General features: G+C 38.8%; 1 protein-coding gene across 1 annotated transcript; it reads left to right on the forward strand.

Annotated features, from left to right (window-relative positions):
* The first annotated feature begins 10,288 nt into the window (after positions 1-10,288).
* Positions 10,289-106,866, forward strand: LOC140244448 (extracellular calcium-sensing receptor-like). The gene is made up of 5 exons (XM_072324089.1): positions 10,289-10,994; positions 14,492-14,626; positions 93,581-94,320; positions 103,414-103,537; positions 105,866-106,866. Exons 1-5 carry the CDS (start codon positions 10,289-10,291, stop codon positions 106,864-106,866), a joined length of 2,706 nt encoding a protein of 901 aa, XP_072180190.1.
* The last annotated feature ends 37,313 nt before the right edge of the window (positions 106,867-144,179 follow it).

A 144,179-nucleotide genomic window follows, 5' to 3' on the forward strand; every position in this document is an offset into this window, starting at 1 on the left:
AATCGATAATAGACAATATACAGCGGAATTTAACCATCCCGGAGAGACCAACGGCAGCTCCGAAGGTAGAGAAGAAGAGGACGGAAGCGCCAAAGGTTCGGGAGGATCCGCGGCCGGAGACCCCGAAACCCAAACCAGCTTCCTTTTCCGACGATGTATCTGGACCAAAGGTGTCTGGTGAAAGAAGGGTGCTGGATGCTGCAAAGGTTGCTGATAAGGTGGCGGAGGTACGCGAAGGACTGTCTGCTCATCCCAGATTCGAGCACGCCAAGCTGAAGCTAATGATGCTGGATCATCCTAAGAAGTGGGAGAACAATACACTCATGCAGAAACTGAAAACCGGTTTGAGGATAGTAGAGAGTGGGAAGAATGATTCCTGCCTGATACGCATCATGCAGTTCTGCGGCACCTTTTGCGAGCACGCGCAGGGCGGTATAGTGAGCGAATGGACGGACTACCCTTGCTCGAGCTTGACGGTCTGCAGGATCCAGTTCAAGATCAGTGTCAGCTTGCGAGACTTCCTCACGAGCGATGTGGTCATTTTCATGCCGGGTTTGTTCAAATGGCAGACGTTGACTCAGAAGCGCCCTCGGGGTCAGTTGTGGGTTTTCCATTCTAAGGAGAGTCCGGGTCACTGGGCAAACTATTCACCTCCACCCGAACTCGGAAATCCTTTCGATATTTCCATCACGTACATGACCGATACGGATATCGTGCTACCCTACCAGTACTATAACCCCACTGTAAAAAGTCAGAACATCTCGGAGATCCCAAAGAGGTCAAAGTTGATGTCATGGATGGCGACAAATTGTTACAAAACTAGCTGGAATAGGATTGGGTTGGTTCAAAAGCTCCAGAAGTATTTGCCCATTGATACCTACGGAAGGTGCGGGGATCTCGTTTGCTTGCGAAATGATTCGTCGTGCGCAGACCTTCCGTCGCTCTACAAATTCCATCTTGCACTTGAGAACAGCCAGTGCTCCGAATACATCACGGAGAAGTTCTGGAGCAATGCACTGATGCAAACGACCGTCCCCATCGTGTACGGAGCACCCAAAGAAGACTACGTTCGCCTGGCTCCTCCAAACTCGTTCATCCATCTCGACGACTTCAGTACCATCGAGGAGTTTGCTGAATACATAAAGAAGCTGGACAACAACGAGACGCTTTATAACGAATACTTCAAGTGGCGAGATACGGGATCTGTTGTAAAGGGGATTACCCTGTTATCGACTAGAAAGCTCACCAATACCCATGTATGCTACATTATTAGTTTACTCTTGGATAGATCGTACAACCCATCCAAATACTCGTGGCAACGTGACCACCCAGTCTTTCACCATTGGTGGGGTGGAATGTGTCGTGGCAAGCAAAGTGTCTTAGGTCAGGATATATCGTATTTGCCACAGTCACTAGAAAGGACCTGATGCCACTAGCATTATCATTGATGAACCATAGCTTCGTTTTGTTGCACAATGTATTGATGAACAGGATCAACATACTACAGTAAACCGTCTACCCGAAGGCAGCCATGGATGAAATTACTTTATATCAAACCTCTCAGGCCGGGGCAGTAACTTCCGGTTTCATGCATTTCGGGTTCTCCCCATAGAGATTGATCGATCTCTATAGTTTTCCCACTGTGGGTTCTCCTCGAAGAGCGTGCGAGCTAGCTCGATGCACGGCCTGTGCATGTGGTGCACCTCTACTGCTCGGTTCTACCCGTCTCAAATCATTTTCCGAAGTATTAACGCGCTCTTTGTAAGGGACAATTAGTACGTAGATATATGAATACCGTTTGCATAGGCCTATTAATGTAATGCATGCGGTGCGTGTGTGATCGTACGGCGCGGCGCGGGGATGAGGCGCATCTGCCGTCCATTAACCAATGTCGTCTATGCAAATACCACGGTGAAGTGAATCAAGAATTACTTACTCCCTATTGTATCATTGGTCCTCTTCCGCTTTGCATTGGGCAAAACAATAACTTCGCTGCCAACATCCAAGGCTGAGGTATTGGCAGAATCTGTGCTTGGCCACGTCGGAGACGAGTGCGTCCCAGCAACAATAGTTCTACTCCCAGTAGTACTTACAAGCAGCTTCCGCAGTAGTCACGGAAGGAATGCTGTTGAGCGCCGCTCGGCTCGTCCATGTCGATTTTTGTCCAGTTTTTTTCCTTTTAACATCATCAGAAGTACACTCTGCTGCCTCACAGAAAAACCCCATGGTGTAATGGATAGTTATATTCGGGAAATAACATATATGAATAAGCAAACTAAAGTCTAAACAAATATATTTCTTTGGATCCAAAACAAAGCTGGCAAGTTCGCGTATCGAAAAGCACACACGCAAATCAATTACCGGAAGTCACTACCCCGGCCCTAGAGGTTCGATATCGGAGGTATCGTACGATATCACTTGGTATCGCCTTGACATCGCCTATTGTCGATGGCGAGAATTGTTGTCAAAGTTTCTTTGCAGTGGTGCATAAGTGAAGATATACCGGAAATATAAAGATGAAGTCAAACAGTGTTTCATTATTTCCTTACGTGAAGATGTGAAGCTGGTTTTAGGATTTCGAGACTAAATGTGTTAAACGTGATAACGTCTTGAAAAAAAATGTAATCATTATCATTCTTGAACTTGTCAAGATATTTTTTTTCTCCAACACGATTCAAGGAAGCATTTTAAGCTTTCTCAGAGCAAGAACACCGGAAAATATGTGGCATTTATTATGTATGCTTTAACGATGACAAATTAATTTGGCTAGATACTGTGCAATGGCGGAAACGGAAAATATAATCTATTTTAGGATGGATCTGATATGGCCCTCACGGACAAGGTGAGATGATCTTGCGAATTTCTGCAAAACGCTGTGATTCCAGCAAAGTGGCGTTGGACGCGAGGGCCAAGATCTGATGAGAATCACAAAAGATGCCCGAAGCGTCCAAGGACGTATACAGAAGTTGTCGGTTTGCTGTTTAAATGATAATTTAAAAGCCGCATGGCGATTTCGACCTGCAAGAATAGCAGTTTTACACCTCCTTTCCCTGCACTAATTGCACTCCGGAGGTGAAATTCATCAAGAACGACCGCCTTGCTGATGCAAACAGCTGCCCAAAACACATCGAACTTTATATCCGTGTTGTGTGTATCTATTATATTTCTAACCAAGATTTCACCCAAATTTTTATTGTAAAGAGCCTCTCTTTCCTTTTACATCCGAATTTTGATTTATTATTCGTCAGTTTCGCTCTCTTCATTTCGTTAAAGGGTCGTATTTCGTATGAATGTGTTATTTATTTATACTTCTTATCCATTGCCAATTGTAGGATTTGTTTTAAAGCTTTCGATATACGCGTGATTGTTTGTTTGTTAGAAAATACATTATTTAAAGCTATGCCGTGACGTGAGACGTGATACATTTTCTCTTGATTCCTTGTATTATTCTACCACAAACAATAAAGCAGTTTGCACCTTAGGATTGTTGAAATGCTTTGCATGTAACCATCGATCGTCGGGTCTAGTTTGTTGTTTGTTTGTTTTTTTTTAACGACAAGTTGTCCTGCAAGCCTTGATTCACAGAAGACCCCTTAAAAGTTTAATGTTACCCTCTTTGCTGAAAGTGCCTACCTCCAAAGGCGCTCCACACATTTATATTAGTGACACACCATGTTCTATGTATTGTGTGCGCACATCCCATTAGTGTTTGATTGTATACATAATGTGGGTATGTGTGTGTATTATTCATTTTGTTAACAGAAAGCAAAGGTATCTCTCGAGGATTATAGCGTCAAATATAGAATAAATATCATTGTGTGAATTATATTAAATGCCATCTGTAACTCCAGAACAGAAAATATGAGCATACCTCCAACTGTCCAAAGGAAAAGATACAGAAAATCATATAGGACTTTGTAGAAGAGGAAAAATATATTAGCAAAAAAGAGCAGTCAAGCTGTGGTCATGCTTAAAGAAAGGAACAGATCAAACGGAAGTGAACACTCGGTAATTTCAGGAACTTTTCTTGTCCAAGGTAGATAAGTATAGAGACTGTGCCTTAGTCTCTGATGGGTCCATTTTTGTGAGTTTGGCAGCCGGCCCTTCTTTGTATATAATTTCCCACTTTTAATGGACATTAACTTATGATTTGAGGATAACAGTAATTATTATGTTACTACTGCTACTATTACTACTGATCATAATGCAAATAATGCTAATGCTAATGCTAATGCTAATGCTAATGCTAATGCTATTAATAATAATAATTATAATAGTATAGATATAGTGCTAATACTACTACCAATGATTACAAAAATACAGATGATAGGAATAATACAATAATGATGATGTTGCAAGGTTTTTTGAGTGCACCTTTTTTTTAATATATAATTCATATACCAGGTTACTTATGTTATAAACTGGAACGGGAAACCACGGCACGTCGGAACGTAATCTGGTGCATAAATACTAAACATGTATTTGCGTGTGCTGTTATTATGGGAGTATAATGTGGATGTGAGTAGGCCCTAAATGTGTATCCATGTGCGATGTGTGTTAGAGGATTTGCCTATAAGGGGGATGTGGGTTGTTGTATATTAGTATAGGCGAGGGAAAGTAGGATTATAGGCAAGTATTGTTCACTTTGTTTTCTTCCGACGGGGAAGGGGTAACGGTTTATTCTATTAACGGGGAAGCATACACACGCGAACAAACAAACAAACAAACAAACAAACAAAAAACAGTCCCACGCGACTATCGTAAACATTTTTACATAAAAAGCACAACCAGAGGACAAAGGGTAGGGTATTGTTTAAGAATATAGGGGTTATGATTTGACATTTTTAGTAATAAGTTTGCCCTCCACAGAAATACAACGTACTGTGGTTGGTTGATGTAAGACAAATACCTCGTAAGATTTGAGACTCATCGTCACGGAATGCTCGCCCCAGGGTACAGGTGTGTAGATTTCTTATCGGAAGGAATAAGGTCACACTCCCAATGTAAACGACAAAATGAAATTATGTGTGTATTTGTGTATCCGTGTGTCTGGTGTGCATGTAGTTCAGTAGTTTCAGTAAGTTTTATTTCTCCACTTGTACATAACAGAAGATATGTAAGTATAACAATATCGAACGTATTATTCACAAGTCATGGAAATATAAACGAAATGTCGCATTACAAATATATAATCATGTGAAATAATACATAAATATCATTACAGATCTTTAAGTGTAAAGGAGGAAGAGACCGTTATCAATAAGCAAAACGCTTGACTTGGACAACGGCCTCTGAACATAACACGCCTTGTATCATTTTTTTAATTTAATTAAAGGAAGGAACGGAACAATTATACACACGTAGAACAAACAATGTAAATCTTAATTTTAAATGTCATTTGACCAAAAAGGACAACACATGGTTGAATGTATAAAGACGAAAGAAGGACAAAACAAAACAAAACAAAGCCCGAGAATAAGGTACCCGAATAGGAAGAGTAGAGGAAAGAGAGAAGAGAGGAAAAGCGATGAGATGCAGTGTTCAGGAGTTGGGAACAATAGAACAAAAGCGTAATTTCTAATTCGAGTGGTGCATTGCGAGAAGAACATTTTTATAAGATGATTCAAAACATTGTAGAGAAGAACTGCATTTAAGGTCATCATTCAATGAGTTCCATACATCTGGACCATGATATCTTATGGAATTTTGAGCTATAATGAGTCTGTGTGTGTATGTGTGTGTGTATGTCGGCCCTATACGTGTAGTGTATAAGATGGGTTAAATTTAGGTGTGTGTAAGTCTTCGCACGTGTCATGCGTTCTTCCACGCATAGGTTGTTATTAATTATTTCATTTATTTTATTAACTTTATTTCACTAGAATTTTAGAAAATGATGCCAGAATAGATATCACAGAAGACGTGGAATCTATGTGGATATAACAAGTTGCATACGTTAAAAAGAGAGGGGCTACATGATAAGCATAATCAAACACCACAGAATTACACAATGCATGCGTTTCAATATGTACCGAATGAAAGTAACATTCAGGCTGTTGCTCTCATGCAGTCTTTGTAAATATTTAAAAACTCATCCTAGGCAAATGTTAATGGGCAGACTGAGGGCGTACTCAGAAACGAGTTTACCCCGCAGACCTGTAAGATCTCTTCTGTCAGTATGTGCATTGAAACAATAACCCTAATTTCACTCGTTGGTAAATTTGCATGCTTGATTGAAATGTTCTGCCTGTGGAGACATCGTCTGCCAAGAGTGAACGAGGCGCGTTTCCACATAGAGGATGCAACAGAGGATGCAACGGATGTAAAGACGTTGTTTTTTTTTTTCTTCTTGTGTGTGTGTGTGTGTGTGTGTGTGTGTGTGTGTGTGTGTGTGTGTGTGTGTTTCTCCCCATGCTTTTTCATTCTTCTTTTTAACGGACTGTTACGACGAGCACATGTAATTCATATTCAAAAGAAAAGGTATGACCTTTGCTAATTTTGTTTTTCTACCTACGGGAACTTTGATATATCAATAACATCCTTTTCTGTATATCAGAGCTTATACTCGTGTTATGTGGCATCTATCGAGGAAGGCTTACACCCGATGTGACCGCGGGAGTTGAAACGGTCACTCTGGGAGGGGATAGCCGTGCTCGCTTGGACGTTGCATGGACACTGCAATCATACATAATGTATAGGGACTATAATACGGCGAGCTTCACTTTAAATAATGAAGACGAGCTTTAAAGAGGGCCGGCCTGGGATTCGAACGCCGGAGCATCGGATGCTGCCCTGTAGCAAGAAAAGAATAAGGTCATGTCTCGTAGTCAGTGACGGATCCACGGGGGAGCGCACCGGGCGCGCGTCCCCCCTTTATTTTTTTGTTTAAACAGAAGAAATAAACAGAAGTAAGGGGCGGAGGCTTTAATTTTGGAAATGCGCTCCTCCCTCCTCCCCCTTACGGAATTCCTGGATCCGCCCCTGGTATTGGAGGTGTTTAGCTCGCCTCCAGAATAATGTCAGTGAAAGGGAATTTTGACGTACTGCTGGAGGTCTTCCTGCGTTGCCAAATAAGAATTGTCTAATAAACATATTGACGTATTCATATAGGTGGTACTCACGCTTGCACGATGGAATGCATAATGAGGAGGTATACAGTATTAAAAATGAAACGAAACTGCATGCCTCCAACAAAGTATGATAATAGGTAACCAATCGCCCTGGTTTGATACCCTCTGCAGGGTCGACACCTCACGATAATCTCTGAATCCATCAAAGACATTTCGTTTATGTTTTGAGTAATACATACAACAGTGTTTTCTCTCTTTTTTACATTCTTTATTCATCATGTAAGTACATAAAACAGACTTGATATATTACTTGAATATTCATATTATGGATTGATAAAACAGATTTCAGGAGTAGCCCGGAGCAAAGGATCACTAACGTCACCTATCACCATCAATAAGTCATATTTCGTGCTGTCTTCATTAATGTTTATGGGGCCGAGACTGAGTAACACCATGGAGTGACAAGTAGATACACAGTGACGCACGAGAATATATCTTGTTGGAGCGAAAGGACAAAACAAAAACAAAAGCTTACACCCCCTCCACCCCCATAAAAAGATAACACCAGCAAAATCGTCATCGTGCGTCAAGACTACATACACAAAAGAAAGCAGATGACAATTCCAGGGTAAGATTATTCTTAGGGATAGACATTTCATATATCCACTTTGTATTCTTTTTTGCCATCCATTGTAGTGAATTCCAAAACCCATGCAATCTCCACTGATCTTCCATGTATGTACCATCTGTGCTTGATAGGAAGATATGTGCAAAAGAACGCAGCTTATGTGCCGGATACCGGTCATGACTATTTCCCGATATTGCAAGTAGAACAACTATAATTTTAGACAGATCAAAGCAAAACAACCTTGAAATGATAGATACGAACTGTTACTGAGTTCACTATTACGTATGCTTACTATATTGCTTGTATGCGTTTTGCCTTGATACGCGGCTGTCTTCTTGTCTGCAATAAAACCTTGATGGAACCGACTGTTAAAGGGTCAGTGTTTCATATTCCTCAAGAGTATGTGACAGGATTGTGTGTATGTGTGTGTGTGTGTGTGCAATGGTGTGCATGTGTGTGTGTGTGTGTGGGTAGGTGTGGGTGTGTGTGTGTGTGTGGAAAACCATCAGAAGAAACAAAGTCTTACTTCTTTTTTTCATGATAATATATTGGCTACTTCCTTTAATGATCAGGTCAATTATGAATTCATTAAGACAAATATCAAATACGACTTCAAAGTTGTTTTATCTATATTGTTGGTAATACTCGCGATATTAAACTTTTCTTGGTGGATGCCCATCTCGCTGTTCGATCCCATCAACTCATATCGTCTTATCGACTCTTTTTATTTCATTGATATCCACTTTGCTTCTTTACTCCAATGGATTAATATTTCACAGAGTAGCATTTTCATGCCTAAAAGGCCTAATGAAAACGAAAACAAACAAAGAACGCACTTTACCACTTCAGGCAATATATTTGCGGACATTTTGACCCACAGGAACACACGAGCAATTTTTGCTTTGGGCGTGTTCACAAAGAAAACTAAACAGGAATAGTTTCATTTGTGGCATCGTAAACGGCGGAAATAAAATAAAAAAGGTAACTTTAAAGAAAAAGGCACTACTCTTGACCCCCAAATGAACATGGTACGTGATTTGAGCTGATGAGCTCAACAGTTTAATGAAAATAATCGAGTGACGCGAGAAAATGGGTGGAATCTTAATCAGAATTTTGCTCACTCAGTTAGAAAATATGATGCTCGATTCTGACAATCAGGAATTGCTTCCTCGATATTTAAGCTATACGTGTCTGTAGCTGAATCCTGTAAATAATGAGGTCCCCATTTCCCCGCAATAAAGAGACCCGAGAACACTTATCCCTGCCCCGCAGGAGATCATTGTAAATTAGACTTTAATACTCTGACATTTGCTGGCTGCCAACAATATCAATGATAATCCTGAAGTCAAGTACACACCTAATGAGCCATAGATGAGACGGTTTTTAATTAACGGCGAGGACAATTCTTATGCTGGAAGTTGTAGATGATCACAATCTCCTTATTTACACGCCCTCCTCTATTCTTCCCCAAAGTTAAGCATGCAAATCCATACACACACAAACACACACAAAACCATGCATACACTCACACACTCACAGAACCACATGTACACACAAACACGCACACACACGCGCACACTCATGCACACAGCTGCCCGCGTGTGTGTAAATTGTATGACAGAAACAATTATTTCAGGTTATATATTGATATAAGGTTCTTTTGATCATGAACGACTCAAGAGGATGTTTGTCGGGAAAAATCTTGTAAAGATGATATTAAGAGCAAATCTTGCATGCGTAAAGCTACACTTTTCTTTTCGTCTTGTGTAGTCAATTTAAATTCGCTAAGCAGCTTACGATGGAATGAATTATTAGAAAATTCCTTGAAACGTTATGTTAAACATTTTTACGCGACTGTTTGACTTTATTCAAAACGCCGGATCTACTGTTGAAAGAGAAGATGCGTGCAGCTTTGAATGTGAGTGAAAGTCAGCCATTGAATCTATCGACTTTCCGGGAACACTTTTGCTGATGTTTACACGAGAGAGCTGGGATCAGCGTGCGTGTAAGCGCTTCCTCGCTGCATTTGAAGACTGTGAGTCCGTCAGTCGGTACGTGTCCGCTCTTGACTCATAAGAGTTGATCCGTCGGTGACCGTCGTTGAGCGAGAGATATCGCAACCTCCCGCTCACTACACTTTCATCACGTGAACGAGATAGAGATTTACCCTATCCTCTAGCTCCAGTGTGGCATAGCTGGGATGTTTATGGATCAATTACCTTTCTCTCCTAAATATTTGATAAATTGATATCGAACGACATCCTACCGTGTCGGTTTTCCTTATAGCTTTCGCACCTCCGGGAGGCGAGTTAAATGAGTTTATGTTCATGTGCGACTGGAAGCGACTTACTGTTTGATGTCAACATATTTCTATTGGTGGTCCAGTGTGAGAAAGAGATACCTCTAGTAATCCATGTGAATCCTTAAGCAGTTTTCGGTTGAGATCAGAGGTTTATAAAATACGCGGTTAAAAGCTATTCAAGAATTTGGAAAGAGATTCTACGACTGTGCGCTGGGAATGAAATAGTTCGAATTTGCCGCAATGGCTTTTATACATGTTCACGTCACTTTTCTGTTGGTATTTTGTAGTTTGATGTTTAGCGTTTTATACGGGGAACCTTCCGCGATACCACCGACGATCAGGGTTAAGCTCTGCGGACTTTTCTCGATCCACTACCAGGTACAGATCGACGACATGAGCTGGACAGAGGGTCCGGCCCGTGAACGATGCGATGGCTATCACATGCTCTCTTACTTGCGAGCTCGAGCCATGATCTACGCCATCGACGAAATCAACTACGATACGGACATCCTTGGGGATATTAAGCTCGAGTACGACATCAGGGATATCTGTAACTGGAAAAGCGCCGCACTCCGAGCGGCAACCCAGTGCCTTGGTCTGGAGTACGACGAGGAGGCGATCTCGCTGAACTCCGACGCCGTCATCGCTAACCAATCTGCCTTGCTCTTCATCGGTCCCGACACGTCCGAGAGCGCCGAAACCGTGGCCGATTACGCCCAGAACTTCGGCGTTCCGCTGATTAGCTATTCAGCCACCAGCGCCTTGCTGAGCGACCGGAAGTCGTACCGGACTTTCTTTAGAACTGTCCCCTCCGACGTCCACCAGGCAGCGGCCGTTGCCGAACTCATCGCCAGCTTTGGCTGGAATTGGGTGGGGATGATCGCACTCGACAACGCCTACGGGCGATCTGTCGCGGTCGACTTCCGAAGTCGGGCGGCTCGACTTGGAATATGCATCGCAGTGGATGAGTTAGTATCGCTTGAAGTCGATGAAGAAGGTAAGCTGTTTAAAATTGTGCCTGAGCATCAACCGTCCGAAATCTAACTTCTCATTTTGCATAATTATCATAATAAATGAAAACAAGAAATGCATCATCTTAAAGGGTGTGTACAGTTCTGGTCGAGGTGAGGATTTAGCTTTTAACGTTTTGCGAGATATTCAGAAACCACTCTATGAGATGTCAAAGAGCATGCAATTCTAAGGGGTATCAAAAGTTTATTCGATGAAAATCGGTTTTGAAATGGCTGAGATATCCAAAAACAAGTTGGAAACAAAGAGATCCTAATAAAATTGTGGCATGTCGCCTTTTATTATTAGCACTTTTTTGGATATCTCAGCCATTTGAAACCAATTTTCATCAAATAAACGTTGAATCCTTCTTAAAATTACATGATCTTTCATATTTCATAAGAGGCTTTTCATTATCTCACTGAGGAATGTTCAAAACGTGAATCCCCACCTCAACCAGTACTGTACAGTCCCTTTAACCATGCCAATGTCATTATGCCTTCAAAGTCCAATAATAATAAAAAAAAAAGTTTGTAGTGTAGGAAGTGTAGAAGTAACGGAAATGATATGTAATCTTGGTAGTCCAATAATGAAAAAAAAAAGTTCGTAGTGTAGGAAGTGTAGAATTAACGGAAATGATATGTAATCTTGGTAGTACAATCCCCTCCTTAAGAGAAAAAAAAAAAAAGAGAGACAGAAAAAGTCACTGACAAAAAAAAACACCACTGTTTTCATTTTTCATCTTTCTATTGAAATAACAACTAATTGCTAAAACCGTTTATATCATTTGATACAGTATCCTGGTTCGGATCAGTTTCAATTAAATCTATTTCCAGCTCACTAATGCGTTTTCTTCACTCGTCCAATTTTTATCAATAAAAGGAAAAAAAATTATATTAATACTGTCAAGGGAAGACATCCAGTTTCATATACTTATCACGTAATATATGTATATACTGTAGATAATTATGTATAAAGGATTTTTCCCATTGTGATTTGAATGTGTTGTAATTGGATCATCATGGATTATTTGTTCTATAGAAAATTTATTATTCAAAATCTCTATATTTATATATAGTTTGTTTCAATTTCAATAACTGACTTTTGTTTAAACAACTCGGAGAGGAAAAGAAAACCGACATGGAAAGGAAATCGTTAACTCAGAATGACTCCTATGTACCACAAACTGTGTTTCGATAGTTAAATATAGATGGTGTGATTAATTTCCGCTATTCACTTCACACTCTAAATATTCGCAAAGAAGAAAGCTAGCTACCCTCCTTTCATACACATTCATACACTACCACCACTACTATCATCACCATCGCCACCTAGATTATTTCAATTGCCTGTAATTTATTCAGATGATGAGTTAGAAATCAAAGAAACATATATCATTTCTGTTAAGGTAATTTTATAAGTCGATGAGTGGGGCGTTTACAAATAAGATATTTTAGACCAATCATATTATGTGACGCATAATTTTCTTTTTTAAATGTGTGTTTGTTGGTCATTCAGTCGCCGCAGAGACATGAAAAACATAACAAAAGCACCAAAAAGTTTTTTTTTTCTTTGAACCATACCTGACTGAGAAGAGATTCATTTTCAACTCAAAACATTAGTCATTAAGGAAGAAAAAACAGTATGATATATTTTGATGAACGCAAATAGAGAAGACTGTAAACCGAGCAATGTCGTAACAACTTTAAGTGCAATGGGCGAGCTGCTGATCGTGTTAAAATAGTTTTTTTGTATACTTTTTTATGCTTTGCCGACGTAAACGTCTGGAGCAAATGTTCGCTCTTGACATCTTGTTTTGGAATGTCGTGAAACAACATTGTAAACTTGGACAGCATACCATCCACGTATCGAGAGAAAGAGAGAGGGAGAGAGAGAGAAAAAAAAAGTGCTTTAGTAGAGAGTGCAGGTCACGTCTCATTGACAACCCATCACATACGTTTCCATCATCATCATCATCATCATCATCATCATCATCATCATCATCATCATCATCATCATCAACCCCACGGGACAGGTTGAAGTGTGGTAGTCATGGTCCAAAAACTGGGTCAAGAGGCATGACAAACTATAAAGGGGAAAGACAAAGGAGAGAGAGAGAGGGGGGGGGGGGGGGATCAACGCCCTCTGTCCTCTATTTCTTTTTCATTCCCTTCATGTCTGTCTGTATGTCTGTCTGTCTGTCACAATTCTATCATTTGCTTCTTTGAGTCTCTATCCTGAGCCTGATTATCTTTCTCATCACGCCCTCGAGAAACTCGGGTTCGTTGCAGTAGAAGCATTCGTATACGAGTACCTCCGTCTCCTCTGGTCTGTTTACAGGACTTCAACACCACTCGCTCGTCGTCCTCTCGGCAACGACAGAGCTTAAAAAACAGGGGCAAATATAGTGCTTTATATACTGTCAAAATAAGGCAGGGGCCCACAGGGATAATCTCGGCTTCTGAAGTCGCACTACTAAGATTATTTCGAAGATTGTTTCTAGTAGTCACATCTTTATCTTTAGGGCAGTATTTCTCAGGACATTTCCCCATTAGATTAAAAAACATGAATAATTATTAAGAAAGTGTTATGTATTTACATTGTAAAGACTGGTGCAGATGATACATTGAGTAGTTCTTGAAGAAACACTCGAGATTCTCAAAGTAACCATTCATCGCCAATGAATCTTGGCCTATGGCTATTTCATACGTTCTCAAGATGAATTATTCGAACAAACTAAATAGTCAGCTCGTTTATAGACTCTTCAAAATATGGATAAGAATGGCGTAGTCATTAAGTTTAAGGAGTAGGTCTCAAATTGATTTTCCAACTACATATAGGTATGACGCAGGTGTGGGGTGATAAGTGTGGATAGTTCCGAATTGCAGAATTACAATATAGTGTTATATTTCCTTTTTAAAATGTTCTGATTATCAAAAGAAATTGCTTTTACACGTAGTTTATGTGTAACGATGTACTCCGAATATATATATTTCTTTGTGTACCATGACGCAAATTTGAAGTGGTGAATGTGAAGAACATGTGAAGATGTGAAGATGAAGAAGATGTGAAGAACAATGAGGAATATTTCATTTCAGTGTTGTCATGGGAACTATTATCATGTTTTCGTTGTTTGTTTTTTTTTGTGCTTGTGTTTGTGATGTAATGTATTTTTGTAAGGCAGCTCACCACAAGCTTTGCTTTTTTGAGGTTCTGCCTTCCTGTACAATAATTTCATGCATGTGATTTCCTACATGAAAAAAAAGATGGAAAATAAATGTTATACAAACTTGAACTTGAACTTGAACTTGAACAATTGACCCGCTCTAATTTGTTATCTAATTTCCCACGAAGACAAATGGATAAATTGTGGCAATTTGGATACAAAAAATAAAGTGACGGAAGTCAGAGGACAAACCCCTTTCATACATAACTTTTTTTTTTTACATGTCCTCTATTTTTTTTTTTTTGTCTGTGTCTAATTAGGAATGCAGAGGCTTGTAGATGTCTTCAATCAGAACCCAATCCTCGAAGTGGTGGTGGCGTTTACCTACACCAAGACGCTGTCATCGATCCTCGAGCAGGCCAACACAAGGCTACCCGGACGGAGTAAGTACAATGGTTTTTATCAATCACCATGGCTTGGAGATAGGAAAGAGACATATAAATACATATGGATAGATTGATATTAATATATATATATATATATTTGGTTGATAGAAAGATGCACAGATTGATCGATCGAGAGGGGGGAGAGAGAGAAACAACCCAGACAAACAGACGGACAGACAAATCGAACCTGCACAGTTTGCCATGTTTGCTCTCGATCAGTTATTATTTTGATTTTAACTGATTTGGGTACTTGGGAAGAATGTAACGACGTGCGCTCTTGCAACATTGTGCTTAGCTGGGTGTCGTTTAAAGTCCAAGTAAAGAGCGAACAATTATCTCTCCTTTAAAATGAAACATACAATTTTAATTCTCTCTCTCTCTTTGCCTATAGTGGAATGATGCTGATATTTTTACAGAACGCTTCTGTCATCTTCGGGAGAATGATATAATTGAGACAATGAACACAGTAGACATCGTGAGACGTCTACTGTCTTCATTATCTCTATCATAGTTATATATATATATATATATATATATATATATATATATATATATATGTATACACACACACACACACACACACATATATATATATATATATATATATATATATATATATATATATATATATATACATATATATATATTATATATACATGTGTGTGTGTGTGTTTTAAGCATGTATGACCGTGCGAGAGAAATAAATAATTTCCATGGATAGGGTCAACTCACATTGAGTGTCTTTTTAATGTAAGACGAATAGAAAGGTACGAGTAAGAGAGAACTAAGAGCGAGGACAGACACATTCTAAATTGGTATAAAATGTTTTTGTTTTTGTTTGTTGTTGTTGTTTGTTTTCTTGAATGATGCACTAATATACGGCAGGGCAAACCGAGACACACTGAAAGAGAGAGAGAGAGAGAGAGAGAGAGAGAGAGAGAGAGAGTGATAGGGAGATGGAAGTATTGTGATACATTGAGATCAACACTCAAATAATTTTGTGTTCATTATATGAAAATTACAATTAACCTCGTTATAGTATGACAGCAGTACCTCTGGAGGAAAATTCTGTCTTTATAAATCTCCATAAAAATATTTGAAGTCAAAAAGGATTTCAGTTATCAAATATATCAAACTCACTTCCTTGTATGGTCTTCTTTTGTGAGTTTTTTTTTTTTATTTCTTTTGGGAGGGGGGGGGGTTGTTTGATTCTCTTTGAATTCATACAACCCCACCACTGAGCTTGTTGTGTAGGCCTACAGTGAATGGAAGCAGAGAAATAAACATATACCTGATATTAAGAGAAAGGCAGGCTTAAGTGGGTCCTTTTCCGACGAAAAGTGCGTTTACTCTTATACGGCAGCGGAGCTGTGCACTGGGGATGCAAAATGAATACAGACAATCCATTTCTTCCGGGCATATCACAATAGTGACGGCTCGCCAGATATGATAAATTGACTCGCGTTCGGTACAGTCTGCGGACTGGTGCTTTAATAGTTATTAATTCTGTCACTCACGTCTGCATTCCCGCATTCCCTGTTCCCGCCGCTGAACAAACACAACACTCCCAGATTCAATAGAGAGAGATTTTGCGCTCTCCGCCTATTCTATAAATGCGCGTACGTGGATACATATCTTTACCTTCTTTCTGTTTGTGCGTGAGCATGGTTGGCCCAGTAGGTCGGGGGAGGGGGGGGGAGGGGGGGGGGGAGGGGGGGGGGAGGGGGGGGGGAGGGGGGGAGGGGTAGGATTTAGGATGACTGGGATGTGTATCAAAACATGCAGCTTTGTCTGTTGTCTTTTATAGAAACGAGAGCAACCCTTTTCAATCAATCAGCCAGTGCAGACTGGGGTGGGAGTGGAGGTTAATTAGTAAAAAGGAAGCTACTCGAAGAAAAAGAAAAGTCCATTGACATACACAGTAGTTGTGACCTGAGATAGCGGTCTAAAATTTCCGGTATACTGTAGTCTCACGATGACACAAACACGCTAATGCGCACGCGCAGTTATAGTGAAGAGTTAAGATATATTTTCTGCTATTCTTGAGTGGCGACGCTGGAGATTGTTTTTAACAAGTGGGGGGGGGGGGGAGAGGAGGGGGTAATACTCACAACCTAGATGGTGGAATGCTTGGTTGAAGTTTTTGTCGATATATATTACTCGTTGCAGTGCTAGATTTGCCAGTTTTTCCACATATTTAATCGGAAACCAGCATTATTTTGTTCCCTGCTCTAGGGTTTGAAAGGGAATGAAGTGCATGGACAAACATTAAAAACAAACAGATTTGGCCAGTTATGAGACGTAAGGAATATTAGTACCAAGGGAATTGTGGATGTCAAATAGTTCGGTAGTATTCTCTTTTTCAAACTTTGTTTATGTAAATCATCATCCTTAATACATCATCTGTTTCCTTATTTCGACGCGAATGTGGAAAAAATTGCCTATAATGACAGTAAAAACTGTATAAGTTCCATGACATTTTAAAGACATATACCTATCTTCTTCCAGCTTTGTATTTGCTCTGTTTATGTGTATCCTGTTAACGTGAACGGTGGAAAAAAATAAAAAGCTTGACAAAGTCTTTCAAAATCTCCAAAAAGTCTTAGTGTTTGTATGAATATTTCACTTTTATACTGAAGTTGGTCTTAGGCATTTAATTGTCTCGTAACTCTGAAAGGGTGATGAGATTTCTTTGAACTGATTTTGCAAATCACCAAACTTGGGCATCAGAAAATCTCGCAAGAATTCATAACGAGTTTGAGAAGGGCTGGGTTTCAATTAAGTCGCATGAACTAAAAAAGCACTACATACAACAACACAAAAACAACGAAGATAAACGACAAGACAATTCATGTATTATGATAAACTTCACCTGTCCAGTTCCCCTGTTAATATGAATAATATGATGGATACTATATAGTTCATTTTGCTCTCCATGATTTTGAATATATAGGTAAAGCTCCTATATCTCACATTTGGAGACACATCGAAAATGAGCATTTACACCTTTTGATGTCTTACCGTGATTTTCTTCTCTTGCTGACAAGGAAATGCTTTGGGGATCAGCAGAAAAGAAGAGAAGAATTAATCCCGCAGTCATTTTGCTCAAGTCCCTTCTCACTCTTACGACTTTGGCATACACGTCAAGTGACTCTCAGTGTACGGTCGTATATCTGTGAAGCTCAATGTTGACTGGAGCCCTATAGCCTTGCTTTAAGTCAACTTGTTTTCCCCCGAGAAAGTAATATGAGTCCATTAGGGCAAATGAAGCCACTGGCTTAGCCCCATTGTGGTGAAATTAGGCCAATTATTTGCAGATATGTCGATATTTGACAGTGACATTTATGTTTGGTACTTTCACTTACTTCTCATCTTACCTCTTGTGCCGTGAACTAGGGAGCGCTTGATCATCCGTTCGAGAGACGTTTTCGATAGTTGTGTGGATTGCTCCTTCTTTGTTGGTGTTCAGACGATGTCTTTAGCTTCATGTTTGTTATGCAATGTTTTAGCAGTTGAAGAAAAAGTCACCTTTTCTTCATAACACAATAATGTGAGTAGATGATGATAGCGCGCGAGAAATATACTCAATCAATTATGATCTTATTAAACAAAGAGATGCGGGATAAATCAGAAAGACGTTAATCGAATCTTTATAACAGCCTTGTGATTCATACTATACACTTTTATACAGACCTACTCGGTTTTTGAAACACTGTAACTCATGTCAGCAATAACTAGGTGACTTTCAAAATAAGAAAAAAGATGATTCAATGAGTAATGCTATAAGTCAGGTGCGTTGCTATGGCAGTGCATAAATAAGCTATTGTTAGAAGCCCACCAGTTATGGCTGAAACAGACATTAACATTAAAAAAAAAAAAAAAAAAAAAAAAAAACTCACCCAAACCGAAGACTCGAATCATCATTACATGAAGAAATTTATATAAACTAGATTTTCCTCGTGTTGCTCCCTGTAAAGTCTGGGCGGACTAATCGAATTTGTAGAGTATTTCTGTTCGCGCGGGAAACGAAATTATGCTGTGTCAGTTTGCAACCTCAAACACTGGACGATGCAGATTCGGTGGGCTCTCGGGTGTGAAAGGGGATGACCGATTTGATGCGCGTCGCGCTTGTGACATTTTTCACTCCCTCTCAATCGTATGCAGTTTTCAAGAGCCGGTTGATGAAATTGTCTCTGACTGACAAACAAAATGTATAGATATAAATAATATGCACATTATAATGGCTTGAACGGCAGAGAGCTGTCCCGTAAAATCTAGTTAAGTCCGACTTTCTTGTCCAATGCGTCGCATTGAATAAAACAATTCATCGTAACGGGGGGGGGGGGGGGCATGGTCTGTGTTTATTAAATCGTAGTAAACTTGATCCTGAAGCATGGAATAGTGACTACGAGACTATATAACCGTATCTTACTGACACTCAGAGTGACTTTCAGAGAGCTGATGGCGACACCCAGTTGTCGTTTTTCGACGACAGTTGTCAACAGATGACTTCGTAATTCAGCTTCGTTGCCAATTTTCTGCCATTTCAAATTCTGATTCGAGTTTTATTTGGGTTGCTTTATTGAGAGTGCCTACGATGTTGACTTCAGGCATCTTAGTTCAGTGGGGTAATGATTCCACTCACTGTCTCTCCACATCTGTGTTATATATATATATATATATATATATATATATATATACATATGTCAACATGGGAATCAGTCAATAATCAAAGCATGTACTACCATAATTATAGTCTCAAGAGGACATCTTTTATACGGAGCTGTGGAACTGTCACAGTCAAAGAGGAGTATAGGTTGGTAGATAGATAGATAGAAAGATAGATAGAGAGATAGGTAGATAGATAGATAGATAGGTAGGTAGATAGATAGATAGTTAGATAGATACATTGATAGATAGGTAGGTAGATAGATAGATAGAGAGAATTGTCTTTAGTTCACGGCATGCTGTCTTCTTTGACTACTTTCATTTCATCAGAACAATTAACCACCGATGTATAGCATGCAATAACCAAGCCTGATCACTTAAAAAAAAAAAAAAAAATCCGATCTTATTATCCTTTGTGTATCTTCTCCCATTCCTATTTGTTGTTGTTGTTTTTTCCCTGCTTGCAGTAACTAAGCCTGATCACGTGGGGAAAAAAAAACTGATCTAATTCTCTTACGTATATCTTCTTCCATTCCTTCGTGTTGTTGTTTTTTTATATTTCTATTGAGTGCAGTTTATGGTTCTCCAATGTACACATCTCAAAGGGTATTCGTGTCACTCATGTACTCAGGAATGTTTTCTTTTCGAATTGTGGGCCGGTGTGGCGTCAGCACCGCTGTGACGGACCAATCCAGGGCAGGTGTAAAGTTGCGTTATGAATACATTCCAAAAATTGCTTGGTCGTCTCGGGACAACGAATGTGTTTGCTCACATACGCGCGCCCGTAATTTGCGACGCCCGCTTGTTTGTATTCATCCTTACTCTTTTTTTCATGCTTTTGTTTTCTTTCCTTATCTTGTCTTATCCGTACAGTTGGTGATCAAGGCAAATGTGCTTTTAAAGGTCTCCTTACATGTTGACTTCTGCTGATGTGTATACATACATTACTAGCACCTGCTAATCACAAATTGTGCGACATTTTGATCAGAATATGTATCGCATAATCTAGCATTAAATGAAAAAAAAAAAAGGGACACTAACATTTGAATATCAAAGACCTTCTAATATCAACTGAACTCATCGTGTACATAGAACTTAAATTTGATATCAGAGGACCTTTAGAAGAGAATTTGCCTTAAAATCAAGTGGATTCCGAAAATCAATCAAAATTGGTTAAACACTCGAAGAAAGTTTGAGGAAAAAATTGAAAACTGTTCAAAATTTAATAATTTAAAACAATATTTAACCGACCGTCCGAGTTTCTTTACACGGTTCTTTTTTTTTTTCACGTCAGTTGACTACATTGACGTCACGAACAGTTGCAGAGGTTCAATATACTAGTGGCGGCAAATGAAATGAACAGATATCATAACTTTGAAGAAAAAAACAACAACCCCAGACTGTCCTATTTTCCTCACACCCTCACTAGGCACCCTGAGTGTTTCACTAATGTTCTCTCCGAATCCACTCTGTATATATATATATATATATATATATATATATATATATATATATATATATATATATATATATATGTGTGTGTGTGTGTGTGTGTGTGTTTGGGGAAAATTCCCTTTGAAGCCAGTGGGTTTTTCGGCATTGATCCAGGTAATGTTTGCACTATACATTTTCTCGTCTCGTCGGTGGAATTCTGTGATGTGATGTGATGTGATGTGATTAGACTCTTTCCTTGCACACACACACACACACACACACACAATCTTCTTCTGAAAAACAGGAGGTAAATCCAGAATAACACCAACATTGTTCTATTCCGCGTTGTCACAAGCCGTAAGCAAAGGAAGATGGATGAATCATAACTTAAACATTCCGAATAAGAATAGCACACTATTTAAAATGAAAGATAAATGTGCAACGGATATAGAGCAGAAATTCATCCATCAAAAAGTTAATGGGATAATAATTTCCCTTCCACGTATAAACAGTCATACATTATTCACAATTTTATATGCTTAGATTTAACAACCTTTAACTGTGTGCACTAATGCAAAAAGACTTCGGTGTGATCAGTTGTATTCATGTATTCATTGCCTAATAACTTGCTCACGTACATATGATCGATTTATTTATCTATTTCTCTTCATTTCTACTGGGCCTGAAAGCGACTTTTTGTTTAATCACTTAATTATTCATTCACATGTGAATTCCCAAACGATCAATATCAAATTCAAAATAGATTGTAGCCGGGGGAATACTTCCATGATATTTTGCATAACACCATGCATCAATGCTATTGCCATAATGCATTTCTGCGGGACAAAGTGTTTTGTATTAATCTTGTGATATCGTTATCATTTCTTGCATCTGTACATTGGATTTCACCACACGTCAAGATCCAAAAAATGACCAAGATAATGAAATTGAAGCACATCAATTTGACGAAAATCTGGCAATAACCGCCTCTTTCACACAGTCACATATTTGAGATCGAGTGAAATATGCAAAGTGTTTTACAATAGACGTAACTGTACATGTCTTTCCCCAATAACACAGGTTCAAGACGTAGAAGAAATGGTCAGTGTGAATGCCTGAATTATGTGTTGGAAAATACGAAGTTATTGATTCTATAAAGAATCACCTAACTATGACACGCCAGCCAAATTTTGCTAGGTAAACAATATTCCCCCCACAATCCTACTGTACATCACTTTAATCTCAATGGATTCATTTTCATATGATATCATTGATTATGTAAATCATTTCTTTCAGTTATTTCCTTTAATCATATGAGATCATTGAGGTCAGCCTACCACCTGATCCCTGCCCTAACGAGAGATCAAAGTGAACATCACGATACCGTTTCCAGTACATGCGGACTGGAGCAATTCTAATAGTCACCTGTCTGGTGTTATTGTATCATTATTTGATTGCCCCAGCAGGATACATCGTGAAAGCACATCTTTTCATTTTTTGCCTCTTTCTCGTCGGTGCTTTAGAGGAATAGCTGAAAGTTAAAGCGCAAAACCACCTCTAAGTTGACTTCGATGAATTGAGTACTCATTAGATATCCATATTCCATAATGTAAAATTCTGCAGGTTAGTTTGTAACGGCTTAACGATACATCGACAAATCGAAATCAGTCAATCACGGAGTGGCTTTTCACATCAAAGGGCTGGTGCACCTGGCGGACTCACTGTCCTTGCAATATGCAATATGCTAGGGTCACGTGACTTGTCATGGAGTATAACGCGAAACTTTACAAAATGTGAAGTTTGCCTCAATGTGGAACGGTAATTGAGATGACAAGCGCCCTTCGTGATTACGTCACGCAACGGTTAGCATCGCGACCCTCGGTTCAGTGTTACCGAAGTCTGTGTGTAATTGCTGTATATTGAGTCAAGCTCTGCGCGTTCATTGCCGTTCATGAGCACGTGACCTTAATTACATCGATGAAGTAAAGTATAAACACGTTGCACCCTTCTGTACGAAGGATAAGAGGTAAACGTTTTGATGTCTTTGTCATTGTTCGAAAGCGACGAGCGTGTTTGCAATGACAACAAACGCCAGTTTAATTTAATATCTATGTATGTCGGAAATTAGAAATTAACTTCGAGCTGTAGCTTTAAACGTATGGCATATTTTAGCGCCCATTGTTGAGCATGATTGGTTGAATCTATATTTAAGAGAAAGTTTGATAACAAAATTACTCCTTTTTAGGACCCATTGTTGAGCACGATTGGTTGAATCTATATTCTACAGAAAGGTTGATATCAAATATAATTCTAAATTTTCACAATTCACCTGCTTTTGTTGTTGTTGATGTTTTTCTTGGTTTTGCTTTTGTTTTGTTTCGTCTCTTTTTTTCTTTTGCTTGTCCCATTAAATGGTTCAAAAATGTCAAAAATTCGGACTATGTTCCAAATGACGTTAGAAAATGCTGCCATCATATCGCTGATGAGTATCTGTCCTCGCACTGCAATAATATGTTGATGGTTTAACATGTTGCTGACCATTAGATTTAAAAGTGAAGAGACACATTTACGAAAAATTCTGCAGTACAAAAGGAATTAAAAAAAAAATGTTCTTTTTCTTCCTTCTGCTGTGCATGCAAATCAAGGGCCGTAATCGTAAATCGCTAATAGCAAGCAAACCTGTTTAAAATGTCATAGAAAAGGGAGCAAAGTGTAAAAAGTGCTGAAAACACCTGCGTGTCTAAGTATGCAAGATAAGATATATTTGAAAAAAAAGAAAGAAAAAAAAAAACCTCCAGCAAAAACGATTGTTGGCTAGTTGAGATCACAGTGGAACTCGAGGGCATAACTGTCAAAGCAAATACCAGAAGAATTAAAAGTCAACACGTGCACGCAATAGAGAAAATCGGTAGGAAACTAAGAAATCAGGTAACCCTATATAAGCAAACTGTTTTTTTTTTCCTGCTATACCTAAGGGTGCCTACAACTAGATCGAAAAAACAGTCACTGCAAACACAAATGTTGTCTTCATCGCTGGCAGATATACCATAAATATCATCTATTGTTTTCGGGCAAAGTAGTTCAACTGTTGCTGCTTATATACTTCTATTATGTTCTCAATTTGTAGATCTAGGGGCTTCGGTCAATGAAGACATGAATGCGCATATCCTGCTGATAAGAAGTAAAAGATAATGAAACACATAGAAGTTCGAGAATCATATTTTTTGTCCTTATTTTAGTTGTGTACAGTTTATAGAGAATAAACAAATATTTCAGATCTTGTCCCCTTACCTCTTCTCCCTTCCCCCGCAACTCCCCGGCGTCTGATTTCGTCTTCGCAGTTCATCATGCTCCCATGATATTTTCTTTTTCTAAAAGTCTATATATGCTACAAAGTGACTAAATCATAAAAAACAACAACAGGCAGAAAATGAGTGGGCATATGTATTTTTTTTATCCATTAATAGGGTGGTTACTTTATTGAGATAAAAGACCTGGAAAGGGAGTGGTTTTTTTTTTGCTTGTTTTTTACATTACTGGGAGGAGGAGGAGGAGGCAGGGAGAGAGGGGTGTCTCCAAAGCAAGCAAGCAAGCAAGCAAGCAAGCAAGCAAGCAAACAAACAAAGAAACAAACAAACAAACAAACAAAAAACAAACAATACTAAAAAAGACAAACGATGGAGCCTTTGCTAAAGCCTACGAAAACACTCGTGCCGGTAGACTCGTCATAGGGAATGGCATGATGTCCAGAGAAGCACAGAGAAGTGGGCTTGCGGATTTACGATTTGATTAGCTCGCAAAAATCAAACCCAAACCCAGTCCACATGTCCATGTGGCCAGAATAGGTAAGACGAGTTTGTCAAAGTGCAAATGAAGAAATGGATGGGGAAAGAAAGGCAATGCAAAGGTGTTTATTTCGTGATAAAGTTTAAAGAAAAGGAATTTTACATACTTTAACCCAGAAGTTACGTGGGAACGAAGTGAAGTGGTCACCTAAACATCGATCTGCGGGGGCAATCCGCGCATTAGGATAGCTTATGCCCTCATCTTTAATCCCGGTGCTGAAGTTGCCGATCAATACCAAACGCGGAAAAGGACTAATGCGTTGCTAGTTCAATTCACGTCAGATATTTTTTTTTTCAAAGACAGCAGAATAAAAAACAAATGGAAAACAAATGCAGCAGTAGCAGTGGCAACAGAAGCTATGACATGTCACAGTGGAGATCTTGATCATTGCAATATATATATATATATATATATATATATATATATGTGTGTGTGTGTGTGTCTGTGTGTGTGTGTGTGTGTGTGTGTGTGTATGTGTGTGTGTGTGTGAGAGTATATCTGTGTATCATACAGTGCATGTGTGTCCTGGTGAATGCCACTGTAGTCGTAAATTGATTTTTTCCCCCTCGTGCATCATTTTTTTTTCTGAGTTGCACCATCTTTTTCACTGTGCTCGTAGTTGAACACCTTCGGGTCGAGGAGGAAGAGGGGGGGGGGGGGAGAAGAAGAGGAAGAAGAGGAGAGGCAGGGTGAGGAACAGGTCCCAAGTGTCAACACTCGGGACGTGACATTGGCGGTACAGGGCATGGTTGCTGGGCTCTCATTCATGATGTGAACGGTAGCGGTTGATGAACCACAGACCGATGGTGATGCATGCAGTCTCCAAAGTCCGCCACGATCCAATAAATCCTCCATCAGATGCCACCCATTATCATGGGCGTGGATGGAGGAGATCGAGGAATAGTCAATTTGCGAGATGACTTTCGGCTGCCGATCGACTCCTGCGAGTTACTCGGACTTCAGATTGAACAAAGTTTCACACAGACAACCTGAACAGATAACCTACGAGATCCTCCTCAATCTTATACATTCCGAAATAGTGGCACCCCACCCCCATAAAATGGACTTCATCATGATGACGTCGAATCAAATGTCATTCTACCGACTGCAACACATGCACAAACACGGACATACAGGTACTCATGTACCGTAATAGATCCGAAATGGAAATATTTTTCCCCATTAACAAGAACATGATTTATTCACACACATGCAATATTGGACAAATCGCTAACATATACCTGCTAGTATAATATACTCGTCATGCTGCTGTGAGTGTTGTCCGAGCTATAATGTACCTACAATAGAATCACGACTGGTCTACTGCAGTTTTTTTTTCTCAGCTGTTACTTGGTAGAGTAAGTCGAGCTGATATTAATCGGTTTCAAAGAGTATAGAATGTGCATCTTGTCCATGTTTCACTTAGCCCGTAGATCTCGTCAACTCTACCGGCTGCCAGTCAAGGATAGAATCTAATTCAAACTCCTTCTACAGATCTACAAAGTGGTCTTTAATGGAGCACCAAAATACATCAACGAGTATCTAGTATGAAGTTTCCGTTAAAGGTGCACTCGACTATCAACTTCTGCGACTTTCGTACACTCACTAAACATCAAAGCGTAACTCGCCGCAAAAATATTCTGACGCCACGCTGCGAAGGGTGCACAAAGACTTTGGTCTTCTGGACTTTGATTTGTCATTTCTACTTGATAGATATGCATTTACCTGCAAATGCATAGACAGTCTTCACTTCCATTAGATCAGCATCATCATCTATTAAAGCCAGTCAGCCCTCCTAACCTACTTCTCCTTGCTCCATTGCGATTTTCCCCCTTTTTTCAGTTTACAACTAACGTAGAACTTTCTCAGTACACGCGTGGGGGGAAAGGTCAATTATTTCCAAACGAGATTCATTACGGAGCGGAGATGCGACACTTAAAGTAAATGAGGCTCCCCTCCGCCCAGCATGAATACGTCACGTGATCATTAAAGTTTTCCGACGTCAGCTGGGATTCCCTTCAGCACGTAAAGTTTGTGTCACCAACATCCCCCTCTTTTAAAAGCTTATTTGCTTTAGTGAATTGAGCAAATCGTCTCATAATTAGGAAGTGACTGACAGGAAGGCCCCCCCCAAAAAAAAATAGATAGATAGATGGATAAATAATTAAACAAATATCTAAATAAATAAATAAATGAATGAATGAATGAATAAATGAATGAATGAATGAACAAATGAATATATAAATGAATAAATGAATATGAAAAAAATAACTAAATAGATATTTGAATAAATTTGATGACGAACGGACGAAAGACAATTCTACTCTCAAGAGTGTAACACGATTCTCCTATTTCATGGTTACATGAAAGTCCTGCAGATTATATACTTTGGTAGTTTCACATGCCATCTTGTTGATGATCGGAAATGTTTCGTCCCTGTCGCATTATTATTTTTACTGCTCATGTTTCACACAAGGCTCTCCATGAAACAGTCTCCTGATTGACGCTGTGACAGAATATGCGTGTAATATAGCCAGCTCATGATATAAACATAGATTGGCAGACATTAAAAAATTGATTGCTTTTGACAAAGGTATGAGTACCGATTTCCTTGGATGCATAGATGGATAGAGCGAATGGAATTGACAATAAGCTTTGCTACTGATAACGCAATGTTAAAGATGGCTGAAACTTGCCCCTTGCACAATGAAAAATTGAAGCTTTCTGCCCATAGAGGACAATCGTGTTAGAATGGCAATTATCTTCGGATTTCAAGGATTTTAAAGAGCCACATCTTTAATTATACGTCGTCCTGCACATCAAATTCGGTTAGACCTGCTCAGTACTTTCGGGATTTATAGGGATTCTGTGATACTCGTACTGTTTCTTGATTGCCCTCACGTATCTAGGACACAAAAATCCCAACTACGTCAGGACAGGTGTCTGTTATTCATATATCCCGTAATACATAACACCAGAAACTGACATGTTCCACTTGCAATTTCTTGTCCCGTGCTTCGCTCTTAATACCTCTTTGTCTTATTTTATAATTGTATATATCTATATTGTAGTCCCATTACACCACCGATTGACCAGTGAATGACATTACTGAAGGTTGATGAGTGATTATTTCCAACAAGGATCTGCCCTACTCATTTTTACCTATTTTTGGCACCTTTTGAAACAAGATGTTGACCAAGCAGACCGTTTCCTGTAACGTATTACCATCTCTGGATGTTTCTTCTCCTACAACCTATCACTTGCTCTCTCCCATTAAGTTCCACAGGCAGGAATTCACTTATTTGTTGCTATGTAGGGCAAACATCCGGCAAGCTCTGTGTTTGTTCATTGCAACTTTTGCGAGCAAAGCATGCATAAAATCTGAATGCATAACAGATCTAGTCTACTTCGAGAATACATCTGAATTTACATCAGAAATACGAGTATAAAAGCACTTGCACGATAAGACGATCTAATGAAGATGGTAAATTACTTCATCAAACTGAATCCATTACCATAAAACTATAACCCTTCAGTGCCTCATGCTCATGAGCTTAATTGTAATTGCCGAGCTATTCGACGAACTACTCAGGCGTGATGATGTCACAGTCTTGCACACATACAAGGGTGGTTCAGTCGAGTGTATAACAGGGGTTTCGTAACCTTGATCATTGAAGGTCAAATTCGGGACATCTCCGCCGATCCGCGCAGAACGCAAGCCAGCGGATGTGCTGATAGGTGAATAAAACACATCCATTCAGACAACTTTAGGTTTCGTGTTTATTATGGAAGTTCCAAAAATTGCGTCATGGACATTTAGCTGTTTGTCCGGAGCTGTAGATGTAGTTCCAAGTGTTTTTACGGTAACGCAACATTTGCTCCTGCGACAATATTGCTCCGGTCTTACTTTCTGCAAGGACTTATAGGGTTAAGGTTAGAGTTCTGATAGGGTTTTAGATTTAGTTTGATGTGAGGATCAGGATTAGGGTTTGGGTAATGCTTGTAGGGAGAATTTATGTTTGGCTTAGCGTGCAGATATCCCATACAATGGAAGCGAAATGTTGTCGCTAAAGCAAATGTCATGGAACCGTATTTACCTTTTCCTTTAAGCATTAATGTTAAGCGTCTGTATTATTGATTCTTCAATGAATTAATATTATAGGCTAGGCTCTCACTGTTATCAAAGGAAGAAACAACAGCTAATTTAAGAAGTGGTGCCTTATGCTAATAATCTAGTGCAAGTCAAGAATCGTTGGATAATCGGAAAGTCAAACTCAGATTAACCCCTTACTGGCTGTGGATTCACGAGTTCTGGCAAAGTGCGAAATAACGCGGGGAGTTGGGGAGGCAAAGGGGACGAATTAGGGGAGGGGTGATGTGCATAAGCCATCAACATCCCATGTGTGGATAGATAACAGCAAGGAAAAAGCCTTCGTGACTACCACAAGAAAAAAATGTGAAAGGGGATATTTGTTAATATTATGATTACAATTTTCAAGGGAAATCATGTGACCTCCAACAACGGGGAAATTAAAGTGACACAGAATCAATCATTATTTTTCAGTTCAGACGAACTTCAGCACCGTTGAAAATGTGCAGCTTGGCGCTCCATTTCTGTTTTAAATATAAGTTTAATGAAAATTCAGTTAAGACGGATTAGTCTAGAGGACATCTCCATTAGTGGTACGTGACCACTCAATTATTAAAGGAACGCTTTGTGTCACCGCAGCGGGGAAGAGAAAATTGGTAATGCAAAATGTTATCATTAATCATCAGTGTATCGCACAATCCGCCATAAAATTATTGCTCGTATGAGAGGTCCTCACAGGGTGGCTTTAAATCACCCATACGTGAAGTAAGTTTGATCTATTTTGTTACTGCACACACAAGCAGCAGGACTGTTGTTCATTGTGGAATTGCACACCATGTTTAGTATATATAGGAGACAAAGTTCGTTCAATTAAAGTAATGGTTTATTGTCAACGTATCAACAGCAGTAGAAATCAGCCACTCATACGCCATCTTGGATGTCTGGTATGACGGATATAAAAAAAGAAGAAGAACAAAACAAAACAACACGACGCCGCGGCGAGATTCGTACGGCGCGCCGTACGAATATCGCTCATTATAATGTCTCGCCAGTCACCCAGGACTGGTTACATTGAATCAAAAGGACCATGCAGTGCAAATGCATATTGACCTGTATTGATTCATAACACCCTGGTCATCACTCATGTGGCCAAAATAGCATCTAAATATGTGTTATACAATTTATAATAATAATTCTACTATTTTTCTTAGGTCGGTTGGATACACCCACAAAAACCTTCCAAACCAAGATTCTGCCCATGACATTATAATTGCTTAAGTACTGATATGATTAACAAAGGACATTGGAGCGCACCTTTCCCTAGAGGGAGCATAACTTGCATGTTTCCCTGTTGTGACTTTTGTTAATCATATTCATAAGTAACTTGCATGTTTCTCTGAAATGTCTTTTGTACGTCATATCAGTTTCATGGACACATGAAAGCTACATACGCATACATGATAATCTGGTAAGTACATGTGCATTTTACATTTAAAAGTAATATGCATTCGTATGTACGTATGGATGACTATGTACATGTATATTGAAATGAATAAATAGATAAATAAATGTATGTATGTAAGTATATGTATATATATATATATATATATATATATATATATATATATATAACATATCTGATCCATTGACCTTGTTAACATTTGGACAGTGAGTAAAGAGTTTGTTTCATCATTCTTGTAAGTCGTGTCGGGGATAGTCAGTCACAGTGATGACGACGTGACGAGAATCTTTGATTGCAGCGGGAAAGTACACTTGTCTTGTGACATAGCGATGTAGCGTCTGGAAAGTGGACAATTCTGGAAAGCGCTGCCTCTGTTACAATTGGATGGCAAGGTGGTCGTGCCATGATGTAAGAGCCCTGCACACACGTTAAAACGACAAAACAGAGAACTCTGATAAATCAAGATAGTGTTATGGCCAATATCATTCGAGACTGATATAACTTGTGTTTGCTTATCAGCTTATAAATCTGTAGATGGGATTGGTCACTGTTCAGTTCAATTCAATTTATTTCCACCAATCTGATGAAAAAGACAATTACATTGTACATCACAGCATACAAGGGACATCATAAAGGCAAATAAGAAATATACAAAACATAGACTTTATATCAAGAGAAGTGGAGGAATCAACGTAGGTTTAAACCAGCCTTTCAAGGTTAATACCCAAGAAATATATTCAACTATACATGGACAAGTCAAAACACACATCATAAAAACTGAAACAGGAGACATTACAAAGTACAAAACGGACAAGAGGCAAAATAACAAGGCCAGTTGGCATAATATATCAAACCTTATACATATTAATAATTTAATCAAAAATCATACAAGGCAGAAGAATTATTGACTCAATAGATGTATTTTATATCTTTTCTCGAATAAATTCAGACTGTTCGTACACTTTAAGTCATTTGGCAGGGCGTTTGCAGTTTAAATTCGCAGTTTAAATTGTACATTCGTTTAATCTTTATTGCATTGAAAAAAGAATCTAGGAAAGTGTGACTCATAATGAAAATTTGTAACATCACGAGTCATCATTTAATATTCATTTGACTGATTTTGTTTTATATCATACAATGTTCTGACAAGGACGACATAGGAAAAATGTTTCTAACCGCTTCAGGCAAGGAAGGACTTTAATAAAAAATAAATAAATAAATAAATAAACCGATAGGATTGATCGAAGAATATTTTGATTTGCTGGGACAGCCGACACATATTTGCGTTTCAGAACTGTTGATTAAAACGACATTGGTTTAAATTGAAAGGGATTCAACACGTCATTCTTACAGGCGTCAAGGTGCAAGGTCTAAATTAACAAGATGTAATAGCAAAGGAGGTGGGACGTAGAACAACGTCAGGACTAATGTTTTACCATCATCCTAAGATTTCGTTTGCTGTGGAAGCGCATAAAATAAAGTATCAGTCATTCTCCGTCTCCTTTTCTTTTACAAACAAATTTCAATATCATCTTCTAATAAAATACAGCGACATAGTAAAACAATCGGTCGAATTTGGTCAAAAAGCATCAAGTTCGGCACAAATGTACGTCGATTGACATATTCTTATCAGATCTGGATATTGAGCCCTGCAGAATTCTGACGTCTTCTCCCTTTGCAACGGTTGGAATTTTTAGAATGAAAATAACATGTCATTCTCATTATACAGTATGAAATGTGACGAAAGTGACTACGTTCATAGACTTAGAGTTGCCCGTTCATACGCAATCGAAATCCTACTCGTTCAAGGTCATAGGAATGATAAAAAAATGTTCGTAACCATGGTAACACTTGGAATTCCAGAAAATAAGATATGTCTATGAAAGAATTATAAAGATAATATAAGTGTCTGTGAATGTCTATTACAATCTAAAACTTCGCTCATCATTAGCATTAAATTTTGTGTCATTCAGAGTCACATTTCTCGTAGAATATAATGGTTACGATGGGAACGACTTTGAAGACATTGTTATTGGGTGACCGAGAGTATTTCTATCTCTAAACATAACACATCATGGAGAACACGTATTTCCAACTATGATTTTTTACAATATAAATGTTTGTTTTCAAGGTAAAAGTTATGCCTGATAGGACAGTTGCCATGGCAACAGAATGATGAAAGTGTTTAACTACGATGGCTTTATAAATCAATTTAAGAATACATAGTTGATGTATACGTAACCCCTCTCTGTCACAGCATCATTCAATATGTTGTTGCATATGATAGATTTTAATATCCTTATTTGTCTGTTTACTGATAAATTGGTGGTATATGTAAGGTCTCAGAGATTGTGCCATGGTTACAGATCATTTAGCTAATGAAATCATCTGTTTATAAAGGAAACAACATTGTTCTCGTGCGAATACATAACCTTTGCCTATAGCATCACATGTGACTCTACATCACAAAACCAACAAAAAGTTGCATTCCCTGATTTTTTCGTGAGGACTCAAAATACTAGTAGGTGGAATAGGTCAACCTATATAGACAATCTTGAATGTCTCACATTTTATGAAAAAACAGGTCTTCTTCAATTCTTAAGTTAATAATCATAAAACAAATGAGAAATTTTGTTTCTAGCAGAGTTAATAGAACACATTTTTTTTTGTGTAGAATAGTCCTGTGATTACTTATGTTTACACACTCTTTACTTTCAACTCTAATAAATATGAAATTGCTGTGTATATGCATTTTAAGTGCCAGTATTGTTTTGTTTTTACATTCTAGCGTGGCACGACTGGATTTTAATCCAAGAAATAATCCGTTACCATGGCAACTGAAGAAGACAGCAGAATTTTGAAAGGCTCAATAGCCAGATCTGTTTAGAATATGTCATTCGACATATATTCCGAATTTGGTGCTTTTTTTTGACAAATAACGTTGAACAGTTGGTCTGATATGCCACTGGACTATGCCACTGGAGTAATACATGAAATTTTGATCCTATACATAAATGTTCTGCACACACTCAGGCACATGAACACAATCACGTCATATTCTCACACACATATACATAGGCAGGGATCTACATGTTCTGTACTCTTAGACGCATAATACACGAGCAAGAAAAAGGAAATCCTCACATCCCTCAGAAGTTCACCTTGAAGCAGGGGCACAGTCATCTTCGTGCTAACTGCTGGACATTGATCTGTTCATTGGGGGATGAAGGACGATGCTACTAGTAGATTGGTGGGGGGGGGGGGTGGCGGTAGAATGTCTATATGAACGTTTGTGGTGATTTATTTACCCCGATGCCCCGACCAAAACTCACTTACCGGTGATTTCAAACCAGCTATCCAAATGCATCTAGGAGTCGTGAATTTTTCAATAAAATCCCTTCTCTTGCGTGTTGTCTCTCTCTCTCTCTCTCTCTCTCTCTTCTCTTTCTGTATCTCTCTTTGGCGTCCTCTTCTTTTTGTGGTTTGGCGGCCCCACGTGTCCATCGATTGAAAGCGACAAGATCGATCAATATTTAATCGGAAGGTGCGGTCGAAGACGAGTGCTGTGTGTCGCCAAGGAAATTCCTCGAATTGTAAATGCTTCCAGAACCGCGCCTTCTCTGTAGCTCCCAAACAATAGCCTTTGAGTTTCGCAGTACTCGACTAGCTTTCTTCACACCTTTTGACGATCAAATCAAAAGACTTCCGTCTTCATAGATCCACTTCTCTAATTTCTCGTTTTGTGATGAATGTGATGACGGGTATTTTGATCGATAGATACAGATATCACCAGCAGAAATAGAAAAGAAAAGGCCACTTGGTCCTCGTCTCGAAGAGCAATATCAGTAGCATGGCACCAAGTTATTTAGCGACGGGTCAAGTTTATAACTTCGGCTTGATTTTGACCCGTTTCTCATTTCATCCGAGGACAGTGTCGTCCCCCAACATTTATTTCTGTTTTTCAATAATGCCTTACTATGTGGATCCAACAGCATAGAGATGAAACAAAGGAGGGAGCAGCGCTAGATAACCTAGCACTGTATACATGGTATATACTGTATCTCGCGTCACACAACGTTACGGAATTCTGCCTCCAAGAGAAAAGCCAAGATTTGTTTATCTTAATATGAGAAAGATAATCTTTCTTATATTAGATTGGATTGTGACCGTTCTTGGGGAATAGGCTTCCATGTACATAGATAGCGCTGTCAACCGGATGTTGACTGTAATATCATATCTCTCTTTTTTTTTTTTGAGGGTGGGAATTTCGAATTGATAGATGATCGTGTCCTATTAGGTTTTGTCACTATTTCATGGTATACACCTCAGAGTTTTTATAACATACTTTAAAGACTAACCCAATGTAAGGCAAGAATACACTCCTTTTTGTACGGAGAATAAGGGTTGGAATTTTCCGGCATTCGAATAGATTCACTGGAAATTGTACCCCCGTCCACCGTACAGAAGTTTCAAGTCTTATTACTCTTAGGAAAGGTCTGAATTACCTGTTTTCACAATACATGAGATCATGAAAAGAATCTAATTTTGGGGGTTGCAAAAGGGATACAAAATCTTTAAATATATACAATAAATTTGACCGCTCTTTCCGGGAAATGTGATTTGACAATGATGGTGAGGAAGGCTGAACGCATCTGATTATGAACTGATTGATGTACAATCCACCTTGATAAAAGACATCTAGAAAATACAAACAAATACAACGGTCACATCGCTTGTTCAGCTTCTTTTCATTTTCAATTACAGTCAGTTTTGATACTGCTCTTTCTTTTGCACGTTTTTCCTATTGGATGAAAAGGATAAAAAACATTGCATATTTCCAGGATTCACCTATCGAAGCAACGGCAAGGCTGGATGGAAAAATCTATTATCATTGACAAGAATATCCATAATAGATGAGACCATTAAATATCAAAGAGGTTATTTTCTTTCGAGTTTTATAGCCTGGAGAACATGGCGTATAGCTGTCAGTTTCGGACACATTGGGAACGTCGACCTGCGAAGAGAAAGGTTAATGGCACTGCCGGGAGATTTAAGTTTCCCCGTATTTTCTCCGCCGTTCGTTGAAGGCGAAAGTGAATCTTTGCCAAGTTCAGTGCTCCAGTTACAAATTACTACCGACAAGAACGAAAAAAAAGTTAATATCGTTCTTAAGAAATATCGCAAATACTTCTATCGTCTATGTGCGGACAGAGGATAGACGTATTATTCTGTCAGGGCACATATCCCAAGTAAATGGTGTATATTATGTTCATATACTAGGAAAAATAATGAAGGACGAAGCAATCAGTGCAGAACTTGAGCACGTCTGAAGGGAGTGGAGATAACATGACCACGATGGCGCCATTTTGTTAGGAGTTGGTTCTTTCTCCAGCGAGCATCTGGCGAGAGCAGCCCATGTCTACCAGTTGGCAACAATTTGTTTCCAGCCATATAGATTCTGGGACATAGTTATGCTCAAGGTTGTTTACTTTTGTATTCTTTTGTTGTTGTTGTTGTTTTAATTCTGCCACATTTCCAGTACGTCTTCCCCCCAAAAAAGTTTGTAAATAGTGGTTTGTATAAAAAGCGAATGGAAAATGTGCGCCCTGTATGCACTTTTCCTACCACGGAATACAGATTATAGTATCAACGTCAGGATGTACGTGGAACCTACGTTCAGAACTGCAGTGGCATTCAAGCAGGGCATTTCAATTTGTCATATTACGGTAGTACCCAGCCATGCGGTTGTGATGTAAAGTGGCTATATACGCGAAGCATACCATTGTATGATTGGTGGAGATTGGTGTTTCTCAGGGACTGATGTCAAAATCTTCGTTTTCATTCAGTAATAAGTTTAGCCATTTCTGTTCATTTCTCTCCATTTCTATCTCTGAAACTCTACCCACTCAATAAATTCGTACAGTGAGGCAAGAGGAAAGAGCTATAAATCAGCCGTCTTCATATTTGCCTTAAAAATGTTCAGTGACCTGCATTGCGTATCCACCATGTCACTACAAATACATGGTCAGTTTACATTTACGATGAAAAGCAGTGATTATACAGTCCAAAAAGGATCAGACGCCTGATAATTTTACTGTCATTGAATGCTGTTAAAAATGCTTGCTTTTGTGATGTCAAAAATTTACATGTCATATGACTTATGAAAAAGGAAAATGTTTTGTTCTGATCAAAAAATTCAGCAATACAAAAAAAAAAAACAACAACAACAACAGTGAAATACTATAATAAAGTTCAAATAAACTTTAGAATTATGGAAAAATTTACATGTCATATGACTTATGAAAAAGGAAAATGTTTTGTTCTGATCAAAAAATTCAGCAATACAAAAAAAAAACAACAACAGTGAAATACTATAATAAAGTTCAAATAAACTTTAGAATTATGGAAAAATTGAGAGATTAATAAGCTCAGACGCAACTGATTACTGATAGAGCGATGGTCAAGAAAAGATATATATTGTCATGAATCATTGTAAGTCTGACATTGCACTGGGCCGAATATCCAGCGACATAGCTAAAATATTATACACTCAAATTACCTCCTGTTCTTATCGAGAATGCATCTGACAATACCAGCCCCTTCTCACGCTTTCTTATTAAAATGATGCTTATACTATCCGTCAGGATTTTCGACAGCCGCCACGGGCGGAATCCATTCATGCTGCTACCTTAGCAGTAAACAAATCTTTTCCGAGAACACCTGCTGAATATTCGTCCCCCTAAAACTGCCCCAGATATCTAGGCATGGGCTATTTGGCAGAAGAAAAAAAAAATGAGAGTATAATGGGGGCTAGATTGAGGAGCCGGAGTTTAATAAGAGAATGCGTTTCGAGGGATTGTATACTTGGTATAGAAGGAAGTTTCGAGGCAAAACATTTTACAATGCGCTTTCATGCGGATAACATACAAACGATTAGGCTGCTCGCGACAGCGCATTAACTCTGCTGTTCCCACCGGCAAGCATGTTGCACGCAAATTGAATGGCGCTTTGAAGTGGTGGTAATGAGAAGGTTAAACGCAATGATTTATAACAAAACCGAACAAAATGCTTGATCCCTCACGATGTTTAAAGAAATAGAGAAATTGCGTATTAAGAAGGGGAGGGGAAGGGGGAGGGGGACATTAAGGATATCGCACTGAAAGTGAATATATTTTACTGTTAGGCAAACATCTTTACCAGAGTTCCTATTGTCACGTAGACCTAAGAATCTCGATACACTCCTTATGAATAAAGTGGTGATTTATTTGGTTTTGATTTTCTCTGGTTACAGCCCACTCCTGGGTTTGAAAGAAAACCCACAAAAACAAACATGTAAAGTTATGCGTGTTACTTTGCTTAGGCACATTAACTGAGGGAAATATGATTTCAAGCATGATACCGCTGGAATCCAACATTTAACCTGAAACTATTGACCACTGAAGGAACATCTCATGTGCAATTGAACGATTACATCTTTCCCCCAGGCTGAAGTGAAACACAATATAATGATGAATGTCTAGTCTCTGTTAGTTCAGCTTGTTTTGCACGTCTTGTACTACTGATGCTTTCCCATTGAGGTGACTATTATAGAGGGGTTTTTTTGTCTGTTTGTCAACTTCTTTGTTTCTCCTGACGAAGCAACATATCACATTTTTCCTCCTGCGGAACTTTTTCCCGCTCTGTGAATTTGATACACGCAGGGAATCTTGATATAAGGCCGTAGCGCGATGCACCCTTTGAAGTAATCATCGTGGCTTTGTGAACTCACGTGCTTTGTCATCTTCATTTCCATGGTTCCCAGCAATGGTTTCTTCTTTTCCCCGCCGGAGGTGTCAGCGCTTTTCTCTCTGCGATTCCCATCAAGAACAAAGCCAATGAATTTAGGCACACAGAGGGCGTAAGTTTGACGTGATTTCCCTGCGAAACAGAACTGAAAAAATAAAAAATCAGCAAAGCCGGAGGAGATGATCGAGTGACCAGATATTAACATCATAATGAAAATATCCCTAAGAGAGAGAGAGGGGGGGGGGGGGGATGGGGAATAAAGGGAGAGAATAAAAGAATAGATATCAAGTGTGGAGAAAATCAGACATACTGTTGCTATGGCAAGGTTTAACCTTCCCGATTCACTCTATAGCATCTTGTATGCTTCGTATTAATATTATTAGCAGAAAATGTTCGGAAGTCCCTCAACACTTGCAACCATAAAAGGTAACTGCATACGCAATGTAACCTTGAACCAGAATACCAAAACAAGCATAAAACTTGTTCAGAAATTATGATTATATTTATTATCATTTTTGTTTTTCAATTTTCATATATTTTTAAAGTTGTTATTTAACCATCTTTTTTCACTTTTATCCTTAAATAAAACAATTTGAATAAAGGCAGGGTACACAAACTTGATAGCTACCTCTAAATAATGAGCTCCCAGCCTAAAAACAAACAACAGCGAAAACAACAACACAAAACGCTGATATCATCGCAAAAAACAACAACAAATAATGAAATGATTTTCTCGAAGTGCGAAAAGCTTCCTCGTACCTATGGTAATTGGGGTGCTACTGTACCTAAGGTAATTGTGCTCAGAACTGCTGAAATATTTACCTACATATACTATGTTAACACACCGGAGACGGATGACTTGCAGCTGGTGAGAATTCTACGAGAAGGCACAAGGTCGGGATCGGAGCATGTAATTTTGGCAATCACCGATGCAACGAGCCGAATTTGAAATTTTTCGAATTGCATCACCACTTCCCCTTTACCCTTTGCTCTGGGTACTGTGATCTATGCTATGTTAATCAGACATTTACCACATTTATACTGGTTTTGTAAACTAGCATCAGAGTAACCTGAATTTGCGAAAAAAGGAAAGAAACCAGCAATCTCATCGGTGCTTTAGAGTTATCCTCATTTCCCATGACGGGTTGAAATAGGCCACAGGCAAAATCTTGAGGTCCGCTGGTAAACTCGGAAATGCAGAATGATACATAGACTTCGCTCTTCCTTCGCGATCGATTATTTGAGCGGACTGTCGGTACGCTGCATCAAAGCCACTCTCATATCTCAATCCATGATAATACCTTTTTTTTTTTCTTTTTTCACTCCGTGAGCGTTTACAATTAGATTTTGGAAAAGAAAACAAGATAGAAAGCAAGAAAATCGTGTACAAGTGTATATTGCCTTTCACGATTTCCCCTGGGCATTCGGGGTAATGTTATTCATTGGCTTGTGGTCTCAGTGAATTTCCCATATCATAGGAGATTTAATTCTTTCACCTTCTGTCCGGTAAAAACTTCTTATTTTTTTTCTTTTTTTTTAAATCTTTGTTCCCGAGAGATATTGTGAAAGTAATGCAAACAGCTGCCTTTGCTGTCGATAATTCAACTGGAGTTTTAGATCTGTCACCACATAATTCATTTCATTCCCGAGACAGAAGCCGATAATGGTGAAGGAATGGCGACCATATCCTTTTTATTATATTTGCGTGTTTTTTTTTTTCCAGAAATATTTGCATTTCGGATATGAAAAAAAAAATCATATAGATAAGGATTAAAATGTTGAACAGCAGTGAAAGCACTGTCATTTCACGTCGTTTGTTGGCAGGGTGAAAATGTGGGGTGCCTTCCAATGATGGACTGATTCAGAGAGACTGCTGGGCCCAGCAGGGAAAAGACCAGTGGCCCGTTGCATAAAACTTACCGTTGAAATTCAATGGTAACTACCGTCAAAATCAAGCGTCACAGCCAATCAGCATCAAGGATTATAAGCTTTACCGCTAATTTGAAGACTTACCGCTAGAAAGGAGCGGCAAGTCCAGCGGTAAGGGTTTTATGCAACAGGGCACAGCAGTGATACATATCATTCAGCAAGACATCAAGTCAGGATAAAACTAAAATTGTTTGCTTATGATCACCCTCATTCACGAAAATATTTGAAAAAAAAATGCTTTCCTGCTTACAGAAAATGATATATCAAAAATAAAATACATGTACATATATATATGAAGGGGAAACAATGTGATTTAGGGAATGAATATAATGATACAAAAAAAAATCAAGTGCTTGCAATCACATGCAACTCATTCAAGATTGAGGATGTGTCGGCCATGGATCTTTCTGGGAGAGAAAGTCGATTATGAGCCGACGGCCTCAGGCCGAATGGTACGCCGTGCTCATTACGTGGACAGAGAGTGACGCGATGTCCATTCAAACAGTGGATGGGATATTGCTTAGTTTTTTGGGTGCTCTTCGAAGACCAAGACGTGTGCCGGAGAAATTCTTTTCTCCCAGTCCCCACGGGAGCGGCGCGAATGGCGGAAAATTTACCCGTCTTCATGCAACATTAGATGCAGAGCGAAATGTCAGAGTTAGCTGGGAAGGAAATGAATTGATCGAAGTGCTGCATCTTGGATTTGCGGGATGATGTCAAACGAAATATATAGAGAGATAGGACTAGAAAAGAGAGAATGATAGAAAGAGAGAGAGAGAGAGAGAGAGAGGGAGAGATGGAAAGAGAGAAAGAAGGAAATGGGGGGGGGGATACAGATCCCTCTTCCGTCACCTGGTGCACTGCACCCGATTACGAAATATCAAGTGCAGGTGCCAAGTGATAATGTGATGATGGGCTTCCTCTTCCCTCCTTCTCTTTCACTTTTTTTTTTCAAGTGCATAATGTCCTAGTGTACGTTGCTTTTCCTCTTTGTGTTCATTCAGTGACGTCAGATGAAGATTTAAGATGAGGAACTAATAGCTTTAAATTTTCGATGGAATATGAGAAATGAAAATAAGTGATATAATAATGACGCCATTAGATGAGAAAATCACTTTCTACGGGCAATATATTTTTGTTTGAATATTTAGGAATAGCAACAATTTTGGCACGAAGACGCTGAGTTACATCTTCCTTATTTGTTATTTGGACAATCCATATTGAAATCTAACTCTTTTTTCGAGAATCCTCTGATTGTCGAATATATACAATCATGGCAAGAGTTGATCACTGTAATCAGAAATGATCATCTCATATCATCTTCCGGATGACAATGGACGGGACCGTAACAGTTCCTTTGCGACTGTTTGTTACCCCAATTCTAGTCTGCAGGTGCACGATCTACCGTAGATGAGAAATGAGCACACCCGTGATTACATACGAAACTAAAAATCCATCCTCAAGATTGCATGGATGCGTGCATACACACATTAACACACACACACACACACGCGCACACACACACACACACAGACATACACACACACACACATGCTCACACATACACACGCTAAACCGCCTGTAGCGGACACTTGAAACCGTACCATGAGGTATTATATGTCAATCCCAGGTCACACCATAATGGACCGGTTCCGGACCAGATGACAGGACGATTATTCCAAAGATTCATATCAGACGCTGAGTGGAGTACCCGAAGAGGATGATGAGCAGGAGGAACTGGAGGAGGAGATGGAGGAGGAGTAGAGTACAATCAATACTAAACATCTTCGAGTGAGATGATAGTGTCTGTATTCTCCCGGGATCAAACTCGATTGGTTTTGGTCAGGCGTGTTGTCTGTGTCCATTACGGTCTTGAGGTGTTTCTCTCAAGCAACTTGCTTATTCACGGAGTCGTCTTCCTTTTAATTTCAAAATCTACCTTGCTTATATTAGAAAAACAGCCACTAGTATTGATGTCAAAGCAACTCAGCATTTGATAAACAGCTTCTCAAGTTAATCTCGTACGTACTCTCTGACGGATCGCTGTAATTGCTATTGGACTGACACTGACTGATATCATATCTACAGCTAAACCGTCAGTTGTTCTTGCGCATATAAACAGCGGTATTTTGTTTCCATATCAGACATCATTTCTATCTGGGCATAATATTCCAGCAAGTTTTCCTTCATCCGTCTATGAAAACATTGCAACGATTACACATTGTGTTTCGCATCTTATCGCAGAGTTGTTGTTGTTGTTGTTGTTGTTGTTGTTGTTGTTTTTACTTATCTGGGAATGTTTCGTGTGTTTGCTATAACCTAACGCGGTTTGTATTTTGTTTTCTATCTGTGATTTTTTTTTTAAGAGGGGATAGGGAAAGTTCGTCAGAGGAACGAAATTCAACTTGTTAGGAATTTGTGCTCCTAATGTGAAATGGCAAAAAGTTCTTGGTAATTATTCACAGCAAGCATCCATCTCACCTAACGCGTGACGACTATCCCGGTGATGTTGTTGTGCCCCCCCCCCCCCTTTCAAGAGTGTTGAACACCTTCGACAATGAATGGCATTGTCCCTTTGGAGTCGTAAACTTGATGAAAACTGTCCGTTTCTCTTAGCAATCATCTGAAACGAAATCCCAAGGCACATGTGAAGACCTCTTACCGTGATCGGAAAAAAAGCTTCGGGCTCTTTGGGGCAATTGCTAGCTCGTTTATTGGGCTATCAGTATAGTGCGGGGTCAGTTTTCATGTAACCTCCATGTGAATAGTCTTCCTTGGTTTTTTCAAGAAAACCAAGGGTATAATTACGGTTCGTAATACAACCATTACTCTTGGGATTACTCCTCGTACAGTGAACGGGATCACTTGGAAGAAATATTTGCGAGATTATTAGGGCTTTGATTAATGTGTGTGTGTGTGTGTGTGTGTGTGTGTGTGTGTGTGTGGGTGTGTGTGTTTGTGTGTGTGCGCTCGCACCTTGTGTTAAAAATGACTCAGCAACACAAGTTTATGAGAAGAAAACAGCTGTTTTTTTGTATACTCTTTTTATTGTGAAAATGAAGCTGATATTGAGTGAAATTCAAATAAAGAATGTATATACATATAAAGATCTGTGCAGCACTTATAGCGGGGTACAGTTATGACAGTGCAACTCGAAACTTCCCAGACGGGTCTATAGAACAAAAGTCTGACATGTCGTCAAATTTTGCTGGAAGCATGCACGCACAGCGAAAGCCTTAAATGAAATTTCCACACTTTAATGTCCCGGGATGTCTACCTGTGACGAGGGCCTAAGTTTCATCCATTGAGAGAGGTATTTGCCTGCTGGCGCAGTACAGTATCACCAAGTATCAGAGATCTATTCATCACCTGCGAGCGACTTTGTCGATACCATCTCTACTCCCTGCGGGCTGAGTGCCCAATGCGCCGCCCAATCACACCAGGCAGAAAACAATCTTACGATCATCCCGCAAGCCACACAGAGAAAATACCGTAAAGACTTTACCTGCCTGTTTGCGTCAGGTGTACTTTCGGGTCCATTCACGCAGAAATGAAGCGGTCCTTTACGCTGAATTACTCCCCCCCCCCCCCCCAAAAAAAAAAAAAAAAAAATCAAAAAAAAAAATCCAATCAAAACCAAACCAAACCAAAACAAACAGAACATGACAAAATCTCACACAGAGCAAAATTTAGAAAATGCTCCCCATGGGGAGTATTTGCATTATCATAACATTATTTTAACATTTTTTTTTAGGGGGAGGTGTGATGACTACATAAATGTCATAAAGATTGAAAAAGATAATAAAGGACAGACTGATTCAATTTGATACATCATCAACTCCCTAAAATACGAAATGAAAACAAACATAGTAAAAGGCCACAAAACACATCTGAAGCAATCGTCAAAATCTACGAAGCATGACGTCAAAGCAATAACCCGATTGCTTGAGTTTCAATATTTTTCGAAATCGCTCTCGATTTTCAGCCGAACTGTTCAGAATGTCGCCGATTTGTCCCGAGTTTTCACGAGGTTTTGTGAATGCTTCTTGTTGTCAACGATTTTTTTTCTTTGCTTCCTGTTCGCATTAAGCCTGAGACGTAGAACACAGCTAAGTGTGAGAGCTACATTAGAGCGTGAAACACTTCGAGAATCTTACAAGTAGAGCATACTCCAGATACTCTTGTGGGGGGTTAAAGTAATGCTGAAATAGATTTCGTTCTGACACGTGATATCTGTCTGGATATAGGAGTTATGATCGTCTTTTTAAGTTGTGACGTAAGTGAATGAAAATACATAAAAGAACACCAACCAAGCACTACAACCCCAAAACAGCCATTTTATCCTAACAATTTAAGGAGGAAACGTCAGGCCGTTTGTACTTTTCAGCAGCTACATGTAACTCTCTGTTGTCGGATTGCTGAGTGAAGTTGAAATTCTTTATACAATTCATTTCATCCTACTAAAATTTCTGTTCATGAATGCGTCCCTTTTCAGGCCAACAGAATACTTCTCCTGTCATCATTATGAGAATCGATCGGTGCATATAAAGCTCTGTTTGTATGAAGTGACATAGATACAAGTATAATATTTCTGGAACCATGGAACCTTTTTCCCCTATTTTGTTCTTTTGAGTGTTGGACGCTTATTTACGGGCCGGGAAGATTGGGTGGGGTGGTTGGGTTCGAGGGTAGCACTGCTTGGGTCAAGGGTACAAGGGTAAATTATAGCCCCCCCCCCCCCCCCCCGCTTCAAAACCCTCAAGTTATTGGTTTTGTCGTGTGGATTTTGTTGATTTTTTTCTCTCCTTTTTTAAAAAAAACATGTTGTTAGAGCCATAAGGGTTCGAGGCCCTTGTAGGATATATATATATATATATATATATATATATATATATATATATTATATACATGTAACATATGTTATATATATATATATATATATATATATATGTATATATATATATATAACTATATATATATATATATATATATATATATGTGTGTGTGTGTGTGTGTGTGTGTAAATATATATATTTTGGCGCAAGATATGAATATTTTGTATGTTGGTAAATGGGGAAGTTAATTTTACGACTGTTTGCAGTGACACAAGATACTGGTGCCTGTGATGGCGTCAGAGAAGATCATGGCGGAAATACGCCTGTTTACTCTGCAGTAATAATTATACACAGCTGACATTAGAGTGTGACATTATTTCCCCAGGAATACGTGTGGTTGGCATAAAATCTGAGAATCCAAAAATACTTACGCTTGATGTCTCCATGAAAGATTTATTTCCTCCTGACCATTACCCTGGGGGAGAGGGGATGGAATTTTGTTACACAGTCCAGTTGTTGTGGTGCGTCTCCATTCTGCATGGTCTGTATTTGTAATTGTGTTATTTTACCTTTTGCTTTGCTCTTTTTTCGGGTAAAATCGTTGTCTCACACAGACATAAAAAGAAATCATACACATGAGTCATGTTATTTGTTATCACTATACAGGATATATCTTACTTTTACCTTTGCTTTTAAACCTGTACATCTTTCTCTTCTTTTAAATAAATCACAATAATTATGGTTCCATGTTATTACTGTCCTGTGTGCTTATATATCCATATATACACTTCTGAAATGCAGACGTAGAAGACTGAAACAAAGAAGAGACCGTAACTAACATAAATCTGACTTTTTTCCCGCCAAAGCAAATATTCTGAATATTTCTGTTTTAATTTTCCCCTCTATTGTCTACCTAGTCTTTTGATAACTGCCTCCATGCAGTGCGCCCTCAGTCAGTAATAAGGAATAGGTTCTCATGAGGCTAAAGTATTGTGAGTTTTCTTACCGATTTCCTGTCAGTTCCTGTCACCAATGAATCAATCAACGTCCAATTCAAAGTCACTGGTATTAAGTGTCAACTACACATCTGTCTGTCTGTATGTGTGTGTGTGTGTACATGAGATATGTACGTACATATATCTTCTATCGACCCATATTTTGCATGTACAAACATGGGATACGGGGATGATACACACATATCTATCTATCTATAAAAGCGTCCGTATAGGTGGAATATACGTCTGAAAACGAGGTATCTTAAGGGGGATTCGTTCCAAAGGGGAAATTTTTGATTCCCCTTAAGGTTTTGGCAATGTTTTTCTTAGTCTTATCATTGATCTGGGACCTCAGGACTACTCCACAGTAGGGCACAGATGGCATAGTGTATATAGTTTGAGGACAATACAATTTAGGGGAGATTGGCAGGGATGCAAAAAAAAAAAAAAAAAATGGGTGTATTTGGATGTCATAGAAAACGGGTCATTGGGGGTATTTAGGCATATCTGCTTTTTCTAAAAAAAAGAGTTGTATTTTCTTATTAACATACAGAATTTAGTGGTATAAGATGCATTTTGTGCTCTTGTCAGTTCAATTCTGCATTGAGCCCATGTTAATGCATAATTTTTCAAAAAGGGCAATATTTGCATAATGTTGTCTGAATATTTTCACGCTTTTTATCAAAATTCCCCAAACTATAATATTTATTCCGCATTTCCCCTTATGGCTGGAAATAGCGTTATATCTTTTTAATCTACATGTACATATGTGTGTGTGTGTGTGCGTGTACATTACAACGTTATATCGTGTATATCCCTGTGTGTCTGTGTGTAGGTTTGTGCTGCATATTTCTAGGCAATGTCCGACATAACATCACGAGCCATCGTCACATAGTTTTTCTTCAAAGCAAAATAAGGCCGTCTTCTCTATCTTTCTCGCATATTATATACAAAAACCAGCGAAAAATATATAGCACCTGAGGCATGGCGTGCTGTCGCGGGCTTCAGTGCACAGTTGCAATATGGTCACTCGGCATGTGCAGTCATTAGAGCTGCAGTGATGGCTAAAGTTCGCCCCGCCGGATCTGATATCGACTGTTTACAAACATAGATATCATTCCGCTCAGTTCAAGGAGCTGGAGGGATAGATTAATTTCATCTGCAGCGAATATTTTCTGGTGATGAGCACGGGGTAAAAATCGTCTTCGGTTCATTGCCCGTCTGGGAATGAATCAACCCCGGAGGCATTTTCTTTTCAAGATCCCATCGTAAAAACCCATTATTGCCCATCTCTTGCGAAGAGTACGATTTGCAGAGCTTGGTGAAAAAAAAAAAAAAACCAGCAGCAAAAACAAACAGACAAACAAGTAAAATACCAACTTTTATCTTAAGTTGTATACTAGTATTCGGTGTAACCATATATACATAAAGAGGATAACTACGTGAATGGTATTCCGGTAAACTAAAATAAAAAGGGGAGAAAAAAAAAACAACCTTCTGACATAAAGAATGTTTTTAACGGTTTGTTGTTGCTACATTGCTATTCAAACTGTTGAGTCAAAAATATGAAAAAGTCATAATGTATATTTTTAGTCCGTTAGTGCATTTGTTGCGTAGATATCCGAAATGATAAGTATTTATTACGCTCCTGAATTGATGGTAATCATTTTCATCATTTTAGTGTTTGTTATTTTCATGTTAAACAGTTCTGAAACTTTTTTTTTTTTTTTAAAGCGCTTCATAATATTATAATGTTGAATATTATCACTTTTATTCCGGCAAGTCTCTCTATGATTTGGATTTTTCCGTTAATTTTCTTTCTTCGTTTAATTTCTATCTAAGTGAAAGCTATACCAGAACAAATCAAAATAAAATTCTGTAGAATGCTAATGGACATAGCAATTGTTTCTAGCTGTGCTCGAATCATGAGTAACTTCTGCCCTCCAAGTTCATTTCAGTTCAACATCAATTGGGTGCACATATCATTCTTTTTTTTTTATTTCATGATAAGTATGAAATCCAGCGGACATCAAGAGTCTAGGTTCATTGGGAGAGTTGTGAGGCATTGACATTACTATGTCAGGTAAATTTTTAAGGTTATCGCAAATTATTTGATTGTACTGCTCTGTGAAAAACATGTGAAAATATAAAAAATGGCGTAACTGTCTTGCTTCTGGTCCAATTTTCATGGAACCTTTACCATTTAATGAAGACACATTAAATAAAGTCAACATAAGTTCAAATTAATATGATCTTATGTTTTATATACAACGGTTTTTTTGTGTAATTAAGCATGCCGATTTTAGCATTTGATTATTGCTAAAGTATATTGAGTAAGGTAAATTATTGTAGACAGGTAGAGTTTGTAGTTATGTTCAATAATATAAGATTATTATTATGTTTTTGTATAATTATGATACATGTAAGGCGCTGAGAAATATTGTATTAAGCCCCTAGAAATGTTAATTATTATTATATTATTATTCGTGTGTTAATGTCTAGTGTATCCATTAAAGCCGGTCAACTCGAACATGGAATAGCACTTTAAGGGGGCGCCACACAGGAGCAACCGATGCCTAGAGTCATCGGCTAGGTTGGTATCAAGTGTCTTTCTTCCCCAACACTATCCCGTCCGCGGTTCGTATCGATCCCGCACAGTAAATTATAAGACGATTGCTCCAGCCTATCCTGTATCTCATCGAAGCCGAGCTGAAACCTATCCGCTTTGCACGCGTCCGTAGGCAATCACAGCCCGACAAAGGTCTGTTTAGAAAGATTTAACGGAGTTTTCATTATTTCGGTAGTTATCTCAAAGAAATTCTTGTTCATTTGTTGGGGGGGGGGGGTATTTTGAGGATTTTGCGGCCAAACATCGAGACAGGCTGGTTGGGGAATGCGAATTTAAAGGGACATCGAGGCAATATCCCCATCACCAACCCCCCCCCCCCCGAAAAGGGTACACTTCATTATCCTCAAGGTTCATTATTCCTAAGGTTCGTTATTCCAAAGGTTTGTTGTTCTATGATCCATTATGCCAAACGTTCGATTGTAAGGAAAAGGAAAAGCATTTGTTTTTCCGAAGCTTTGAAACGACTCATTTATCCGAAATTTTCTATCAGTGAATATTATGGTCTATTTGTTCATAGTAACGAACTTACATCTGCGACGTAAACGCTAAAATAATCCTAATAATGCGAATTAAGCTAAAATTGGTGTTCTGCACATGCACGAGACAGCTGTTTTATCGTTAGCGGCGCATGCTTTTGCGTATACAGTCTAAGTACTTAAGAATGCTTCATGGTGCGTATTTAGTGCAACACATATTTTGCCTCCAGTAGTGCAAAACTGACTTCCTGATTCAGGAAGGTTGTCGATTTTGATTTCAGCTGAGCAATTCCTCCTTCTCCTCCTCTTCCTCTTCCGCTTCATCATCATCATCAAGATGAATCATCCACGACATAGAAAAAAGTACTTAGCACAAACAGCTGACAAACAAATAATTTCTAATACATTGGATAGTAGATCTTTAATGCATGGTATCCTCTAATCAAATCTGATTTCATTTTCGAAACAATGAAACTTATTTCTCTTTTAAAGTGGCAAAGCTTATACAGATTTCGAAATAGAGAGGCCTATACCTTTTCGGAATAACGGAATTTTTAAACTTTCTAATTAAACGAGACCTCCGGATGATTTTCAGATTTTTACATTCGAACAACTAGAAATTAGTTATACTGAGGACAAAGTTTCAGAATTTGTGATGATTGGGATGAAGAATAAGATTATTTTCAAAATTTTGAACAAATTGCAATGAACAAGGATGATGACATGGCTGAGTCACCATAAGAATGCATGCTCAGGGAAGCAGAACAAAAGAAGAAGGCATGTATAGATTATACACAGGTGAACTCGCAAGCAAGCGGTATTGTAATGGATTACACTGCTACATTTCTGAAATATATGAACCTCCTATGTCATCATCCTTGTTCAGTGTAATTTGTTTAAGGTTTTTCAAACTATTGTTTCTCTGCTCAAGAACCACAATAAATTCCACAAATCTATACATGGAGTTGTCGATTTATGTACTACGTGTACATGATGTAAAATTATGAAAATCGTCTGGAATGTCCCTTTAACGAAATTCACTGAAATTCGGAGAAATGAAGCTTGAAAATAACGGACCCCATTTTATTTTCGGGGAGTAAACCTTCGGAATAACGAATATTTGGAAAAAAAAAACAAACGTTCTCCTGATATTTCATTTTGGGATGAACAAACCCCCAAGTATCCAAATTTTGCGTGTTCGGAATATTAACGTCACTTCGAAATTACGAACATCATCACCTTACCCCCTCCCCCTAAAAAAGTAAAAGTAGAAAAGTGTATGTACAATGCAATATATTCACCAAAAATTAGAATACAGATATAAAACAGAAGAAAAAAAGCAACTACCAGATGTATATTCAATAATACCCCGCTCAAGTTCTGTCGTGAGATATCGAAATTTTATTCGTGATATTTTATATCTTTAGAACCAAAATGGGAGTCCCAAAACTCAGTTTGATACTAATAAGGACATTACAAAAGATGGTTAAGAATCTGAACAAACTTGATTAGACAGTGCATCCCGAAGTCTTGATTGGTGTGACTAGTTTGAGGTGCATGTATTGGAAGTTCTAGAGATGCTTTGACAGCATAATTGTATTGCTTGAAGATAACGCACAATTCATGTTGTATGATGTGATTTCATTTAAAGCCTTTTCACTTTACCTTTACTTTACATTTCGCATAATCATTACGTGACACAAACTGCAGCCACGCAAGTTTCTTACATAACAAGTTATATGTAAAATATGTATCAATAAGGGGAAACAATAACTTTTATCATATAAATAAAAGTGTATAGACAATTCCGTGTAGAACGTCATGAATTTTGGCGAAAGGATACACTCAAACATTGAGGTATTATATGTACTGTATATTCATTATGTATGATTGTTTATGTGACGTTTGATTTGTGATGTTGAAGTCTGTGTGGCGCTCTGTGTTTGCAAAGGCCTATAACCCCATAGGAATGGCAACACCACCATGTGCCTTAAATAGCGAGACCGATCGAAGCCCCTCGCCTTGGGGGAGTGTCACGTGAACACTGTGGAAGTAAAGTCATCCTATTGGAGTGCCAGACGTCGCTTTCAAGAACTGTAGCTCTCACCCTCTCAGACCATCTGCCTTATTATCCTGTCTCTGTCTGTCTGTCTGTCTGTCTTTCTGTATGTCTGTCTCGATTTTCTCTATCTCTTTGATGGAGCTATTTACATCTTATGATAAAACTGTGGGCGTCTTCCTTGTTGATTTGATGGGAAACTTGCAACATATGGTCTACATGCGCGCAAAATATGGGAGCGATGCATTTACCGAGATACAGGATGAAGCATGTATATTAGTTGTATCTTTGTTAATAATTTACCTGTATCGTTATTACATGCTATTATGTTCATCGCATTGTTGTACTGATTTCCTGACATCTGTATATACGAACATTTTATTGTATTCCTAATTATTTGTTTGTTGGAAATGAAATAAATCAACTTGAACTTGAACCTTTGACCCTAATTCACATAACCAATATGATATCTAATGAAGTCGTTAATTGTTATTTTAGGAGTTTAATGATGTACGTGACATGGATTAAATATGTGAAAAATATAGGGGTGATGTGGCCTGTTGTTAATTGTGTTGTGATGCTCTATAGGCCTACCTACACCAGTCAACATTATTAATTTATCTATTTATTATTATTATTTTTTTTTTACGAATAAGGCAAGCCGGTATGACGTATCAAGATTCATTTTGGTCGCAATAATTTCAGATTGTTGTTCTATAATCTGTTTCATATTGCCTCATTGCTCTTTTGTTCAAATTCTAAATCGTCATTTCCCCTGAAATTGTTATTTTCTACCAATGATGCTCTCGCTTTTAAAGTATGTCTTTAAAATCAGATTTTCTATGCGACGTCTTCTCTGTAATTTCGGCTGATTAGGATGTCACGTAAAGCCTTGCTTACATCATTTTGTCACATCGTGCTATCTTTCCATTTTGACCAGTTGTTGATTGTCCCTCAACCCTCACACGTAGTTGATGAGCAGAAAGTAACGAGCAAAACGACATCACGACCTTTCGACACCATTAATCCGCGCACTTTTCCTTTCACACACCACTCGCCATAACTATGTAACATCACGGCCGACTTCCTGTTACTTCCGCGCGGGGATCGTGCCGGCACAAGCTCTCCCCGCACTGATCGTGCCACCTGCTGCATGCACGTGCAAACACTTTTACACGTGCCACAGATTGAGGCGCCATAATCAGCTTCTAACACATCAAAACAAAGCAAAACAAAAGAAGCTTAAAAACCAAACAGAAAAGCAAATACAGAAACAAGAAACAGTGCAGGCTTCCTTCAAGATGTAAACAGGGTAGCTACGGAAATTGTTGGATGTGACAAAGGGAGAGAAGATACAACGGTCATAAAGTGAGACATGCTCCTCACCTATAGCCTCACTGTCCGAAAGGACACCTCGCGTTTGTTTACAGTGTTGGCATGCTCATTGGTTCGTGACGTTTCAAAGGACTTGATGACAAGAGTTCACAGATTAACCAATGTCACGGGATCATTAAGCAGCATGACACGCACTGGCATAACGAGTTGTCGATCACATTGCTCCGTTTTGGCGCCAAACTGCTCATGGACTGATCACCAGGATACACCGCTTGTCATATCGGCGCTGTATACACCAACCACCAACTGCCCACCATGATGAAATTGATCGCTTTCTAATTTCTACATTGTGCTGAGTTTTGTTGTGAATGTGTTTATGTCAGCGGAATGAGTTCCCTGTGCATTCCTTGATTTAAAATTATGGAGATTTACTCTCTGATATTATGTAAAATGTTCATCATAATCTCTGCTTTCCTCCCCCAAGGCCCTCGCTATGTAAACAGCATGAGGGGAAAGCATATGATTTTCTTTGTATCGTATCTTATATTGGGGTGCTGTTCTTTATTCCGAAGGTTCGTTATTCCGAAGGTTCGTTAATCTGCAACACACAAATTCCCTATACTTAGAAGTTCGTTAATCCGAAAATGAAAAAGAGTTAATTAATCCGAACATTTGTGGCCTTATTCAGAAGTTTCGGTATTCCGAAGGTTCATTAATCCGAAAATGAAATAGGGTTCGAAAATAAAACAAAACTCGTTATTCCGAAGATTCGTTACGGACCCTATTTCATTGTCGGATTTGCTACTTCCGGTGAGGCGATCTGCCTGTAGCTTTCACCTGTTCGTGTGATGAAACTCAAGGTAGTTTCCAGATTTGATTATGGCAGAACTGTTGCAAAAAAACAATGTCTTATGGCTTCTTGGAAAAGGTCAGGCACCCATGTGATATCCCAAACGTCTCAAAGGTTAACACAGTGTAAAGCTCTTGCAAACATGAACATACACTTGCACATGGCACGCTATTAACGTATACACGTGAACTTCAAAACTGTTCTGACAAGTTTGATGGATTATAAGTATCGAGCCAGAGTACAGCGGTGGCAACTGCTTTGCCAGGAAGTTGTCAAGAATTCCACAAGTTTGTTACGAGCAGAAGGGTGTAAGTTGATTGGAGAGACACGTCTGAAGAGTGTTTCTGCAGAGTGAAGAGTCAACGTATCGGAAAAGGTCTCTGGCTGCGGTCCTCGGAGAAGAAGCTATTTACGACTTTCAAATCGCAAATCACATATTATATTTGTGATAATGATATTATGAGGCATTTAGATCAAGTCGCAAAGTAGTGTGAATAAATACTCGCATGACAGGCATTTAATGTGCAAAGAACAATGCAGACAATATGATTTAAGTGGAGCAACCGCATAAATGCCGAATAATACCCTCCGGAAATAATCCGTCATCTTTAGGCCTACATTTCAAAAGTATATAGTGTGTTATTTCTTTTAACATAAAACATTCTTTGTACGCTTAAAATTTGGTAAGTCGATATCATTGATATATGGGAAAACGCAGTGGCTCAATGGGAGGAGAAGTGCGTAATATGTTACTCAATTAATGATGAATGAAATGTGTTTTTTCCATTTACTTTTGGCTATGAAGATGTTGATGAAGAAAATATCGTAATATGAGCATCATGAATAGATCCTGGCAAGTGAAAAAGATATCTTTAAACTGTCTCTTAAAAACACATTTATATCTCTTTGATAGCACTGAGCATACGCCGTTCTAAATGCACAAAACTCTCAGAAATGCATATATCGTGTGGTTCTTCGAAATTAACTTTTCACCGAAAGTGCATCTGTATAGCCCAGTACAGACACATGGGAACGTGCCAAAAATTAGAGGCTAGACATTATCATCATTTTACTGGAGGAAAATTCGCCCACGTTCGTTCATGAATCCAGGCATCTCAGAATCATTTTAGCAGACTTGATCACGTGAGAGCGACATTGTTAGTCGTTAACTCTTTGATTGCTTCGTGCATAACTACTCTCAACTTTTCTCAGGGAAAGTTTATTCCATAAACCTTGTAAAGACATCAAGGACGGTTGGCTTTTGCAAACTCTTACATTTGGAGTACTGTTCAAGTCGCTCACGTTGTCGCTGTAGTTTCGTTTTTATTTTTCAGTGTTTACCATAACGAGTTACATTCTGGCAACTTACGTTTCTTGCTTCTATAAGAACATGTAGATAAAATGAAAAGTTATATGATGGAAACCCCTGAAAGACCAATTTGATGTTCATGGGTTTCTCCTACTATTTTACGACAGCGTTTTCACAAACACCGAATAAAAATAGAATATCGCTAATGGCTAATTGTTCGTAAAATCAAGAAGCCAATGTTAAAGTAAGGTTCTTCGCTCCTTATTGGATATGGCGAAGCCACAGTACAAAAAACAGTGATCACTGTTAGCAAGGTAGATAGGCCAGCGTGGATGGATGGGTAAGCTTCCCTACTATAAGTATAAGCTTGACGATGTGTTGCAACGGATTAACAAATTGCCCGTCATCAATTAAGTAAGCAAGCACGACTAAACAGTCGTCGTATCCACTAAACTTCAGAGCTTCCGTCCGACAGCCAGTACTGGTTCTAATCCCTTAAAGCAGCTGATACTGTGCATTTATTCAAGGTAATGAATTCATGGTCAAGTTTTCTATTGCAACGGGTTGACAAATTGCCCTTTCATCGTCGTGAGTAAGCACTTACTGGTGTGCAATTGAATTGTACCGTTGTAAATGCCAAATCAATTATGCGCGTTCACGATGACATAATGTCATTGCCATTTTACATAACCATCGATAGAACACATCCAGCCTATCAAAAATCCATAGATATGATTTCACATGGATGATTTTGCCTGCAAAGCATTTATCAAAGGACAACTGTGTTTGATGGGCTTCTGTAGCAGGCCGTCCGCTTCCGGAAAATCTATTGTTCTTGAACACTTCTGTAGCAGGCCGTCCGCTTCCGGAGAATCTATTGTTCTTGAACAAAGTTGAAGCACAGATGCTTTTAGATGTGTGTGAGTGTATTCTTGTCAAAAGACTAGTCAAATCAGAGCTACAAAGGGACCTTGCGACAAGTGAGTTGCCAATTTTCGACTGACCAGTTTCAAATGGGGGTTGGTCACCAGCTCTTCTCGAGATCAAGATGTTGCTTGTGGAGCAAATTCCTCAAACGTCTCATGGTTCCTTCAAAGTATTTATTTATTATTTTTTTCTTTTTTTTCTTTTTTTTTTAAAGTAAGGATTGGATTAGGAACTTCTTGATATCCAATAATGAAATGCATAAACATTATAGTTGGAAGTCGCTTTCCAGAGCAAAAATGTAAATACGAGTGCCTGGACTATACCATATGTAACAAAAGACATGTTCAGGCAGAAATACATAAGTGGATGGCAAGTCTTTATCGGGACAAGACACGTCGGCCTGGAAGACTATTCACAATCTTTTTTTTTTTCATATTTATCTATGTATAAATGTGTGTATGTATGTTGATATAATTATATACATACAATGATATCCAAAATGTGTATTTACATGATATATGAGAGTACTTTTCTATTGAGGTAATTCTTAGTTAACATTATGCGATAATGTTTGCCCTGAGTTAGCCATGCAATCAAAGCTGCTGATTCTTTCGTGTTGATTCCATCCAATATTTTCTATTCTATTTCTAACCTATTGCCCAATTCATCATAGTTTTTTTTTGTCGTAGTTACGACCATTTAGACACGGTTCGTATCTTTCCTACAAGAGACATTGCTGCTTGCAGAGGGAAAAAAATGAGCAAAAAGGAAGGAAATTACTTTACAGTGTTTGAGTCTGCCCCAGACAAGGTCAATGTCTCTGTTCATTACAGCGTGATTTTCTGCGGCGCCTACTTCGAATTTCACTCATAACATCCTTTCCACACACCCCCCTCCAATTCCTCCTTCTCTTTTTCTCCCCTCCTCCCCCCCCCCCTCTCTCTCTCTTCTATGTTCTTTTTCCTAATTAACCATGATGGTTTGCTGATGAGACTAGAGGATGGGTAAGCAAGCTGCTTGCAATTTCTCTAGGGGAGTAATCTAGTGGGTATGATTTAGTTTTTGCAAAACCTGCTAGGGAGATCACGAGGCGTGTAGGACTCGGGGAAATCCGTACATTAGTTTGATGCGCCGTAATTAGAAAGAACAATATAAAAACACGTCAATTATTACATTTTGTTTTCTTTGAAAGAAAAAAAAAGCAAATGTTTAACCTAAAACCGCTATTGAAAAAATCGACATTTCCTTCTGAAATTCAAGGAGATGATGAAATCGAAAAAATCCAACATTACTAAAAAGAAGAAAAAAATCATGATTATGGAGAAATCTGCTATTACCGAGATCATTATTAATAAGATTTTTTTTTTCACTCTAATCGGTATATCCAACACCCATCATCGATCATACGGAACAGTGAAGTTTCAGAACAGATACTTTAATATTATGGCAATAGGTAATAGGTATTTAAAGGGGGTTGGGGGTCTAGGGGGATTTCTTACTGCGAAATATTGCCGGCAGTTTTATTTCTTGAGCAGAAATTTTGCTGATTAAGTAGACTTGGGAAGTGTTCGAAATTACAAAGATAGAATAAAGACCATCATTTCAGACGGCATCTCTGCCGATGTCCTGGCCATGCTTGTGAGAGATTTAGCTTTCATTAGTCAAATGCCTACTCTGGTTGGATGCATGTAGGAATCTATATGAGCTGCAGTAACGTCTCAATCTCTATCTGGGTTGACAGTTTCATGAGCGGCTCCGACTAGGAGCGGATTTCTGGCCATCAGTCACATTACCAGTCGAATGATCATGTTGATCCTGAATGATTATGTCGAAGAGAGATTCACTTTGGACATGGCGGAGGAAGTTAAGTGAAGACTCGAAGAAGCGGAAATCACGAAAGCATGATTCATGTTTATGTTAGCCTTATCTCGGCTGTCAGGGTTCTCGGAACTCAGGTAATTAGCGACGGACTGAGCCTCCAGGGGGAAAAACAACAACAACCCACAACAACATAATCGTTGTCGCGTATGCCGGGAATGAAAATTGATATCTTCTTGGGATTTGACGTAATGCGAAAATGGCAATGAGATGGGCTTTCATAGCAATGGGCGGTTGCATTGTGTCGATAATAATTAGAATCCGACCGGAAGTGACGTACTCTCTTCGGGATACGGGGAACGTCGCTGTCTGTCTTCAGTTTTGTTTTCTTTTGTTTTTTTTTGTTTTTGTTTTTTAGATTGCGCCATGTTTCAGCCGAGATATGTCAAACAAATGCTGACAATCGGCTAGGAATTAAACCCCAATACTGAAAAAGGACGTGGCATGGCTTGATTTCATCCAGAATATCTGGTAATCAATATGGTTGATTCAAAGACAACGGTTTAGTTTTGTTAAAACGAAGTACGGCAACCACATTTGGCTGAATTTGTCCATTTCTGTTCAACTCAACTTCTAGTCATTATTCTAGATGCAACTGAAGAAGTTCTTAACTCAGAACAACACCGGCATTCTACACTTGTACTAGACTTGGAGGAAAGCGTAGCACGGTTCTAGGACAATTACTCCCTGGACAATCACCCCAAGTCCTTCTCCTGACCCTAACTCCATCCTAACCCTAATCCTGAACCTTATTCTAACCCTAACCCAAACTCTAACCCTAAACCTAACCCTAACCATAATTTTTATTCTAACCTTATCACTAACCAGCATTTGGCCGGCGGTAATTGTCGGGGAGGGGGGGGGGGGGGGGGGATTGCCTTGATATGTGTGGCACAACGTGTTTTTTTTTTGTGTTTTTTTTTTTTTCGTGAAAACGTACGTTTCGACAACTGTGACAACAAGAGGCGGTTTTCAGTTATGTTCCATAACAAAGCATGCCTGTAGTAAGATTTCTATAGAAAAAAAAAAAAAGGATTCAAAAATTAAAACAAAGGAAGAAGACGACCAAGGCAATTTGAGACTATCCATGACTTCTATGGAGGCAATGCGTAAAGCCAGTAATTTGTTATCACGTGACAGTTTACGTGTGAGGAGATAACTATATACTGGGAGAGAAAAAAAAATAAGAAGCACACGGGGAGGGAAACATTCTCTTCTTCAACGTGATGGTAAACAGAAACGATCAACTCGTCACACAGTCTTGTCCCACATGGCTTGAGCCACACGTGCCAATACTGCGAAATCCAGCCACAAGCTCGTCGTCACACAGGAGGGAGAAAATGATTCTTGAAGTAAGACTGAATCCGGTCACGTCAGCCTGCCCAAGGGAGGCGTGTGTAACTAGATCTTTCTATGCCAGCTAGTTTCTGGTGGCGCCACTACTTCTTCTTATTTTTATTTATTCATTCATTTCATTTTTTTTTTCCCGGCTGGGACTATCTCGATTTATTTGATATAATAAGTAATGTGCAATGTACTAAGTTTGAGTCACATTAAATCTAGGCACGCCAGCCCAAGGAAAGGAATACGGTGTTTTGCACTTGACGGTTAAACATTCAAACATTATTGTGTGTCCCCCGTCTGTGTACGAATCTTGTGTTACATATTGATATGATTTTCATGAAATTCAATCTAATCACATCACGTCTCCCCTCCCAACATGATGGAGATAACTATAACATGCTATCTCTCTTGAACGGAAAACAGTAAAGTGCCCAAAACGTGATACGCATGGCATGTTACGTCACTCGATCTAATCCAGTCAGGCAAACCCGACAGACAAAGTTGTATTAAGCACAGTATCGTATCAGGTTCAGGTACAAAATCTTTTTCCATTCGCCTCTCTTTGATACACGGTGTACAGCACAGATTACATTACATCCAAGGTAACGATGTAACTCAAGTTAATCGCGTTAGCCCTCCCGCCTGTTACGAGCGCGACGCATAACAAAAGGGATATTAACAACATGTGTGATAGCACGGCACTATCAACATTATCCGCATCACTATATTGGCACGCGGGAGGCTTCACAAAGCAGGCTCCAATGTGTGCCATTATAGCAATATTTTACCTAGTTTGCGATGACTATATAACTGTTCTTTGAATAGCCGGTCCCTGCATCCCAGTCATTTGGAAGATAATTATACATAATCAGCACTTTGAGTCGCAATGGAAACCAATTGCAGCTTTTAATGATGCCAATGCCTGTCTTGACATTTGCAAGATCAACCAGCCAGCATGTGACATTGTATTCATAGGAGGTATTAAACTATGAGAGAGAGAGAGAGAGAGAGAGAGAGAGGGCGGGGGTGGGGGGGGGGAGAGGAGAAAGAGAGAGAGAGGGAGAGAGAGAGAGAGAGAGAGAGAGAAAATACTAGTAACAATAAAGTACAACCCGACCATATCAGCCTGGACCAAAGACAGATGGATATCCGATCTCCGCGTCTGGCAGTAGCAAAATCGATCACGTAATACGAACTCGTTCGGTTTATCCACAAACCATAATGCACTGCGCCTCATGTAATGCATATAACATCGTGGGTACAGAGATCGTAGTTCAAGTGAGGAAATACTGTAGTAAATGAAAAAAAAAACAACAAAAAAAACTGTAAGAAACTCGAAGAAAGTTTGAAGCGGTGAAATTGGATAGCGTTGTGTGACCTATATTTGTTTTTTCCTTTCTTACTGTTTTATTTTCACGAAAGTGTCTTCACTTGGTCATGACATTCTCAAGCGAGTACATGCCAAAGCCAAAAAGAAAAAAAAAAATGTTCCTGATGAAAATATCATCATGTGATTTTTCTCTCTTTCTCTCCGTCTGTCTATTTGTCTTTCCTTCTCTCTTTCTCTTCATCTCTTACTCCGCTATCTCCTCTGTCACCATTACATGTTCATTTCTAAAATATACAACTTTCCCAATTGATATAGGAGAACCTGAACATCCAGATTAAACGTTGCACCCTCGTTTTGTAAAGCATACACATCGTGTATCAAATGGAAAATGGAAAATTTGCATGGCATCACAATTGACTTGTGATTTCTGCAGCAAATGTGAAGATTCTGCTGTGAATCTACTATTTCCGTGAATGTTTCTGATGTTCTGCTTACAAATTCTGATGAATGAAATTGATTGATAGTTCTATACATTCGCAAACCTCGTGTCTTTGTCGCAAAGCTTGCCGATTTACGAGGATGTCTCTATAAGCAATGCTGCAGGTAGCCCGCTGTAGCAATTAAGCCTGATTATTTTCCTTTACACTGCAAGTTAACTCAAACAGACAGTACGAATGCCATAAGCTGGCTGGTTTTCCTTATCACGGCACTGCTTTGCTCTCAATGATTTCAAAGTATTTCGAGCAAAAGACAAAAAAAAAAAAATGTCCAGGATTTCAGTGAATCTGAGCTTGAGCTAACAATGAGACTGAATACATTGGTGTGAGTGATTGTGTGAGTGTATGCGTATGCGTGTGCGTGTGTTCTTCAATGTACACGTGATCACGTGATTACGGTAAATTCGACTCTTAAAGAAGAAATTCACCCCCAATATAAATAAACTTCAAAAGAAAGAGAAAAATATTCCCTATAGACCGATATAAATATGACAAAAATCAGATATCAATAAATAAATAAGGAAGATATGACATTTTAACATTTCACATTTTTTCGGAAAACATTTCTTGACCAGTCCTTATGGACATTCAAATGGTGGAGATAACGATGTCATGCTCTCACAATTTTTCATGTATTTTATATTTCAAATCTGGAAAAATTGTTAAAGTTTTAGTTAATACAAGTAAATGCATATTTTCATACCAAGATATATAAGAAACAAGATATACAAGATAATATACAAGATATATATTTTTATATAACTGATCCAGAGTCATCTTTAAGTGATTTCGATGTGAGCAGGAAACCTTGAGGATTAAGGATGGGGAGGGAGTGACATTTAGGATTGGGCTTCATAAAAGGAGGGCGGGGAAGAAGATGTAGAGGTGTTTTTTTTTTCAGTCAATGTTCAGCCTTGCAATCCCACTCCACGCCATCGCCATATCGGCCTTGACGTTTTGCTTTGATTTTTGCCGATGGACATGATTTTATGTGCGTGTCTTTGTGTAATGTTTACTTTTCTGTTGCGTACATTCAAATTGCCAAAAAAAAAAAAAAAGGCTGATTCATTTTTGTATAAGCGTATTACGTAAATTGGATGAAAAACACACAGGCATATAGATTTACTGGAAGGGAAATTATACTGTTACTTCAGTTTGCAGAAATGGTGTAATCTAACAGTGAGAATGACTAACGTATGACATTCAGTTTGTTTCAACACGACAGATGATAACGATGGGTCTGGTAAACCACGTTATGTCTCAAACCGCACACACACGTACACACACACAAACACAGACAAGCGCGTTGAAATAAAGTCTCTCACGCGACGAGATTGTAACGTTTTAATCTTTTTAATAGAAGTATTAGTATGGGCCCATTTTTGGCAAGATTTCGAATCAGCATGAATCTGGTTTCGTTGGAATAACAAACAGGTGAAATTTTCGCTGCGATTTGCCGCCCACTGCCATGCTGCTGACGCTCGACTAGAGATTAGCCTGCAGGAAAACACCCGTATTTCCTTTCCAGCTTCTTCTGACCTAAATTATATACGTTACTAGCGATGACGAAACGTGACACTCATGCACCTACTCTTAACACATCGCAGCGGAGAAAACTTCGAGCAGGTTTTATCCCTTTCTCTACCCCCCCCCCTCCCCCCGCTTCTACTTTTAAACATATATATATATGCTTTGGACCAGGTATGTGTCCCAAATTTATAAACGCTCCCTTGCGAACAGCATTTTTCGATGTATCAGCACGATGTTCATATCTACTATAGATAGACATTACGAAGTCTCGCTGTAAGGAGCGTGCTGCGTGACAGGATGGACAATTGTCAGGAGAAGAAGACAAATGAGAGACGTGGTATAGAACACGACAAAAATAGTCACCCTTCGCCTATGGACAGACAAAAAAAAAAAGATTTACCCTCAGTGAGCTAGAATGGTTCTGTTAGGAAATGGAGCAAGTGATTGCGCAATGTTCCCCGAATTGCTACTGCTACAGCGCGTTTTCACGGGAATTGGCTTTAAATGTGCGTGTGCGTTTGACGACTGTGGACTGTCACAAACACTTCAGACGGGAATACATCTAGATCTAAATAAGATGGTGTCTGGACACGCTTTGCTTGTGAGCGGTGGATTAACCATTCTTCCTCCGTCGATAAACTTTGATTACTGTTGTCCACTATCCACACTCGAGCATAATACATTCTGACGTTTGATATGCAGTCACGTGCTCTGCTAGTCATGCTGTGGACATTCTTCACTTCTTTATCAGTGTGATTTTATTACGACTATATAACATGTTTGTATCATAAGCCACCAGTGGTTTGTGTCAATCTTATTTCATTGTCGTTCTTCCCGGAAAAAGTATTTCTAGTCGATGGCGTCAGGCGTCTTTGGATATATATATATATATATATATATATATATATATATATATATATATATATATATAATTTCTGTCCAGCTAGAAAAATTGAAAATTTATTGAAGAAAAAAAGCTTTTTCTTCACAAAAAGGTTAAATGACAATCACACCATGGTTCCTGTAGTAAGCTGATATTAAGATGTATACTGTTAGTGTGTGTGTGTTTTTTTCTCAAAAGACTCTTAATAGCAATTCTGATTACAGCGTGGTCCTGCACGTGCAAGGCATCTCTCCAATGGACGCCAACACCCAACAGGTTCCACTAGAGTCTCGGGAGCGAAATCCGAACCTTTTAGCGGAACCTCGATGTCACCCGTAACCCTCTTTAAAAGGACGATGTGTAACGGGCTCTACGATACCCATCTCCCCCCTCCAAATCATTCTCAAGCTTGTCACGCTAAGTGGGTCACTCCGTAACATGACCAAACGTGAAGTGTTCGTTAGAAATCCGTCGAGAGAGGGTTAAGGAAAAGGGACATGCTCGCGATCCTATTAAGTGAAATAATATAGTTGAAGAGGAGTAGTTGAAGGAGGTGGAGGCTTCACTGCTTGATTGGGCGAGGCAGTCGGGGGCGCTCGAGGTTATTATGCACTGCACATACTTCCATCGCTTCGGACATTTACTTCGTGCCCGAAATGTCAGCCCCTTTGGGCTTGTTTGAATTTTTATGATATGCTGAGAAATGAAAACATTCTTCCTACAATAATTTCCAGGCGACTGCATAAAGCGCTCGAGTGAGGTAGGTTAAACAAAGGATTTTAGATTAAAGGAGAATCCTTAACATTCTTTTTCTTGTTTCTCATCATCACATGTCTATTTCGGGTTAATTATATCCACTAGAGCCTAGGAGTGCCCTCTAAACGGCGAGAGTGAGCTCTTCATTGAGGTGGAAATGTTGAGTCGCCAAGGGCGCCAATTCTTGCTCTGCTTTTGCAAGGACTTCAGAAAGATGAACTTTCAATCGACTATACTTGAGTATTAGCTGTCTGGACTTACGAATAAAAGGTAACATGGCACTAATAGCCCAGATGCAAGAGTACCGGTTCTGTCTACAGACAGCGTCAAAACAATTTTTACATGTGCCAGGTACCTAAAATGAACCAGTTCTGGAAAAGAGATAAAAGAAAAAAAAATGCATAATTATGTCAATAAATCTATTGGAGTGCAAATTCGGATGTGCTATCTTTCTATCTTATTGAGTCATATTCTTCTTTGCATGAGACTGTGCCTGAGGGGAAGTCTGTGTATGTATGATTATATTCACGTGCAGCCATGTCACACACATACACACGCGCGCGCACACACACACACACACACACACATAATTATGCACACAATTATCTCTTTCTGTTTGTATCTCGATATATTTTCTTTGTATGTGCTTGTCTGCATGATTTTTTTTTTTTTTTGCCTTGATCGTTCTTCCATCGGTGTGCAGCCAATCGTGTCCATTTGGAGCAGCTGTGAAATTCTCAGTCTCGGGGCTTTTGAAAGGTGCTCACGAATTACTCCTGCGACACAGGGGATTAAATCAAGGGCATTCCATCATGCTGTTTGAGTCTCCTAGTAGCAGCAGTAGTGACCCTATGGGTAATTAAGGTACCTTATCCTCATCACCTAATCCCTCAGAAGAGACTCACAATGAGTCCAGGGCCCCGTTTTATCAAAAGATAAAATCGATTTTAAATTTCCTTACCACTCAGGCTGCCGTAGACTTACAGTTGAAATCAACTATATAATCAATTTTAACTCTTCATAAAACAGGGCCCAGAACGCTTAAGAACGTGTAAGTGTTCAATGTTGTTGTTGTTGTTGTTGTTGTTTTTTTTTTTTGGGGGGGGGGGAGGGATTTCCACTTGAAATGTAATCAATCTCATACTTGCTTTGAGTGTCACAGTGCTCAGATACTTAAGGAATCGAAGTCCATTCTTTTCAAAAAGCAATAATCCTAATCAATGCAATCCATATACGTTGTAGCTGAATTCCTTTTTAGTCAACAATGGCATGCTTTCACCATTCCTATATCATGAAGCAAAGACTTCCAGCAAGACTGTACAAGTAATCCGTGCCCTTCCTGCTCTCTATGTAACATCCTAAGGGACATAAGGGACGGGGTGGAAATTTCATGTTTTGCCTTTATCAATTTGCTTCTATGATAATTATTCGTTAGTTTATGTTTGAAATAAATCTAACAGCAGTTCAAGTATTTAAAAAAAAAAGTACACAGAGCGTGTATTTGGGATAGAAAAATGAAACATAATCCTAACATTTCGAACGGCGATGGAATCGTTGACGTTCAAGAATCATTGACCAAAATGGCTCTCAAAGTCGTGAAATGATGCTTCGTATAGCCCAAGTAGTGTTCTGGAGTCTTCATGTTTAACTCTCTTTGTATCATGAGATCAGTGAGTCACCACGAAACTCTCTCTTCCGCCAGTGAATTAATGTATCTTACCTCGAAAGAAGATATTCTATAAACATTGATTCGTCCGCCTGATCGATTTTTGAGCAGCATCAAGATCAGCAAGGGATAAACATTGCTAACAGGCTGTCCCGCGAAGATTGAATTAAAGACGGCAAGAAAACACACCACGCCGAAAGCTCTCTCGTCATTCACTGGCAGTGATGTCGAAAGAGACTCGGGGCATAGACGGGGCGGTGGACTGGGTGTACTCGAATGTGCATTAAGAGCAGGGGAGAAAATTCAATTCCGGAAGCATTTCCAAAGCCCACCAAACTCTCGTGGCTCTCCCCAAAAAACTGAGAACTCCCCAAGGCAATTTCGCAATACTCACCCCTCCCCCATCTACCCTTTTCCCTCCCATTGCCCGCGGAAAGTTCCCGGCTTTCACTTGACTGTCTTCGCTGCAAAGTGGCTCGTGGTGTTGTAATATGCAGGGCGAAGGGGCTTTCCGTGTTTGGAGATTCAACGTCATTTCTGGGCATCAAATGCATAACCTTTCTATTTCGTCGGCTTTGCATGAAAGCCCACAAGAAATAAATAAATCTCCATATCTTTATGGCGGCATCGTGGATTGGGATTGCAGTCTCCTACTTACCCTTGCCCTTCCAGTTTTTTTCTAACTTACCGTCCATATCTTCCGTGTATTGAAGTCATATTGCGCACTGATGTGACAGACACACACAAAACTGTCCCTACATAAAAGTTTATGGGCAGTAGCTGAAGAGGACAGAACCCTACACAAATTTAATAGGCTACTCAGAAATAAACATATAGGGAAAAAAGAAGAAGACGAAGACGAAGAAGAGAATAATATGTTAAGATACTGCGTTGCTTGAGCTACTAGAGATACTGTAATGGTGTCAACAGGTTAGAGATGTTGATTTTATTTAGCAATTTATCTATTGGCAAAAACTACTCTTGTGAGGTGTTTAATTACATTCTGGTATTCTTACTGTCGTTCAGCTAGTATTGTGATGATCCTTTTATAGTCCGCAATACAAAGCAGCACAAGAAACTATTGACCTGTCGTCATGTCTCATTCAGTCATAGAAATTATGTGTATCCAATAGTTTCTACAATCAAATTTTTGAGATAAAAACACCTTACATGCTTCTATCAGATGTGGATTTTTTTTTTTTTGATTAACTACCTTGACCAGTCGTAGACTGTCTAATGTGGATCAAGATTATCTCAAGGTGTTCTTATATGATGATCATTTATTTATCTATTCTTGTTAGTAATAAAAACTGGTCTTACTACTTACTAGCTGAAGAGAAGTTCAAACCCAAATTTGATAATGAAAATGTTAGTGCTCTTTTGACCATCTACAAAAGCAAAGTTGTTTTCGAGCAATACAAGATAAGAGCACCTGCCTTCTGTATGCATTATACATGCTATTATAGATCTTCATTCTTTTGTGTGCCTTGATTGCCGATTGGCACATGAAACTGCAGCCTTGTACACACGATTCAAATCCTTGGTACAGAAAGGCTTAAAGGAAAGTCATCTGCAAGTATGATATGAAAATTTTGATCTATGAAGTGAAGGAATATCTTGGTATTGGCGCTGTGATGTTGAAGTAATCATTCCAACATTGTTTGGAAACTTTTGGTACAGTTGTAAGTGAGCAGAATAAAGTAAATTTACCGAAACCTGACTAAGGCAAGAATTTTCGAATACATAGTATAAGGAAAGATGAATTAATAAATCATGTAAATAAATGAATATATATATATATATATATATATATATATATATATGTATAATGTGTGTGTGCGCGCGCGCTTGTGTGTATGTGTGTGTGTGTGTGTGTATGTGTAATACATAAAACTTATTCCGTCTGAGTAATGGATGTGAATTTGGATGTGATATCACAACCCATCATTCGCGATAACTTGGCGCCTGAGGAGTTAGAGCGCTAATCTTAAAGATGTTTCCACAGCGAGGCGAGCAAAATCAATACTTTCGACAAGCTCGTCAAAGGATTTGCTATTGCCTCGAAGGAGATCCACCAATAGACAAGATAGTCAGCGCGATGCCACAGCGAAATCGTGAAACCTGTCGCTCAATCAGACTGATTGGCCAATTTGTTTCTCACTCTTTCCCCCTTCCCCATCTCCCATTCCCTCCCTTCCTCCCTCTCTCCCTCTCTGTAGTCTTTTTTTTCTCTCTCTCTCCCTCACTTACCCTCCGCTCGGTTTAGATTAGTTCAATTCAATTACTTTATTTTCACCAAATAAAAGGTGATGCATATAACAAAGTATTCAAGTAAAGCACCAAAGAATGGCAATTTATATAAAGTACATGTATAGTACAAAATAATGTGCAAATGAAATAACTGTAAACGAAGCAATGCACATTTTGCAAGCATGATATGAAGAAATAATGCAAATAAAGCGATGGAAGAGAATTATCCACTAAACAGGAGAACTTGTAAGACGTGGATCACTCGATAAACAATATGTAAAAATACAATTATCCCAAATTCATCTATATAAATTTACTGCATCTTTTGTTTATGATAAAAGCATATTGTCAACAGTATTGAGTTGACAAGTACAGAAGAAATACGAATGTAAAATATAGTATGTTAAGTTTGCTATGTTGTTTTAGCTCATTTCTCCAGGTAGTTTCATGAGTGAATCAACTAATGCATTTTATTGCAAAGTTTATTGACGAAATGCGTGATGGTATGGATATAATCAAATTCAAAATATTATATTCAGTGATAGTGTTGGATGTTGTTCTCACCTCAATCGCCCCTCCCTCTCCCTGTCTTTCCTTCTCAACTGTCAGAAAACGCACGACTGCTCTGTGATCATTCTTGACACTTGGGAACACTCCATTTTCCTAGTTCCTCCCCTCATTTTTCTTTCATCAGACCTGAGCAAATCCCCTCGACAGGTCGGCTAATTAGAACGTTAGCCGATGTGCTATAGTAGTGTTTTTGTAGATCTTCCACGCTTGTCGGCAGCGTCAGTCGGCGACGAAGATGTGAAATCCCTTGGGAGTAATTCCGGAACAGGTTGATGGCTGGCTTTCCGGCTGGGACATCAACAAATCATAATATATTTATCCATCCATCTATCTATCTATCTATCTATCTATCTATCTATCTATCTATCTATCTATCTATCTACCCATCTATCTATCTATCTATCTATCTATCTATCTATCTATCTATCTATCTATCTATCTATCTATCATCAGTTCCTGATTTTAGGTACCGGGTGTATGTGTTTATATATATGCACAAAGGTATAATAATGTGTACAGCATTTATAGTTCAGCATTAATGTTACCCTTAACCATTTTTTTTTAAGAGGGGTTGGGAGGTCCTCGTTGATAAGACCTTTGGCTTTTCCGTTGCAGCGTTTGGAGTAAAAGAAATGGGTGAACGTCGGAAGATAGGTTATTGTAACGTTCTATGAGTAATGATTCATAAAAGATAAACAGTAACCAACCCCCTCGTGCACGATAATGTCTGGCGGAGATCGTGCCAGCCTCCAAATGAATCAAACTACCTGCCATGATTCCGAATATCTAATGGGCTCATTTCCGACTCATGATGTTGGTCGGCATGAGGCGGATTACATGAAGAGATAATTTACGAGTTACCCCGTTCCATATTGATGGCAAGGCCATGCCCCCTTGTCGTCTGCAAAAGGGGAGACATGACATGTTGTACTGCGCAACCATTGGATGACAATGTCCATGCCATATTTCTCGGATATTAGCAACACGAGGAAGCGTGCCGCCAATTTCACCAGAACGTCGCCGTACATCGTTTTGGATTTTGGATTCCGTTTGACGAATCATCCGTAACAAAGACGATTTTATCTTCATTCGAAGTTGTTACAGTTGTTGTTGGTGGTGGCGGTGGTGTCGATACTTGCTTTGTTTTCTTTTGCTTCTCTTTACTTTGTTTGTTTTTGTTTTTTGTTCTGTTTTCCCAGGAGACGAGTAGAGACAGCAATCTCCGACACACAGGGTCAACTTTAATGACCCAGTGCAGTTGAACGCCATGCTCTATAGGCAGTAACTGGCAATGCTGGATGTAAGGGAGTAATAAATAACAAAAACAAACAAAAGAAAAGAAAAGGAAAGAAAGTACAGAAAAGTATAGAAAAGAAAAGAAAAGAAATGATTGATAAGCCCGCCATTTAGCTGCACCCACTCTCATCCAACGACAATGGATCATCCAGTATCACCGGCAGGTGGCTTTATTATTCATACAGTACAGAGAAAGTATAGCCGCCAAACTGTTCGGAAATAAGTCTATATTTGTCATGCTTGAGAATATTGAAATGATCCTCAGAGATGTGTTAGGTGGACAGAATTCAATTAGTGTTTTAAAGTGACTATATCTCTAACATAGAGTGTCACATTGCTTTTCAGCGATTTACCAGCTATTCATTAAAGCTAGGATTTTAGCTGCTGTAACCGAGTTCATCCATACCAGTATCACCCGAATTAGCATGGACACAAAGTTACTCATGTCCATAATTACGCAGTGAGATGTGTGTGTGTGTGTGTGTGTGCGTGTGTGTGTGTGTGGTAATGAAATTTTCATTATCAAACCCAGGGGAAAAAGGTTATGAGAGAATATATATATATATATATATATATATATATATATATATATATATATATATACAGAATTGCAACGACACAATTGTGAGTGTTAAGGGTCTGTGGAACAATTTTTTGCCATTAGCAACCACTGCGTTGCTGAAAAAAAAATATTCCCTGACTTTAAACAAAAGATTGATACGCCTCTTTTAAAAAGCAACAGCCTTTGCTTGAAACCATCGGTCAAACCATTTACACGAGACATTGATCTTCCTTTCCTTTGGAAGGTTGTTGCCCGCGGTAATTTTCTGCTTTCATTAGTGCGGAGAGTAGTTAACATCCGTATGACTGACATGAGTGGGGACAAACAAAATCTTGAAAATCTCTTCTTCTTTTTTTTTCGCCATGGCTGCATGAAACAACAGACAGACATTGCTTTTTGATATCAACACCCTGTTCTTAGATTTCAGACCTTCCCATTTGTTTCTTATCGATATGTTTACTCAATTTGATCATCGCCAGCCGAAGAGTAGTAAGTAAAGCGTTAAGTCAAGGTTTGAAAGACGCAAAGAGAAGTCCATTGCTCGCATTCATTTTGCGTAGTGAAGATATACCCACATGATTTATGCATGCACCCGTGGGGAAACAATAGTCATAATAATGCGATATTATATTCAAACATACAACTGCATTTCATCACTATACGCTGTTGTGGATTATGTCATATTGAATCACATTTTAACCTGAGGGGATAATGTAGCTACTACTAGTAATCTTTCCTTTATAAAATTTGATGTAGTCATAGTTGTTGTATTTGTTAACCATGTATGATAATAGTATACATATTATCATATTATTATATAGCAATATATATCTTTATTGGTATATTATAATCATATTGTAATATTATAACCTAGTGTGTAACCCTCTTCAACATCAAAATGACAACCCCAATACCTGTGTTCCGGTTTTCTCTCTCTTTCACTATTTTGATAATCACAAGATTCCGTTCTGAAACACATCAGTTGGTGTAATTGATCACCGTATGCATGTGTTTATTTCTTTTTGCTACGCTCCACGGGGCGTGAGGATATGCATGGTGTCGGTGGGGGGGGGGGGGGGGGCTTTTACGTAGCGTAACGACGTCCTGCGAAAATACACAAAGACAACAAACAACATGAACAACACCAAAGCAAATCGCTGCAATTAATAGGCAACAGGTGGCATCACTATGGAGAGTTTTCTTTTTCTTTTATAATTTCATTTCCGAGTAATAAGCCCTATAGCCAGAAACTCTGATCGAGAAAATATGAACCAGATTTACAGTCAAAACATTTAATCCGTACAGGGATCATAATTTATGGATTAATCGAGGAATTCGAAGTGCAAAACTGCGATCACACGAAGAGACAGATTCAAATGTCAATACAGCGATATTCCTGTTATGAGTATCATGACTACTGTGTTTTTGTAATCCGCATTATTTCTTCTTTTTTTCGAGGGAGAGGGGTAATAGTGCTGGGAAATATCGTCAACTAAACTGTGAGTATTAAAGTTGGTGTTTGGTGTATATATATACATATATAACGAAGAATCAAGAAATAAACTAGTAATGCATTATTTCGCCAATAAAAATGAGTTTATTGAACGACTCAAATTTTCGGTGGCCTCCACCTTCTTCAGAAATCTCGACGGGGAATGTCAATACCAAAACATAAATTGAACATGAAGAGCGCGCACTCATATACACAGAATTGGTTGCTATGAGAGTGCGTACCCTTTATTATTATTATTATTATTATATAAATGTATATATGTATATATATATATATATATATATATATATATATATATATATATATTTATATACATAGTCGAGGATCAGAGTGACATGGTGATGGAGCATGTATAAATGAAGTGTTATAGTAACATTTCGTCTGCATACTGCATACCGAAATGACGTAACACCTGAAAAATAATGACTTCAGAAGCTAAGACGTATTTTCGGGGGAAAATCCATCTTGTTTAAACATCGACTTTTTAAAACTTCTGTCTCCAATTTGACCGTTTATCATTCACACACACACACACACACACACACACACACACACACACACACACGTAAAATTGTTATGTGAAATCTTTTATGACATTCTTTCATTGTCACAGGCATTATTTCATTTCTGTAAGCGAGTGTAATATGTTGATAGTTTCAGTGACTTTTCGATTTTTGTTTTTCCCAGCTTGTGCGATGGCACTGCAAGATTAATATAGAAACCCATAAAGATCTATAAACGCCCACAAGCATTATAGCAAGGCACCCCTGTCATGCTATTTACCACGATTCGGTCTTAAATGCCACCATATAGACAGACAATACATCTGTTGATTGAACTGCTCTTAAAGAGGGGAAGTAGTAATGTCTCCGACGTAAACAATTCAATCATGAGTGTCGCTAAAAGTTTCACGAGGAATAGAGCTCTATATTCAATTTCCACCTCTGTAAGATAATATTGACATCCATCTATGGCAAGACTGTCCTCGAAACTTTTGACTGTACGTCATACTAAACTTTTTTTCTGTTTATATGTTTTATTAAATCAAAACAAAATCACATTATTTACACACAATTGGGAACAATTTGAAAAAGATAAGAGAAACAGTAAATTTTGGGATAATCATACACATAACAACTCTTAACCTATGGAGACACCAAGGTAACTACCTTCCATGGTGACTAGAAAATACATAATCATTATTTAAACTCATATGATTTATGAACATGACATACACTGCATGAAATACATTTTGAGTGCACTGATAAAGAGGTAGTACATGTATCAAGGTACTGTCACTACGTCATACTAAACTTACCAAACCGTTTATATTTTTAACGAAGACACTGCACTCCTTGATGCTAATCACATCACGGATTTTGGCTTCTGATATCAGACTTTTTAGTATTGATGATTGCTTTATACATTTTGAGTGCGTATGTATGTTGTGTGTGTATGTGTTTTGGTGTAATGACACAAAATTCAAAGGGAAAGATACTGAGCTGAAATAAACAGACCTACAGTATATGCATATATCTGCTGTTATGGACTGAAGCACGTGGATTTATTTTTAGGCAGATACGTGTTGTTGTTGCCATCCACAGGATGATTCCCCACTTCTATCAACCTAATTATAATGATGATGATGATGATGATGATGATGATGATGATGATGATGATGGTGATAATGATAATAATAATAATAATAATAATAATAATAATAATAATAATAACAATAATAATAATAATAATGTAAATACTACTACTGCTAATTTCATACTACTACTACTACTACTACCACTATTACTACGACTACTACTAATACTACTAAAAATGATAATAACAATAATTGTAATAATAATAAAACATTAACAATGATAATATCAAGAATGTCTTCTTTATCAAGGATAGCCTATTCAGTGTTGCCACCTACCAGATGGCCCTGCTATTCACTTGTCGAAGATCATCTCCACGCACAAATTGATCATGATATTGAAACATAACTTAAAATCGGGGGTACGTTGAAGTCGTCTCGTATACTCTCCCCTCTCTGTTATCGGGCCCTTGAATCACGTGGGAGAAACGAAATGTGATAATGCTTGAAAATATCTTCTCCTTCGTCTGGTTTTTATCAAAAGGGATGGGTTACGATGCGCTGCATGATTTATACACAAATATGAACACGACCATGTCGAGAAGCTACTGATACCCAATGATACATGAAGCCTAAAGGTCGCGGTGAGATACCGTGGACGAGCTCGCCATATTAATGTAAACACGAGCTTATCTGGATCAAGATGGAGTTAATTGCTGTGCGTGTGCGTGGAGGTGGGGCTGTGGTGGATATGAAGCACATTAGACATACCTAACTCAAACACAAATCCATTCCAACGAAAGTAGACATCATAGGGTGTACAGGGACAGCGCTTCTTCCCATTTCCAAATCAATGCTATTACGTCTGATGTGACACAGTGAAGCCTACTGTGAAAAAAAACACCCCAACGAATTGTATATATACCTCGTGGGCTGCTGCCTTATTTGGTGTATGAAAAAAAAATGGGGGGGGGGGGGTTGTTTATTGGCTTTTGCACGGAGTCACTGCAAACGCTTCCCCGGTTGAAGGGCAAAGGGGTTTATCTTCGTTCGTGTGTTTCAAGTCTCACCTGTTTCTGGACACCTTAAACTCATTACCTGTGTGTAAATGAAAGCTTTCGACGGTGCCCGTGGTTAACCGGCAAAAGTAAATAGTTTTGATCCCATATAAATCCCTTCTATTCCACATCGTATTCAGGTATAGCTGGATACTATTGAACGTGCTTGATGAATTTTTCCATCATCGGTCTTAAGGGCGCGTGTGCGTCATTACCAGCACTACGGTATTACGGATGAAAATGACACTTCAGTTCAATCTCAATAAAACCTGGATGGAATTATCATTTATATTGACTTCTTTGTCGCAAGCGTGGTTGGATAACGGCTGAATGACATAGCGAGACGGTTTAAGAAAGGAAAAGGCTAGCTGACACTTCGGTAGGCTGTCTTCTTGATGGGGAGTCACGCTCGAAACTGACGAAATACCGTCTAAATTTCGTCGAAGAAACCGTGGCAGGAATTCTTCGGCAGTTTTGTGCCATGTTCTTTGTGAAGTTACGTTTATGGTACTGTGAAACATAAAGTTGTAGTAACGATGCTCAGTTTCGTCTTCAAGAAAACTGTAATCAGATCTTTTAAAATAAAAACATATACAAACACACAAAACAAAGCTTCAACAATGACCAAACCAGTCAATCAGTTGCAATAAAAACGGATCGACGCAAGAATTTCATTAATTTCGTTAGATGCGCTATAGGATTAGAACTATCACTGGCTGTCGGGTGGAAGTTCGATGGTCTAATGGATGGGACACATTTCCGGTGATCAGGAGGTTGTTGGAATCCAGTCCAAGTATGTATGGCATGATTTTAATTTTATCATGGCCACTACTGAAATACTGATTAATTCACTGCTTACTTACATCGATGTAGGGTAACCTTGTCAATCAGTTGCAATGATAGAACCTGTTCAAAGCGAGACAAAAATACGGCATAAAAAAAAAAAAAAAAACAGCACGTTTTGCAAATGTCTTTCATGCTTTTTTGTAATGAGCGGATAGACCACGAAAATTCATTTAACCCATTTTTTACGAGACTGTGCACATGACAGATCAGGTTCTCATCTCGAGGGCAATAGGTTGACGTCTTCAGCGAGCTCCACGTCCCGGACAGTTCTAACCCTCACACGTCTTACGGTTGAATAATGTAAGATTGATCCGTGAAAAACTTCCAAAGAGACCACGCCCCTTTTGCCATCCGTCGATCGAGCACGCTCGAAGAAGTCATTTCTCTTGATTATGTAATATTTACCTTCCTTTCTGCCGACTGGTTCTCTTCAGTGGTTGCCTGTGTACGACTATCTACTATGAGGCCATATCTTAAGATCCAGTGCAAGTACCCACGCTGCAATGCGCACCACATACCTTGCTAGGTATATATTAACATTTTAGGAAATACATGCACTTAAAGTTCGAATTGGGTTTTGTTTTAATTACATTTGAAAGGGGACCAAAAAGAAAATCAATTTTGCGACGTGTTTTTATGCTATGAGAAAATTTGTGTTTTTTTTTTTTCATTGTCACTGCTTAGCCATATCCAGAAATCTGTTTTATTTCAGTTTTCATAAAAGCTATTTATCATATAATGATAGGAGATTCACTAACATGTGTGTTTTCTTATTCATTTATTTATTTTTTTTTTGGGGGGGGGGTCAATTGTGGACATAGGATGATTGACAGGGAAAAAATACAGTGAACAGCAAACAGGTGCATTTCGACAGTTTTGTGTTGAAACTTTGCACGTGCATAAGCCTACACACACACACTTTTTGAAAGAGAAATCGAGCACATTTTGGGGCCAAACAATGACCGTTTATTCGCCATGTGACCTAAAATGATTCTTCAAATACATGCATATGTCAAATTTAAAGCGTCACTTCAAAGAAAAGAAAACAAAACAGAAACTCCACCAAATTTCGGCAGTTACAAAATCGCGATGCCCCGTATTAGGTTTGCCCCCAGTTAGGCCTGCCCGATGTGACAAAAAGCGTTCGTTATCCATGCTAAAAACGCTAATAGAAGTTTCAGAAATCAGTCTAAGATTGGAAACCTGTCAACGCGCAAATGGACAGCGAGCATAATTTCCACTTTTCCTTTGGACTGATGGACCGTAGCCACGCCCTCATAGATTCTGAACTGATTTGAGACTTTGACGTGAAGAGCTTGCGTGCACTTCCTGATGACATAACGACTGATAAAGCTGCGCTGCAAGAAAGCATAAGAGCATTGTCACTCATCAGCAGGATGAAATTTATGAGGATGATGATCTTCTCTGAGGTCATAATAGAATTTTTTTTTTTATTCGCATACAATTGTTTTGTTTCGTTTGTTCGAGTGTTATTTTTCCAGAGAAGTGACATATTATTTTTAGCAAATGACAGTCCCTGGCAAGTGCCTAGTACATTTTCCCAGCTCATCAAATATCAAGAAAACAAGCCAAACTCAATAAGCATGTTATATCAATTTGATGTCTATGTCGTCGAGTTTTCTCAAGGTGTCAAAGTTTGTTTAGGATATCTCAAGTGGTTTGATTCTCACATTATTCGACACATTGCTTTCTAATGTCCCCCGACTCCTAGATATTTGTACCTCATTGTGCTGATTCTATAACCCCGTCCCTGTTTTAACCGGCACATTCTTCAGTCCCTTGAGTGTTTACCCGGAGCCGAGGGTAATGCTGTAATGACAAGCTGATCACCACTCAGCACGAACTTTGCATCCGGGGTAGACATTAAATTGCAATATACTCCACGTCACGTGACATACGTCTACTGATCCGTGGCGCCCTCCCGAAGAGGTTTTGCAAGTGACCTTGGTCGTGTGACTTTGGAAACACGTGCTAACCATCTCACGTTAACCTACACGCACGCGCACAATGAACTTCTGGAGGTCATTTCACGAGCTTCTCCTCGAAACCACCTCACACATCATCTTACTCTTTTATCGAAGAAAAAGAGTAAACGAAAGAAGAAAGTTACCGAAATTCTCTTGTAACTCTGACGTCCTCTTTCGTGTGGCTTATACAGAGGCTTTGCTGGCGACATCGCTTTTTTGTACCAAAATCTTACATGAAATCTACACTCTTTCGAAGATAAACGGCTTGTTTCTTGCGAGCCCAAGAGAAAGAAATTATGCATTAGACCTAACGGGTCACGAGAAAAGAAATCTCTAATAACTGATACAGTGCGCATCCCTTCACAATGTTGCCAGTTCAATGAACCCAATGTTCTATGGTAATGACAAGGATGGAGCACGTGTACTCTGTTACTTGTTGACAGTTATGGTGCTGTTGTCCTTTAATCAACTGTGTCCTTATTTTCTATTCATGTATATAATTTCAATTACTTTTTGCTTTTATCATAAATAGCAAGTTACTGGATTTCGCATTCAATTAGCTGATTCAAATATCCTTATTGATAGTACACAAACAAACAAAAAATAACAAGATGCTTTTACACGGGGGACATACATTGCTCGACTATTATATATATATTTTTAAAAATATCCACGCAGGCTTTTTGTCACATGAACCGTCAATCCATTAATTTTACACTATGCTATTTCGTCCATTATTTCTCCACATTATCTAACAATGGTGCTCTAAAATTGTGTTACACCCCCATGGAACTGTTCTGCTGTCAGCACAGAGTAACTCAGATATTTTGTTTGCTGATAAACCCGTTCTCAAAGCGCATCATCAAACTGTTTGTGTCCCTCGCTGATGAGGTGCACAGCCAGTCCATAATCATTTCCACTTATGGTAGTCTTGTAACTTTAACAAATGCTTTATAGCATAATACATAATCCGTTTATGTCCATGAAGACATCTGAGCGCAACGCGAATGCGCATACCTCTAGGCTACCTAGCCCTTAACGGGTGCGATCGTGACGCTCCGTCATTTCGTATGTCTTTATTAAGAATGGATGGGTCAGATCGAATCCGGGCGCGTCCAATGAGGACAGCCTGTAATCCCCCATATTCCCCCTGCCATCTTCACGTTTCACTCAGCGAAGGAGAGATAATGGTGAAAATCACAGAACGCATGGTTTCATTTAAAGAGACTGACTTGTTCACATCTACTGGGACCCGATGATCTGTGCGATCGATCCTTAGGATTAGAAGGTTGACCTTTACTTGATTGAAACCTGCGTAGTATACCGCAAGATTTTTTGAACGATCAATCCTACATGTGACCTCCTAGTGATATCCCAAATGGAAGTCATAAGACTAAGAGGAAGACCTAACGTAAAGGCCACTGATTCTAGACGAGCATCACTCCATCACTAAGTTTATACGCGCATGTGGTCAGCCGAGCGTCGTGCTATATCATCCTCACTTCGGCGTTTAAAAGGGGAAGTTTCCCAGATTCAGTGCAACATTCAGTGAAATTTTGAGTAAAATCGAATATCTAGACGAAAAGTTTTGAGTTTCTTAAAGTTCATAAAGTAGTCTCAGACGTCGATAGAACGCTTGGTCTAACTCCAGAACCAATGGAACATATACGTTCATATTCTCAGCAACATCCTATACATATTCGCAGTAACAGGCGGAATGATAATACGTGGCATTCCTCGAAATTTATCATACCGTCGTGATAACATATAATTATTCTGACATTACGGACTGTTGTATAGGTCCAATCTATATACTAATGGCAGAACACGGAATTGACAAAACCCTTCAAGTTGTTTAAAGGGGAAATCCAGTCGAAATATAAGTTAGTCTAATAAGAAAGAGTAAAATACTACGAGTTCAACAGTATAATTTTGATCGAAATCAGATGAAAAATAAAGAAGTTATGACATTTTTAAGTTTTGCTATTTTTTGGGGAAAGAGTTCTTGAATAGTCAATATGAATATGGAATTGGCAAAGTGAGCATGTCATTCCCTTACAACTTACCATATAGTTTGTACATAAAATTTTGACATTTTCAGTTTTTCATTCAAACGCAATTATGCCCTAGGCTCAAATCCTCGTATATCTAACTGATCACTATTCTGAAGTTATTCAACCAGGAATGACATCATGTTTCAGACTTCAATGACAGAAACATTGAATTTTCGTCATTTTTTTTTTTTTGTACAGGATAAATGGAAAATTGTGAGGGTATGACATGGTTAGCTCACTCATTTGCATATTCATATCCACTGTACAAGAGCTGTTTTGCAGAAATTAGCAAAACTTCAAAATGTCATATAACTTCCTTATTTTTCATCCGATTTCAGTCAAATTTTTACTGCTGAACTTGTCAGATTTTACTCTTTTTTTATCAGAATAACTTATATTTGGAGTGGATTTCTTCTTTAATAATGACTGTGAAGCGGTTTGTTCGGTTTTCTTCAATTTTTTATTACACACTGGCAATCTTTCAGCAATCTTTGATTCAACCTATTTATAAATGTTTTAGGAATGCTTCTCCTTAAACTCTTCGTGCCCTCAGAGTTGAAGGAATGTGCTTCGACCTCATCGTAGTTGTTGTTGATGCTGGTTTTTGTTTGTTTATTTTAAGAAAATGCCTGCAAGATATAAATCACACTCTGTTCAGCCATTTTGAAACGTTGTTTGTGTTGGGGGACACGAGAAAAGGTCTGCGGCACTCGAGTGTGTAGCTCTTCAAGGTTTTAATTACTTTAGATCTTTTAGTACTGGCATTGCTTGATGTAAACATAGACCTGACTTGAAAGATTTTGCAAACCAACAGAGAACGTCTAGAAGAGAAGAAAGACTTTGATTAGAGCTCAAGGATGTCTGTTAGTTGTTTTCTTTGTCCATGATACTGACATTCAAAATGCTTGCATTCACAAGCAACTTACAAGGCCAACGGAAAGCGGCCCACGTTCCAATCACGAGCCGAGGAAAAAGCGAACAAACAGAGAAACGCAAATTCAAGAAACCTTTCAAGAAACAACCAGAAAGTCGAGGTAAAAAGTATATTGTATTATAATCACGCCTTTTTTCCTTTGCAAGTTAGTATTTTGCAGAGGAAATTCATCGGAAGTGTAGAGAGGTTCCTCTGGATCATGGGCACATTAGGCATTGATAGAAAAATGCATAATTGATATGCGTCGTTATGTAACCGAGGCTGTAAGCACATCAGTATACGTACAGATCAATGTGAAGCTCGTTATCATTATGTGAGCTCTAGGAATACATGAGGCTGTATACTCGATCAATTTGTTTTTAATCCTCTCGCATCATTCTGTCATGGCGTCTTTAATCATGGATTGAACTCAAAATGATTTTTGTTTTTTGTTCTCCAAAGTTCATTGTGTTAAATCTTATTTCTTTGCCCTTAATTCCCAGCGTTTCTTCCGAGCGGTAGGTTCGTATGAATTGTTCTATACTGACTGACATTTCAAAAAAGTATATGAAGAGGAAGAGGGATATATATATATATATATATATATATATATATATATATATATATGTATATTGTATATATACAAAGACAGAGTAGAAAAAGGTTAATAACGGAAGAATAGAGCACAGACATTCCCTGCCGCTATTGTTGGTATTGATTGATTGATAACTCATCATACCCTTATCAAAGCCAGTCGAAAATGATTAGTGGCTGAAGTATTAGACCAGTGGTCAAAAGATATTGCAAAACATTGACAAAAGATCAGAAGATCATCTCTATGCTACTTAAATGTCAAGTGAGCTTTCCATAGCCATAACAATTCAAAGTACCTCCATTTTTTTTTTGTGTGTGTGTCAAGCGCGTCCGGAGAAAAACTGGAGAACATCTGGAGCAAAATATTGGTTCGAGAAAGAACAGCTTGGATGCTTTTAGGTTCCGTCAAATTGGTCTTCTACTTCTGCATCTAAAGAAATTCCTTTGTATTCAGAATTAAAGAGAATAGACAGTGAATTGAACAGACTATCCCTGCAATATATATGTTCATATCTAGCGGTGACAGAGTTATGTCATCATCGGATGTCAAGTACGTTTTCGCTACGTACAGCATATTTAAAACTTCATGAACAAGTGTTACGTACATTCACCGCGGTTGTTAGAATGGCAGGTCTTTCGCGAAATGATCTTAGCAAATGCTGATACATATGTAGTAACATTAGAGGAAAATGCAAGAACCTACTAAAGTTATATAGTTTAGAAATAGGCTCGAATGATTTTGGCGACATGTAAATATATATTTGTTTACATACACCACACCCTTTTTGCGAATTTTGCGATTAAAAAAAAAAATAATTATGGTATAGGATGTTCTGTGATATAAGTGACCTAGACATATGCATCAAATGTGAAAACTCGAACATTTTTTTAATCACTGCTCCCAATGGTAAACAATACCTTTAAGCCCCTTGGCGCCATATTACTATTGCATTTGCTCATCTTCTATTGATAGAAAGACAATGGGTTTTCATGGCATAGCTCTTACTCTATTGACGTCACAATTTAAATTGAAAGTGTAACAATATCCCATATCCTCCGATATAGCTCCAACGTATAAACAGAAGAGTTTGTGCGATATTTCAATAACGTCAAATCTACCAGTATGAGTACATTAAGTATCTCTGCTTTGAGACCTTTGACATTGTTTCCAGCTTAAACGTATGAGTACAAAAACAACAACAACCTGTAACAAAAACACCCAACATAAAAAAGCAGGAAAAAGAGATAAAAACAACAATATCAAAGAAATATGACAATACAAAGAGTGTCCACAAAATTGAGCCCTAGTTCATCCCAAGGTACGATGACATTAATCAGAGCGTCTATCCAGCACATTTAGATCGACCTGATATTGAAAAATCTATCCACATAACATCGTCTGAGCAGAGCATGATAAATGAAAGAAATGAAAACACCATCCTTGACATATGAATTTACAAAATATGTTCATATCTGCACTAGATGTTGTCATATGGCTAAACTGAGAGTTTCGACCTTTCAAAGTGCAAAAAAGAGAAAGAAAAGGAAACAAAAGACACAAACCCAAGCTAACAAATGAGTGACAACGAAGCCGGTTGTCTGTAGTGGTCATATTTTTGTTCTTCGCAGTGCAATTTTTATTCATCATAAAATAATTTCAGGGCGCAATGAAACGTATTCACCTCTATTCAAGTCACACGAAGTTTGGCTTGTGTAACAATGAATAAACAGTAATTCATCTTATTTAAGTATTTCACCTTTCTACATGCGATATCGTAAACATTGACTCATTAAAAACATTTTGACATGTTTTTCTCCTGCAAATGTTTTTGTTGTCTGTATACATACGATGCACTTTATTGAACAGTCCATGTATGTTTAGGCCTTTATATACATATGTAATGTTTTATGCACCTTTATGAGTGTGTATGTGTGTGTGTGTGTGTGTATGTGTGTGTGTGCGCTTGCTTGCTTGCCTGCTTGTGTATTTTGCTCTGTCAAGATACATTTTGCGCAATTGATACTGTACAGTTCCCTCATCGCATTATTCGATGGTACAAACTTCTATCAATGTTCATACGCAAATTGTGACATGGAGCAAAATACACTTTGACTGGATAATACAACAAAATATCCTTTAGCATTTTCTCTCGAATCTCTCCAGCGTCCGCAACGGCATCACGTATATCCTATATATCTTTAGCTTTAGCCATCAAACGAGATTTAAAGATTTCCCGCGATCCCTTTTCCTCTTAATACGCGGCGTTGAGCAAACAAGTGGTGCCAATTTAACACTCGCCGATTTCCAGTGAACACAATCAAAATACTCGCTTGGGCGATCAGGAAGGCTCGAATGCTGGAAGCTCCTTGCGGACACCCAATTTTCAGTAAACCATGCAGCTGTTTCACCTCGATAATCAGATCATACGAGTCATCGAAAGCAAGGGACACCGTTGGCTTTTTCTTCCCTTGCTCATCCATATGATCCACATGTGACCGACACGTTAACCTGTTACTGATGGTAAATCTTAAAAAAGATAATATGGGCGTAGTAATTCAGGACACTATCATCTGAACGTGGAAAAAACTTATAGTGTCGAAATAATAAAAGAGAAAAAAATGTCTCGAAGTTTGTCCGTCGGGGAACAGTCAACTTTCACACATAAAATACAGGAACAGAAATGAGCATGGAATTCTGCTGGTAAAAGTTAGACGAAAAGATGATGATCGTTAAATCTTAAACTGAATTGTAAATAAACCTTACACACTTCGTGCACGTTGGTCAGGTACTTTAGTATGATTTTGCTCAACACATAATGATGCTGGGATGTTAGAAGTGGGAAATGTTTGTATAGCTTTATGTTTCCACTTGCACTGACGTTGTTGCTGGAACCTTTCGGTTATTGTTTTTAACTCGTGCTGCCCTTAAATCGGCCTCAATCACTTTGCGTAGACAAAAAAGACCATAATTCTATGAGTTGTCATCAGCGGCCTCGTCACCTCAATATCATTGGTACGAATGGTGATCTATTCAGTTTGTCTGCCCCTAGATTTTGACTTGTCTACCCGTTTACCCCCTCCACACACACACACACACACACACGCACACAAAACGTACCGCCGTCCCTGAGGTTAATGTATCATGTTGTATTCATGAACGAATGCGGTAAATACGGGGCTCTCATGGTGACAGATCACACCAAATAATCCATTTTCCCCCGGCCCGTGTCGATATTCAAAGCAGGGGCGGATCCCGGAATTCCGTAAAGGGGTGGGGGCGGGGGGAGCAACAAATATTTCTGGTGTCACTTCCGGGTTTCGCATCATTTTTTTTTTATTTGTTTTGTTTACCAAAAAAAAAATAAAATAAAAGGGGGCGCGCGCCCGATGCGCCCCCTCGAGATCCACCACTGGATAAGTGATTATTCTCGTAGAGTTTGGACTGCCCAATAGGAAAAACAAGCAAGCACAATCCACTTGAGCAAGCTTACCGAGGCTTCGCTGGTAATGTCCTCATTTGATCCCGTTGCATCTTCATTGTTCGTAATGATACCTACTTAACCCTTCCTGTGATCCCCATCAATCCTTTATCTCTTTTCTTCCCTTTTCCTTCTTGGTTTGTCCCCCTTTTAGATTGATGAATTACATTCAAGAGCCGACATGATGTTCATTTTATGAATATACGCGCTCTAAATGGGTTGGTGTACACTGATGCGGTAGATAGGTGCCTACCGATTTGGCGCATAATAGTTCATTGATGAGCCCGCGCTCGCTGCCATAATGACTTTGTCTCCATCCTAGGTTTGCGCTCCAAACAAATGCTGGTAATGATGCGCAACCAAAAACAAAGAGAGTGTCACGCCGTGCAACCTTTCCCCCTCTTCACACTTCATGGAATGAGGTCCCAGAAGGTCGGCAAGATTCTTTTTTTTTTTCAAATTCAAATTGGTTTATTTCATCTCCAACAAAATAATTAGGGATACAATGAAATGTTCGCGTACACAAATAATGTCAAAATCAGTACAATATGATAAACATATAATAACATGTAATAAATACACAGGGAAATTATTAACAGAGATACAAAGAAATGTTATATCATTATGGTAAACTCAGAAACAAAATTGTTGGAATTTTATGCAGAGGACTGCTGAAAAGCAGAGCTTGTAGTACGCAGTCCCCTCATAAAAAAAGGAACAAAAGTCAAGTTGCACAAAGAAAGGACAGAAAAAGATCTTTGAGCTGTTGAAGCCATTATTTATGTTCTTATTAGGAACTCAGGTTACATTCAGACGGTGATCCTTAACCTCGAGGACAGCTATCTTCGAAGATAAACAGTGGCCCCCTAACTTCGGTGCGTGTTCACACGACGAAGCTTATCCTCGAAGGTATTCTCGAGGATAGGCTCACTGCCCCCCATAACTCTACATGTTCCTATCGACAAATTCTGTCCACACGATGCTTAACCACTAGTGGGGACCCCCCGCGACCCGTTGATAGAGCGATAGCCCCGAGATATCTCGTGGATAGCTATTTTCTAGTCAACTTGAAGGTAGCTATCAACGAGTGCGTCTACAAGGTGCTTAACTACGAGCTTATCCTCGAAGATAGCTATATATCATCGAGGTTAAGGATCACAGTCTGAACGTAACTTAAGACTCAAACAAATGCGTCTCTTTGCTACACTGAAATTACTTTTTCTCTTTCCATGTTGAATGGTAATATGATTAACAAAAGACATTGAAAGTAAACATGCAAGTTATGCTCAGTCTGGGGATGGTGCAATCCAATGTATTTTGTCAACCATATCAGTACTTTTTAGCCATAATCAACAGGTGAGATCGGAGTACTTACTTCCCTCCTTACTTCCCGATATGCTGGTAGGCGTGTAGGGCAGCAACAAAGGTTCTTCATCTATGCCTGTCCTGCAGGCCAGCCCATAGTCACCGTTCCCCAAGTTTTAGTTACGGTCTTTAGCTCTATTTGCACCTTTCTCCGCCAGGTGTTCCTGGGCCATCCTCCCCTATATACGTCTATACCTTCAGTTGTCCACTGGAGACATGTGAGAGTAATACTGTATGCCCTAGTGTTCCTTTCTACTTTCCAACATCCAATTTCAGTTTTGTTTTTGGTGGTTATGGTCCCATTTCATAAAAGCTATTAGGATGGAAACTCTAGCTGGAACTGCAACTTCCAATAGCAACAGGAAATCAGGAAGCTGGATTCTTGTCGTTACTATGGCAATTGCCATTCCAGCAAGAGTTGCTGTCATATCATTTTTTTTTTTGTTGAAATGGGACCAAGGAGTCACATCTTTCTACCAGTAGCTTCCTTTCGGTTTTCATCAATACTAGTCATGCGAGACTCTTTCGATGGCTTTGGAAGCTCCTCACACCCAGGTTGTGTTATTATCCTTCGTTGTTGTTTCCGTAACCATTTGGTAACATTGCATGTTTTGCAGAACAGTGTTGTTAGCCCTGTGTCCAATCCCCAACCTGTATGACCAAGGGGCATCCGAGTAGTCTGAAGAAAAATAGTAGAAAAATATTTTGAAATATACATTTAGATATTCTCATGATCACATATTAGTGAGTGAAGATCAGAGCATCATGAATCAATGCAGGTCAACATGCATTTTGCACTACATAGTTCCTGTATATCAAAACCACGTTATTGTATCGGCTGCATATGTTTGATTGTATGGACAAGGGATTGAAAAAAAAAAAAACCAACATCTTGCATGGTGGAAATACATATACCGAGCTAGACATCGGTTTGTTGGAAGTACTCAGATGGTGGAAAGCCACCATTTTCGATTTTGGTTAAAATTTTTTGCTGACCTCCAATGCGAACGATATTAAAGGAAAAGAATTGTCATATTTTGTTTTCACATTACCATACTGTTCATGTACTGTGATAAAAAAAAACAAACACACAAGCAAGCGTGGCAGAGATTTACCATTCAGCATGTTCAGGGCAACTATGACAGAATAACAGTGCTTCATTAGCGTTAGAGTAAAATAAAAAGAAAAAAAAAACCAAACAAACCAAGAAATCAAAGACAAAGATACACCATTATAGGTATCGATAATAGAATTCACAGTGAATCTTACGTTCTCCCTTACCCCCAAGCCCAGTTTTCCACCCCAGTTGTGTTTCCCCTTCCTCTTTCACACGTAAAACTATAATTGACGCATATTGTATTGGGTCAAGCTATGGGTATACAATATCTTTGAATGACCGGCCGAGGTGAAGATACAGAGACAGCTGTGTTGCCTTGCTTCCTGCACCTCGTGTGACTCTACTACGAGTGTCGCTTGACTGCGGGCAGCCTGGGCGTCACTCACTCGAAGTGACCTGCCATTCGTCAAGTAGTCGTCACGTGCCACTTCACTTGAAGACGTATTTTGAGCTAACGCAACTGTGTTGCGCACCACTTGGCCTACTACCTCCTTGGTTTGACAAACACTCGATCTCCATTCGTCACGCTCGGCAAATTCCTCCGTTCTGGTCAACAAACAAATATATCATAATAATATTCGAACGATTCTGTGTATTTGTTTGTTTGTTGTTGTTGCTTTTTGGGGGTGTATGTAATCTAGTCTTACAAATTTGAAATGTCAACCGAATTTCTTTGTATTGCGTTACGTAAACAAATTGATCTGAGACAGTAAGCAATGACAAAAACACAACATAATCAATGATAAAGCAACGCTGAAGATTAAAATTACAATGCAGTGGTAATGATACGATTACGCTATTGTTTTATGTCATTTAAAAGAATGTGTCTACATTATGTATAAATTCACATAATTATGTTAATATACGTGTAGGCCTATAATATTATACACCTACGGTATGTATTACGAAAGGTGTTTCAAGTGTGAATTGGTTCTGAATATTTTTCCATTGATTTTCATTCATTCAGTTTGCTTTCGTTAATTAGATTGGGTTGTTTCATGTCACTCAGAATATGCACCATGATCTCATATGTCAAAATGAAGATCTTACATTTAACAAAATATACCATGCATTCCAAGCCTCTAGTTGAAATTACGGATCCCGAGGTGACAGGTATGGCGCTGTTTTCTATGGGGCGCTGTCACGAATAAAATGGTGCGTGCTTGTCCTGTCACTGAGGATTTCATAATTTCACTAGAGGCTCGAAATGGTGCATGACATGTTTGTTCTATATCCTTGAACCAATCTCAAAAACCCACACAAAATGTTTTCAATTACACTAAAATGTCACTCGAGTTTGGTTGTTTGTTTACATACATCACTGCAGCTCTGCACAGACGATCCGTGAACCACTCGCAGTGGACGTGATTGTACACAATGCGTGGTCTACATGAGACCCCTAGAAATAACACTTTACATACGCTATCGATGGATATACCAAGAATGTGACGTCACAGTATGGCATATATTTCTTAACCGGCATTTGTATTCAACGCACTAATGTTATTTTTGGTCAGAGACACTATGTAGATCAATCCGCGAATAGGATTTGATTAATGAAGCATATAGCGAACCATATCCTTGGATTGCATCCAAGTAATTTCATTTTTAACGGAAAAAATTGGTTGAACCCCAAGAATCTCTTCAACAATGCAAACTACTGCATTGTTAAAAGAAGTAAAAATATTTTAGACTGATTGAACTTTTTTATGACAATTCGAAGATATCACAAGATTTCGCAGATGCTCTCCGACTGTCGATGAGATTATTATCATTCCTCTTCTTCTTTTTTTTTTGGGGGGGGGGGATCAACCATTTTTCTTCTTTGAAGAGGGAGGGGGTAGGGGTATAGGATGGAAGAACCTGGTGCTATTGGGGAGAAAGATTGAGATCTTCAATCGCGCCAGATTTACACTGGATTTCTGAGATTAGTACTGACATCATTTTATGCATCTGTGTCTTATTTGCATTTTGTTCCAGTGAATGGACGTCTACTTGTAATTTGCTTCGATTGATTGATTTTGAACTCACTCCAAAAGCGATGCTTATGACTGGAACTATTGGGTTCTATTTCGATCCATTTGCAGTCATTAAAAAAAAATGCTCCTGTAAACCTTTAAAAAGCTTACAACCACATTACAAACGATAAACGCACAACATCATGAATGCCGCTTAATTCGACGCAATGACTTGGGGAAACAAAAAGAAAACCTTTAATGTATACATACGGACGCATAAACTTTATTACATTTAATGTATTCAGTACTTGAATAATGGATACCACACACACACACACACACACACACACACATACACACACACACACATTGATTATACATACATATAAGTAATGCTTTAATGGTTCATCTTGACAGCAACACATAGTACCTAATGGGTCTTTGCAAAGACACATTGACATGTAACGAATGTATTTAGAAGGATTAAACGCAACATGATGGGTGTGCCTTATAATATCTTTGTTAAGCAGGTGAGTGTTTTGACCGGTAGTTTCGATGGCATCGGTGTATCATTATTAAGTAAAATGAGAGAATGTAAGTGTGTAAATTTCTAACAGCGCAAGAGAGAGTAAACATTGAATGTGAATGTGTGTGACGTTAAGTTTTCATCTATATGATTGTCTATTCGGTAGTTGTACTTTCGAGTTTTAGAAAAAAGAGATGAATGCTGATAGTCCCCCCAATATCTCTTTTTTTTTTTGTAGAATACATACAAAACGAATTTATCTCTAGTCAGACCATGAGATTCTATATTCATGTTTCTCTCTAGTACCAACAACACTTGCACTCCAAGAAGGTCGAACTTTGTTGGACTTATTCTGAACTAAATCAGTTATTTCTTAGTGTAGTTTCAAGCCCAAATTATTTTAGAATTTCATTTGTGAGGATTACTGATATTGGCATGACTTCAAAATCATCGTTATGTGCTGTTGTTGTTGTCGTTGTTGAAAATATAGATAATAATCATACTGTCAGTACTGTAAGCTTTTACATCGAAGATATCGCGAATGACTGACGCATTCATGATAAAAGTTTTGTTATACATGTATAACCACGATAGCATTCCGGTTTAATTTTTGAGACTCGCTTCGTTTTTATTTACCGGAATCTGTCTCGCTTAAGATGGCTTGCTATCTGGCAGCAGTTATCTTGGTTCAGTATGATTCTTCATAACAATGTCATGTGTAGTTGCATTGTATCTTATGAGCAGATCATTGAATCGAAACCGCGGAGAACGGAAAATAGGGAACAAAAACGTGCGTCTTGGTACGTACATCACAGAATACCTTAAACTCGTAATACAAAGACAGGCAGGAATTATGAAGATGAAATACACGATTTACCACTTTAGGAGGGTTTTTTTTTTATGCCCATCGATATAACGCCAATTTAAATGAAAGGTAGCAACAACAATAAAACAATTTTCTTCCTGTAAGACTTGATTGGCAGAATTCATCGTACACTTTAATAGGTACATATTTTAGAAGAATTATGACTTCCCACAAGCCTCTAACATTCTTAATGTGCTGATTCAGGATGACCTTTTTCTTTTGTTGCAATACTTCACTGTCGTGTGGTAATATTCCTCTTTCGTTACAGTTACCCTCACAATTATTTACCTGCGTGCGGCCCCTCTCAGTCTGTCTTTGTTTGTCTGTCCATTGGTTTCGTATTTTCTGTCAGTCTGTCTGTCTAACTCTGTCTGTCTCTTCCCCTCTCTCTATTTTCCCTCTGTCTGTATTATCTCCTTTCACTACTTGTAATTAGGAATTTGAATACACCCATGGGGTGCCTCTTAGGTAACTTATGTAAAGAATAAAAACAAATCAATAAGTTTTTATTTCTTATATTAAGATATTAAATACTTGAACTAGCCGGTGGCTTCTCTAGGAATTGATGGCACAAATAAAACATCGTGCACGCAAAAAGTACATATTGTAACGATTTGATGTATAAAAGCAGATTCGAATGAATAGAGACGAGACCATTACAATGCAAGTTTCTGGAGCTTGTAATGGAAAGGAATGGATCCTGAAACATACAAATAAAATAACTTTAACTAGATTTGATGAATGACACGAAATTTGAATAGATAAAAAGGAGACCGCTAACATGCAGGGTTTTTTTTTTTTTTCCTTAGAGGAGTTTGTAATCGCACATGTTTTCAGTTCCCAATATGACCTTTAGAAAACTATAACAAAAATAAATTCAGTAACTCTGCAGATTTTTTTTCTATTAAAGAATTGTAAGGAATCTGATTTACGAGTCAAAAGGTTTTGTTGTTGTTGTTGTTGATCTTGTAAAAACCGTATAGCGTTTTAGGGGAAAAACATGAATAAATACATTTAAAAGGAGGCATTCTTGGGGATGGAGGAATCAGAAAGAAAACCAGGAAAGAAAGAATCATACACGAACATTAAAAGACAGCCACTGCAAAGAAAACGAAAAGAGTTGTGTTTCTGTCATGGAATTTATGAAGTTTGCGGGAACGATATCATCATGAAACTGGTACGAATCATTCCCTGCTGGGCATCTCATTCGTCAATTAATGTGTAAAGTTGCTTTGATTGTCAGACACAAAGTTATCATCATCATGGTACAATGTTGCCGTCAGAGTAAATTATGGATAAGAAAGATTATAATCGATCTGAAAGCGCACTGCAAACGTTTCGCTTGAAAGTTTATGTGACGACGCCTAAAACACGACAAGAAAGCTATGACGCCACGCGACACCGTCCTTTCCGCAGGCGCTTGCCACGCGAAAAGGAAGAACCCTGCCAACACGGGGCACTTCGAGGTTGGAAGTTGGCGTCGTATAACTTTTTATGAAATAGATCATATCAATCGAAACCATTGCTGACGCCTGTTTGATACAGAATAACCATACACCATCCATACATACATCTAATAATTCATGTTATCCGCAGAATCGAATGAAAACTTGAAAGTTTGTTGTGGACATGATTTCATGTCACCTTATGCTCCTCTGTAGGCTATATTTTTGTTCATCAAACATTTATGGGGTCAACATTCAATATATTGTTCCATGTCACTTGCGAATGAACTTTGCCAGCTTAATAGCGCAACCTGTTTAACCTCTGCACCAGCAGAGAATTAAGTCTTGGTGTTTGATTATGGTATATTGGTATATTGGCATGTGTTGTTATTTGGCTTTTTTTAAAGTGATCCACGTGCTACAAGCTCTGCTTTTTAGTGGAACACTTCTATCATCATAGAATTATTTACTTTTTTGTCTTGTTATGATGACAAAGTGTGCATTGTACCTTTTTTGTCGTTGATACAATATCATTCATGCATATGATATTTTGCATTATGTTAATGATTTGTCCATCCTAATTGTTTAAAAGTCGAATTGATAAATGTCTCACCTTGTATTATGCATTTAATTTTACTGATGGAAAATAAAGTAACTGAATTGAATTGAGTTTTGATTAGAAATACAGTTATATGACAGAAATATTGCAGATAAGACTTTGCATCAACAGAATCCTGCACATGACTTCTGCACATAATTGTGCTATCAGCATACGATGTCTATTTCTTGCTCTCATGATGTATCAGCCACCATGAATTATAGCCAAATGAACTTTAAGTTTCTTTAAATGAAAATTGAACTCGTATGCTGCATTTAAGACCGTCACGCCCTGTGGAGTAAGTCCCTATTCTTCTTTCAAGCCTTGATGTTTCTAAGTTCCGGAGTAAGGAGTATCAAGCAGTACTTCAAGTATGTCATAATATCTGCCATCAGAATGAGTGAAAGCTCTCGTCTGATTGAATTCCTCTAGATTTTCCCACTCTTGTTGTTTCTCGCCGTCGGCTACGGTCCTGTAGCGACATGGCAAGTTAAAAGTCAATGATCCAACCTCTCTTCATCTCCCTACGTGCAGCCCCTCAAAATACCGGGATGAAATGTCAAACGCTTGCTCGATATTGCCTGATTAGATATTCCAGCTGTTCTGTATGAAACAGCATCATCGTAGATCATGCTCTTCTTTCATCATAATGATTCCTTCAACCCGCATCTTCCCTCTGTGTCGTTTGAAATTGATCATGTGACTGTCCTTTCTTGCCCCAGGGGACCCAAAGAACATTTTCTTCAAAGAGGGAAGAAATAATACAAAATTAACGAAGTATGTATTCCTTTCTGAACGGCATATTCCAGATTTTTTTTTTCATCTGCCATTCTTCTTCTCCAGGCTCCATTTTCTCATAAGATTTAATAAGATTTCTTGCGTCGTCGCAAGTGTAGCACCTAATGGGGTAGATATTATTGGCAAGTACAATACCTGCAGGGAGGTGAGTCTCACCTCCCTGATTAAAGTTACTTTATCCCATTCTAAAGTTTCTTTATCAAAATGCAATATTACCAGATGACTAACGACTAAAGTGTGGTTGTGATTTTGGCTGTAAATCAGAGATCGAAAGTATTGTCGGTGACTTCTCATTTTAAAAGTTAATGGTATATCAGGAAGAAACTGTCTCTACATAAACGTTCGTGTTTGTTTGCATGTTTGCCCAAACTCTCTTTGGTAAGAACCAATGATAACATAATCCGTTATCTGAGAGACTTAGAGACTAACTCTGTTTGATCTAGGCAAAAAAAAAAGGGGGGGAATAGAAAGCACTACCCTCGGAAGTAGTTATCCACTTGTTTGCTAAAGTGAACATGGTCGTAGTTCCTTGGGTGTTTGTGAGGTGTAACTCGGGTGGAACTGATTACATACCTCGTTAATCATGACCTTGAAATATTAATGTGGACTTGAACATGCATGCTGCGGGATACGAAGTTGATATAGTCACGTGCGACAGACTACACCAATATTAATGCGCACCAAATATATACCGTATATGATAACGGGTCGTTACCACCCCATTACAATGTGGTCATCACACTGGTAACATTTATGTCACCGTTGCTTGTTTCTGTGCTTCATCTTCTCAACCTGGGCTGGTAAAGTGCGAGAGAAATGGTAGAGCTGGTGTCAAACATTATAATAATTCACGTTCATGCCTAAGCAAAGGGCAGGGGTTTTGAGCAACAGTCATTACAGTGTCGTAGTCATGTACAGACATACCAAATGCAGAACATCTTTTCTTGAGTGTCCACGATGCTGTCCACGACTCTGCATTAATTGCTGTGTCCCGCGGTGGCTATATTTTCCTCGTAATGCCTGGTTATGAACTATCGCTTTTTTGTTTCCTCCATACACAGAAATGACGTGGATAGCCAGCGACGTTTGGGCGACTTCCACCATGATTTCAAGCCAGAATTACACTATCCTTGGCAATGTTCTGGGCGTTGTTCTCCAGACGCACGAAATACCTGGGTACGTGAACTACTTGTCAACACTCAACCCAACCAACCCGAAGTTTGAGAACGACACATGGCTGAGAGAGATCTGGGAAACCAATTTCAATTGCGACCTCTCCGACGAGAACAAGACAGCTGCAAAGTTGTGCGCGTCTCACGAGCTCATGGACCTGGAGAGTGTGCGAGGATACTCGAGATCGTTTAGTCTCTATAATGTATACTTAGCCGTGTATGCTGCTGCCTACACCCTGCGCAGCGTCGAAAGGTGCCGAGAGCCCGGGGGACTTCTGGCGGACGGAATGTGTCCCGATCCGCATAACCTGGAATCTTGGCAGCTCATCAATTACCTGAAGGCAGTCAACTTTACCAAGCACGCGGGATCAAAGGACACATTGCCTTATCACACGTTCAACGAAAATGGCGAAATGGCGGCCAATTTCTGCATTATTCATTGGAAGCGCGAGGCAGCAGCGTCTGGAGGTGTGACGGCGTCGGATAACGTTACAACGGCGGCGACCTCCGCCGAGCGACCCATCAGGTTTACCGAAATCGGACGATTCGATGTGTACCCGAACGGAGAGGGCGTCCTCAGCATTGACACAACACAAATCGATTGGCACCAGGACATTAACAAGGGACAGGTAGGTAATGCACACTACTATCAGGACTGTGCCTGTGTTTGTTGAACGTGACGTTTTACTGACCGAGAAACAAAAAGAGGATTGAATTTTGCAGGGATTTGAAAAGTAGGTTTTTATGAAGACAAAACAATGCAAATTTGGCATTTTTGTGGGAGAATGAGAGAGTCTTACAGGCTGACGGGTAACGTTAAAATTGATGCAAAGCGCCTTATATATACACATACATTACATAGATACTAATTACATATCATATTTTTATGTAAACATTTCAACTGAGACAGAATAAAGTGTGAGAGGACAAAAGAAAAGAAGGAAGAAGAAACTAGCTCTAACAGAATCTACTGGAAAGGAACTTTGTCAGCACTACGTGTGCCAACTTCTTAAAGCAACGTATCCCCTCTGTTCTTCTATATCCTTCCTCTATCATCGAAGGTAACCAAACAAGCAAGATGCATGAGTGTGTATGTGGGTCGTGGGGGGGGGGGGGGGGTATGAAATGAGAACATAAAGTCGGCCGCAAACGAGTAACAATGTGCCTTAAATCATTACTTTAATTACTCTACCAGCCGCGTATTTTGCCTCCCATGACCTTATAGGATAAGTTTATTATGCGCAGACAATTAAAGTACGCTTCTGCGCTTGTTGGCTCCCTGTGTTTTTTGCCCTTTTTCTCCACAAACAAGACAGCGTAATGTCTTAATGACAGGGTTGATGGACGGCCCTGGTAATCAAACTCAAACGAGCTGTAAATTGTCGTCGTCGGGTGCGCCCTACAAACGTGCCGATATGTTGAGCATGGACAGAGACGCGTGCGTTGTGCAAATGACCACACATAAAAGATTGCCGATAATCGTAATGGTGTTCTATAAGGGTCTCTTTCGCCAGAGTCCTTTCAGGTTACCGACGGTCAGCGACGGTCAATAAGTCAGCTGCTGTATACTCCTGAATTGGCGCTGTATCACAAGAACTCAATAATCACTCTTTTCAGCGGCGTCTTGTTCCTGACAAAGAAAGGAAAAAAAAAAAGATCAAATTCTCCTTTTGTTTTACTCCAATATTGTCATGTGTGTTTGTGTGTGTATCAGTTTCGAAGAGAAGATAACGAGGATAAAATGTGTTACTCAGGTCCATACAATCTTGACATGTTGCTATGATAGTTGTATCAGGGAAAACGATGCGTTGGATTAGCCCCCCCCCCCCCCCTCCTCTTTAAAACATGACAGCAAATATTCAGAGATTTCTGCCTACTGAAACCAGCACAAATTTAATCTATTTTCCATGTTTCAATTACCATTCCTTTAATCTCTGTAGGTTATGTAATCTTCTTTAGTATTTGCATTAATTTTCTGTGTCGTAAGGTACCAACTTTTTTTTTCAAAGTCAAAATAATGTTAGGTAACACTAATAGTAATGTATAACATTTCTTGCAGGCCCATTAAATATCATCATGACACTTGCATGATGTCTCAGACAGTATCGCACCTGCGGAATATTGCCCCCTGGCCTGATTCAATATATTGACCCATTATTCCATATAGGTCGCTGATATAGTTCAGTGGCCCAGAAAGAGCGATACACCGTCCATTGGCGGGAAACTCTACAACCCCCTCCCTCTGCCCCCCCCCCCGCCCCTTCCCTTATCTTTTCCTGACCGAGAGACAACAGAAACAACAACAACTACTCACAGCAAAGCACAAGACAACAAGAGACTCCTTAGTCGCCATTTAGAGCGGTCCGGGCCAATTTGGTAATGTAGAGCGAGCTGGCTCGTCGAACTGAGAGATTCCCTCCTCTATCTTCATCCGTCATCCACGTGTGGAGATCTTGTTAGATGGGCTGAAGGTAGTCGCCACCGGCTGGTAAGGCTCTATTGCGCTTTTGAGGAGGCAAAAACAAAATGACAAAAGAATCCTACAGAAATCGATCTTCGAAATTCCGTTTCACAATAACATACATTTTGCAATTTATTCATTTAATACATTTTGATGAATTTTCCTTGTACTCTGGAGCTAGTGCATTTCATTACATTTTTTTTTTCCTCACATGGAAATTATATAAAAAAAATGAATGTGTTTCTTGCCGGTGGCTGCTTTCAGCCATTTTTTTTTTTTCTGGTAGAGAATTAATTTTGTTGTCTTTCAGATTGAATTGTCACCAAAAAGAAAATGTACAGAAAAGTAATAAAAGCTCTTCTTTAAATTGTTACCCACAACAACAGACAGCCTAGCTAGTCGGTCAAATTGATTGGTGTTTACATTATCTGCGAGGTTATATTCATAACTTTGAAGTGATGACTTACCTGACACAAAGAAGTAAAATTCATTACAAGACATCCGTTTTGACTCTTCTGGAAACTGTTTTTTCCAAACTTTTTAGCCCTCCATGGACTATTTCATTATCTCCATGTCAACATAATACAAACTCAAAACATTCAACCATAATCTCCTTTTTTTTCTTAACATTTCTCTCGTAAACATTTACACAAACAAATGTTGGAGTGACTGCCCCTTTAAACTGAACTTCTTGAGAGTACCCGATACAGAATAAATATATTTCTCATCTGCATAATATTCAGTAATTTTTTTCTTCATATTTTTTTTAATGATTTTTTTCCTTCATTTTTCATCTGGAAACTGTTGATTAGGAAAGGGACAAAATTTTGTGCATAGTCTTTGGTCATGAAGTTCGAGAAGTGATTTGTACCAGAATGAACCAGAATGAACCAGAAACCAAATCAAGCCACAAAACATGTAATGAACTTCTCATCCTAATTTCATGTTTATTGAATATTATGGGATTAACGTGTAATCCAAAATGTTGTTGAAACATCATAATCTATTCTATTATTCCAGCAAATGTGATTATCGGTATTTTTCTTAGTAAAAGGAAAGTGCTCAACTACATAAATGCAACGACATTAGAAGAACACATCATTGAAAGTTTGAAGAAAATAGGAGGATCCGACCAAAAGTTAGAAGACTACTCCAATTTGTGACGTACAATAAATAAGAAAGAATCACATTTTTTTTTTCAATGAAAACTATGCATTCCCTCAACTTCTTACTGACATACGTTATGTATAATAAGCACCTGCTTTCTGAAAAAGAGAAGTGATCTTTTATTATGCCAGAAAAGTGAAAATATGCTGAATTTTCTTCATAGTTTCTCTATAACTGTCTCCATATTGTTAGTCTTCTGATCCAGCAATGGCAGCACCGGAATTTAAACTATCAACTTTTTAACGGATTATCCGATTTTCTTCAAACATTCATTGATGTGGTCTACTGATATTGCTGCATTCCTTCCTCAATTCACATCATATTTGGTTTTCATTCTCCTTTCAATTCAATGTTAATTCAAACAAAATTTATCTTCGCTATCACATTTTTGTTGCCCATGTAGTTCAAAGAAAACAAAACGTACCATGTATTATAAAACAATATGTAAATGTAAACATAAAAAACATATCATTTGAAACCATTTGTTAAAAATAACATTTGATAATTATCAATAATAAAAAAAAAATAACTTTTTGTTCAAAACAGTAGCTTTTCAAGAAAACCCGATAGCATGACTTCTTGATATGCATATTCTCCCTTTGCCCCATGTTCGTATCATTCATAGTGGTACTAGTTACTTAAGTTTACTTTAGTGTACTTGAAAAAAGAGAAAAAGAATAATGCAATCGCGAGGAAATAAACTTGGCCAGTACATCTTACTAAAAAAAAAAAGCAACGCGATTGGATTATTTATATTTATTCAATCTCAAAATGTCTTATACCTAAAACAGGGCTCGACAGTACCTATTTTTTTTTTCTGGTGGCCCATTCGGGCCACCCACTAATATTTTCAATCTAAAACTTTGGTGCCCCCCCCCCCCAGAAAAAAAACCAACAAACAAACAAACAAACAAACACGAATTGAGCCAAATGAAGCATAACAATTTATTTTGAATTTTAGTTATCCGATCGGGCCACAAAAAGATAACCTTTTTGGAAATTCGGTGGCTGGACGTCAAATTTTAGTGGCCTCGGGCCACCGGGCCACCGCTAATGTTGAGCCCCGTCCAAAGATGAACCTCCCAGGCGAAATTATGTTCTGCGCCGTTTCACGGATACAAATTATTAATCATTCCATTTTCGTCGTGCCGGGAGACAATTGAATTTCTTAGGCACGTGATGCGTGCATATCCATTACCGTACTTCCCATCATTTTTCAACCCGCGGTCTACTTTGGCTCTTAAAAATTTTCCTGAGGCCCACTGAGGTTAGATCAAATATCAATCTGTTTTCCTTTTATTTCTGGCCGACATTGCAGTCCACATGAGAGCTTCGCAACCCACCGGTTGAGAAGCATGGCATTAAAAGGCAAAGCTGCTATGAAAAAAAAAAGGGGGGGGGGAGAGAAAAACAGTACTCGATGAGAAACAAATCATAGTAGCAAAAAAAAAAAAAAAAAAAAAAAAAACAAGAGGAAAAAATATCAACCTGAATACATGTTCTTTTGTAGTCATTAAGAAAGCAACAACAGCAACAAAACAGACAAACAAGCGAGAACAGAAACAGACACCAGGAAATGTACACACAACCATCCATGATTTCCCAAGATGATCAGTTGACCACGGATTGGTGCGGATTGGATTGAGATGATAAGCGTCTCGTGGAAGCAATCCGTCGTCCTTACGTGCATGATTTGCTCAATCATGCGTGTGTGAGACAAAAATATCCTATAGTCTAACTGTGAATTTCACCCCTCAGACAGAGAGAGAGAGAGAAAGAGAGAGAATAGAGAGTAAGAGAGGGAGAGAGAGAGAAAGAGAGTAAACATCTGTGCATGCAGGTGTATAATGTCTGCATCCACGATTACCTGCTGTTGCTGTGTTTACTGGAAGTGTCGCGATTAACTTCACGTTTTCCAGGTTATTATTTTCTGGTCTGATAAATCGATATTCGTCTCTCTCTCTCTCTTCTCTCTTTCATTTTCTTTCTCTCAGACTTTTGGACACATGGTTCTGTTTGTTTATTTGTTTGTTTTTATTTGGTTCGCTTTGTTTTTATTCCAGAGGTGTGTGTGTGTATGTGTGCATGTACTTGAACATGTGCGAATGCGCACTAATAATATTCATGCATGGACATTGAATTTTGTCTATCATAATGGTAATAACCGTTTGTATAATGGGTAGTTCACGAAGAAACAATTTAATAACCGTGAATTGCCTATCCGGCTCCGACAAGGTTACATCTAATCAAGATGTGAAGTGGTTGGTGTCCTTGTTGTTCCGAAGATTTTGTCCATGAGTCACTGTGAGAACACGTCATTTGCCATGTTCGAGAATAAGGCTGCAAAACTGAGGAAAATAGAACAAATAAATACTTGAAGTAATTTTATTTTTGTGCAGTTTTGGTGAGAATGTAGCATTGTGTCTTGTGTATACACGTGATACATGGTGCTGCTGAAACGCAAATGATAAAAAAAAAAACATAACAGAACGCTGTGCGTAATCAAAAATGGGCGGCATGTTGTTTGTAAACAACAAGGCTCCGACAGGGTTACATCTAATCAAGATGTGAAGTGATTGGTGTCCTTGTTGTTCCGAAGATTTTGTCCATGAGTCACTGTGAGAACACGTCATTTGCCATCTTCGAGAATAAGGCTGCAAACCTGAGGAAAATAGAACAAATAAATACTTGAAGTATTTTATTTTTGTGCAGTTCTGGTGAGAATGTAGCATTGTGTCTTGTGTATACAAGTGATACATCGTGCTGCTGAAACGCAAATGATTAAAAAAAAAACATAACAGAACGCTGTGCGTAATAAAAAATGAGCGGCATGTTGTTAGTATGTGGAATACTCTAATTCGTGACGTACTCTGCTGGTTTGCTTTTTTTCGTGACATGCATTTTGATTGAAATGAACAAGTCAGTTTATGAAGCATAGAGTATGTCTCCACTATGCTTTTGGGATATCATTGTTTTTATTTGATATTTTTTCTTCCTTAGATCATTGCGATGAGAAATCGAGGTAATGGTTTAAAAGCAAACATTTCTGCGTAGTTTGGAGGCGCAGATTTGAAAGGCAAGGCGAAAAGAAGGAAACTATTGTATTGATGTTTTCTGTTCCCCGCATCATTTCCCAGCTCGGTGTTTGTTTGATTTGTATGCGGAATTCTGCTTCTTAGTCATTCCTGTCAATTTCTTTAATGTGTGCCGACTTGCCTTTTAGGGAAAATCATTGAAACGAGGCAAACGCTGTGTCTTTTTTTTTCTTCAAAAAGGCAAAAGCGCCCCCTTTCAAATTCATTTAATGCTGATAGCTTAATGGACTAGTGAGGTGGAATACTTTACCAACGTGCCAAGACAACGCGTTTCTGCCTCACTCCGATGCTTAACCAGTTGATGGGTATTTATGTCTAGTTGGTATGTCGGTTTGTACGCTCAAGAACCCAGAGTGACTGATATTCATGGTGTTAGGATGACAAACTCTGATTGAATAAATCTTGTTTTTGGCCATGTAGACGGAAAAAACCTGATGCATGTCATCACCTTTACCGCAATGTACCAGTTACTATTGAAAAGTAATAACATCATTACAATCACGTTGACATAATGTTCAGGTTCCATTATGAGCAAGGTTTCGCAAAAACATACAGCAGCTTCACGAGAAAAACAACGACGACAACAACAAAAACAAACAAGCACAACAACCGTTAAATGAAAATGGCGGGTAATTTTGAGCAGGACCAGTATTAAGAACTTTTTTGTTGCTTTCCACAAATAACATATTCGAGACAATGTACCGGTGGGTTCTGTATAACGATTGTCCTTGTTTTGACTGGAACCCGATTTGATAATGTCCACATTCGTGATTTTCGTCTTTAGACTGCCTAAGACACTATAAAAACACCACCACAACAAAAAGAATACAACAGACCAAACAATCGTTAACATATAACTAATGTTCTGCTAAGCTCTGTGAGACTACAGTTGAAATGTCAAGAAAAAGCTAATGGCTCATACTCCTGTGTCGGTGTAAGTAGGCAGGCTGTGAGTTACATGATTTGCGACAGCACATTAATTTCACCTGCACTTAAGACCACTTTCATGGCTGGTCGTTAGTAAACTTCAAACACTGCTCTGGCCCGGCTTCGTCCATTCATTTAATGTCCCGATGTGACTCATCTGTGGAAGCTAGCAAAGAGCTTCGTCCCTAGTTCCCATAAACAAGTCAGGGTAAGTGAAATCACAGGAAATGTCTACGATTTAAAAGGCACTCCATGATTTCAGAGACTGCAAACGTAGCTACGCAACCAACTGAAATCTTAAACCTTTAAAAATGATCTCGACGGAGAGAATAGCTAAAATTCCATAAAAAAGTGACATAAAAACCGGTGGTATAAAAACTTTCAAGTAAGAACTTCCGACACTTCTTCGTATCGACTTTTTAAAGTTTTTTGAAGAGGTTGTACTTTCTACGCGATGGGGAGCGATGATGGTAGTTGGAAAAGAAGCAAGAGGCGGACATAAGTATCCCCTCCAACATCATGTCCAACATAATTAGTATTCATTCTCTACGTCATCTCGCAAGATCCTAATGGATCATCGATGAAGGGTAAAAAGTAAAGAGTTCTATCATAAAGCGCTTAAACGGGGAAAAAACAGAAAGAGAGAGAAGTGAAACAAAAGCGCTTGACAACCTGGCATGACCCGTTCCAGATATGTCGCCAGTGCGCTGTTGTGACGTTGCCACGCGAGAGAAGACGAAATCGTGCCCCATCTCGACCAAGGTTTTAAGCATTTAAGACAAGCTGTCTCTCAATGATGGATGATAGAGCAACGGTAAGATGATGGGAGTCATCCCCAAGCACCATCATCTTCCATATCGAACATGACTCGTGTGCAATAGGTCCAAAAGAAGATGCCCACCCTCCACACTCGACCTTCCTCTCCCCACCTCCCACCAATCCTCTGTTCTTGCATCGTCCGTGTCGTTGGAGTTCATTGTTATCGAATCTACGGCAGATGTCGTGAAGTTCGATTGGAGGGGCAACAAAATTACACGTCGCCGTCAACACCACGGTGAAACAAAACAAAAACCACGCATAGACAAGTAAATGAAATGAACTGATATCTTGCTTCACCCGCTGCACATTTCCTGTGAGGGGAGCTGCTAACCAACATCTCACCATCATTAGAAGAGATCGAAAGCAGGAGTATTTGAGCAGATTACGAAAGGGAAAATACTCGAGTACAAATTCAAAGTTTAGTTAAACTAAAACAGAGGGTTATTACGAACATCAAATTGTATTACCTCTCTATGCCAATAATTGTGATCTAATGGAATTTTTTAGCTGCACTTCGTAAACAAGAGGACAACTTGATACACATTGTGTGAATTTCTCACGGTGGGCCCTACTAGTTGGTCTTACAAGCATTGGCTTATTGAATTACCAACCCATCTTTAACTCCAAGCTCAATTTCACTACCTCATTTTGCCTCGGCGCATCTTGGAAGAGAACTTCCCTCTGAGAATAGAATATGTCGTTGCGAATATGTTACGGAGCATCTGCTCTTTCAATTTGTCTATCGCCTGCCCTTTTCCGCGGGAACTCCCCAATCATCCAGCTCTTGAACGATTATCAAGCAATCAGGGTGTTAGAAAGAAACGTGGCTACAAGAAATTAAACGGCAAAATGTCGATGGAACGCTTCGGGATTAATGTGAAACGTCTTGATAACAATATCGATGGTAATATTGTATCTAATGCATCTGAATGAATACGAATTGTGAAATTGTACACACACACACACACACACACTCACACACACACGCACACACACACACACACACACACACTGTCACTTTTTACTGATCCATCTCTTGGACTTGTTTGATAATTGTTAGTTTTTTTTTTTCAATTTCATATTGTTAATCCGTTTACTTTTGATCTAAAAGGCAACAGCATGATTATTGGTATTCGCGCTTGATAATTAATGCCTGACACAAAAATCATTTCATCGTTGCCTAAAGCTGTGATGCTCACCTAATTCTGTCTCACTCCCTTTTCAATTCAACACCCAACTCTCTGTGCATGCAGGCACCCGAGGGAGTGTGCCGTGCTCCTTGTCAACCTGGCTTCGTGAAGGTGTCGAGAGAGGGCTCACCACCTTGCTGCTTTGACTGCGAGGCTTGTCCAGTCGGTTCGATTACCAACCAAACAGGTGATTGCATGGACAGCATCCTTTTGATTGCATTTTGTTTCATTTCACTTGATCTCATTTTATTTTATTTTATTTTATTTTATTTTATTTTATTTTATTTTATTTTATTTCATTTCATTTCATTTCATTTCATTTCATTTCATTTCATTTCATTTCATTTCATTTCATTTCATTTCATTTCATTTCATTTCATTTCATTTCATTTCATTTCATTTCATTTCATTTCATTTCATTTCATTTCATTTCTTTTCTTTTCAATAAGTTCATTTCATTTCTTTTCATTCCATTTAATTTAATTTCTTTTCATCGCATTTCATTTCATTTCATTTTATGTCACTTTGTTCCATTTCATTTGGTACAATTTGGTATCATTATAATTTGACTTTGCTTTAGTTATCCGATGTCGAGTTTAGTTTTTATACACAGTGCACTCCTTGGTAATCTCTTGGGATCTGAATTTCTGTTCATGGTTTTTAATAGCGAGAATTTCGTCATAACCGCGTACGTTATAACTCGAGTGCACTGTATCATATTTTTCTACACAAGGTAATGGGTGAGTTATTGGTTGGTGACATCATCCCGTCATATCATGTGCTTAAGTAGTAGACACCAAAGTCACTGTTTCTTTGTTTTCGATTTTGATATTTGCTTGAATAATTTCATTAAAATAAGTCAAAACTAACTTCAATACGCAGTAGGATCTCACCTTATTTGTAAGTGCGTTAATATTGGCATACATCTTTTGATCTGGCAAATACAAAATAGTCACATCAGTGTTGGAGTTCCCTATGGGGAAATGGTTAGGTCGCAAGCTAACATACGTATGGACATGCAAAACAAGACGCATAAGCTTATGTGCGATGTATTATTCAACCTGACTATGTGTAAAGTGCATTAAGGAAAGAAAATCCCTCCATACGTTGACGACACACATCCTATACATACAACAATAGCTGACACAAGCGATGCAATATCGACTCAATACAACATTTCCTTTATTTATTTATTTTTTTTTTTTACTTTGTGCCTTACACTCTCTACTAATCACGTCCATCAGCCCGTATAATAGGTATAATCCAATATCTCCATTTTCGGGAAAGGAAAGTTTCTTGCCAATGGTGAAGGCAAATACTGAGACCAAGTGAAGTAAGCCATGGATAAAAAAAAAGTGATCGCGTGGATTAGGTTCCCAACATCGATAACATTCAGGCAGACGTTGTGTTAACGTACAGCGAATGGCCTAGGGCGGCGTTACCTTATCAATTTGGAAAGAAAATGACGTTATTCTCGCCTCTGAAATTATTCACTACTTGAATTAATCCCGTCGAATGGAAAGCGTCAGTTGTCAAAACGATACCAAAGGCGAGATGGCAAAAAAGGCATGATTGACTTCTGTGCCAATATTTCTCTAAATATCGTGCTGCGTGGTTGTTTTGAGAACATTATTCTTTGATAAATTGTGACTGATGTGGGTTATTGGGTTGAATAAATTCAACTTGCATGATGCTGCCAAAAGAGAGAGAGAGAAAAAAAAAGAGCAAGAGAGATAGGTTGGGAGGTTGGAGAGGAGACAGGGAGAGGGATAGAAAATAATTACGTGGGGGGGGGGGGAGACAGGGTGGTCCTTATAAGATCATGTCTATTAACTTCTTGGGTATTGTCTTTATTTTCTTTATGCCTCATCATCGAATGTCCTCTGGTGCTATTGTCAATCATAGATTTTAAAAAAAAGGAAATTTAAGGAAAAAAAAGTGATAATGAAAGTGAAAAGCTGGATTCCCCTGCAGGTCTGCCCATCCTCTGCAGGCCCTATCATCAATCACGCCATAATCACACGTTCAAGCGATCAGTGTATATGGCTGCAGAACACAATGCCGTCAGACAACAGCAGGTCCATCTGGGGATTTGTTCGTATCTAACTCAATTAACAATGAGTAGGAAAAACAGACCAAGAAAACACATTGTCTTCATCATTCTGTCTGAATCATTTCTCTCTCTCTCTCTTTTAAGTTTAATCTCGATCTGTCTATCTATCCATCTTAATCAGACTATCAAACTATAATTTTATTTATCTTCATATACCAATCTATCTATCTATCTATCTATTTATCTGTTTATCTATCTCTATCTTTCTGCCTGTCTGTCTACTCATCTATCTATTACACAATACTGGTTGGGGTTTATCGTGATTCTGACCTATTTCTTTGTCTATAATGCATCTGTGTTTCTTGTTGTGCTGTCATGTCAAATTTGGGGGCAACTAAAGAGGTAGTTGATTATAATAATCATTCCAACGATTCTGTTTTGTTTTGTTTTGTTTTTCAACAGGCCGAACGCTGTGTAACCAGTGCCCGGAGGGTACGTGGTCCAACGAGAACAGGACTGAATGCATCCCGAAGATGACGGACGTCCTAGTGTGGCAGAACCCCGTGGCAATCGTCTGTCTCGTGCTGTGCGGTATCGGTGTCGTCTGCACGCTGGTATCCCTCGGAGTGTTCATTCATCACCATGACACCGCAGTGGTTCGCGCCTCCAATCGACCGCTCAGCTACTGCCTCCTCTGCCTGCTCATGCTCGGCTTCGTCGAGCCCGTCCTCTACGTCGGCATGCCGACCAACTGGTCGTGCAACTTCAGGATCGCTCTCCACAGCGTCCTGAACGCAGCCATTCTCGCGCTGTTTCTCGTCAAGACGAGGCGGATCCTGGCTGTTTTCGACACCTCGTCATGGCGGAACGCCTCCATCATCAAACGCGTACTGCGCAACACGTCCGCGCAGGTCGTATTCTTCATCTTTCTCTGGATCATCCAGGGTGCCATGGTAACGGCCTACCTTTCGCTGGCGCCCTCTGAAGTGCGCTTCGAGTACAATCTATCAACCACCAAGATCTACATCGTCTGTGAGAGTAATCTGTACTGCTTTATCGTGATGTACAGCTACATCGCACTTATAGCAATTGTCTGCTTTGTACTGTCATTCAGGGCCAGGAAAATCCCAGAAAATTTCCACGAGACTCGCTACATCACCGTCACAATGCTCTTTTACATTGTCATTTGGATCGTATCCCTGCCCCTGTATTTCTCCGTGAACGGAAGTCTCCAGTCGTTGCTTCAAATGATCACCACGTGGTTATCGAACGCCATGATACTGGGGTTCATGTTCGTTCCAAAGTGCTACATCATATTGCAGAAGCCCGAGGATAACACGGCCTCGGCCGTGCGGAGAAAAGCTTCGCAGTTTCCCGTGGGAGAGTTCCAGAGCACCCTGGCCTCAAACAATGACGTCACTCACTACAAGACTCGTTCGAGGACGGTTACAACCGCACATTAGTCGAAGCCTGGACATCAAAGTTATCATCACACTCTAGTAGCAATCATGACGATGTCTTACCGTTTTCATCTCTAATAAAATGTGTGCACTTACTCTAAAGATGTTACTTAAGCCAATGGTGTGCTAGCGATTGTAATGTATTCACTAAAGCTTCGTGTGCACCATTTAACTGCGCTTCAATGTTTCAGCATTCCAACACGGCATCATGCATATTTAATATTAAGGCGAAGAGTTTGTAGTGTGATCTTTTTTTTCTGTATCTCAGAATGTCAAGATGAACGCTACGTATTCTAGAGTTTAAATAACTAAAAAACGACCAGTTGATTGTCTTTGCTCTCTTGACAAATTGATGCCGAATGAGTGAAATGATATTGACAGGAGATGTTTAGGTATGACGGTAGGTTATACTATTTTTACGGGACAATTTCACTTGACTCTTGACATGCTTGAAAAAAACCGCGACTCTATTGATTTATGCCTGCACCCACACCATTATGATATCAAGTATCACATGCCACGTACTTCACCAGTGTTTCGGGTTAAACGTATTCAGCGAGCGGTTGTTGTTGGGTTTTTTTTTTCTCCGAGGTTATTGCTATTTTGGTTGCCACAACAATCAAGATCATGTTTGACGATGTTTGGATTGTTTTTTAGCAATCAACAATGATCAAGGACATTTTCAGCACTTTCAACACATCGATTTTAGCGATCAAACAAATGTTAGCACTAGGTCACGAGTAACAGTTTTGAAACAATGTTGCCATCAAATCCCTCATGAAATCGATATTCATCTATTACTTGACAGATTATGATCATTATGATGAGACTGTACTATGCACTACAACAACATCGATGACGACGACATTGACTGAGAACGACGCATACACTAACAAGGATATCATCATCAACAACAGCAACAAAAGCAATATCAAAAGTACGAAAAAACAACAACATATGAAACATTTCGTATGTTTAGAGACAATGTGTCCCATAATCTGACTGATGGATCGAGGCACATAGATGAATCGAATTGCCAATGTTATGCCCAAACTATCTAAATGAGATGAGAAAATTCCGGTTGTTTTTGCGCTTCAATTGCAATTCGTTTGCCACTCGGACTTTTCTGTGACAGTGCTTGACGTACCCGAAAGTCAAAATTGGACTCTGAATCGAATGATGAAAATAATATTGGTAGACCATGGCCATGTTGGACTTTGAAATGTCAATAATCGACGGGACTTACACAAAATGAGACATATCAAACGGACTGTTCATGTTTTCAAGGGCAAAGGAAACTTGTAGCGTTAGCTGGTATGTGCGCATATTTTTACGTGTTTCCTCAACAATAATAAAGAACTCTAAAAATGGTGAATGTTATTTTTCTCCGTTCATTAGAAAATCTCTAAATTATCCAGCTGGATAGTTGCAACACTCTGCACGCCTCACAGCATTACTTAATACGTAACATTAATACTTGCAGACCACGTTTGTCAATGTATAATAAAAGATTAAATGCAGTTTTGACGCTGAACACACTACGTCTAGGTAATTTCTCGACTGCAAGATTTCTGGATTTATTGACGCTTTTACTTTCACTTATTTGTTCACCACGGACTATTATTCTCAGTGACTATTGTTCATTATCATGACAAACGTTAATCTTTTGTGCTCTTGTCAGTAAATTAACACAAATATGTATAGATCTATATGTCTATTATCTATAAAGTTATAATTTTGAATTGGACATACAGTGCCTTTTGACCTAGTTACTATAAAGTAGAATAACGATCGTGTTTTTTTTTTTGTGTTTTTTTGTGTTTTTTTTTTTTTTGCAATGGCGACCGAACGACTGCAATTGTTATATTCCGAATCAGTGGTGTTATTTCACCGCCATGACCACAGCCGTAATAATGAACTCTGCATTCTGAATATTTGATGGCCTGAAATCAGAATGTATACCTGCGCCTTACTTCCCTCGCTTGGGTCGGGCAAGAATTACTTCTAAAGGTGTATTCGAGTGTTGTTGACCTATTATATCGAGTATTCAGAGTAGGACCATCCATGTGAATCAAAAGAACTCTATCAGAGGATGATTTAATTCTTTGAGATACATATTGATACTCATACCTGCGTAAACCCACCCCGAAACGATGGATTCACATATTTCGGCGATTTCTTAGTCTTTTCTTTTAATCCAGTGTAGTTAGCTGATGCTATTTCGTTTGGTGATATTTAAACTAAATGATTAGTTTAATTTCATTGCACCCTTAATAAACACAATTTAATGATTGTCGCTTTAATCAGTCATGGTAAATCTGGGGGGCATTTCATGAAGGAACTTGTCGGATAAAACATCTGACAAGTCAATTATATCCGACAAGTTTTGAGAAATTCTGATTTCTCTGAACTTGTCGGATATAATTGACTTGTCGGACATTTTATCCGACAAGTTCCTTCATGAAATGCCCCCAGGTGTGACAAGATGTGCATTATGAACACCAGAATGAAAACAGTAAACCGACTAAAAACTGAATTCATAATGACCAAAACCATAACCATGTATGTACACTTTCATTCACAAATAAATGCTAAAATGTAAATAATGCAAAAAAAATAATAATAAAAGGTAAAATAAGTTTACCCCATCGTAACAACACCAACAGTTACTTGGTTTGTGAGAAGCGAATATTGGCTGTAGGGAGAAAAAAAAAAGAAGAAAGAAAGACGCAGGTGTAAACTTGAATAGCAAGTTAATTGATTATGGGAATATGGGGTAGATCAATCTGTGATTTTTTTTTTTGTATTTCTCTTATTAAGGAAAGGAGGAAAATGTTGGGATTTTTTTTTTTTTGTTAATCTTTTGGGGCTCACTACATTGTCGACGTGTAATTTCCCCCAGCTGTTTAGCATGCGTCTGTGGGGGCTCAAGTTTTTGGCTCTAGTGCTGGTGAGGCAAGAGGTCCTTTTACCGCCAACTTTGCCAAACAAGCCAACCGTATCAAACTTTCGTTCTATGCACAGTTATTGTTGTTGTTGTTGTTTTGCTTTTGAATTCATGCTTAAAAGCTAACAGGGTTGCAAGAATTTAATCTTCTTTCACAATGATCACGTGACATCCGGTGTCCCGTCGACGTGATGGGATGTCCAATATTTAGACATAATGGCCACCGGACCGAATCTATAGGCAATTATAAGCCGTTACAGCAAACACATTAGAATTCCTCGTAGTGTTATTCAATGACAAATTTATATTTCATAGTCAAATTGCGTAAGTGCAGGTCAAATGATCAATAGAAATTAGAAAAAAGAAATAAGCTGACATTGGTCCAATATGTAAAAATCTGGGTCGGGATTTCGTAACTATTCGCTTTAACCTTTGAACTTAAAGGTCTCCTCAAATATTTTCCCGAAAGGTGTCCGGTATTGATTATATACGCATACGTGTAATGTATTCAAACAATGAAGTCAACTTAGCAAACGGATGACATATCTGTAGTGCAGAATATGCTTGTATCTGATAAAGAATTCGATAAAACCTATGAGTTTAGGTAAGATAAAATGACCGGAAATACCTATCACTACGCACTTTCACTATCGACAGCAGATCTTAATGATAAAAGGAACGAATGAAATAAAACATTACATATCTCCATCGCATTACCATTGCGCTAGTCAAAAATCTATAGGCCTATAATATGATGGTACAACATGTAATGACAAAATTAAACGTGCCCATTCTATTAATGATTTATTGTGAAATCTAGTAGTCATAATAATTATAGTCATTAATTGAAAACTAACTTTCAAAAGGCGATATGTGCATTGCTATAGTTTTATTTACGATTGTTTGTTTTGAGCGATACGAGATCAGCACACCCAACTTTTTCGACGATGATAGTCAAATTCAGATCATGTTGATTGGCAAACTTTTTCGAACAGCCAAACTCGTGTTTCTATATCTATTTTCCGTTTGCATTTCATTTCAACAGAATGCGCAGCATACACATACACTCACATACGCACACACACACGCACACATTCATAAAATACGAAGTAAACAAATGCAAGGTTTAGGTGTTTCAAGATGTCTTTTCGTTCGTTCTTTCAATGACACATATATGTCGACGTTGTTACACAGAATATTTGAATGTAACCTGTTAAGAAATCAATTATTTATCAAACAAAGGTGAAGTTTTTCTCCTTTTTTGCAAGCAATGGCGTAGGTAAAAAATACAAGCGTTTTATTGAATATAAACAGAAATACAAATCAATATAATTTAACATTGTTTGTTCTACGCGTAGATATTCACAACCACGGTATCAAATCATATTGAATCATTCTGTACGGAAATAAATGACCAAGTACAAATTTCTAAACATAATGCTTATCTCATTTGAGCACTGGCTGATGTGATGTTAAAAAAGAAAGAAAGAAAAAGACTCGTTTAGAATATCCTGTGTTCAAACGTATCATTTATTGTTAGTAATGCATTACATTTGTATGAGGTATATCGATCGTTTTATAACCTGCTGAGCAAGAAACATTAAAAAGGTTAATTTGGTACGAAAAAGACAAATGACACCGTATGTTTCTGCAGCATTCGAGAGTGTATTCATTCATAATCTGCTGTCAGTGTGGTGTGAAATCAAGCATTATTCGAAAGTGGAGATGGAGTTCGTGTAGAAGATGCTCTAAATAAAAAACATTGTCTGAGATATACATACATATATATATATATATTTATATTAAGGAGTGAGAACATTTGTGAAAAGAGATATAATAATCTATGCTGTTGAATTGACTTGTGTGAAAAGATGCACATATTCAAGGCTCTTTGTGTGTACATGCATAAACTGTATGTGTTTCATATGTGGATTGGTATGAAAATGAAATGCACATTTCTGTTCATTCGTCATGTTTGGGGGGGGGGGGCGTGGGGAAACACGTCAACACAATGATATTTAGTGGAGAGAAAGAAAGAGAGGAACTCTGCATTCTACATAAACATTCATCGCGAAGAAGGAGCAAAATATAGAACCATCCGGCAAAATGTTTCGTGGCCAAGACTACGATATTGCAACAACGCAGACTAGGAAAGAAAAACGTATTCGCGTGACGTCACAGGGCATCTATCAACCAGTGATTTCAGAACGGAAGCCAGACTTGCCAGGGTTTCGAACAGCGCGAGCTATCGTGTCTCGTTTTCATGGCAACCGAAAATTCCCGTCCCCTAATAATTGATATCAATATCATGATCACATAACTATAAATAAATGGAATGGGAAAGAAGGTAGATCAATGACATTTCATAAAATGTCAAAATATTTACAAGATTATCTGACCTAAGCAGCAGTCTTGCTGCGTCTTTGTGTGACTGTTTTCAGTGAGAATGCTAGAGCATAATGAGGTATACAATAATTGCCATGTATATGTCTTCGTTGGTTAGGGTGTGTGTGTTGAATGTGTGTGTGTTGAATGCTCTGTCAACGGTGTTTGTTATACAATTACACCGTTGATACAGATGAAAGGTCGTAGGAAATTGACCCAGGACTTCTAAACGTGTTCCCTCCCTGCAACATGACGACGAGTTGCACTGCATTGCAGATATCATTTTGAATTTGCCCTGAATCCAAATTATTATGGAGAGGCGGCATGAAGAGTCCTGCATGTCCACTAGGCCTTATTCCAATGATAATTATACAAACAATAATGATGTAAAGAAACACACATTATATGAATGAACGCACACACACACACACACACACACACATAGAAACAAAAAATAAACATGAGATGGATTAATCAGTTCGTAAAGCTGCATACTTCGTTTAATTACGCATGACCTTCTCTTTGAAAAAAGTTTTAACGGATTTTTAGATGACATAGCTTAAGGAAGTTAGATTTTAACAAAAAAGTATTTTAAGGGAAAGAAAATAATGATCACGGACGTTTGGAATATGTAGGCCTACATTTACAGTGGTGAGGAAAGGGATGTAACTGAATGAATATTCATGACAGCAAACAAAGTCCACCACTCGCGGAAAAGGCAAACCGCAAAAAAAAAAAAAAAAAAAAAAAAGGGGGGGGGAAATTTCATATATTAGGACTTTTCATTGATTCCAGTTAAACATTTCCTAATAAGGAAAAGTGCAAGAACACAGGAATGATATAATCAAAACATGACAAAGATTAGAATTAAGCAACATTACATTTTACAAGCATAAGATGGAATGATAATAGAAAAAAAATGACAAAGATTAGAATTCAGCTACTTTACAAGCATAAGATAACAATTGTTATAAGACATTATACATTACACACAGTACAGGATGAAATAAAATATTTCTGAGGGTTGACTGAATTCATTGTATTCACTTCCCAGCCGTCACGCACATCTCGCATGGACAAAAATTTATAAATTCCACTCGATATAGTCACTAGGATAGAAAAAACCCCCCACTGTGTTCTAAACGAAATTTAAAAACAACAAACTCCAACCACACACACACAAACACACACACACACACACACACACACACACACACACGCACACACACACACACACACACACATTCTCTCCACCTCTCTCTCTCCCTCTCCCCTCCCCCCCCCCCCTCTTCCTTAACTCACAGTTTTGTTGGAGTCGGTGTTAGCTCAATGATTTTATGTCCGCTGCTCTTTAAATCTATTTCTCTTCATGACTAATGGACCTCTCGAATTTCTGTATTTGGAAAGAAAAAGCTTGACGTACATCAGTAGAACCAATCACCATTTCCTTGAAAACACTCAAACAAAGATGACAATAGTGCGGCAACAACAACTAACCGAGTTTTGTAGCATGCCGAGGCCACACGCTGGAAATGGAGGGGAAAAGTTTACAATTTATTCATAAAAATCAATATCACGTTTCCAAACGTCATGTGAGTCTATGTCCATTTCCGCATTCTGCATTTCCTGCTGCAAGGGATATGCAACTTTGGTAACCATAGCAGCAAAGAGCCGACGGTATACAGTAGACGATAAAATGAAGTACATATGCAGAAGGAGTCTGCATGTGTCGATTTGATTGGAGTAAATGGACGTCTTGTGAAAGGATTTGTTTTTAAAATATAACATTGTGCTTTCTTACCCCTTCTCGCCCCCCCCCCCCAAAACGCTCTCTGGGAAAATCACTGGCATATCGGCGGCAGCTTTCGTTTGGAAGCATCAAGGGCGTAGAAGTGGTATTTGTTTCATTTGAATGTTCTACCAATGCTTCGAAGCATTTCGACAAAACTATAAGCTTGACATGTTCTTGTTGTAGTTACTTTTAAGTTCTCTTATTTTGTTTTTTCACTAAAAAAAGTAACATGCGTTGAAATCTACCTGTATAAAGTATAATAACTGGCATACCGTTACATCATTAGTATGACGACTGTGAATAGAAACGTGGTACCGGCAAAGCGATTTGATATTGTTTACATTTTCAGGCGTTTCAAATCATTGAAGGGGAGGATGTCTGAAACTTTCTTCTTTACCAATTTACCATTGGTTTTGGGAGTTAATGTCGTCGAAAATGTGCACACTGGGAGCTGAGAAAGGGATGTGGTATAGGGGAAAATACTTGCACAATGGGGAAAGAAAAGTAGGAGTGCATCATTGCACTTCCCTGAGGGCTATAGAACGGGTGATGTTCGTTATTCCGAAGTTCCGCTAATCCGAAAACGAAATAAGGTTCATTATTCCCAAGGAACATGCAAATTCCCTAAACCTACACTTTCGTTAAACCGAAATTGAAATAGGGTTCATTAATCCGAACATTTCGCGGCAGTATTCCCATGGTTTGCTACTCCAAAGGTTCGTTAATCCGAACATGTGTGGTATATTATTCCGAAAGTTTGTTATTCCGAAAGTTCGTTCATCGAAAAAAAAAAATAAGTAAGGTTTGTTATTTCGAAGCTTCGTTATTCCGAAAAAGAGAAGGCGGTGCACAATAACAAACCATCGGAATTCATTTCGTTTTCGAATTAACGAACCTTCGGAAGAACGAACTATAGATAATCGGCCAGAATAGCAACTCGCGTACTCTCCGTGCCATCAAAGTACCCCCCTCCCCCTATCTTCTTGACTAGAAGTCGTGCAGCAAGAGTTTTATTGAACACCTGCCCAGGTCAAATCATATTTTACATATATACTTATCACTGGGCACGTTCCTCGTTTGTATGCATGAGGACAATGAATGAGTTCCTCCTAGCTGAGGGTATATCTTAACTACTTCTCCAGACACAATCATTGTGCCTGGGAATAATTACCGTGCAGTCTAGATATGCTGTCAAATAAGGGAGTTCATGGTTAGCGCATGTCTCATTTGACCCCAACACCATAGACTCTGAAATAACATGGACACATGTGTTGTGATCAAGAATTCCTTGTTGAAGCATGGCATCTTGTATTAAATCAATGTTGATAAAGTGCATGGAGAGATTTTGCTAAACAGTGTTGATGAATGACCTACACCTGTACCTTCTAATTTAGTCTGAAACACATACATTGTACTGACATAATTCAGATTCTCACAGTTGCTCGAGACTTCTTTACATTTTAAAGTCAGTGGCAAATACACAGACATTCTCATTTGACCTTTGTTTTGCACATGCGCAAATCACAACCGTGAACTCCCTTATTGCAGTTACTCTAGCCGTCAGACGGTTCATGAGGTGTCTCTCCACAAAAGGACAGGCGACATCGGACAATTTGGATAATCACATTTCGTTTATTCTTCAACAAATTCACCTCAGAATGTGAAGACTGATGAATTCCGGCAGGTGTTTGAAACGTTTCAAAAATTCGCAAATAGGTTTTCATACATGGTGCATAAGAGAAGCAGAAATATTGGCACTTGGATGCTTCAATACGGACGAAAGACAGACTGCATCAACTAGAGGAGCCCCTTCCCTTTAGATACAAATAGAGATAGAGAATGGAGATAGGTGGATAGATAAATAGATAAGTAGGTATAGATAAATAGATAGATAGATAGATAGATAGATATATAGATAGATAGATATATAGATAGATAGATAGAGATAGATAGATAGAGATAGATAGATGATAGATAGATAGATAGATAGATAGATAGATAGATAGATAGATAGATAGATAGATAGATAGATAGATATAGATAGGTAGATAGATAGATAGAGAGGGGGGGGGAGTGGTGGGGTTGGCAAGATGAGGAATACATTGCCACAGGTCACACTGAAATGGATACAAATATCAGTTGTATAGCGCATTGACAAAGAAAGGGCGCGGAAACGACTGAACATCAAAGGAGAGGATTCATAGCCACTTCACAAGTGTCAAACACCCCAGTGAGCACGAATCTTATACACTTTTCCTTGTAAATCAGTCTGCTAATTGAGTATGATGGGAACATCTTTTTAGTGCTCTACTTAACGTCCAAGAGGTAGAATCATGTTATAGTACTGAAAAAAACAACAACAACACAGAATAACTATAGTACAATCTGTGGTATTCAATATTGTGAAGTGTCTCTGAAAATTGAATCTGCATGATTATACGTCAACAATGGTACGAAATAGAGGAAATACCAGTAATACTTCAACATTTACCAAATATTTTCTATCCGTGCCTTTTATAACTTAGTATAATGACCAGCAAAGCTAACATATTTCATCAGTATCGTGATAATGTTCTAAAAAATTAACAAACTAAGAATATCTCGCACAGATCAGCCCTGAGGAAGGTCAGGACTCTGGTGATAAAGCGTTTGGTTTTAATACTCGGAACACTGGTAAATTACAATTTCGCGAACCATGAAGTCCTTTGTACAAGTAAAATAATTGAGATTAACCTCCCTCTCATATGTAGAAGTAACAATTACAGAGAGAAATTTAAAATGACCGATTACCACTGAGTTGCCGTAATCTTATACAGTACTTAACAATCTCGGGAGGTCCTCGTTCCTGTATGAAATGAGCGGACATTAGCATTAATACCTCGGGACGGATTCATTCCCGCAGGGGAAGAGGAGGGGGCACCTCCATTTACACCTGATTAAAGGACACAGCTGTACTTCCCCCTGGATTCACAGTGTACCCGGTTGACGGTCTAACTTCAACGCAACGGTGGCTTGTACGAGGACTGTCTACTTGAGGGGATGAGGGAACCGGAGACATAGGGAGTTTATTGCCGTTGATAACGAAATAACTATACTGATTACAAATAACAATAGCTATAACAAAGATTTGTGTAACGACAATAATGATGTGATAATGTTAATCATCATTATTATTATCATCATAATAATAACACGAATGAATATCATGATATGCACACAATGATAACATCATATTGGCAAATACACTTTACAGGACCGGCAGAGGTTAAGTGTAAGGTCACGAAAGCGAAAAATGAAAACACGCTATTATCTTCCGCTGTCATTATCTTCACAATCATTGAATTGAATTGAATTGAATTGAATTGAATTGAATTGAATTGAATTGAATTGAATTGAATTGAATTGAGCAACAGCAATACTGAATAAAATGTAAAATCGATGATAAAGTTGAGGATTTATATGATATAAAAAACAATGATAAAAGTAAAGTTGATGTGATAGATATTCACCAATACAGAACTTTGCATCATGCCAACAGAGAAATTGGATTCCCACATGGAGGGGTAATTCCTTTGTTGTTTTCTTAACAAATGAAAATAAAGTAAAATGGTGTGTTATAGATATTCAATGATGCAGAAGTCGAGTAGACAGGTTGAAATCAAAAGCAACGTTTGTTTGGACGACTACTCTCCCGTATGACATCACATTTTGGCAGCCTTTCCCCTTATGAAAAAAGGGTTAGAGTCAAACCATTTAAAAGTGATTGCTGCCGCAAAAACGGATATGAGTAAAGATGTGAAAGGGAGGGGTGATGGAGGGGGTCGCGTTCTGCTCCCCTAGCAACGGCATGGAGTGCACACTGTAAGAGTGACATATCCTGACCCCTTGAGAATCCTACTTGTGTGTCTGCTGGAAACAAAATCCGGACACGGTCGTGCGAAGCGGTAGAATATTGTCCCCTGCACCCCTGTCATCCGGCGGTTCCGCACTATCCGCGGTTCTGCTGTGTTTGAGAGAGGCACTCGACATGGAAAGGTAAACGGATACTCTCTCCGTGCATGGGAGAGAAGTTAGAGAGTTGTGACCCGGTTTGGGGAAAGTTTGCTCGGACAGAGGCTGATACGAATTTCTCGAGATTCTCAAGTTTCTAGACTTGGCGCGAGTCACCGCATTGAGGTAAGTTTGTAAAGCCGTAGGGTGTAATCATTTCTCTCTATCTTTATTTTCTTTTTTTCTTTTTGTCGTAAAGGGTGTGAATGATGCCTGTTATACACCTGTTTTATGTCGACCTGTGCAAGCTCACTGTAGGAGTGTCTAAATTTGCATTGGGCAGGTTATCAATTGTCATTGTCCGTCGAAACAAAAAAAAAAGAAAAAAAGAAAGAAGTAGAAGATGAAACCAAGCAGATTTTTAATTTTCATGTCCGTGTTTGTCTCTATGAAAATAATGTAATATTCATCGATTTAATATCTATATCATATGTCAAACTATACTTAGTCTTGTATCTTATGCAATCAAGTGTAGAATGAATAATGAACAATCGCATTATACGAGTTTTAGCTTTGTCATTCAAATAATTACACCAAGGTAGAGTGGGATGCAGCATCGGTTTATGCTGTTTGTTTTGATATAAGTGAAATATTTAAACACGAACCCTTATAATATTCCTGTCATCTGTGTTTTTCAGTCACATTTTCTTCCCCTTTTTTCTTCTTTCTCTGTTTTCATGGTTTTGCTATCACTCTTCTTTGTAGCGATTGTTTACCGAACTAGCAGTGTCCCATTTCAGCAAACATGACTGTATGGTATTAGACAACATTCCCATTTTATAACCTCCATTCTTCCCACTGCCCAGTGCATATTCATTTGGTTGTTTTTTTAGGATTAGAATATTAGATAATTTTAGGATTAAAAATTTAAAGATCAGAATAAAGGCTAGCTAAGCTTTTTTTTTTCTTCAGTAAACAAAACGAATCGATGGATCACCCTATTCGTGCATTTTTTTTTCCATTAGTCTGCTCAGAATTTGCATGCTAGAATCCCACAGCAGACGAGGAGTCAGGTACCTTTTTGTTGTTATTATTATCATGAGGACCATGTTTTCGACGCATTAGATAAGAATATACGTAACCGTCCTTCGTGTGGTTAAAAAAAGTCGAAATTTGTGAACTATGCTAATATAGCGTGTGCAGGACATGATTGACCCGTAAATGAATCCTGGTAGTAGAACCCAGCGATGACAACAACACACTGTACAGACCAGCTGTCAGACATAAACAAGTCATGCACGTGGCGAGCGCACACATTCCTTTTGAGTGTTAATTATGTTGACTCAACTTTACATTCTTCACCTATACCATTGTCCCACCTGTCTCAAAAGCCGGGTTCACACGTACAAATTAGCGGGATGACGATCGCGATGCAAATCTCGAGATTTGTATCCCGCTAATTGATGTACGTGTGAACCCGGCTAAAGACAGCTGGCGGAGAAAAAAAGAATGCATGCTTCTGTCATGTGTCATTTTGTACTCCGTCGTTTGGCACCTGACTGTCGAATTAAAGGGATAGCTGGAGTGACAAAATTCATCGACGATAAATTAAAAGATATACTGAATACTGATCTGTTGGTTTTTGTTTGCAATCCCGATATATTCGCACAGAGAGATATAACAGTTATACATACATCTGTAGTATCGTGATAGACATCTGTGTTGTCTGTTTCTTGTTGTCGTGTCTTCCCCTCTCTTTTTTGTTTCTTTTTTTAAAAGAAGAGATAAATGGGGATGATTGTAATGAACTAAGCGAGGATTTTGAAGTACTGTGCAGGACTGAATTCTCTCCAGAGTTAAAAGCAGGTCTCAGTTAGATGTATCATTAACAATAAGATTATTGACATGTAAGCGAAAGTGGACACACAAGCGGAAGTTTCATTCATTCATCCATTTTTTTTTTTTGATAATTACGCATCCTCGTCCTGGATCTCCTCACGAGGTCCTACTAACGGCAAACTGACAAGAGATGATGTCCATGTTATGGATTAATTGTTCAAAATATTGTTTGCCTTCATTTATTTCACCTTTAATGCGGCGTGAATTCGACATGGTACCCATTGACTTAGCAGCATTCTGGTTCACTGATTTATCAAGTTATAATTTGCCACAATACTTGAAGAGACGGGTGCACGTCACGAGACCGACACCCACAAGTCATACAGCCCACGAGTCATACAGCTCACAAGTCATACAGCCCATGAGTTATACAGCTCACGAATCACACAGCCCATTAGTTCGACACTAAGCCAGCACGACCCACGAGACCCGTGTTGTATCTGTCGAACTCGTGGGCTGTTTTTGCCTAGTGTCGAACTCATGGGCTTTATTTGCCTAGTGTCGAATAATGGGTTGTATGACTCATGGACCTGTTTTCGATGTCGAACACGTGGACTGTTTTTGCCTAGTGTCGAACTCATGGGCTTTATTTCCCTAGTGTCGAATCATGGGCTGCATGACTCGTGAGCTGTATGACTCATGGACCTGTTTTCAGTGTCGAACTCGTGGGCCGTATCCCACTAGACCGACTCGTGGGTGTCGGTCTAGTGGGATGACCCCGAAGAGGTTACACGAAAAGAGACATGATCGTTGCCTAAAGACAGAGAAGCGAGAGCCATGGAACCTTTGATGATGACCTTCGAAAGGTGTGCTAGAATAACAATCGACGTCCTTGAAACGAAGTTTGGAAGTATTAATAGACGGAAAGGAAAGGAAACTATTGCGGGGAAGGGGTGGGTTAAAAATAACGACCTTTGCAACTCGAATAGCACAACTTAGAGAACATTGTAAGAGATAACGATGTATAAATAAAAGCATCAACCTTTCATGCGGATACTGTCCAACAAAGCAGGTAAAGACCGATGAGACAAGGCTAGCTATCTTTGCTTCCAAAGTACATGCAGAAAGTTTCGCAGGAAGTTTTGCAGGAAACGTCTCGAAAAGATTACGGTCACACTGCCCAAAATATCGTGTATAGTAAAACTACGCATAGTTCTGCGTAGTGTGATTGCGGCTTAATGTGTGTATGTATAGTATCATAATGTATGTAGAAATAAATGAATGAGCTAAGACGGTATAAAAAAGTGATCGATGATGTATCAGCCCTTTCATTGCAGATGACCACTATGTTACAAAAAAAAAAGAGTAGAATACAGTGGATTATATGATTTGGAATTAAGCATAATGTGGAGATGCCAATATCAATCAATGTATCATTCAACATAGTTTACTAAATGGCAGAAACATGATTTTCTAAATTTGTCGTCTGGTACAGGTATACGTTATCAAATCGAGTATGGGGCGCGTTTCAAATGATGCTTCATACCACATATCTCACTGAAACTTTCGAAAGGCACTTCAAGATCATTTTTTTTTTAAACTCCTTGGCCCGAATTCACGAAGGTGGTACAAATGAAACCATGGTCTAAACCATGGACAAAAACCATGGAGCGCCAAGTGTCGCATGGAAAATTTCGTTACAAAATCAGTCATTTCGTCGGTGAAATGATTATTTTGTAACGAAATGACAACATTTTGTAACTAAATGAACATTTCGTCCACGAAATGATAATTTCATTATCGAAACGGCCATTTTGTCGACGAAAATGACCAATCTTGTAACGAAATATTCCGTGCAACACTTGGCGCTCCATGGTTTTTGTCCATGGTTTAAACCATGGTTTAATTTGTACCACCTTCGTGAATTCGGGCCATAGGGTCTAAGTCTAATTTCAGATGGCACCCCTGTTCAATTCTATACCCCCAACAAAAAAAAAAAAAAAAAACGAAAATGGAAGGGCATGCATGTAAAACATGACTCCTGCCTACTTTTGAGAGTATTGAGATTTTGCTGTTGCGTCCGGAGCAATCATCACATGACGTTGCCATGGGAACGGATGCAATTTGGCGAAAGCTACATAAGTATACGCCGTCGTTCATCAGCAGTAACGTCGCGCAGGGCATTCTCCGCAAGCAGTGCCAAACGATCTGGAAAGAGGCCAAAGGATTTTGGAAGGGCAAATTACACACATGGAACAATAATTCATGCACTGTGTATAAAAAAATGAGTAAAGATGCCCCTTAATTTTCGAGCGCATTGTTGTTCAATGACCACATGGCTACTCGCTCCTTCTACACTTTGTAAGTGCCAGCACGTGAGTGACTCGATGCACTGATAAAACGTGTTGTAATGTAAGGACGCGAGTATTGGGGGGAAAACCCCACATAAACAGAAGTGAGACTCAATTAGGAATATGCCACGTTTGTTCTGATTTCATCTGATTTGCTTTAATGCAAGGACTCCTCATCAGGACTACCTGAAAGACGAACATGTTAATGGAAGTGGTGTACGCTGTCCGGTAATGTAGCCCATTTTGCACTCTCTGAAGAATAAAATAAGTAAAAGCTAATCTTGACTGTCATCATCACTTTAAATGCATCTATGTTATCTTCATTATGCTCTATTGTTGGTGTTATCTTCTTAAGGACACCCGTTGTGCCATGTACTAACAACACAATGAGGAATTACTGGAACTAGGAGTCAAATGGTTAGATAAGCATGATATCGGTTTGATTTTTTTAATGATATTTGCATCATTAGCCGTATCTAACACTATAACCCTCTATGTGAGGCAATCCCTCGCTCATATCATTTGACAGGATGCCAAATCCGCATGGTTTATGAAAACCACACGAGCACAGAGTGTGTAAAACGGTCTTCTGTGACCTATTAATAGAGGGAGTTCTCATTAAATATAGTTTAGCATTGGGCCTTCGATGCATGATGCCTTTTCATAACCGGATTTTATAAATGCAATTGGGGATGTCGGATAAGTAGAAGATGTGAAGCGGTTGTCCACATAATAGGGGCTAAAGCAGAAAGAGTATCGTACGAGTATAACCATATTGCAAAGCGATAAGCAGAAGAGAATAGCAACGAAAACCCCCCTTCCTACTCCTGAGCACACACATAAGATTATAAGATGCGAAATTATTTGGCGAGATTTTGGAATAATCATTTTCAATTTGGTGAATAATTTCCTCGGTGATATGAAGAGCACATTAGGACTATTGCGTCACACCATCAAATTTGGCTTCCAGAGCCTGCATTTCTTTCCATTCGACATAAGTAAATGACAAATCCGGAACATACTATTGCAAACTCTAGGTTTACCGATCGGTTACCTCAATGTTGACGCTGACATTCATGGAAAAAGTATTAACCAGGGAGGAGTAATGAACATAGATGAAGAAAACAACTTTTACGAGTAAACACTTTAGATTAAACAAAAGGAAAGAAGCGAAAGAACTTTGTTGAAACGTGTTTCCCATGTTTTCATGATTTCAACAATATTGAAGAGACGATCAAGACGATGATGTCATAGCTACCCAACTTTCACCGGATCTCTGACTCTCTGACTCTGCAGCTACAAATGTTAGTATTTCAGTCCAAAAAAAAAAAAAAAAAATAGCATTATGCGTCTGTGTGTGTGATGTTTGTGTGTGTGTGTGTGGGGGGGGGGTGCGTCTTCGTACACGTCTGATGTTCTCCGTAGTGTGGGGAGGAGGAACATCAAAAGCGATAGAATATCCACAATCCTCAAGGGACAGTCCCTGGCTCTTTGTATCTAGGTCATCCGAGGATAGGAAAGCGGAGTTGTCGTACTGGAAAACGAAACAAAAGTAATCAAAATGAAACAAGAAAAAAAATGAATGTTAACATTCAGACAATGTTGCACTTCACCACAGAATAAATCATCCCTCAAGAACTTTGAACAGCAGTGTACATTATTTCGGATTTGTCAATGTTCTGGCTTTAGATGTCTCGCCAGACATATTCACATGGGATGAAGGACGAAATACTATTAAAGAGAGAGATGGAGGGAGAGAAGTGCCTACAGACAGACTGGGGGTCTCCAATTAGAATAGCAGTAACAGTGCCAAGGCCCCGGGACAAACACGAGTTGTAAGGCTGCCACAGTATAATATAGGATAGCTGCACACAGTATAGCAATTAAAACAACAAACAAACAAACAAAAAACAAAACAAAACTCTAAATCTCATCTAATGCTGGGTACCCACTGTTGTGCGATCCGCTACACACGCGACGATTGACCATCAGTAGCTGATTGTAGAATATGTTGTTGACGTCTGTCACGATCTGCGCCACTTTTTAAATCTCGGTCTTCATCATGGAATCATCGTGGTGATCTATCAGATCTTGAGGTCAGTCGTGGCACTCACATTGATCGTAGAGAATTTTTGAACAGTCCAAAATCATGCCATTTCTTTTGTTGTTGTCGATGAGGAAATTAACGTGCATTAAAAACCTGCTGATAATCCAAATCAGCTTTTCACTTCAACCGGATTTTATAAATGCAATTGGGGATGTCGGATAAGTAGAAGATGTGAAGCGGTTGTCCACATAATAGGGGCTAAAGCAGAAAGAGTATCGTACGAGTATAACCATATGTGACCGTGCACCTCAAAACGAACATAAAGTCGCACACACTGATTTTGCGTGAGGACTGAAAATAAAGTGCAATTGGTCAACCTTGCCGAACTTGACTTTTCCATGTTTTCTGAAAGAGCGGGTCTTCTTTTACATTATGCTAAAATTTGGTATCATAAAACGGGTAGAAAAGTGTGTTTTTTAGCAGTTTATCTCGAACATTTTTGGTAGAATAGTGTGATTAGGTGTGTCTCTAGAATCCCTTTTTCATTTCTGAAAAACCTTGTCCACACTCTTCACTTTCAACTCTAATAACTTTTGAAAGGATAGTGTTACTGCTTTGAAAGTTGGCATTAATTATTGACAGAATATGTTAATGAGGCATGGTTAATTTCAGTATAATCTGATAATCCCTTCATTGTTGTTACTCTGGTGGTTTACTTCCTGTTTTTTGTCCCATTCATCGCACAACCAGCACGGTTTGGTAAAGATTAAGCGCTTGAATAGACACTGTACTTCAGAGCCTCTTTTCTCAGTTTACACTTTTCCTGAGTTTGTGCTTTCTTTCCAACATTTAGTTAGGTTAGGAAAGTCCATTTGATTTGAGTTATACATCATTTTAAAGCTTAAAGTCTGCTCTTTCAGAATATGGTCTTAACTAAAAATTCATGTCTGGCGACTTTTTGTTTGTTTTGAGGTGCAGGGTCACATATTGCAAAGCGATAAGCAGAAGAGAGAAGAGAATAGCAACGAAAACCCCCCTTCCTACTCCCGAGCACACACATAAGATTATACAGACACACACATTCATCTTCAGACTGTTAAAGGTGGACTATACAAGCATGAGATAGTGAGGTGATAACCATAACGAAATCTTGATTTTTCTGCTATAAAAAGTGCACAAGATAATGTTATTCCTGGCTGAAAAACTTCAAACAATGATCTGTCAGATATTATCAGGATTGGAAACATAATTGCGTTTAAAAAAAAATGAAAAAAAAATGTGTACAGTCTGTGTGGAAAGTTGTGAGGCGGTGATTTAATAGACTTATCTTTATTTGAATATTCATATTGACTGTGCAAGAAGTGCTTTCTGAAAACTAGCGACATTTCACAAAGTCAAAACTTCCTTGATTTTTATTCGATTTTGATCAAATTGTCAGCTTGCGCGAATGAAACTTTACAGCTTTATAAGACCAAGTTTTCACTCGTCTAGCATTCCCCTGTAAGTTCTAATTGGTAAATCGATTGGTGCAACAACAACAGCACAACCTGATTTTCTTTTTGATTTCACGTCAGAAGAAGTGTGGCTGGTGTGAATTGTTGACTTGGGAAGCCATGACGCCATCATCTCATAATACTAATATTCTATGCCTTTTTGCTTGCTACTAATACCGCTGTTTCCTGAAAACACATGGAACTTTAAGTCTGAGATTTATCTAGATCCGCTTATATCATCCTGTAAACTTCAACATTGCATGTACGGTTGCACTTTTGCAACTGTCTGTTTCGTATATAGACATAACTTTTATAAAACTTGCTTAAAGGTTTCGTGACTAAGGTAGGCAGTCTTACCGTGTGACAATTATTATATTTCAGATGGGGAAAATCACAATAAAATAAGCCACAAAGCAACATAGGACCCTCAATAAGCAAATCTCGTCTGGAAAGTTCATGAGTTCGAGATGTCTGACAACCTACTCTCAATTTGACGCAACGAACGAAAAAAAAAATCGCTAGTTTTGACACAAAATATTCGACTGCGGCAATGGTTCAAGTTCATGTTTTTTGTTTCACTTTCAACAGAGCACACACACACACACACACACACACACACACACACTCACAAAAAACCCCCACACAAACATTTACGTAATCCGAGTAAATGATATACACGTACGAACAGACAGGACTGTTCAAATTCATGAAATTACGTCGATGTAGAGCAAATATTTGTCAATCAGTTGCAATGAAGACATGACTGTATTATTCAGTATTTCAGTATACCACATAAAACTGAATATTACACCTATATGACCAGAACAGTTTTCATTCGAATTAGAAAAGAAGGAAATGAAAAAAAGGAAATCAATCTTTCAACCAACAAACATATATTGTAAATGTTTATTAATTTACATACGTGGGTCAGCTATAAAAACCCACAGATTTCCAGATTCATAATGATTATATTGTACTATCAAGGTTCCACCCCGTTCCGGTTTATACCACAACATCTATTGAGAACAATTTGATTCGCTGCGGCTGATTTACAATCTGAGTTGATATGGACAATAACAACTCATGCCAAACTAACAAATATTGATACAGGCTTTGTATTCAAATATCTTCATGGAAATGCCCCTGCCTTCGTCAATGTAAGCCATCAGCTTAGTCGTGATCATGGTAATCTACATTCATGCGCAGTCATTTGGTGACGGGTCTTAATAAGATACATGTACCAGCATTATGGCAAATTCTCCTCTTCAAATCACTAGACGCATTACAGATTTGGACAAATTTAAATCCACGTTATAAAAAAAAAATCCCCTCTTGATAGTTGTTAATCATGTCATTGTCATTATGTTGAAATTTTATACTCTAGCTTATAATTATACACGCATATATAAATAGATAAAGTTATGGTACTGCGCGCTTCTAAGAACTGAATAATTATTATCATATTACGCTAGCAACGCAATGAATATTCAAGGCGAAAGTGATCAACCTTGTCGGTTGATCCAAAATTTAACTTGATGCTTGTATCAAAAAAAGAAGAAAAAAAAAACAACAACAACAACAACAAACCAAAAACTGACATGGACGAATGTACTGCGCTCCAGGAAAATATTTCAAGTTCTCTCTCGGTCTGGTCCACGTGGTGAATGTCAGTGACAGTTTTTGACTTTGTTTGCCAACATAAGATTCATCATGGATCAGGTCCAAGAACGCTTGACATTAATCGAAGACAATGAATGCTAGGCAGTGTCGAAATGAAACCTTAGACACTCATGGAAGGGAAATCCCTAACTTTTGTTCTTCTGCGAAAAGGAAAGGAAAGACACTCGTAAATCCATAAGCGCATGGACAAGTGTCTTGCAACCAACTCACCAACCTCGTTTTATCCCCCCCCCCCACACACACTCTTTGCACGTAGTGTCTAATCCATGGCTGAATGTATTGAAAGGTTTTGTTTTGTCTGTTTTGCGATGTTTTCTCCTGTTCTATTTCGCCTTGTTTCAAGATTATGATAATGCGGAAGGAAGTATCGAGCGTCAACATGATTCATCGTGGCCTGTGTAGCTTGCGGTGAGTTCCTGCTCCACGCACGCATATCATGAATGGACCAAAATAATATCGATGCGGGTCATCAGAGAAAAGGGTCGCCACTTTCGTTGTGAGTGTCACCTTCTCTGGCTGTGCCCCTCTCAATCTCGAACCGTCATCCAGACATCCATCCAGTCACGATGCAGACGGGATTCCCAGCCAAGTCACCGAGCGGCAGGTCGAGGCGAGCCATCATTGTCGTCTTCTTAGTCCTGGTCCTCTCTCTTGCCAAGAACGTCCAAGGCGATAGCGGTAAGATTCTTTCTATCATCATATACCCACAAACCTAGGAGCAAGAAATCAGTTTACTCTCTCAATGTTATTGGCCAAGTTTTTACATGCAGTGCTAATAAATGCCGGTGCTGAGAGGGTACAGAATCTTCAGATATGCCATTACCTTTCTGATATAATATTACTGTATGTGATTAGACTTTCTTGGTTTCTTGGTGCTGGGGATGGAAGTGTACATACTTAAGCAATCCATTTTACATTTATTCATGAGGAACGTCTTAACGGAATGTCACAATGAAAAAAAAAAGGATGGTCGTAATGACCATTCTAAATTGGGCATAGCAAATGGGACTGGACAGACATCTATTTCTAGTCCTTAATTAAACAAAAAAAGTGGGGAAGAGGAGTAGGGGAATTTCACCGAGAACATGAATTCGTATTTATGCGTCATCAGTTTGTGAAATATAATGATGTTTTCATTAGCGAATTTAAGCGATAAAACTCTACCCATACGACCATTATAATTATACTCATGTATCTTTCATTTTAATCTGTTTTTACCTAAACGTGACAACTCATTGATGTCATCCTGGTTCATCCTGTCCCCGTGATTGATGGGTAAAGACTTTCTTATGAGTGATAGCATTATGACCTTTATTATACTTGACGCTGATTTCAATCATTCAGTTTGAATTTCAATCTTGTTCATTCTTGTCAATCAGGACAGTCATTTCAATAGTTTACCTTAGTTTGTGAATATGCACGTGACTTACTTATTGATGTACAGGTCACGCTACAATAGTGTGCCTGGACAAATAGATCCCCCCCCCCCCCAACATGGTAACGGCTAGTGAGAAAAAAAAAAGTGATCTACGATGGGGATTTCCCTTGTTTCAAGACGTATAGGATTTTACCACACTTCGACACTACAAGAAGATTCACTTCTCATTGCAGTTCATATGGCGGTAATGCACCTTTCAATATTGTGTGGATAAAATACCACAACTTAAACATTACTCTGCTAATCAGTCTACAGTGTATTTTGGAATACTTATCTACCTTAAAGTGAAACCCATTTATATTTACATTCGTATTAACTACTTTGTTTTCAATTTCTACTTTTTAACACATTTTGGAAATTGACAAAAACGCAAATTTGGAAAAAATAAACGATGTCCAAACGAACTTCCTCATAACTCCATAATTCCGGAAGTTGTCTTCCTTTGCAAAAAATACTGCCCTCGTTTATCATGATGTCTCTTTATGCAAATTTGTAAGTGGGTCATAATAACCCCATTTGTGAGGGGAAATGACTTGTGAGTTGTAGTCTTCATCTACAAACCGTATGAGTGGATATCTTTAACATGTGTGGTACATACCTATACAGAAAGGGCACGTGTCGTATCATGATTTAATCAGGGAGCAAATAAATAAATTATACAATGTATTCCGCTATACGTACATAGTGAATTAGACTCAAACATCCAACCAAAAGTTAACAACACTAATAAATGTCTTGTTCAATAAATATTCTTTATGTGTGTGTGGGTGCGGGGGGGGGGGGTTAGAGATCCGAGTGAAGGAATAAAAAAGGATTAATTGAGTTACTATATTGTACCATGGCTATACTATAGCTGACATTTATGTTTAACGGTAATTCTTATAAAGTTACTGTATCAATGAAAACCTTTTCAATGTGAATGCTGGAATTCAGAGATACATGGATGGTCAATAGTGCGAGAAAATGACAAAATGGTCAGCGAGTAGTTATTCTTCACCGTCAAGGCCGGGATCATGTTATATTACATGAAATGTCATCTTTTCGATCACCACTGATAGGAAACTTGCAAACCAGACTGCTTCTTTCAATTCGACCAGCAAACACCGGAGGAAATGATCAATTCTTATGCAACAAACATGTTTATACCTTCACCTCAATGCCAGGAGTTATCCAAACTGAATTCAGAAAGTTATGTGCCCGTGTATGATAATGATACCTGGATACTGCCTATCGGAGAAATGGAATTCAAATTATATATATATATATATATATATATATATATATATATATATATATATATATATATATATATATATATATATATTTCTGTTTCCTCTCTCTCTATGTATAATATTTCATCCCGTCTTCGATGTTTATGTTCTCACAGATTCTTCAGAAGTGTCGAGCAAAGATTCGTCCAGCGACGAGGACGCCATTAGTCCACAGAATTTAGGACCCCATACAAGGCGCCCTATCTACAGAACGGGCAAGTGATGCTTGATTATAGACACTGATTTATAATGGATGTATCTGGATATCTCAAAGGCCAATCGCCTTGAAGCCACTGCGTCGCCATCTTACCACGCATATAGCCCATACAATAATTGTGTACGGAGCTCACGACATCACGTGAACTTGGTGACAGACTGTGCAGGAAAATGCGTGCAAATTTTTATAAGAATGTGCCTGGTAAGATGGCGGCGCGGCGGCTTCATTGTCCAAAGTGAATGGGTCAATGAGATATCTAGATACTTGCTATAGAGATCGTTGGGTTATAACGCCCAGAAGGAGAGAAAGGAAGAAAAACAAAGGAAAAGAGAGAAAAGGGAGAGAGATAGAGGGAAGGTAGGAGACACATAGAAAAAGACACCGTGAGACAATTGGGGAAGATGGGAGAACAGATTTTTTTTTTTTTTTTTTTTAAATCGTGGTTTCTTCTTCGTGTCTGGTGTCCCAATTTGTAAATTACAATAATGTTTCCATGGGAATATCAAGTAACATTTTATTGAGAAAAATCAAATAGCATTATGCATGTAGTGTGAAGAAATCTAGAGCAAAGTTATATACCGGTAGATAAATGAATAAAGAAATGAACAAATTATTGAACAATGAATACACAATCACATTGATGTATCTGTATATGAATATGTGCGTGTGTTTTGTGTATGCATCTGTGCATGTGTATGATGACTACATGGAAATGTGTCATACGAATAGCCCGCGTAACCCTCGCTACACTCACTATTGTGCAATTTATTAATTTCAGTGTTTTGCTTGGTATAAATGCAGATCGTTACAACACTGCGGGCGGTGCGGCCGAGGAGGAGAACGAAGCCGTGGAACCCGAGGTCCCCATGACAACGCACAACGACGGCGGCGGTGAGCAGAGTTCTTACCATCCGATCACAGAAACTGGTCAAACGCAAATGAGCAACATCTACACCACGACGTCCTTCGAAGAAAGCTCGTCAACTGAGACCACACCGTCCAATGAACAAGGCAACGACTCCAAGGTGGGCAACGGTAGCGATGTCGATGAAGACAACGCTGCAGATGACGACGAACAAAACGAGGGCGACGGTGGAAGTGATGAGGGTCAAAGATCGACTGTCACTCCTCGGGTAACACCCGATAGGGAAATTACAAAGTACCCTACTCGTTCGCGATGGAATCAAAAATGTTTAACGTCAGCAGATCCTGACAAGGAGCTCTCGTCCTGCACCTGTGAAAAAGCGCCCCCTAAGTTGCCAGATCCACCTCCGACCGGCTCATGTAAACCTGCAGCACTGCGCTCCGGGCAAGAGATAGCGAAACCTCGTAGGAGAAGACGGCACGAGAGCGACGGAGGCGGATGTAACGCATTTTGCGTGTGTTGGATTTCTTCATTTGTCGCGTTTGTCATGGCTACAGTCATCAAGGCATCCCAGCACAGAAGAGTCGTTCGTGGACACTGACAGTGACGTTTCCAAAGACACTGGCCGCAGAAGTTTGATCAGTTCTGAGTGGCAATTGCCTTCGTTTGTATCTTATTACATTCCATGTAAATAATAAGACGTGCGAACATGCAAAACAGCTTCCTTGCGGTGAACTTTCTACGTGCAATACAAATGATATACATATATTTTTAAAAATATTATATTAGTATCTTTAACCCAGGAGTATCGTTACCCTGAAGCGTCATAGTGGAGAGAATGTATAACTTCTCTATCTTTAGATTAAACAAGTGGTCTCGCTAAAACAAGAGGAGAGCTAAAACATATTCTGAAAGCAACCAGCAGTCTCTGACAGATTCATTTTGATAAAATAGAAAAGGCCATTAATTATGAGAGCAGATATATCCCCAAATGGGACACCTTACTGCTGCTTTCAAAATCTTGTGATATGTGGAATATTTTGAATCATTATGCATATCTTCTAAATGCTTTATCACACTACGCCGTGCCTTTAACATTGCATAAGATCGAAATTGTTGCCAAATGCTCATCGCTTTTCATGACATTTTGTTACAAGACCATGGCCACAGTGATTGATTCTGCGCTGAATGTCTTGTCATTCACACACAAACTCGGAAACTCTTTTGAATAAACGTATCCCATTAACCTCCTAAGGGCCACAGACTCGCAGTGCCATTGACATTTTGTACAAATCAGTTAACGATGGTAATAACAGGGCTAAGCGACGGTCCAACTGAATTGGGTTCTTCATTGTTACTTCACTTTTTAAAGGTCCTGTTTACCTTTGGGAGCAGTGATTTAAAAAATGTTCAAGATATCACATTTGATGCATATGTGTCGATCAGTTGTATCACAAAACATCCTACCGTATAAATTTTTTGCAATAAAGCCTAAAATATAAGGAGATATCACTATTTTTCTCATTAAACCGTAACTGTAAACGGTTTAGTCTGAAAACATTTTTATTATAACTGTTGTTCACATTTTGTATATTTAACAATACTTTACATTGATTATACTGGTTCAAATTTCTACATTTTAGAACTATTTTGAAGCACTAATGCTGGGTTTTTGTTTCATCTGCAAATAGTAAATTGTGCCTTTAAGAATGTGTAACTGATATGATAATCAGAAGCAAGGACATTAAAGATTGCGGGGCAACCAATGCTCCACTTCACCCCAACAGACCGGTTTATTTCAATATTTCAAGCCAGCTTACTTTACATGGCACGTCTCCAACATCAGTGAACCCTTCGTGGTTCGAATGCTTGGAGCATCTGACATCACGCTCACGATTTCTATGCGCGAAATGAATTGCAGACAAAGTATAAATGATTAGCAATAGAGCAATATATATATATATATATATATATATATATATATATATATATATATATACAATTTCTGACAGACTTAAACACGCACTGAATACAAAGGCTAGTCTTCGTTTTCCATCTTCTAAATTGTCAAAATTAGGCGCAGACTTCCGCTCACCATTATGTATACAAAATATATCTGAGAGGGGAGGCCATAAACAATCCACTGATTGGTTGTAATATTGCTCAGTGTTGACATTTACGGAGAAAACGTGACTACGCGGAAATTCCTTGCGCGGATAAATGAAATCAATGAACACTGATGACGTGTCTAACTCGCTTAGAATGTGGCTTTACTCCTCCTCCTCTTCCTCCTCCTCCTCGGTCTTTCTCTTCCTTCTCCTCTTTTTCTCCAACCCCTTCCTCCTGTCCTTCCTTCTTCTCATACTGTTCATCTTTTACCAATACGATCAATTCGATCAAAATCGATATCTTCCTTGTCATCGATCTGTTTCGGTGATAACCTTAAAGACATCTTGATAGACGTACGTTGCAATTACAGATGCAAAAATGTATATATCATGTCCCCTTTCACTAGTCTTGACTTTTGTGGATTTTGTATCGTGTAAAATGAACGACAATATTTGTATATGAAGCTTCACATAAATGTACATGTAAGTAAATAAATGTAGTATTGTGATTTCTAGAATTGTCTCTTGCTTGTAATGTGTAATGAATTGTGCGCGAAAATGATTTATGAGCAAAACACTTAACGTAACATAATTATGTATCTTATGTATATATATATATATATATATATATACTATATATATAAATATATATATATATATTATATATACATATATATATATATTATATATACATATATATATATATATATATATATATATATATATATATATATATATATTATATATGTGTATATAGGCCTACATGTGTGTGTGTGTGTGCGCGTATGTGTATAATTTTTGCATTTTTATTACAGAGGGTATTGTTCTTCAAACATAAAAGAGTAATTCTGCAACTTAGAATTCAAATAGTGGTGAAATGAGGCTATTAAATCCTTTATGTTATTCGCTATTAAATACGAGGAGCTAGGAGTACAAGTGTATGCAAAATATTATGCTGAGTATGGTCCCTGACTGATTATGATTCCAGAACCATTATTTCTCGATCTTCACTTGTCTGCACACCGGCACCACAAGCTAATACTTTTATATCTGACAACGGTTTTGAAATGCAAACAAATCAAATAAATTTGTAAGCAAATGCGTGCAATGCTGATCAAGAACACGACACTTCAAGGGAGTCAGTCGGTGTATGTGCAGAAAATCGCTGTCATCAGCTCTGTGATAACCTAGAAGTTTACATGCATGGACATTCTTATTCTTATGATTTTTCCCCCTCTTGTCCATTCCCTGGATCTTCTTCAATACACTTTTGTGACAGAAGACTGCAAGCGCGAGTATAGGTAGGTGCCAAACGCGCTCTGTTGAAGTGGTGGCGCTAAACAAGTTTACAACTTTCCAAACATCGATCAGCGGCCTGTTCAAAATGACCAACGATGAGTTTATGTTGTTCAGGAAAATTGTGGAGCCTGTGTTTGAAACTGAAATGAACAATCATAATCTTTGTAGTTTGCCGTTTCTTTTTTAGACTCAATTGGTATGAAACAACCAATAGCGGATTATAACAACTTGAAGTGCTATAGCTCTTCAAACCAAAATAGCATTAAAAAACTCCTATAATCTACCAAACAAACTCTATTTAAAGACAGGACATAGATAACAAAATTCCTCGACATTTTTTTTTTTTTTTGTAGCCTTGACAGTACCCCGTCCCCTCAGCCACCCACCCCGAACCTGAAAAAAAAAAAAAAATAAAACTTTCGTGGACCCTGTAATGAATAGTGTTTCAACCACATTAATGAATATTATAACATGATGATGAAACAAAGATTGATACGACAAAAAAAAAAAATCATGAATTTGATATAAGAGATTAATCAGCAACTGCAGCCCTTCATCCATAAAAGTAGATGGATGCATCAGTATTGTATTTCTTCTATCTCTTATTTCAAAAAGGAAAGTAGAAATTTAGTGAAGATTTGCATGTAGGTCCATAAGAGGCGGTAGCACCAACACCTAATTTTCTTTAAAATGTGTTGTTGCGGATGTGACGAATGTCCCTGTTTTGTAAAAACATGTTTTATTTTTTTTTTGTTTTTTTTTTACATTTCCCAAACTCACTCACCACATGTTACCATAATAATGTATTTTCTATCAATCTGTCTGGTTTCACAACATTTTACCGCAATCACCGCAAGCATGGGGATAGAATGGCATATAGAATGCTAGAAACAGTTGTGCTTTTAACTGTACTTTCTTTTAAAAAATGTGGCGGTGGGGGAAGTGTTATCTTATTGACGGTAAAATAGGCCAAGGTTGCAATAAATGAATAGATATTATGGAAAAAGAAACTAATTAGTAGTGACAGTAATGACTAAGCAATAGATAGCACGGTTAAGATGAATTCTCTAAACTCGCCAATAACATGTGATCATACGACATCAGGTGTTACCACACTTTCAAAGATGCCTTCTTTTACAATAATCATCGATGACATCATTTCGTTTAGATAAATTTCAAAGCGAATAACAAAAACCCAAACACAATTCTACTTTGAAGTCCAACCAAATCAAACGTGCATAATACAATGTTGCACTGAAGTGAAAAAAAAAAAACAAAACAAACAAACACCCATGTTTATTAATGGCGATATTGCCGATGTCCTATCTGAGATTACAAATAATGCCAATCTTGTGACTTTCTTGAATGTAAGTTGTGCCCAACTTACATACTTACTGCAACCAGTTCCATTTTCTCTGTGGTTTTGTCATACCATTATTTTTCGAAAGTGAGAGCAAAATGGATAACAAGAGAGGGCGCTAATGCCGGTGCCCTATCTGAGAAGATAGACGCCTGTAACTCAACTGAGTAGTGCCATGCCAACGTCGGGCTACCGTCCTGGTAGCTCTTGTCTAGTTGTGCCAGGTTGTATATCAACGAACCGTAGGCCCTATCGTTCTTGAAATCAACAACAACAACAACAAAGCAAAAGAAAACAAAACAAAACAAAAGAGAAAAGTCTAGAACATTGGGCTTTTGTCAGGCCGACTATCACGACGCCATTCTAACAGACGAACAACGACAACCGTTGACAAGAAGTAGGGAGTTACGATTTGAGTATTCACTCCACTGAAGTGTGATTTTTTTTTTTTTTTAAAGTGATGATAATATTGGGTATTTGTAATGTCCCTTACCACTTTGTCGAAATTCCCAAAGTAGCTTAAAGAGAAAATGAGGTAAAGGAACCAATAAACAACAAAATGAGGTTATTCACTAATCATTTATTATGCTAAATGAAATGAGTGTTTTCCATGTTGTCTTCAAAGCATAAACTGAAGAGTTAAAAAAAAAATAATGCAAAAGCAGCTCGTTCCAAAGAAAGGATCCTGCGTAAAGAAAAGACCGGTCAATCCACTTTTAAAGTCATTTCTTGCTGTGTTGTGTTTTGTTTGTTTGTCTGTTGCTTGATGGTTTTTTTTTTTTCAACAATGAGCGGGCCAGTGCTAGAAGAACGAACTGAACGTCCTGGAGTGTCCTATTGACATAATGAAGTTTTATACTGGGAGCTGTCCCCAAGAGCGTTATGGGGGAAGTTGTTCAAAAAAACAAAAACAAAGTGCAACAGCTGCAAAGGATGCAGAATAAGTATGCGTGATTAGTGTTTGATGTTAATTGCTGTACAACCCAGTGCTCTCCTCCTACCATATTAAACTGGCTCTCTATATATCAAAGAAAGAATCAAGTTACAATATACTCACTTTCAAAAACCAATCCTTCACTGGCTGGTACCTGTTCTATTTGAACCCTTTGATTACTTCTCATCTGGCAAATTACAACAAAACAAGATATTTTCAGGATAGCACTTTATCAATACCTTTCCCGAAAACCAAACATAGGAAACTTTCCTCTCCCTAGACCGGTAAAGTAGTTCTCTTTCAACAAACTCCCATTGCAGTAAACTGATTTCTGACTAGACTAAAAAAAAAAAAAAAAAAAAAAAAAAAAATCAGACAGCGCCCTCTATCGGATCTAATCTAACGCTTGTTCACGCGCCACAGCTCGAGTCACTGTTCGTTTGTTAGTTCGTCCGTATTTTTGTTGCTTCTCAAATCAAATCAAAATGAATTGCATGGGTGTGACAATTTTAACAAAACATAATCAAATGACAAAGGAGTAATAAAAATAAAAGTGCAGTTTATACCACATGCATAACAAAAATCTTTGTAAAACGTTCATAGTTGCATATGAATAATACAGATCAGGCAGTACGTACGATTCAATAAGGAAGCAGGAGACCGTCAGCCTGACTGGGCTGATGGTCTCATTGGAAATATAACTCAGGTTTACTTCTCATGTAAAGTTTTCTATTGCAATATTTGCTTTGTTTAATATTGTAATATCACGCTTTAGAGGAAAAAAGAAGATGTGAGTGAGTGCTGTGCAGTAATAGGTGCATTATTGTACTGTTTTATTTTATGAGCATCTGGTTAGCTGATGGCTCATATATCGATTTTAACTTGAAAAAGTAGTAAAAGTGGCGACCAGATGAGATATCGCCGTGAAGATAAGATTCTGAGAGTTGTTTTTAAAGGGATAATCAATGGCATGTAAGTTACTAGTAATCTGGATGACCCTAAAACATACGGTTTTCTCTCATATAATGATACTGTAGGAAATGGAAGTTTGTTATAAGTTGTAAAGGATTATGTATTTAGATTGAAAGTACAAAATAAGCTGGAAATACACGTAAGACAAACTTACAATACTAATCATGTTGATGCGGAGTATTCCTAGACGACTTAAGGTTGGTTTTCCATTTAAAAAAAAAATGAAAAAAAAAAAAGATGGGAAAAGTCATAATCACCTACAGGTGTACATCCATTGGCACTGGGCGCATTTTTTCTTCTTGCTGCTCTGGGTGTTTTGGCGGAGACAGAATCCGCATTTCTGCTACAATAAATTGATATCTTATACCTTCTCGGGTTTCCCTCATTGCTACCTCCATTAGAGAATGTATTGGAACGTCTCTGTCAATGATAATGCTTTGATTTGGAATGAGATCGAAAGTATATAGATCAAGTATGTTAGACCCATGACAGGTCCCACAATCCTCGCTCGATTATCAGCTGCTGTGATGGCGTGTGCTTATCACAGTACCATCACTCCATCGCGAAGTCTCACTGCGTCATACCAACAGACACAAACCCCGCTAAACGCAAACGAGTCAGGGTAAAGAATCCCAATGTTTTTGTCACATGAAATGGCAATAAATCGGGAAATGCCTAATTAATGAAAGCCTTAAAAAATGTCTCCGAAGAGCGCCTGTTATGCAACTGAACCCCCTGTTCGCCACGTGATTGTTGAGCACGTGCAGGAGACCATTCCGTTCCCTCCCCATCGCTTCCGCGGAGGGGACATCTCAGCCTTCGGTGATGCCACTCAAACTCACGATCCGAGTGTGACGGCATCCGCGCCACATGTCGGACCCGTCTCTCAGACATCAAAATGATCGCCCCTTTTCTGACTCCCCTTGACCAGTGTGATTCACTTCTATGTTTAGATACTGATTCTAAGTTGGGGGAAAAAATGAAATTTATTTATCTTCACTGTCTCCGTGTTGCTCCGACTGTAAGATTTTAAGTAGCGTACTCGTGGGGTGAAGGTCAGTCATGCATTGAACCTTAAACAAAGTGCTTCTTAGCACACGGGACCTCGAAGAGAGCTTACTAGTAGTATAGTAGTAGTAGTAGTAGTATATAGCAGTTACGATTACCACATGTATTGTAATTTTCCCAGCAACCTACATATGAAGGCATGATCATAACCGCGACCATAGATGTTTACAAATTTTCCTTTTTTCCCCGAGCTGTTAGAACCTGGAACCATCTGCCACGACCTGTGGTCGAGATTACCAACCCATTAAAGGTCCAGTTTACCTTTGGGAGAAGTGATTTTGAAATTTTTCAAGATATCACCTTTGATGCATATGTGTAGATCTGTTGTGTCACAAAACGTCCTACTATATACAATTTTCGCAATAAAGCCTAAAATATAAGGAGATATCAGTATTTTTCTCAATAAACCATAACTGTAGACGGTTTAGTCTGAAAGCATTCTTATTATAACTATTGTTCACATTTGTGCATTTAACAATACTTAACATTGATAATACAGATTCAAATTTTTACAGTGGTTGTTTCTATCCCTAACTCACATTTAGAACTATTTCAAAGCACTAATGCTGGGTTTTTGTTTCATCTGCAAATGGTAAATTATGCCTTTAACATTCAGAGAGGCTGCTCTTCCAGTCATCCGAGTGATGCAGCCTCCTGTTGGGTCACACATGCTCTAAGCAAAGAGACATTTTTTTTTTTTTACTTGCACTATGCACAGTCACTTTTATTGTACATTACTGACATTCAAAATCACCCTGTTTACCATGTCACCTCTCACTGATGCATGACACTTCTACCATCCCGGGATAGTTCCAAGGAACTGCTGAAAGGGATTAATACTTCAAGGTTCAAGGTTCAAACAATAGTAGTAGTAGTAGTAGTAGTAGTAGTAGTAGTAGTAGTAGTAGTAGTAGCAGTAGTTGGCATTTTCGGCTACATATCGTGTGTATTATATTGTCCGATTGTTTTGCCTTCCTTGTGCTGATTGGGGGGGGGGGGGTGGGACGAGTTCTAAACCGATCTCAGCGACTCTTGAAGACAGCTTGGATGCAGTGCAGTGCATCCTTTCTTTCCCGGCCAGGGTATTTTAGCAGACCTGGGAATAAAAGAAGTTAGGCTCAGCCGAGCGCGCATTGCTGAAGTGACCATTGCGGTTGTGCGTTCGTTTGATAAAGCATGCTGTTAATGATGTGCATTTAACGCAGCAAATTCATGGAAGGCACTGAAAAGCCGCTCTAGTCATGTGATCAATAAATTTCATGATACACTGTGTAATCATTTACACATAGTAGTACAAATAATGACTGCTATGAGGGGCACAGTTAAAATTATGGGCCCAAGGTGATGTGAAAACCATAACTATGCCCTCAGCTTCGCTTCGGGCATAGTTATGGTTTTCACATCACCGAAGGCCTACATAATTTTAACTGTGCCCCGAATATCAAGCTGTCATTTTTTGTTTTATGTACCGAAAATATAGATTCTATAGTCTCTTTTACAGCACTCGTAATCAACGCTGGTCGACAGCGCGGCGGTCGTATCATTGGTGCGTACATTATATGAGTGATCTATATGTGTACGGGGTTGCGACTGTCTCCAAACCTATCGCCTCCACTGTGCTCGCCTCCACGGCTGACACACTCATTTTGGTGCTCTGATTTCTATGTCATTTTCTCATTACTAACTGTTGGTTTCAGTCTGCATTTGTTACAATCCATCAGTAGAATGCTTGGAGCATTTGCTGGACAATTTTGAAAGCATCAACTCCAGCAACGTACCTGTAAATGTGAAGGAAATTTCCTCACTTGTAACTGCAGAAGGACTGGCAGACATCTTGCTGTATACCGAGCATGTTCAATCAACCAAGAGCAGCTCAGAAGAAGGTCAATGAGCCCGGGGACTCATCAAGCACCCCCCCCCCCCCCCTTTGAATCCCGTTTGCACCTGTTGGAGCTCACAATCGTGAGTGAGGATTTTCAGTGTCAACTTGAATGTGAAACTTACCCAACAATGAAAGCAGCGCTATTGTTCCTGTTGCCCCTTCTCTCCATAGGAATTTGTGTGAATACAACAAGGATTTCTGTGACTCTCTACAAACCCTTGGATGCATTACTACACAAACGGACATGTATACTTGTTCCCAGCAAATATGTGGGGAAAAGGGTCCTCTACACCGCCAATTCTACCGCCGCTTTCCGCTCATTACTTCTCCAGTGTGGCGATGTCAATCCCAACCCCGGTCCTTTGCCTGAAACATCCAAGGATAGACTGAAATATTCATGTGAGTACCTACGTAGCAAACGAGATCAATGTAGAGATATGAAGGTATCGCCTCAAACATGGAAGGTCATAACAGATCTAGGAATCAATTCTAAACCTAAATCACACGGGGGGAAGCGTGGTGGTAAATCAACAAGAATGTCCTCCTCCCCTGAAATCTCGTGCACAAGTCTCGATGTTGGCCAAAAGATTCCAGTGATCCATAGACCGAGAGGAGGAAAGAGCTATCCCCCTCAACAATACCGCAAAAGGAAACAATTTCTCACTAACATTGATACTCACCACTCTCATCATCATTTTTGTGTAAAAGGATATGATCTGCCTACAGTGTTACTGTCAAATGTCCGGTCTCTACATAATAAATTGGATGATCTCACGATTGTGGCCACATATAATAATGCAGATGTTTTTGCCCTGACAGAGACATGGTTTGACCCACTGACACCTCTGGAGCAATATTCCTTACCTGACTGCTCTCTCTTCTCTAATCACCGGAGTGGACGACCTGGAGGTGGAGTAGCAATTTACGCTAAGCACCATCTTAAACCAAGTCTTCTGTCTGTCAAAATACCAGATAACATTGAAACTATATGGTGGCATCTGAGACCGCCACGTTTACCTCGGCAGTTATCTAGTCTCATCGTCTGTGTCGTATACTACCCCCCTCGCCACCCATATTATGCTGAACAATATATCGATCATCTGATATCTACAAGTGATGCACTAATGTTACAGTATCCTGAAGCGGGAATATCATTCACGGGGGGATTTCAACGATTTGAATCTTGAAATGATTCTCGCTAATAACAAATTTACCCAAGTAGTGACGGAACCCACCAGAGGAAACAATGTTTTGGATAAGATAGTGACTAATCATGCCAATCTTTACTCTCATGTTCAAGTTATCTCTCCTATTGCTGCCAGCGATCATAATTGTGTTCTTTGGATCCCAGCCAACCGATCACGTCCACAAAATACAACAAAGAAAAGAGTCGTACGTCCCCTAAAAGATAGTGGATTGAGGTCTTTTGGAGATTGGATTACTCACCATACTTGGGAAGAACTTGCGCAGATTGATGATCCTTCCAAAAAGTGTGATGTGCTCTTGGAAAACATTCGCTCTCGTCTTGACACTTACCTTCCAACAAAGACCATCCGGCTGCACAAATCAGATAAACCATGGGTTACCGCTAAAGTCAAAACTCTTATACGTCGCAGGCAGATAGCTTTTGCTGGTAAAAAATTATCTCTGTGGCGCCATCTAAGAAATAAAACACTACGAGAAATATCAAAAGCAAAAATCGTTATTACAACACCAGAATTCGCGATCTGAAGGCAAGAAATCCTGCATTTTGAGCTTTGCATCGACATGTACATGTATATTTATGTGTATGTATGGTACGCGAAACACGACCGTCGAGTGAAACACATGCGCAATCGTTTTGTGATTTATTTTTCTTCCTCTCTCTCTCTCTCTCTCTCTCACTCCCTCATTAGATGGACGAATTACAGAAACATTATATCTGATGTACCGACAAGCGATGTGCGGGAGGCGGCGCTGAAGAGGCTTCTGCCACGACAAATTAATAGAGGCCTGTGGCCCGCTGCGACACCATTCACCTTACAAGTAGGGGACCAATGTCAGTTGATCGGAGTGGACGGTTCGCGGGGCGAAATTGTCACCGTCCACACGAATGACCCTTTCAATGGAATAGTAAGTTACTGAGGAAATAATGGTCTTGCGAGGGCGATGGTCCAATAGCTAACATCGCTCATGGTAATACGGGAGGTGTCTATCAAGCCAAGCCGAAGACGAGGTCTGATAGACAGCTGAAGGATTACAGAGGCGATGTTAGATCGCATCCGTTGCCCGAGACATAGATGATTATTTGCTTTATATCCCACATAGAGTGACAATCTTTGAGATTCGACCAAGGTATCCCATTAACCACGCAGATTTTTATTGTATAATCGTGCTGAATATTACAACACAGGCGGTACAACCGCGGTCGGCAGCAGTCGAATGAGAGAGACTAATGTTGGATCAAAACGATAACAAGCGACACATAGCACGTAGCCGGGCAACATCTCACATTTTTTTTCTTTGCCTTTCACCTTGATAATGACCACAGAGCACAAAGATAGAGAATATCTCTACGAGCATATCGCCGAGGCACCACTGCCACCATCACCTCGACAGATTCCACCGCCACCAAGGCCCCAGCCACCGGCGCCAGCACATCAAGCATCAGCATGTAAAAAGAGACATGCAGCAGTGGGAACAACATGCCAAAAACCCAAAAGGACGTGCGCCGTAAGAAAGAAGGTGGGACATTTTTATATAATCGTATTTCTATGTATGTATATGTATGTATGTATATATATATATATATATATATATATATATATATATATGTATAAATATATATATATATATATATATATATATGTATTATATGGCCCTTATGGTACTGCATATCACTTAGAGTGGAATATTTATTATGTTAAGGGCGAACTCGTCACAAATTTTTGGACTTTAAAGAGATGCGCCCCAGCATTTTCAAATTGACCGCATGTTATGTGTCCTCATACATGAATTCATTTTGCTGGAAACAAACGTCACTGAACCTGATATTGATTATGCAGTCTTCCGATTTCGTGGATATCTGTATGTGACAAATTTTCCACTGTCGCTCATTGTAATTTTTTCCTTGCAAAGTTTGAAATCATAATCAGTGTGCATGTTGAATATTGCCAATTTTATCCTTCTGTCAAATAGTACAATTTCTCTTCCCCATTCACTGCACAGAAAGCTTCTTTCGTCGAATGTGCCCAGCCCACCGCAACAGCAGTTCGTGAGCCCCCAGTCCCCGCCCCCGTCGTCATTGCCTATGGCATAGAAAAGCAACAAGCGCTGGTGGAGATGGCGCAACGCAGTATTGCGACCCTCCAAAGCGAGATCGACCAGCCTCCACCCAGG

This window comes from Diadema setosum, chromosome 2, assembly GCF_964275005.1.
Source record: "Diadema setosum chromosome 2, eeDiaSeto1, whole genome shotgun sequence".
Lineage (NCBI taxonomy): Eukaryota > Metazoa > Echinodermata > Echinoidea > Diadematoida > Diadematidae > Diadema > Diadema setosum.

Coding starts and splice junctions, on each gene's coding strand:
- LOC140244448 (XM_072324089.1), top strand. CDS start 10,289: ATGTTTAGCGTTTTATACGGGGAACCTTCCGCGATACCACCGACGATC. Junction 14,627..93,580: donor CGGACGGAGTAAGTACAATG/GTTTTTATCAAT, acceptor CTCCATACACAG/AAATGACGTGGATAGCCAGC. Junction 103,538..105,865: donor TTCGATTACCAACCAAACAG/GTGATTGCATGG, acceptor GTTTTTCAACAG/GCCGAACGCTGTGTAACCAG.